Source organism: Corapipo altera, unplaced genomic scaffold, assembly GCF_003945725.1.
Source record: "Corapipo altera isolate COAL_440 unplaced genomic scaffold, ASM394572v1 23, whole genome shotgun sequence".
Lineage (NCBI taxonomy): Eukaryota > Metazoa > Chordata > Aves > Passeriformes > Pipridae > Corapipo > Corapipo altera.
In genome coordinates, this window is record NW_020884878.1 from 18724997 (window position 1) to 18861982 (window position 136986).

Sequence of the window (136986 nt, forward strand, 5' to 3'; positions counted from 1 at the left end):
CTGTAGTATTTGGCTTGATAGGTTGCTATAAGGCCTCAGAGGGAAGGACTGTTGCTCAGGTTTCTCTCCTAGAATTGCAGCCTTTTTGAGCCTTTTACTTGTGACATTCATCTGCTGTTGGGTACCAGTGACCCGTCTTACCGCCCAGTTCTTCTTGCTGAATTGCTGCAAGGAGACTTGATTAAGGGAGTTGAACAAGGGTCACTAATACTGTCCTGCTTGTGCATGGATATATGCTGTGAGAGGAGGGGTGGTGTTCAAGTCTGACTTCATAAGCTTTCATAGATCCAGATGTTCTTAGAGCAAAGCAGCTGGAATAGTGAGCTGGGTTAGAAAATCTAACTGCAGTGTCATGCCTTAGTTCTCCGGGTTAGGGAGGAATAACTTTATCCATTCAATAAGTAGAAATTAAGGTAAGGAAAAGTGAAAAGACTTGTGAGGGCACTAAGAATGCTTGGCGATCTAGGTTCTTTTCCACATCAGCTACTCCTTGTCAATTCTTGACTACAGTGTATCTTCTTTTATGCTAGGAAGGGCGTTAGACTTCCACAGATCTTTGAATGACCCCTAGGAAGTTGTGGGAGTTGTCTCAGCTCTGATGTAGAATGTTCCTTCTGGGATGATATTGTTCCACCATCACAGGTGCTTGGTGGGCTTTTTACAAAATCCCTTGGAGCAGCTTGGCATATTGACTTCATTAGGGATGGAGGAGGCTCCAGGACTGCCCAGGGAGGTGGTGGTCACTGTCCCTGGAGGTGTTTAAGGAAAGACTGGAAATGGCACTTAGAGCCATGGTCTAGTTGACAGGGCAGTGTTAGGTCATAGGTTGGACTTCATGATCTCAGAGGTCTTCTTCAGTGTAATTGATTCTGGGATTCTGTGATTCAGGATATATGTCTGGGAGCACATGCAGGACTAAAAGTAGGTATTGAATGTTTGTAGCTACACCTACTAAGAGCAACTGAAGGGATGCAGGATGGTTTTTCCCAGTGGAACCCTTGTAGGGTTCTGTAGGCTTCTGTGAATGAGGAAGTGAGCCCTCAAGGAGGATAATGGAGCTGGTCAGTGCAAGGCTAGCTTGTCAGTAGAGCTCCCCAAGTCCTTCTGTGTGATACAGACCTGCTGCTCTAGCTGTGTTAGCAGAGTCTGGGCCAGGTTTTCAGCAAAGCTCTGCTAGCAGGTATGTGTCCAGGTCACAGGTTTTGTCATTACAGCCTATTGACTAGAAGGCAGGAGGGGGTCAACCTACTGCTTCCTACCACTCCTGACAAACGCACTTCGAATTGCTGTGCTGGCAGAGCTATAATATACGGTTCACCTCAGCATAAAAATCCCCAGGTGATTGTTTGATGGCTTGCTGCTTGCAAGCATATGTGTCACATGGAGATCCTTCAGTGGAATGGCTGATTAGCTAGCACTGGCCTGATCACAAGCATCTCTGCATCTCTTCAGCTGGGCTCTGATGTGCAGGCAGCTGCCTCTGGAAGTGGTGTTTTGGGGATGCTTGCATGCTAGGTGCCCAGTTGCCTGCCTGTCGGCAGGGACCACTGAGGGATGGCGTCCTGCAGCTTATGTCTGAGAAATCCTGCGTGGCTGTGAGGCTGGTGGTGAGCTGCAGGTGCTCTGTGTGTTCTGTGCAGTTTTCTGTAGCACATCTTTCCTCTGCTGCATTACTTGGGGACACAGCATCTGGCCTTATTGCAGCAGCCCGTCATGTCTTGGTAAAAGTGACAAATTCTGTGCAAGATGGAGAGTTACCCAAATCCTACACTGTAGCAGTGGCAGGAATTGGAATTAGCTTCCTGTGAGTGTCCTTGTGTCACAAGGTTTTACATAACTGCTGTGTCAGTTACAGTCAGGACTGGGGCAGGGACACGTTTACATATTCGACTTAAATAGTTGCTGCTGTTGGCTGTGCTTTCTAACTGAAGTTTTCTGTGGATTTTTCTTTTCGGACACCAAGCGTGTGACTTGTTGGGCGGTGGGCCAGGTGTTGCCCAGAAGCTGGGTCCTTGCCCGCCGCGGCGTTCGTGAGGGAAGCGGCCGTTCCCGAGGGGAGCGGGCCCGGCCGCGGCCCGGCAGCGCCACCTGGTGGCGCGAGGCGGACGCAGCGCTTGTTGCCCGCGGTGTCCCTGCCGAGGGCATGTGCTGCCCTGGAGGGGTCAGCCCAGGGGTGAAACCCCCGAGCTCTTGTGCGGTACTCAAAACGTTGCTGCTGGGAATCGGGCTGCCCGGGCATTCTGGGATGTGCGGCAACAGTTAGCAAAGCTAATCTCGGTGCTAATACCCCGTGTGCCTATGGAACAGCATTGTATGCGTATGTAAGTTAGTCACCTGTATCTCAGTCCATGACTTATATTCACTGGAGGTTTAGTCATGTGGCAAGTTCTTCTACCCACTCCTCAGAAGCCAACTGTGAATAAGCTAACATTAAGCCGAATAAGGAAGAAATGTGCTTGTGTGCATGCTGTGCTCCTCTGTTGTGTAGGAGGGGTAGTAGGAAAGTGTGTTTCAGAGAACAGGTGGGAGAAGTGATAGTGTTTTATGCAATGGTAGTTTCTGGCTTGTAGAGGTATTTCCCGATGGGAAGGATGCCCCAGATCTGTAGTATGTGGGGAGGAGTGGTTCAAACTGGCAGTAAAAACCCATGTGGGAGCTTTTCTGTTTTGGCTCACTGATTTGACTCTTCTGTTTTCTAGATTGCTAAAGTGGAGAAGTTGAAGCCTCTGGAAGTAGAATTGAGGCGCTTGGAAGATCTTTCAGAGTCCATTGTTAACGACTTTGCCTATATGAAGAAGCGAGAAGAGGAAATGAGGGACACGAATGGTGAGAGACTGTGTGCCTCTTCAGAGGGCTGGAGCTCTAAGACCCCTTATTTCTGCTAAATGTGTTATTAGGACAGTACTTGGAGATCAAGTAATTACAGTGGTCTCTGCCTGTTCCTAGTAAGGGAAACCCAAAGCAGTCACTGAGTCTTGTGTGTTCTGTCTCCAGAAATCATTTCTTTCTGTCTCAATTCCTAATGTGAATTACTCTGTACCATTTAATGTTGCCCATTAGCCACATCTTCACCTTGTTCTCTCTCGTTATCCCTCTCCTTGTTCCCTCTGCTTTATTCTCAAATACTGCTGGTTCTCGGGTACTCTTGCCTTCATGCTGTATACTATCTTGCCTTTGAAGTTTTGCATGGGGAACTTTGCCATCTTGGGGCACATCCTGTGATGTCAGACTCCCGTGCAATGGTTTGTTATCCGTTTCAGAGTCGACAAACACCCGGGTTCTGTACTTCAGCATTTTCTCCATGTGCTGTCTCATCGGACTGGCCACCTGGCAGGTTTTTTACCTGCGTCGCTTCTTCAAGGCCAAGAAGCTGATTGAGTAAAGGAGCAAATCCTCCTCCCCCTCCTCTCAGACCCAGCTGAACACCGCTGGGACCTAGCCATGGCCCCCTGGAGCCATCTCACAGATGATACCCACTGACTGGAGCTTTTCTGGAGGAACTTGGACCCTAAAGGAGGAGGGGAGCCTAAACATTGGAGACAATTGGGGACTTGTGAAATCCTGTTGAATGTTGAGGGTGGGGGAGGTCGCGATGGGTTTGGGTATTCCTGGGACAGCGATTAAATAAAAAAAAGATGTTTCCATGACAGCTGCAGCAAGTTTTTGCGCTGTCTGTTCTCCTTTTATAATCATGGCTTGATGATGTCTCCCATCTGTCTGTGACTGCAGTGTTACTCAGAGCCACTTGACCCTGCTGCGCTCTTTAGGTGCCACACAGCTTGCACTGGAGCAGAGCAGGGGATTCCCTGTTCTGATCATCTGGGATCTAAGCCTCCTGCAAATGGAGATGAGTGCAAAGCAATAGGATTCATCATTCCACCAGGACCTGAGGATAGAGAGTCATCCAAGGTTTGGTCCCTGCTGTGGACTTCTGTGTTTCTCCCCGTGGGAGCTGATGTCTTTGTACTGACAGGTCAGGGCACTTGAGCATATGGTGATTGAGCCTGGAGGAAGGGGAGCCTTGGAAGGAGGGCTTGGGAATGTGTTTGAGCTTGGAAAGAAGCCTGCTTTGCTCAAATAAGCTGTCCAGCCTTGGTCCCACCCTTGCCCCATGTTTGTCTTAGATGTGCTTCTCTTGCTTTGAAATGATGCAGCATCTTTCTTGAAAGCCTTGGTCAGGAACAGCCTTTTGTATAGACAGGAGGCCTCAGATACAGTCACAGAGCAAATGGGAGCAGGTTGTGCTAGGAAACTTGGTCTTACATTGAGCAGGAGACTTCTCTTCTGTCCAGGCAGCTGAGTCCAGGCTGATTGTCATTTTCTGAGACCTCAAAGCAAGGTGAGCTGATGTTCACATGAAGCATGAGGGCCTGTGCCCTGCATTGAGGTCTGAGGGTACAACAGTGCTGTGCAGGTTAGCAGAGAAGTTGAAAGAATGTGGATGAACTAAAAAAAACAGTACAGGGTAAGAATAGGCTAATTCTGCTTCTGGGGGGAGTCTGAACTGTGCCCTCAACAGAACTGTTATTCTCCTATGTGGTACTAGACAGCAAGAACCAGCAGCTTCTCATCATTTCTCAGCCATCCAGATGGCATGATGTTAAATAAACCAGGCTGGATAAAACCAGGCAGGTTAACTTCCTGGACTTAACCTGCTACAGTTTTTAGGCAATGATAAAAATTCTTGCACCTTCTCTGCAAGAGAAGCATTCCTCCAAAGCAAGTGGTTCAGCAGCACAGCATTCTGGTGTCCTGTGTCTAGATATTTCTGGCTAGGGAAGGGGTTGTCATGGCCCTGGACCCAGCCTAGCATTTTCAAAAAAACACAGTTTTATAATTTCTGACCTGAGTCTGATCTATTGCTAAGAAGGAAACAGTTGTCCAGGGTGAGGCAATGGGAAAGAGGAGGTAAAGCTGACCTCCCGTCATCTAAATACGTCAGTACTTTGCCTCCTCTTTGCCATTGCCAAGTTACTGGAGTTGTTAGTTCCACTGGCAAGTGCTTAGATTGCTTTTAATTTGTTTGGTTTTTGATAAAGCCATATTAGGAACCTAAGTCTACTCCTCTGCCCATGGATCCATTTTATCCTTGTACATTTTTGAAAGCTGTTACGGTGCAGAACAGCTGTGATGCCACAGGACTGAATTACAGAAGTCATTTGAAGGTGGTTTTAGGTCCTACCGTTTGAAGCCTGTAGATCTGTTAAATTTTTGCTTTTGTTTTTATATAACTTGAAAAGACATTACGAGAAAGGGGCTTTTTTCCAGTCTGTTTTGATATCCTCTCCCCATCCTTACGTGAGTGCAAAGGTATCTTAAAAATGGTGGCAAGGCCTTAAGTTCCCCAGGTGTCTGTTACACTTTCATCATTCTGGTGTTATGTTTGGCTCTTTACTGTACTGGCATGGTTACTGGGGAGCAGATGCGGGCAACTGGCGTGGATTTACCTGTGATGACTGGTTGGGGGATTTTTGTCAACTTTCTCAAATAAAATTGCTTTGGGGAAAAACAACCCACCTCACCTTGTCGCTGTGAATCTTGTCCTCTTTGTGCATCTTCCTACAAACTGTTATTTCCTGCAAGTTGACCAATTGCAGGAAGCAGCAAGTACATAAACTCCCCACAAGCCTTTGGGTTTCTGTAGCAGTGGTTAGTTTCTAAAGAATTTGAAAATTCTAGACTTGAGAAGCATGCTCAGGCTTCTCTGTGGAGTGGGACCAGCACAGTAAGTGAGATCTACTACAGGTTACCATTTTTTGCCTTTCTCCCTCCCCCCTTCCTAATTGTATCTCTCTGCATGGAGGAATTTTGAGGCTGATAGTGAAACAGGGCTGGTGCTCTAGAGTACAAGATCCAGTTTTTCACCATCAGCTCCCACATAAATTTTAGTTTATTAAGACAAATGTAAGTACATTACAATTTTGTACTTTAGAGGAAATTTTAAATTGTTGCAAAGATGAGTTGGTCCTATGTGAGTGGCAGATACTGAAGAGAGTGGTTAGGTATTTACTGAACTGCTGTCAGATCTCTGCTGACCCTGCAAGGCTTTAGTCATGCAGTAGCCAAGCGAGATATGCCACATAACAGGACTGGGAGCACATAAATACTACACAACTAGTTAGTATTATCAGGGAGAATTTCAAGAAGGGAAATTCCCAGATCTCTGGATAAGGTTTAGCCTCTGCAAGTTCTTTCCTGGATGAATATTTGAGTATATGAAATCGTACAGCTGTTCTCATGCGGTAGGTTGGCAGTGGGTCTGGGCTGTTTTACAGCACTGTAATGCTGTAAAACAGAGCTGGTGTCTTCATTGCATTTCACTTCTGGGAAATGGGCTAAAGTTGAGCTGTTGCAGATCCTTGGGTCTGAGCCCATCTTTGTGTGTGACAGATGCATCACTGGTAGATCTATAGTTGCCTGTAGCAAACTGCATCAGATGTTCCAGCCTCTTCCACCCACTTGTCAATGTGACTAACGATTTAAATATCACAGTACTCACGTGAGCATTCCTAAGTAAGGTATATCTTTGTGTATTCCCCCTCCTGCTCTGCCAGCGTAGGCTGCACCCTGCGCAGAGTGCCCACCGCAGCTGCTGTTTGTGTGGATGTGTGAGGGAATGAGCATTTTACACACTGTTGCTCATTTTTTACAAGCTGCTCAGGTATGTGAGAAGTAACCCAAGTGAACAACATCTGTGTAGCACATCAGAGACATTTGACTCAACCTAGTTTGGCAACTGGTTGTTAAGATCATGAGGGGATTCCTGCCTGTAATTTCACAGGATCCTGTGGCAGAGGTTTGGGAAAGTGTGCCCTCTTTACCCCCTCCAGTTCATGTGATACATTTCTCTCATATCTTTAGTTGTGTCCCTCTTGCTGTACTTGTCTTTCAGATGCGTGAGATGGCCATGCCTCTAGTGAACAAAGTCTTTGGGAAATGAACTTCCCTTATGTTGAAGGTGGCTTGTTGGGAAAGAGACACCACAAACCTGAAATGGAGAAATCTTTCAGAGGGAAAAAAAAGTTGGGTCTGGTGAAGACTGCAGGAGTTCAGCATTGATAGTTTTTTTTCTGCTGCCCCTTCTTCAAGTGAAAAATTTGTCAGGCTTGTGCTTTTTCTGTTGTTCCTCTCCCAAATCATCAGTGGTGGTGGTATGGTGGGTCTGGCAGGCCACCTTTCTCTGAGGAGGGTGGAAGGAGAAAAGCATTTAGAAAAACTGCCTGTTAGCTTTTCTTGGACCTTTCTGTACACCTGAAACAGGTGAGGCCAAGCTTTTGCTGCAGCACTAAAACACTTGTATTTGCCCAGCAGTGTTTGTAGGAAGCCTGTTTTGCTTTGCACTGGAAGTCTATTGCACTGGCAGGAGCTAGGAGTTGCTCTGTTTCACCTGCAGCTGAAGTGACTTAAACTTTCTGCAAAATGGTAGTAACAGATTCCTGATGCTCCTTCTGTTGCCAGAGGTCTATGTGGTTTATCACCTTGAACTCAGTGCATTAGCTTTGGCACTTACAGCTCACTGACACACCCTTAATTTCCTTCCATAGCTGGTACTCTCAAGGTACCTTTCTCCTGAGTTTTTAAATCAGTTGCATTATGTGATCTTTGTATAAACTGCACCAAAATGTTCTGTTGAAATTGTAATGATATTAACTTGTTTTTTCTTGGTTATTTGGTGGATGCTGTTCCTGCAGCTGCCATGTAGATGAGGCAAGCTGAGGGGAGGGTGTGCTTGTGTTTTCCAGCTATATCCCATGGCAGCTCTGGTCTCATCTGCTGCAGGGTTTTACCCTCTAGCATTTTCTCACCCATACCAGCTGCTTGGGCTTTTATTTCCATCAAATATACTTTCTTTGGAGATCTTTGGAGTAAGGCAGATGCTTGCTATGATTTGGTTTAAATGACAGTTTTCCTACCCTTACCTAAATTCATCCTTCAGTACTGATTTTGCAGGAGGCAGAATGGCACATTGCCTCTCATCAGTCTGATTTCTTTAAATGCTTGAGTAAAAAACACAGTGTAAAGTCGGGTATATATTCTTCAGTCATATTCCAGCAAAACTGAATGGGCAGTGGCTGCTACTTCCCTTATGGGCATCTTGCTGTGAGAATTACTGCCTGTAATTCTTTTTAAAGCATAGTAAAGGCAATGCTGTGGGGCAGCTAAACCTGATTGTAGCTACTACTGTGAGCATTTTATAGAAGAATTTGTATGGTACTGTAGTTAATAATGGACAAGATAGCTCTATTGTTCAAATAGGAAAAATAAAGATTGGCTTTTTCAATTAGTATTGTATTCTGATTTTCTACAACTGTTCCAGATTCCTTAATCCCATTTTCATGAGATTTTGTCACCTGTTTTGTTTTTTTTTTTAAATTACTACTCTTTACCAGATGACGTTTTGCCACGTACTCTCCTTGAAATGGAGGGAGCGAATGTTCCTTAGCAGAACACATCTGACCTTTTTTCATCCATTCCTGCAAGCTCCTTTATTATAAAACTGACATGCTGTCTTTGCTGCTTGTAAGGACATCATCTTTGTATGGAAATAGTTATAATGCACAGTAAATAAATGTTGATGTATAAGTTACTTGCTTACAAATAGGTGCGTATAATGCTGAGCAGCTCCTCACCACATTGCAAGGAGCCCTGCTTGTTTTGTTTCATGCTCTGAGCATCTTCCTGCGGTAGTGAGATAAGAGCTAACAGGGCCTTGTCGTGCCTGGTTTTAGGGATTTGTGCTTCAGCTCCTGATGTCTCCTGTAAGTGTTGATCATCTGTCTTGAAGTGAATGTTCATCATTCAACTTCGCTTTCCTGCCTATGGTTGTGACTGCTGAACTTTGAAAACAGAACACTGAAATGATGGTGTGCATAATCTATGAAGAAAATAAATCACTTTTCTAAGATTAAGGTTGCTAATACTTCTTTATGACAGAGAAGTTATTGCAGCTCCAAAGCTAAAATATTTATGAAGCTCTCTGTTTATTTGTTGGTCAGAGAGAGAATCCATGAACTGTGAGTGGCATGGAGAAGAACACCACTGCATTTTATTAATGGTGTGAAATGTGTACCCACTGCAGGTGCCCTCACCTCTCCAGTAGAGCTTTGTCCACGGGATACAGTCGTGGTGTTTATCCGTGTGTGTGTGCTCCCTTGTGCCAACTATTTTTCAGTAATGTATATTATGTGTAGCACAGTTAAGCAAACACAAAAAATATCATCTGTACAATAAGAAACAGTAATTACTTTTTTGATATAAATCAGTTACTTCAGACAGCTTTTTATTACTAAAAGCTTTGTAAGAAAATAACTATGAACACCTGACTCCTTGGGCACTGAAGCCGCCTCCAGCCGCGCTTCCGTGCGCTCCGGGTCCCCTGCGGGCGGGGCGGGGGCCCGGCCCGGCGGGGCGGGAGCGCGGAGGTCGCGGCGGCCGCGGGAAGCGGTTCCGGGTCGTCGTCGTGAGCCGACATGGAACCCGTGGGGCCGCAGGGGCCGCGCTGAGGGAGCGCCGGGCCGAGCGGGGCCGCCGTCGCCATGTCGTTGGGCGAGTACGAGCGGCACTGCGACTCCATCAGCTCCGACTTCGGCAGCGAGTCCTCGGGCAGGGGCGGCTCCCGCGGCGGCGGCGGCGGCTTGCCCGGCGAGCAGGAGGAGCTCCACTACATCCCCATCCGCACCCTGGGCCGCGGCGCCTTCGGCGAGGCCACCCTGTACCGCCGCACCGAGGTAGGTGGGCTGCCCCGGCGGCGGGAGAGGGGCCTCGCTCCGCCGCCCCTGCGAAGGGGCCCGGGGCCGCTGTCAGGGCGAGCGGGGCGGTCGCCAGAGTCCGGTGCTTGGAGGCCGCGGTGCCCGAGGAACCGCAGCGAGGCTCGGCCCCTGGGGTGACCGACAGGCCCCTGGGTGACACCGACAGCCGCCTGGGTGACCGGCAGCCCTCACGGTCACAGCTCCCGGCGCCTCTCTGGGAACACCCCGGGTTCGAAGTGACAGCTTCAACCCTTGGTGTCCAGGGGCACAGGGTCTGGGGTTTGGCACGTTTGAGCACTGTCAGTCTCTCGGTCCCTTGAAGTTTCACAGGGAGATGTGGAGACTCTTCTGATGCTAATATACTCCTAATTTTTCTGTTCCTAATTTTTGTTCCAGTCACAGAAAACGTGGGGGCATCTCATACAGGTAACTCTCCCACGTGGTCAGTGTTTCAGCATAATCAGGGGAGACAGGCTGAAAAGCCAGTCCTCCTGTTGCTCCCAAGTGGTTTAATCCCATCCAGTTTCAATTGTAGTTGTGGTTTTTAGCGGCTGTCAAAGAAAAGTACTTGACTTAGTTGCCAAGGGAAGTTCTTTTTTTTTTTTCTGGCCACCCTGAGGTGTCATGGCTTGGGCAGTTCTAAGTGAAAGCTGTTCACTTAACAGATCACTCATAGCATGGCTGACAATGTGGGTGGGTCTAACAAGGGCAAACTAAATTTATTCTTGTTTCCTTGTTGGATTTTTTTCTTTAGGCTTTTTTTCTTTGTAGTATTTGTGACAGCTTATGGTCTTGTACAATATCCTGCAGTTATAAGGTTGGAAATACACTGTTCTCCCTTTATTGAACTGGAGTATGTTTAGTTTTTATTGAAATAAAACAAACTGTGTCTTTCCCTTGGTTTGGTGGTTTGTTTTTGTTTCCCCGCCCCCCTCCGAAGTGAGTGTTGGCCATCTAGAAAGATGGCTTCAGGCCATTGCTATTTCTAATGACAAACAGCAAACCTCAAAACTTATGTTGTGAAGAATATTTGTGTGAAATCTGTAAGAGACAAGAAAGTCTTTTACCTTCCCTGAAATTTTAATTTCCTGCTATAAAGGCACATACTGTTGTGTTCAGAGCAGTGTGTTTTTAATTAAAAGATGTTTTTGTGTTTCAGGATGACTCACTTGTAGTGTGGAAAGAAGTGGACCTGACCCGGCTGTCAGAAAAGGAGCGTCGTGATGCTTTGAACGAAATCGTTATCCTTGCCCTCTTGCAGCATGAGAACATCATCGCATACTACAATCACTTCATGGATAACACCACGCTGCTGATTGAGCTGGAGTACTGTAATGGTGAGATCCCTGCTCCCATTTACAAAGAGGCACCTGCCACATTTCTGGGTCGCCTTCCTGTAGAACTTGCAGGGAGTATCCCTGGGGGTATCCTCTGGGAAGCAGAGGAGTAGAGGTGAATTCTGCTGTGAACCTCCTTAAAAAGAGATTGAGAACCCTGTTGATTTGTGTCTCAGGTGCCAAAAAAAGAAATCCAGTAGTTAGTGCAGCCAGTTCAGGCAGCAGGTGATTTCCTGAGTCTTCTGAATGGCTGATGTAGTGGAAGAAGTGGGATATTGGTAATGTACACTTGTGGTGCACCATGCTATGCTGTTTTGGGTGGGCAGTGGGAAAAGACCATGAGAATAATTGAGCCTCTCAGCCAGTACAGAGCAGGGCTGTTTTTTGCAGTAGCGTCACTTAAATAGGTTTATAATTTGACAATTATAAATCAAAGCTTAAAAATCTCCTGTCGCACTGCAGTCAGGACTTTTTCCTGTCTTCTGCTTTCAGCTTCTATGTTTACTATTAAAACAAAACAAGACAAAAAACCAGCAATAAACTGGGTCCTTCTGGTGGTGGAGAAAATTTTAAAATTCCATCCAAAACCAGTTCAAATGGTGGTGTTTGGAGTTTGCAGGGAAAACGGTCCCAGCTGGGAGGGAGTGATAGAAGGGTTTGGTATGAGGTTCTGACTAGCAGCCACTGTTAGACAGCAGGAAGAGGAGGTCATGTATAGGTAATACTGCTGGAACACAATACCTGTCTAGAACTGCAGTGTGGTTCCTATTTGGATGAGTAAGACAGCTCCCCTAGTGAAGTGTCCAGTGTATGTATAGGGCTTGCGTTGTTTTGGCTCATCAGCAGAACCTGTTTTTGCTGGAAAAGTCTATCATCTTGTTATTGCCTTAGACAGGTTGTCTTCACTGGAACAGGTTGGGGAGCACAAGAGTTGTGCAAAGTCTTTTTGAAGGGTGTTAAACACCCTGGTTGGCTAAAGCTGGTTTTGCTTCTCTGCTTTTTGTTCTTATGCAGGGTGGAGTCCAGTGCAAGAGTAGGGGAATCTTGGCTCTTTGAGGCACCTCTTATTTTAGGGGTACTCTCTCTATGTGAGTTACTTATCTGCCCTAAAAAGACTGCAATGCTTGGGGCCATTATAAATTTGTTGGAGGGCACAGAGAGAAGCTGGTTAGGACTGATGTCTGTGAACATTTTTGTTAACGCTCTAAACTGTTTTACTTCAGAATAATAACCAAGAGATGAGTATACAGCCTGTGTTGCCTTAAGGTACCAAACAAGGGACATGAGAAAGAGGGAATCTTAGTTGGACTTATGCATAATGGTTCTGCCAGTACATTAATAGTTGTCTCTGTGACCTCTTTTACAGTGTACAAGCCCAAGATAATTTGTGAGTAATTTTTAAAGTAAGGCTAGACTAGTCACTGTCAGACACTTCCCAGAATCCAAAGGTTTTACTGTTTAGCTGGCACATCTCTTCTGAAGATCTAGAAAATAGTTTCAAATTTGAGTAAATGTTGCCCCCATTTTACAGAGCAGGAAGCCAAGTTATTGATTTATTTGCCTTTAGTTCCGTGTGTATCATGGTACCATAAGACTTGGATTTACCATGGGACAACATCAGTGAATACATCTGAAATAGATTTGGGAAGAAATATCCTATAAAATACATTCGTTGAAGAGAGAATAACATATGTCAGAATGTTAGATGTGATTAGATAAATAGTAAATGAATTTGATTTTTGTATATGTGTATTGGTTATATGAGTCAGGAGCTAACTTGACTCCTTGTGTAGGATTTTGGCAATGTCATACCTATCGTGCTGCTCTTTGGTTCAGAAAAGCTGCAAAAAAAGATGGGAAAAAATGAGAGATGAGGAACAGAATTGACTAAAAGCCTGCATAGTCTGAATCACTAGGAAAGAGGTTCATAAGAAGAGGCAGATGTGAATATTTTGGTTAAATTATGAATGTGAAGAGTGATTTGTAGATAGTTTGCAAATGTGAACATAGGGCAGAAAAAAGAAATGTTGGGAAGTTATAGCAAAGCTGAATGAGAAGAAATTAAGTGAAGAGAATCTTAATTAGGAACATTTTCCTAACAGGAAAGTCTGAAATAAGTTCCTCAAGGAGGCAAAGGAACCATTGTGATCTGCTTTGGCCAGGAAGCACTTGACAGGCCCATGGAAATCATACACCCAAAAGCTGTCTTCCACCATACCTGTGGGAATGGGAAAGGTCCTGGTGATCTGTTATTGTTAGGACATAATATATGATAATTGGGAATTGGAATAGCAACAGGATGTGATCAGAGATTTGGGATTTACTGGTTGGATGCTGATCTGACAGTCTCACTACCTGCAGCCCTCAGCATTGTTTCTTTTATCTGTCCTTGATTTTCAGTCTGCAGTCTTGAAATTATGAGGTACCCTCAAGATTCTTTGGTGGTGCTGCTGTTGTCAGTGCTTTGTGAATTCTGCATCCATGTATTTGGCAGGGCAGATGAAAGAGAGGCAGGTCAGAGCTGGACAGTAAGTCGGGAAAGGCAGTAAATGGTGCTTTCAGGGACTACTCTGACCTTAGAATTGCTTTATTTCTCTTTTTTTATTTATTTATATATAATGCTGAGGAGGACCATCTCACATGATTTGGTGTACAGGTTGTACATTTTACATACCCCAAGAAGCACTTACAGGTAAAAAAGTAGGGACTACTAGCCTAGCTTACTGATTTTCTTTTCAGAGTATAAATGGTGGTGTTAAAGAATCATCTCTGCTTAAGCTTAAATATGCCAGTGAAGTTCTTAGATGGAAGAACTTAATTTTGTGAGTACCGGTCCAGTTTAAGTGAAGAGTGCTGAGAGGGAGCTGTAGTGGTTGATCAAATCTCTTAGGGGATTTGAGTATTCCCAGCAGCACTTGAGCAAAGTAACTGCTGCCATTAACCTCTCTATCTTTTTCATTAACTTGTAATTACAGGGGGGAACCTCTACGATAAGATTCTGCGACAGAAAGACAAGTTATTTGAAGAAGAGGTAATTTGGACTGATTTGAGGGAGCAGAGGGGCTGACCTAATGTTCTAGGCATGTGTCTGGTTATTTGAGTATTTCTACAGAATTTTTTCCAGAATGCTGGTAGGGAATTTCTGTGTTTATCTGGGGGCTGGCACCCTTCCTCTCATGTTCAATATTGTGAGCATTTACGGACTGTCCAAAACTTCTTATACTTCTTACAGACAGTCAAAAAGGAAAATATATTTCCAAAGGAGGAATAATGAAAGAGAGCAGGCTTTCATCACCTTAACATCTTGGCAAACGTTTAACTTTAAAACCTCTTTCTGTGGTTCTTCCTAGTTGGTACTTGATTTCTCTCCCTTCTTAACTGTTTTGTAGGTTTTTTTCAGAGTAATTTCCTTGAATCTTTCTTGCTCTTTTCTTTTTCTTTATTTTATTTAAACTTGTTTTTTTGCTGTCTGCTTTCATCACATGCTGAGGTGAATAATGATTACACTTACTTGTTTTATATAGTGACTTTTAAGGCTTTCTGGCTCATGGACAATATTAAATGGTCAGAATCCATATTTTGGAGAGCACGACTGTAGGTGTTTCCCATGTGGTCATTAGTTGTCATTTCCAAGTCTTTTCACTTATTGAATTCTGTGACACTTGTCAAGACAGATACTATGAATGGCAGTAGCACAACTGACCTTTTGGAATACCTTTTCAGAGATTTCCAAAACAGGAAATTCTAAATTTTCATGCTCTTGAAAGAGCATCTAAATGGTATGGCCAGACCCTCTTGCTGTGCCTCAGTGTGACAGGTGTGACAGGGACATGTGGGGTTTTGTGGTGGGTTTTTTGGGGTGGTTTTTTTGAGCCTCACATAATACTTATATTCGTATCTGTGCAGATGGTGGTTTGGTATCTCTTTCAAATTGCATCAGCTGTGAGCTGCATTCATCGAGCAGGAATTCTTCACAGGTAAGTGAAGCAAATGCAGCAGAGGTAACCAGTGCAATTCATGGGTGTGAGTGAAGAACTCCTTTGCTTCTATGTTTAAAACAAGCACTGAGCTTCTCTCCAAAGTGTAGTTGGACTGCCTAGATGTTAAGTATCACTTCTGTAAAGGCATTTTGTTGGGCTAGAAACTCTCTTGTGATAAAGGTACAGGAAATCTTGTATTTAAAAATGGAGTTGCAGCTTTGTGAATAGAGTTTATCCATATAGGAAGGAAGTAAATTTGCCCTTTATTGCTATAGCACACAAATGATGTTTGCTAAAGTGTGTAGGAGGGGCAGTTACCACAGGCCAAAGGTACTTCCTACCTGCTTCACAATTAATGGCTTCAAGGCAATATGTACATCCCTCTATAATTCCTGGAGGATAACAGTGATGAAAACTTCGCGTTACTGCATTGCTGTAATATAACCCATACAAAGATTTGTCCTGCATTTGGCTGAATCTTATTTCTTTGGCATGTTATTTAAGGAAGTAGTCCAGTCTGTTAGCTGGTAGTGGTAATTTTTTTGACAGTGACTCTTGAGATTTTAATGTGTAGCTTTTTTGTTGCCCTTTTGTGTTTGGTAGCAGTAAACTTCATGGCTTATGTGTGCTTCAAGGAGGCTATGATGTTCTGGGCAGTGTCACACATGTAGACAGCCACTTCCAGCACAGTTGGATTGTGTGCTGCACTAAGTTACAGGCATAGCTGTGTGAGGATGTTTTGTGTAGGATAGTATCTTGGTTGCTACCATTCTGAATCTTTGGTAATTGGCAAGCCTTACTAATGAAGGGTTGGTATCCTATACTCAGCGAAGTAGCACTTGAGTTTTTGACCTGAAGCAGATGTCATGTCTGTTCTGCTTTGCAGTGATTTCCTGCTTACCACGTCTGGACATGCGTGGCCCTAAATCCTTCCATAATAAGGAATTGAGCAGTTACTCAAACGTTTGCAGTGATTTCCTTCTGCTGCAGACGTCAGAGTAACCCAGTACTTTGTGATGCCCCAGGTGGATGAATGCGAAGTGCTGCATTACTTGGTGTTATCCTGATTTACACTTGGAAGTTGCTGATGGTACTTTAGGAAGAAGAGTGTTATGAAGTGTTGGCCATGGGAAGCATGTCATACAGTGAGGGCTTCCTCTCCATTGACAGCCTCTTATAGTGATCTGTGAAACTACATATAGATTATTCTGTCGGGAAGAAAGTGTTTTCAATGAATTTTGGAGTTCAGCATTTTTGTGGACAGCAGCCTTTTGGTCTTCTGGGCATAGTATGTCATAGAATCTTGAAATCATTAAGGTTGGAAAAGACCTCAAAGATCATTGAGTCCAACCTTTGACTGAACAGCACCATATCAACTAAACCACATCACTAAATGCCATGGCCAGTTGTTTCTTGAACACTTCCAGAGATGGTGATTCCACTACTTCCCTGGACAGGGCATTCCAATGCTTAACAACCCTTTCAGTGAAGAAATTCTTCCTGATGTCCAACCTTAACCTCCTCTGGTATAGCTTGAGGCCATTTTCTCTTGTCCTGTCATTAGTTTCCTCCGAGAAGAGGCTGACCCCACCTGGCTACAACTTCCTTTCAGGTAGTTGTAGAGAGCAATAAGGTTTCCCCGGAGCCTTCTCCAGGGTAAACAACCCCAGCTCCCTCAGCTGCTTCTCATCAGACTTACTCTCTAGACCCTTCACCAGCTTTGTTGCCCTTCTCTGGACATGCTCCAGCATTGAGGTCAATGTCTTTCTTATAGTGAGGGGCCCAAAACTGGGCCCAGAACTCGAGGTGTGGTCTCACCAGTGCCAAGTACAGGAGGACAATCATTTCTGTGGTCCTGCTGGCCACGCTATTTTTGATACAGGCCAGGATGCCACTGGCCTTCTTGGCTACCTTAGCACATTGTTGGCTCATGTCCGTAGCTGCCATCCAGGTCCTTTTCTGCTGGACAGTTTTCCAACCACTCTTCCTCCAGCCTGGAGCACTGCATGGGGCTGTTGTGACTGAAGTGCATGACCTGGCACTTCGCCTTATTGAACCTCATACCATTGGCCTCAGCCCATGGATCCAGCCTATCCAGATCCTCCTTGCAGGGTCTCTCCTACCCTCCAGGAGATCAACACTCCCACCCAACTTGGAGTTGTCTGCAAACTGACTGAGGGTACATTCAATCCCCTCATCCAGATCACTGATAAAGATATTAAACAGGACTGGCTGAAATACTGAGCCCTGGGGAACCCCACTAGTGACTGGATGTGGCACCATTCACCACTGCTATCTGGGCCCAGCCATCCAGCCAGTTTTTAACCCAGCAAAGAGTGCATCTGTCCAAGCCATGGGCTGCCAGCTTCTCCAGCAGCCTGTTCCTGCACCTCTTAAGATTTCCTTCTTAAAGTATGTCCAGCCTTCCTGGACCCCTTTGTTTTTAAGAGCAGTTTCCCAGGGACTGTCTGGACCAATGTCCTGAAAAGGCCAAAGTCTACCCTCCAGAAGTCCAAGGTAGAGGTTTTGTTTACTCCCTTCCTTACTTCACCAAGAATTGAAAACTCAATCATTTCATGGTTGCTACCCAAGACGTCCTCCAGCCGCTACATCTCCCACTAGCCCTTCTCTGTTTGGAAACAGCAGGCACTGCCCCTGGTAGGCTTGCTTACCAGCTGTGTCAGGAAGTTGTCTTCCACATGTTCCAGGAACCTCCTGGACTGCCTCCTCTCTGCTGTGTCAGGTTTCCAGCAGACATCCAGCAGGTTAAAGTCTCCCACAAAAATTAGCGATTTTGACTTCAGTCAGCTGCTTGTAGAACATCTCACCTGCCTCTTCATCCTGGTTGGATGGTCTGTAACAGACTCCCACCAGAATGTCTGCCTTGTTGACCTTCTGATTCTCACCAATAGGCGGTCAACCTTATCACTGTCCTTCAGCTCTACAAAGTCAAAACACTCCCTAATGTACAGAGCCACCTCAACACCACACCTCTCTTTCCTCTCGCTTATGAAGAGCTTGTAACCATCCACTGCAACACTTCAGTCCTGCAACCACATTTCCACGATGGCAACTGTGTCATAGCTTTCCCGCTGTGCAATGGCTTCCAGCTCCTCCGGTTTGTTATCCAAGCTGTGTGCATTGGTGTAAATGCACTTCAGCTGGGCTATCCATTTCATCCCCAACACTGGCATGCTGCCCCCAGGCTCATCTCTAGCAAGCCTGGTCTTATCCCCTGCTCCCTTCAAACCTAGTTTAAAGCCTTCTTAATCAGCCCTGCCAACTCATGGGCTAGAATCCTATGTCATATTATAAAGAGCTGTTCTTGAGGGGTAAGGACGTTATGCTTAAGTTCTAGAGTGGCATCTGTTTCACACCCTCCATGTGTGTGTTTATATTTGCATACATACATGTTCATATTTGCATTTATGTTTTTAGTGAGCTCAGCGACTTCTGGCTTGGGTCTATTTATAAAACCAGGAAAAATAAGACCTGCTTCATGACCTTCATACAAGAAGAAACGGAGAGGAGGGAAAGAACTATCTTTGATCTGTGGCCTTTACATAGGTTCTGAAGACTGAGCTTTTTAAACTGTGTTGTATTTGTGTGGGAAATGTGATAAAACATGTATAACTGCAGTTACTGCCCTGGTATTTGGGGTAAAATTGCCTTTGGAGAACTCTGTGTGTGTGTATGTGTGTGTGTGAAGGCAAGTGCTGGCAGAGTAGCAAGTACTTCATTTTGGGGGAAAGGTATAGTAATGTGTGGAAGACTGAACTCTGGAAATATATTTGAGTGTTTGCATTTCTTTTTCTACTTTCAGAGATATAAAGACATTAAATATCTTTCTAACCAAAGCAAACCTGATTAAATTGGGAGACTATGGGTTGGCAAAGAAGCTGAACTCTGAGTACTCTATGGCTGAGACTGTGAGTATCTGCCTTCTTCACAACACAAACTGAGTTTTGTTTTTCTTTCATCTCTGCATGCCTTGCAGAAGACCAGGGATGCTGTACATTCTTGCTGCTTGCTTTCTCTTATTTTCCTTTCCCTCTCCCTTCAATTTCCCTCAATGTTATAGAATCATAGAATTGTTTAGGTTGGAAGAGACATCTAAGGTCATTGAGTCCAACTGTTAACCCAGCACTGCCATGTTCACCACTAAAACACATCCCCAAGTTCCACATCCACACTTTTTTTTTTTAACACTTCCAGGGACAGTGACTCAGCTGCTTTCTTGTCTTGTTCCTGTACTTGACCACCCTTTCAGTGAAGAAATTTTTCCTTGTATCTTGTCTAAACCTCCCCTGGCACAACCTGAGGCCATTTCTTCTTGTCGTGTCACTTATTACCTGGGAAAAGAGACTGACCCCCACCTTGCTACAACTTCACTTCCTAACTTTATCTCATTAACATTGGCATATTTGCTGATGTGTTACAACCTGCAGTTATCCTTGCTCCCAGATTACCTTTTGGAGGTCTGTCTCTCTGCAAAGCAGCAGTAGACTAAAGATAGGTGCCTCTGTGGGCACAGAATGGTGCCAGTGTAGCTGTGCTAGAGAGCACTGCCCTGCTTTCCCCTAGGTATGGTACTTCCAAAGGTGAACCTGTTTAATATGAAGGCAGTGCTGGCTGAACATACAGAGACAACAGTGTAGTCATATCAGAACAGTGCACTCCTTCTGGTCTAGTTAAAGCCAGTTTAACAAATAAAATTAGTTTTGTCATGCTGCTGGGCTAACAGGTAAATTTTGCCTCAGGTGGATCTGAAATAGCTTGGATGTGCATGCCTGACATTACCCTGTTTCATAGGCACATCTCCTATCTCCTTAATATTCAGTCTCTGAACTGAATTGCAAAGAAGCAAGAAAGGCACTTACAGTGCTTGGTATGGTTACCAGGTGTATGGTTTATTGGTAATGCTGCTGGAGAGGGGCAAAGCTTTGTAGGAGAGATTAATTCTACCAGAAGGCTGTCAAGCTTTTCTTTGTTCCAGACCCTGCCAGAAAGCATTTTCACAGCCAGAGCTATGAGCCACAGCTATGCCTGTATTGCAGGCACCTGAAAGGCTCAGCTTGGATTTCCCAGCTCCATTAATTTCTGTAGTGAGCGTTAGGCTTGGAAAGGGAGACATTGTCTGGAGCTCCTATCTCCTAAAGGCCTTTATTATAGTTTGGGACACAAACCAACTCACACTTCCCCTTACCAAGCTGTATTATTAGATTTAACGCCAGGTGTTGGTGTTCTGCTAGGATGTGTAGTTAAATATTTGCCAATCCTCCTTCAGAACATGAGCACTATTTTGCAGTTGCACAGTAAGTGGTAATTCAAGGCTACTGCATAAAGCTGTCGCTGAGCTGCACTGCAGCAAAACCACTTCTGTTTCATCACACTTTTCATGGCCTTCTGGCTTTCAGAAAAAATGTGGTCTGTGCTGTGAATTTCAAGGTTTGTTTTTGCCTGTGTTGGCTGTGGTCATCTATACCTACACCCACGAGCATTTTTTTTCCTTTTTCACATATGAAAAATTTTGAACTATGCACTTTCAGCTGGATTTCATTCTGTATATGCTGGCCATGTTCTGGGCTCATTGTTCAATTTGTGATCTAATGACCAGTGGCAGGCTGGAAGTAATTTTTTGGGAAATAAGTGCAAAACATGTTGTCAGTATTTGTAATTGTAACCGTAAAATTGTGATTTTGTAGAATGTTTACATCTTGCTTACTAAACACTGATTTCTTAACTTATCATTCTTTCTCCCATTTACCAAGAAAGATAGAGAAAATATGTCTGTGTCTGATAGAAAGGTTACATTATCCTTGGCTTAAAAAGGGTTTGGGTGCAGTATCCTAGTTCTCTATGTGATACTCCAGCTGTCTGGGCTTCTAAACCTTCCTGTGGCTGGGACTCACAGAGCTCTGTAGCTATCACACCCTGTAACAGGAAATGGAAGGGAGATGGCAGATTCTGAAAGTGCCCATTAGGTAAACAGTGAACTGCAAAGGCTTTGTAGCCCTTGGAGGTTTGCTGAGAGAGTTGAAAAGAGGGCATCTATAAATATTTCCCCTTTTTCTAAATTGTGTCTTCCTCATTTTTCTGTCTAGTTCCTTGCTAAGGAATGAGCTTCATTCATCTGGAAGCTTCATTCTTACATCCTTTACCATGTTTGTTCTGTGTCTTCTTGTGACTTTGAGCTATGCCACTATTTCTGCAGTACCTGGAGGCTTTCTGTATTTGGGTGCTGGGTTTTGGATTTTGTGTTTTGGGGGTGTTTGTTTTACACCAATTGTTCAGGAATGACCACTTCTGAAGTCAAAACCTTTCAGGTGAGACTCCACCCAGCTTTCTACATACTGACCCAAAAGTAACTCCTCTGAGACAGAGCAACCTTTGTCTTGGCAGTGTCTTGTGATCAGAGAGGCTTCATAGCCATAGGCTGACATCTGTATTTGAAAGCTTTGCTGGCTACCTTTTCCTTCAACCTCTTGTTAGAGTTTCTATATGCCTGGTCAGTATGTAAGGCCCTGATTACTTCTAAATGTAGTATGTTTAAGAGAGGGGCAAGTCCTTGCTGTATTCTCATGACTGCTCTGTTGAGAAATATGTACCACATTAGGATCTGAGCAAAGAGCTGTTTAGGATCTTTTAAGAAATTCAGGAACAGGCTTGTGGATAAGAAGGGAAGAATTGTGCTTGTTCCCACCCCTCCAGAACATTGGTGGAGTGTGTCACTTCAGTGCTGTGTCAGAGCAGTGTCTAGCTCAGATGCTTATAGTCCTGTGTGAATGTGATGGATACAGAGCTCCTGAATTGAAGGCTGCTGGGTCACTTCTGATTTTTAAATGTTATTTTTCCTAGCTGGTGGGAACTCCATATTACATGTCCCCGGAACTCTGCCAGGGTGTGAAATACAACTTCAAATCAGATATTTGGGCTGTGGGCTGTGTCATCTTTGAGCTGCTTACTCTGAAGAGGACCTTTGATGCTACTGTAAGTCTACCAACCAGGATGGATTAAGTAACCTTATTTTTTTTCATCCTAAGATTCACACTTGGCTCATAGCTTTCTTAAGTCATGTTTTTCTTTCATTGTTGTTTAAATCTGCTGATTAAGGGAACAGTGGCCGAGAGTGACAGCTATAGCCAGAGAAAATGCCTGCATGATTTTCCTTTGTGCAGATCACCTTTCTGCCTTCATGCAGAAGCCTCTCTGGCTTCTGCCAAACCCATCCTTGTCTGCAGCCCAGGTTTACCAGATGCAGAATACAAAATGTGCTAATTTGTATCATGGTTGCACATGAAATATCTTTCTCACTACAAGGCAAAAGTTTGTGATTGTAGTCTTCTTGCTTTTTCTGCATTACTAGGTGTGAATTTTCTGTGTAGCATTCTGTAGCAAAAAGTTCCAGCCTTCCGATTTTATAGGATCTAATCCTGTTACTCTTTCTCAAAGCTTGGTTGCAAGAAATGTCTGGTCAAGCTGGCCTGGGGAGGGTGAAAGGGAGCATTGCTGGCTGACATATGTGATTTACCAGCTTGTGCCATTAGATGGGAAAAGCTGCTAGTTGCCATAATGCAAGATTTTGTAACCCTGAAAGACACGATGTGAAAATACCATCCTTCCCTGACTTTCTCTCAATATGCTGCATAGGAGATTCCATGCAGAGAGAAGCCTATCCTCCCTGCAGTGTTGGAGAATTTGGTGGGAAGCTGAGTCTTGTCACCCAGTCCTGGTTATCAGAGGTACCATTTCTGCAGGAGTTATAATTAGGTTTCTAGGGAACCCGCTAGGCAAGGAAGAAGAGAGATGTGTCCTGATCAGAGATGGAGGAAGAAAATAGTGGTGGTCTATAGCATCTCTCCCCATTGGACACATTGTCCAGTTCAATTCCCTTACAGCTGCTTTCTGGCTTCTGCCTAGAATCCCCTGAACCTTTGTGTGAAGATTGTACAGGGAAATCGCGCCATGGAAGTCGATTCCACTGTCTACTCCTGGGAGCTGATCCAGATGGTGAATTCCTGCCTTGATCAGGTTGGTGAAATACTTTTTAATTTTCAGACACCCCTTCTCAGCTGCCTCAGCCATGGAACTCAGGGCTGAAGGGGAATGACATGCCTGTTTCAGCATGTGGGTTGTCGATGCAGGGTAATTTTTGTGAGGCCTGAGGCATCACTAGTGCTGGGCTTTCTCCAGTCCTCTGAAAGCATTGTCTCAAGATGCCATTCAGTCCTACAGGCTCTGGAGGGCTGCTGGCTTTACTCTGAGGGCAGTTATTGAATGGGCTGGCAAAAGCACTTATTTTTGAATGCAGTGCTGTCAAGGTGGGAGTATCATCTCAGTAGTCTCTTAGGGTTCTGCCTTTCCATGGGGAATTAATTTTGTGAAAGCAAACATAGTACCTTCAGAGCATGGACGTCCCTCCTGCACATCCATGGCATTTATCCCTATTAATTCTAAATATTTTAATTAATTCCTTTCCCTTCTGAAGGTAGTCAGGGAGGAAGGTCCATGCAGACTTGAATGAGGTCTTCTGGACCAAGATTTTATTATAGATTACGAGTATTTCCCAGAGAATTACTGGTTGCTTCCTTCTTTCAGGACCCAGAGAAGAGACCCACTGCAGATGAATTGCTTGAACATCCCCTTCTCAGCAAACGCAGGAGGTAATCAGATGGTCTTGCCTGAAACCTGGGTGGGTGTCAGGGAAAACAGGAGGATTTGTGCGAACTAGTGAGGCAGTTATTGAAGTACTTCATCCTCTTTAGGAGAGGAGTGCATTCTTACAGTCTTGTCTTCTGACCTGATGTTCTGTTGGTGCATGGGTAAGGTGGGAAAGGTCTCTACATCCTTTGTCGTGGAAGCTGTTGTACTGAGAACCTTGAGGCATTCTTTTCTGAGACCCTTTTGAGGAATACTGGTTCCCTCTCTTCAAATCTCTGAAGGAAGGGTCTCAGAGATCCTCCTATGGTCATTGGAAAAAACCATTTTGAATATATGTATTCAAAATATCATGCAGTATAGCGGCCCTCACTTTCTCCTTTTGTTGCCTCCCCCTTTGGGAGAGATTTGCATTGAAAGCCCATTTTAGCTTAGTTTGACCATCAGCCTGCACACACTGTCTTTTTATGAAAGGTGGACCATAATTCTGGGCTGTTTCAATCCCACATTGGTTGCTTTGGGAACAGCAGACTTTGTCCTTTATACCAATATTCTTTTACTTGGTGATCAGCAAAGTTTGAGTTTGGTCTTGCTGTTTGCACTGTTAGAAGCCCAAATCCTGATAATATTTAGCCATTTATGGTTATTCCTGTGCAATATGGGTATTAGTTGGCCATATTCTGTTACATATGTAGTTTGTTGCCCTCAACTCTTCTCGAAGTTTGTTAGCTGTGTGGTACATTACTTCTGCCCTAGTTACTGTGTATTGCTGCAAGCTGGCAGCTGCCACATTTCCTCCAAGAGGGAGCAGCACTTTATTGGAAAGGAAAGCAGTCCGTGTGTGCTGCCTGTCAGTAAATTGCATTGGGTAGTGTTGCTGTTTCCTAAAATGCTTTTTCTCCTTTGGCAGGGAAATGGAAGAGAAAGTCACGCTGCTTAATGGGCCAAATAAGCGACCAAGGTAATTATTTAGACATGTGTTTGAAAGGAAGTATGGAGAGAACAGCTCCCTAGAGAGGAACTTTGCTCCAAGTATTAGCCTGAGACAACTGTAATGGAATAGTAGTTTAGAAGATCACTGAATGCCAGGAATTTGACACAGTTGTTACATGGTTATTGTCCCATGTTTTACTCTGCCTTTTATATCCTGCTAATCCATAAGGTTAGAGCCTTACCTCAGCAGGTCCCATCCAGCTCAAACCTGTACTACTGAGGAGGTAATCTTTACAGCCTACATATCTAAGATGCAATGTAGATCACTCCTTTCACACAGATTCCCTTCAGCAGGAGGAATATCACTGTCCAAATGTTGACTATTAAAGTATCTTCCATAAAACTTGATAGAGCGGAGGTTTTCCACAGTTCCCAGCAAGGAACTGTAAGCAGAGTTGCTCTGTGAAGCAGGTAGCTTCTGTGACATGTATAGCTGGTTTTCTGTTATTTGTCAGATAGAATTTGACCAATTTTTCCTCATAAATTTGGAAGTACTATCACTATCTGAGCACTTTATGTGAAGTTGTCCCAGTTTATGGGTTGTTCAGTTTGTTGGGAGAACAGTTTGTGGAAATAAAAACCATGAATGGTTGTGAAGAGGAAACTGCTAGACAACAGTAGGAAAATGAGTGATGACAATGAATGCAAACTCATTATTAAAAGCACGTGTGTTTTATCGGGGGGGTCTTGTGCAGGTCAAGTACCATGAACGAGGCTCCCATTGCAGTGGTGACTTCGCGCACTAGTGAGGTGTATGTCTGGGGGGGTGGTAAGTCCACCCCCCAGAAGCTGGATGCCATCAAAAGTGGCTGCAGTGCGCGCCAGGTGTGTGCTGGTAACACTCACTTCGCTGTGGTGACAGTGGAGAAGGAGCTCTACACCTGGGTGGTAAGTGAGAGAAACTGCAGGAAGGGGGTAAGGGTGGGAAAGGAGAGTCCAGGTCCACTGCTGATCATTGACAAGCCTCTGAGAATCAGATGGGCAGGAAACTTGGAAAGTGAGAAATCTGGTTGTAGGGGACACTGTGAGGCCATCTGAGTTGGGACTTACCCAAGTCTCCCCAGGCAAGTGGGTTATGGAGAGAAGTTTTCCACTGTGACAGGAAGGGTATTGGAGACTGTGCACTTGAGGATTGTAGGTAGTAGTCTTGTAGGCCCAAACACTAATTCAAACATCACTTCATTCCTTTCCTGACTACTAGAAATGCACTGGAGGCTTTGTGATGCTCTGTTGGCTTTGCGTGTTTTTGAGGAGGGTTTTCCAAGATCAGAATAGGTGGAGTGACCTTTTTGTAATATGGATGTCATCTGTGAGGCAACTTGTGGATGAAAGCAAAGATGTCTTATACTAAACAACTCTGCTTTTTATGATGAATGGAAGTTCTGTAATAATTTAGAGTGAATTAAAAGTGTTGGCATATAATGCATTTTGAACAACACTTGAAACATCTCAGGCTTAGATGGTCAGTGACGTGGAGGTATTCTGTATTTCCAGGCTTCCATGAGCTTTTGTATTGATTATACAGAATCTGTTAAGACAGATTAGAAAATACTGGTAGGTTAGTGAGAAAAGAAAGAGATCCAAATGGGAGGAGAGGAACTTGAAGTAATTTGCTGGATCTCCTTGCAGGAATGGCCACTGAAAAGTTTCATCTGGCTATTACTATTTTAGTTTTAGTTTCAACACTATTTGGTTTGTTTTTCCTGCATAATTGCTAGATCAGGCCATTTCACATTATGCATTTCTTTGCAGCCATTAGGATTTAGAAAAGTAGGTCAAAAAGCTGAAGGATGAATTTCAGTCCTGCAGCAGAGAGGGTTCTGTAGCCTTGCAGGTGAGCAAGGATTCCTCACCAGCTGGTGACCTGAGACTGGATCACTCCTTGTTAGAGCATAACTGCCTGGAAGCCTGTGCTACCATTGAGAACATTGCCTGCTGTTGTGCCACATAGTCTCTTCCCTAGAGTAGCTACCACACTTTCTCATGTTCCTTGCTGTCTTCTGTTGTTTGTTTGAGGTGCTGTAACTACTGGCACCATCTCTGGGGTTGTGGATATGTAACCTCACTAGATATTTCTGTCTTGCAGAATATGCAGGGAGGCACCAAGTTGCATGGGCAGCTGGGACATGGAGACAGAGCTTCTTACCGGCAGCCAAAGCATGTTGAGAAGCTTCAGGGAAAAGCCATTCGCCAGGTGTCCTGTGGAGATGATTTCACAGTGTGCATCACAGGTGAGAGCTGGAAGTCCTTCAGCTCAGACTGTTATGGATGCATTGGCATTGACAAGTCCCCTCACTTTGCAGTGCTGTGGAGGTGTTTGCCTTCACCATAAGAGTAGCAGAGCAGCTTTGTGCACAATGGAGAAAGCCCCATATGTTACTCATCACTCAGTTTTGAGGATGGTGTTAACATTATTACATTTGAGATAGATCAACATTATTACATAGAGGAAGATATTGACTCCCAGGAAGGATGGATGTTTTCCTAAGGATGTGCTTGCTCCTTTTTAGTGATGAAGCTGGGTGTTTAGTACAGTTCCTTGTGGCTGTGCAGAGTCCCTGCTTTTACCAGTGAACGTGTTGCCTCCATATATGCTCATACGAAAGACAAAATAGCCTGCCATCAAGAATGTAGATGTGTTTCAAACTCTTTTTGGACTGTGTAGGGAAAGAATCATCCAGTGATAAAAGAGGATGTGTGTCTGGGATTTGCTGTTCAGTTCAGAGTACTTGAGTCCTGCAAGCTGCCTCTAGTTCTAACCCTGCTCATACTTTTAGAGATGTGTTAGCTGTGGTGTCTCTTATGGAGGAAGTTGAATCTGGCTTTACTCATGCAAATGATTCTCAACAAGGTAGTTTCAAGTTTATTTTGCCAGTGCTGGAAAAGCAGAGATTTTACAGAGAGAAGCTTAGAATGCTTTGTGTGGTGGTGAAGTGACATAGGGAGCCACAGGATGAATTTGTGGGTTTCTGTTAAAGAACTTGGCAGGTCCAACCAAAGATTTTTTGACACTGAAATAGCTGCAGGTTGTCATGTAAGATCATTCATCTTAACATGACCAAGAAAGGACTCCTTAGTATCCTGATAACATTCTTGTGCACTAAAGAGGATGATTGCAGAAAAGAGGTTGCTCTGGCCATGTCTTAAGAGGTTAATATGCAGCCCAACACAAGCTCTGTGTGCTGACTAAGCTTTCCTTTGTGTCCTTCAGATGAGGGCCAAGTGTATGCCTTTGGCTCGGACTATTATGGATGCATCGGTGTTGACAAGGCTTATGGCTCTGAAGTGCTTGAGCCCCTGCAGCTGGATTTCTTTCTTACTAACCCTGTGGAGCAAGTCTCATGTGGAGATAACCACGTGGCAGTGCTGACCAGGAACAGAGAAGTGTACACGTGGGGCTGTGGAGAGTACGGTAGGTAGAGTCTCCTCGAAGCCTGAAGGCACTGGGCCTGCCTGCCCAGAAAGTGGCTTGGTGCAGGTGTGTCATGCAGCACCTGGGTGAGGGTTGCCTGTATCCCCTGGGGGAAGAGAACATTGTTTATTTGGGGTTTTCTTTCCGTGTAAAACCAGGGATTGGGAGACTGAGCCTTTAGGACTTTGCTCTGGGAGGCTCTAGGGTGCCTCTTGGCTTCCCTGTGTGTAGGACAGTGGTTCTATGAGTGGGGTTGGACTCCCTTGAGGATTGGTGGGTGATGCTTTATTGGTGGTTTATAGTTCTGTAGGGAGATTCTTTTGGGACTGTGCGGAGACAATACCAGTTCTTAGGGATGGGGTGGGCACTTTGTGAGGCCATTTCTAACTGCAGTGTTTCCACTCACGCAGGGCGCTTGGGCTTGGATTCAGAAGAAGACCACTACACCCCTCAGAAGGTAGAGCTATGACTACTTCTTCTCAAAATATGCCTGAATATAAATCCAAATTAGTTGCTGTTTGGAAATATTAACTCTGAGGCTCAGGTGTTTTTTCTGAGGTACCATAGAGTTTGTGAGGCTTTTAACTATGCTTCCTCACTTCATTTTGCTTCATTTCCCCATAGAGATCATGGCAGAGGGGCATACCACTCCCAAATCAGACAGCATCATGACTTAAAGCTTCATTGCTATGGATCTCCATGATTGAACTAGAAAAACTAGCTTGATGTTGTGGAAATCATAGTGGGAAATACCAAATGGCATACCTGGGGTCTGTAGAGGAAACTCACAGCAGACTACTGGGAGTCTCTGAATTTGACCTAATGAGTTAAAGATTAGTTGAAAGTAAAACCCTGATGAAATACAATGCTGGGGGTAATTGAAGTATTCTAACCTATTGGGGCTTAGAAACCTATAAAGATGTGCCCAGAAGCACAGTATCACACCCACACAGCACAGACACAGCCCTACTTGCCTAACTAGGTCTGGTGCTTGTAGACCCCAGCTGACCAGGATGCCTGTGTACCATGTTTCTGGCTCCTGTGCTGGTCACTGATGTCTGCCTTGAATTTCCACGTTGTGACCAGAGTTTCAGTATGTTCCAGACTTTATGATCTTCTTACGCTTTCATTCAAAATAACTTCATTTGTTATTGTCAGTGTCCAGACTAGCTGTACCACTGCTTTAACCCTGTATGTTTTCCATGTGCCAGCTTCCTGTGTAGTAGGTGTTGGGATTTTTATTTTCTTGGGATATGTTTCTTTCACATAGGTGGATGTTCCAAAGACCTTAAACATTGTGTCCGTTCACTGTGGCTGTGACGGAACTTTCTTGCTCACCCAGACAGGCAAAGTCTTGGCATGTGGACTCAACGAATTCAACAAGCTGGGCCTGAATCAGTGCACATCAGGGATAATCAACCATGATGTAAGTGCATTTGGATCCCTGGCTCCAGCTCCCAGCAGTCAGTATTGTATGGGGAAATGGAGGTCCTGTGACAAAGCGTTCATTAGCTTCGTGCCAATTTCTTAATTGCAGTCCAAGACAATGGATACTGGGGTTGTAGGAGGGGCAATTTGTTCCTCAGTTTCCTGTCTACCCTGTGGGCTTATGTCAGATCTGAGGTAATGAAACAGAGTGCGCTGCTCTATGGTGATTTAGCCAGCGATATGGATCCTGGCAGTTCTTTACCATACCTGTGTTGGGACTGTCTAGGTTTAATGTTGTCGTCTGCCAGGACCTACTTGAGGAGGTCTTAGCAGATAAATGTGTTATCTTTCACTCTGTGCTTACCCATGTGTGTTTTCTCAGACATACTGTGAGGTGCCATATGCCACTTCCCTCACTTTGGCCAAGCAGCTGTCTTTCTACAAGATCCGTACCATTTCTCCAGGGAAGACACACACAGCTTCCATTGATGGTGAGCTCTCTGCGTTATGAAGTGAATGCTGGTTGCTGAGTTATGTTACATCAACTTTGCCCTTGACAGAAGCCAAGAGGTTCACACTGGGGGTTGTGTTCTTGGTAGCAAGGCTCATGCCTGCTCCCGGAACACAAGATTCCTGATTCTCAGCAGTGTTGTTTCCTGGCCAGCTGAAGCAGCAATGTCAGCCTTCCGTTTTTTAAAGGGGAAAAAAAAAGTTTTGGGAAGACTCATGCTCTGGGCTAGTGGAGGAAACATTTATGACCAAGTCAGGCTTCGCCCAAGTGACATCAGTCAGAGGGCTGTGAGGAGTCTCAACGCCTAGCATCAGAAAAAGGAAACAGTGGGAGAAGGAACTGGGGAGATATTTCCAGGCTGAACCCATTCCTCTTGGCTGGCACTGTCCCCTTCCAGCCTGGCTGGCTGCTCAGCAGAGTCCTTCCTGGTCATGGGCTGTTGCTCATTCTCTGTATGCATGTCTGCTTCTGACATCGGGCCCTCGCTGTGACTGTCTCCTCATTCCTCCTCTCAGAGCGAGGCCGCCTCCTGACCTTCGGTTCCAACAAGTGCGGACAGCTTGGTGTTGGGGACTATAAGAAGCACCTGGGAATTAACCTGCTGGGAGGCCCCTTGGGGGGTAAGCAGGTGATCAGGGTTTCGTGTGGAGATGAATTCACCATAGCTGCTACTGACGGTGAGTGGGTCTTTGCCGAATTGTGGTGGGTTACTTTAAGCTTGATCTGCAGGGTGGTTAACTGGCTCCCACTGAGCATTTCCTAGACCACCCCCACGGCACTGTGTTGAAATAAATAAGTACTCCTAGAATGGAACTGTCTTTCCCCGTTAGTTGTCTCAGTGCAGCACCAAGTATTTGCTCTCCCTGGGGCCGCAGAGTGCTGACTTAGTGGCTGCCTGTTAGGTTTGTTGTTGGTTTGTTCTCCCACTGGCAAAATGGAGCTGATGGATTAGATACTTTGGGATAGCATTAACAGCAGAGAGACTGATCCTTACAGCAATTACATGCCAAGAAGGAGGGAGGGAATTGAGCCCCTGAATTTCTTTTTCCTCAGACAACCATATCTTTGCTTGGGGTAACGGTGGGAATGGGCGTCTGGCAATGACATCGACTGAGAGAGCTCATGGCTCAGATATTTGTACCTCGTGGCCTCGACCAATATTTGGATCATTGCATCATGTTCCAGACCTGTCCTGCCGTGGCTGGCACACCATCATCATTGTTGGTAAGTATAAGTTTAGGATGAAGGTTTGGGATCTTGTTTATGATGATGTATCCCTTGCGAGGACCTAGAGTATAAATCCTGCTCGGGAACAGGCCAAATTGCTGAGGGGAATGTGGGAAGCTGCTCTGAGCTATAGGCCAGCAACACTGGATTTGTAGGAGTTGTCTTTCTTTCTATGTGGCACTCTAACTGAAACCATGCTTCTCTCCTTGCAGAAAAGGTGTTGAACTCTAAAACAATCCGATCCAATAGCAGTGGCCTGTCCATTGGTACTGGTGAGTAACCTGCCCTGGGGAGCTGTAGTTTAAGTCCTTTCAGTGATTAGTTTGAGTGGATGCAGTCTGGGACTGCAGCATAGTTTCTCTGTGTTTGAAAGGCCTCACAGAAGAGCTCAAAGGGAGGAAATCAAGTCGGTGCTGTACATGGGAAGGGAGGGCCCAAAGCCTAGAAAGCAGCAATTGAAACAGAGGAGAAAGAACATGGTGCAGAGATGCCTTTGTAGTTGTGGAACTTCAATTTTACAAGGAAAAGCTGAGAGGAGATCATTGAAGGGAGCTGATAAGGGAAGCTGATAAGGTAGCTGCTGGAGAGTTGGAATCCAGTTTCTGGGACTTGTGGGGTGGCCGTGGCCAAGAAGCCGCAAAAGACTGCTTCACACAAACCCGTGTGGGGAGGCCTGCTGGGAGTGTTGAGGGAGACACCATTATCATGTGCCCTCACCATGACCCTACAGCACAAATTTATGCATCTTCTCTGCTCCAGCTGGGGTTTGGCAGCAGGAATAGCAGAGGTGGGAAAAGTATAAAGTTTTCTCTCTTGTTTGCTAGTGGCTCAGAGCTGCACAACAGGAGGAGGAGAGGAAGAGGATAATGAACAGGAAGCAGAAACCCCGAACCCCAGTGGAGGCTTTCGGGGAACCATGGAAGCTGATCGTGAGCTGGGGGGCTGGATCAGCACCTCAGAAGCTAAGGGAGGCAGCAGTGCTGACAGCAGCTCCTGCCCTGGTTGGCTGCGGAAGGTAACGTGGTGTCTCAGAAATGCCTTTAAATGGGGAGCCCTTAAGGCCTTGCTGCCTTTTTAACCACAAGAGGGTGTTGGTGCATTTGTTGAGAAGATGAAACGAGCTGCAGGAAGTTGGCAAGGCCTAACAGTGCTGCTTTTGTGTATCCAGGAGCTGGAGAATGCTGAATTCATCCCCATGCCTGACAGCCCCTTTCCTCTGAGCATGGCATCTTTAGAGCCTGAGAAGGAGACTCTTCCTTACCAGAAACTTCAGGGACTCAAAGTAGCCTCTGAGGAACCTGTTGGATTAAACAAGCCCAAAACGGAGCCCTGGGTAATGTTATCCAAGTGAATGCTTGGCTAAAAGCTCTTGGGGACCATAAATGGCAATGTTTGAATTATGGGGAGAGCTGGAAAGAGGCTGTTGGATTGGCCTAATTCATCTGGATGAGGAAAAGAGGGCTGATGATAATCAGAGATGATGCTGCAAAGAGAACAGTTCACAAATATCTAGAACACAATGCTGGGGCTTGGTCAGATTTAAAGTAATGAGGCCAGTTCTGTGGAAAAATGTCGTTAATGCAACTGGAAAAAAAAAGAGAAGCCAAGGGCCCAGAAGCCTACCAGAAGATAGAAATTTAGAAAGCTGAATTTGCTGTGAGATAGGAAGAAGAACTGATATAGAAAATCACTGAGAAATTACAACCTGTGAGACTACCGTATTCCAGGAGTTTTCTGTGCCAAGAGGAGGCACAGATCCCATGTGTAGGGAAAGGGGGTTAAACCAGATGGATTTTGGTGATAGGAGAACAGGAACAACTTTCTCAGTAAAAGGAGGAAGCTAGTGATTTTGTACTAAAGATAGAATGACTAGTAGCTTGCTAACCTTGTCTACTAGAAGTTTGGGAAGTCAGGAAACAAGCTGGGATGACATTCTGGGCACGTTTTTTTTCCTGTGGCATATACAACTCTTGGCCTTGCACTCAAATCTGGCTTGACTTCCCTCCATGTCTCTGCAGCCTACTTGCCTGAGTCCAACCTTGCCATGTGGTGAAGGGAAGGATGCATCTCCTGTGGCAGGCTGCATGTGCAGTGCTCTGCAAGTGGAGGTGACGCACCTCCGAGGCCTGGTTTTACAGTGTCTGGAAGATCAGAAGAAGCTGCAGCAGGAAACCATTCGTCTGAATGCCCAACTCCAGCGGTTCTGTAGGGGGACAGAGGGAATGCAGCAGGTGAGCGTCCGTCACTTGGGTGCACATCCATGCTCAAGGTTCATCATGCTCCTGTGTAGATTGTGGAGGCTGTGCAGAGGGAAGCAGCTCTTAACAGCCGCCTCTCCTAGGGCAGAATGGGAGACGGGGACTGAGCAGCTTGTATGAGCTGCTGATGCTGCCTCTGGTAGTAGCAAAACAGGAATGAAGCCAAGAAGGAGTTTTCTGTGAGGACAGCCCATTCTTTGAGGGACTTGGGATTCCTCTTTATATCTCCTCATGAGAAGGGATGGGTAGTCAGAGAGTCCCAAATGGCTGTGGAGAATACAAACTGTGCCTTGTATAACTTCTAGCTTTTTAGCTGCTAGTCCTAGAACTGTTTGGGCAACTGCTGCGTGTTTTGGCAGGTGGAGGTTCATTCCAAAGGAACACAGACAGCCAAAGAGGAGGTGGAAGTGGATCCGAAACCTGACTTGGATTCAGATTCCTGGTGTCTCCTGGGAACGGACTCGTGCCGCTCCAGCCTCTAGTCTCCTGAGCCCACTGGGATCCATCTAACTTCACAGCACACTAACCGAATGCAGAGAGCGGCTTTCCTGGCTTCAGGTCACTCGCAGACAAGGAGCGAGGCCGGAGGCTCCAGAGCAGCACCCATGTACGTTTGATATGAACTAGGAGTGAGTTTGAGAGGGGAAGGGCCCCTGAGCTCTAGGCCAGCTCAGTGATTGAAGCAGCAGCAGCTCCTCTTTGTATACCTAATCTGTCAATTCTACACATGAGGCAGAACGGCCCCATTATGGCAATGGCTCCAGTAGCAGCTTGTGGCCCTTTCATTGTTTCACTGTTTTCTGGGAGCTGCCTTTGGGACCCCAGTATTCATCACTGCACCTCTAGATGAGAGGAGGAAACATGTTTTGTACTGAAGCTGGCTGAACCCTAACACTCGCCACCTTCACTTCAGAGGGGTGAAGGGCTAGGATCCTCTCCCTACCACATGGTAAGGCCCTGCCGGTGAGGCTGCTTCCTTCTGCTCAGGGGCAGAGGGACCAGCGAACGTCTCATTCTGGAGGCAGTGGAGATGTTCCTCTTAGGGAGGTAATGGTAGACAGTATGTCCCCTGGCCTCGAGACACAGCTTCTGGTCATATGGCTGTGTCCACTGGTCTGTGTAGACAGAGTTTAAAAGGCTTTGTTCTGGGCGCTGAGGGCTTTCCAACTTGCAGGCAATGCACCAAGATGAGTGAATCAGGTGCCGTTTCCCACAGCAGTAGCAGGGACTGTCTGAGGTGGGATCTCTAGTTCTTGGTTTCAGACCACCTGCTTTCCAACCAGATGCCAAGTGTCTGGCTCTCAGACTAAGTTACCCATTTTTTGCTCCAGCTGTTCAACTTGGTTTGGGTGCCAGAGTTTCTGGTTTCTTGGCACAAGCCTGTAGCTGCTCCCTGCTTGGCTTCTTTTCTGTTCAGCCCCTATGCCTACACTCTCTGTGAGTGTGGGAAGAATCTGTGTTTTTCCACTGAAGTGTTTTGATGAAGCTGGAATGCCGTTTCCTACCCAGAATAGGTCATTAATGCAGTGGTCACAGTATGCAGCCTTCCCCGATGACCATGAATGATCAAATCTCTGTCTGGAATTCACCTTCCTTCAAAAAGTGAGAGGCTTTCCCAAGAAAATTGGAGATGGGAAGAGGTATGGTCTGATGCTCAAGATTTCCTTATTTTCTGTTAGAGAATGAGGTTAACTTTATTCCCCTTAAATTTGTTAGCAAACTGACTTTCTAGTAAGCTTATGGGATTGGTAGGATCCCTGGGAGCAGCTAGCTTCCCCTGCCTTACCTGAAGCCTCTAAGGAGTCCTGAGTTCCTCTCACCTTTGCTGTGAGAGTGGGGTTGTGATTTCATCAGGCTTAAAACATCCTCATCAATGGCATGCTACTAGAATTGCCTTAGGTCTACTGGAGGTGGTTATCCTGTCACCTCTGCTAGACTTCTTTTGAGAGACTGTTCTGGGGAATTCAGCACTCCCCATTTGTCTCTAGAGGTGGATACCAAACCATTTGCTTGTAACTTAACTCCTTAAATACTTCTTTGATGCCTATTGCTAGTGTCTTGGAGCTGAATCAAGTGCATTCTCTCCAGTGCAGTGTCCAGGGCGAGGATCATACCAGTGTGCCTGTCTGTTGCTACCAAAGGCAGAACAGGAGGAAAGCCCTCCTGGGAGGTGTGAGTGTCAGGCACCCTGGTTCGGCCACGGCGCTTGGCTGCCCTTGTGACTCTGCTCTCCTTTCCCCCCACGTGCCTTGGAGCCAGTTCTCAGGTCAGGGTCCCAGCTTGAGGGTTGTTGGTCACATTGCAGCAGTGCCTTTGAGGAGTGAAAAGTTGAGCCTGAGCCATGTCCAATAAGCAAGCACCAAGCTGATGGGAGTCGCTCTCCTGCAGTGCACTGCTATCCTCATTTCTCAATGCTCTGCAGTTGGGAAGCTAGGTGCACAGACTGGATTCCCCTTGGATCTAGTGGAGGATTAGGGTTCCTGACAGAGGATGCCCTGTGCTCCGCAATCTCATATGTGCCTTAGAGGATTCACGCTATCCAGGTTGTGCCTGTTACAGACCACAGATTTCACACCAGCCAGCTACGCAACAAAAAAAGCAGTTTAAAGCCAGCACTTTCGTCTCGGGCTGAATACGGAAAGGCAAGTGGGCAGAAGTGCCTTTGAGCAGTTTCAAACCCTTTTTGCTTCTCCCCTTCATGCAGTGCTAGCTCCATATGTGTTGGTCTCCTGCTAGTGTTGCTCCTGAGTTGTTATAGTGGAACACAACTTATGTGTGCTCTGACACTGGCTGAAAACTAGTTTGTCGTTGTCTTTTTTTGAAAGGTTAAAGGGTGGAGTGGTTTGGAGTTTCTGTTTAAATAAATGTTTAAACTCATACCCCTGTGTTTGGAGTCTTTTTCTTGGGGTTTTTTGTTTTTTAGTTTTTTTTCCCAAAAGAGTAAAGGGAAATATGCATATAGTCAGCTGGCTTCATGGCATTCTGGTTTTTATTATTTTCTTTTGCTTATATAGAAAGAGGGCCAAGAGGCTTACAGGTTCTTTGCTATGGGAAAAAAAAAGTCTGTTTCTGTGTCCCTTCATTAAAAAAACCCAACGAACCAACTCTTTTCTCATACTGCTACATCTCCGCCTAATGACGTCAGGAGCTTGTGTGTGTGTGTGTGTGTGCACATGTGTGTATGTGTTTATTTTCACAGTTTGAGTGCCAAGTAGGGAAATGAGTAACAGGAAGAGAGGCTCAAAAAGAAGAAGTACCTGTTTCTCTCAGAACAGCTTCTACTGAGCAGTAAGGCCTACAGAAGAGAGAACCTGCCTGACACCTGCTCAGCCAACAGTTCCTGCACATTGTGCTTAATGCCTGTCACTTTTAACTTTCATCAGAGTTTTTATTAATTGCGAAATATCTCGAGAGGCAGAGCAGTGTTAAAGACTTAAAGTTCATCAGAGATTTGGATGCTGAAAATGCATCATGTCTTTGAGAGGGAGATTGTACTGCAGGAGCACAAGAGGAAGCTAAACTGGCGTGAATAATGTACCTTGAGTAGTGTCAGGGTAACTAACCCTGATAGCAAAGCAGCACAGCAAATCTCTGTGCCCAGCATGATACTTTGGCTAAACTGTTACTAAGTTTTAAGCCAGTTATCAGAGACTTTCTGGATGCTGAAACAATAGCTCAGCAAATAGGAGTGAACTGCCCATGGTTAGCTCTGAAATGAAGCCTGGTGATTTAACTTCACTAACTTTTGTTTAATCTACAGTTTCAATCTCAGCATTAGCTCTTTGCCTGTCACTTATGAGAAGTCCCCAACAGATGGGTTTATTTTATGACATCAAATACTTTGTGCGTATCCATGTCACCATTTGCACTCTGCTGACCTTTAGAGTCCACTGAATACAGTCAATAAAACATAGTGTGAGGTAAAGAGTTAACATTACAAGACAGGAAGTGGTGCTGAATTTTTTAGCTACTGTGTTCAATTATACCTCTCATGAATTCATGGAGGCTCGCATAAAGGTTCCAGTTTACCCCTTTCCTACCTCTTGTCACCCCCTGCTGTCCTGTTTTTTGAATATCTGAAGTTATTGGCCTTGCTTTTCCGATCAGTGTTTGGATACAACAAATTATTTTCCCTTGTTTAGAGTCTGTTTTTCCTCTCAGGTTTGTACACACATCACTGGCTGGCACAGTGCAGCACTGACCCTTTCTAGGACCTTCATGTTTCCTCAGGTGTGCCAAGGGATTGAGATTTCTGCCCACATATATATAAGGCAGAAGCCCTCCAACTTCTTTCAGGAGTCAGGTTCACCCATTGAAGACTGGAGTATTTCTGCATATTCAGCTTCTGACTATTTGACCTTAATCTAATTGCTTTTGATCTTTTCATAGGTTCCCATGAGCTGCTGCTATGTTACCGGAGGACTTGAAAAAGGAGCTGCTGGAATTTTTTTGTTTGTTTGCTTCTTGTTGCAACTTTCTCATACAAAGTAGTCATTCTTACTTTGAGAACACAGACCGCTATGTGACCATTTAAAACCACATTTACACAATGGAACCAGTTTAATATATTTAATAATCTGAATGTAGAAAAATAACATCTCAAGAAGAAAACAAAAGCAAGGTTATGTTTTTGTCATAATTCCCTACCATTGCAGCAACCGAGGTGAAAATAAGCAGATGATTCAAGAAAGGGTGCCAGCTTTGTTTTTACAGTTCCCTAGAAATTTGGCCTATTTTTTTTATATTAAATCTAACTCTTGATTGTGATGGTTGTTCTGTTGCCTCAAGGGCCTGGCTGGTTCAGAGTATCTCTGTTGTTCTATGCACATGAATTGACATACGGATTCAAACAGTAAGTGCCTGCTACTGCTAGCTTTTCTGAACCCCTGAATGTCTGATCCTAACCTTCTTGTGCTGAGGAAAGGGGCATCCCACGTGGGGCAACCCAAGGGCAAAGGTCAAAGTACACAAGTTCTAGTATTCTGCTTATACATCCTGAGCTGTTCACTAACTATACACACAATCTTGAGACTAGGGAAAGCACAAGTGTCTATAGCTGGAAACCTGGCAAAAAAGAGGCAGGGAATCCCAGCAGCAGGTACAGCTGGGCACTGCCTCAGCAGCGCCTTCTCTGGGGTGGGGGTGGGGGCCTATTCTTTATGGTTTTGCATTTGGGAATATGTCTCTCAGCTGCTTGGGGAGCAAACTGGCGTCCACAGTAGGTGCAGGCAACATAGTCTGGGTTTTCCATGGGAGGCAATGGAGGCAGGTCAGACACCTTCCCTCCCTTAGTGAGGACTTGCTGCAGCTGGCGGGCCTGGCACACGGTCTGGATGAAAGCCTCATGCTTCTGTTTCCAGTTGTTCCTTCTGGGTGGTGTCTCACTCTGCAGAAGGGAAAAGCAGTCAGAGCAACTGGGACCACTATCAGCTTCCATTCTCAATCTCGCATTTAGAGCCCATCTCAGGTCACCTGTCCCTGGGCATTCCTTGCTGATGTAAAACCCTCCCTGAGAAGCTGAGTCTCACAAAGGGAATCAACAAGACCAGCACCAAGGAGGATGTGAAGGAAATTCTGATGGAAACAACAGGACTTCTAAAGAGCTTGAAAGTAACCAGAAAAACAAGCAGTGGGGCCAAGGAACTGGAGAGGGTTGCTATAGCTGCTTTGCAGGAACAGAGCTGCATGTTTTCTCTGTCTTCCTTTTAAGAGACTGTGTTATTACCTGGATTTTCATTCAGCTCCCTGCAGCTCCTGATGTCACAGAGCTTTACTGCAGCAGAGCCAGTCTGCATCTTAACTACAGCAAGGAGTGAGCTTTCCCCAGGAGTACATCCTTAACACATTATAAAGACAAGACAGGACTGCCGGCTCCATCTATTAGATTTTAAATGGATCTATTTTTCCATTTGTCATAAACCTTTCAGAGGCAATAGCTGGACTGTATCCCTTAGCCCTGCATACATGTGAAGGTGCTCATGTCTCACTCAGAACTAGAAGCTGAGATGGACTGAATGCGAGCAGTAGATGTGGACCAAGGGAGGCAAATAGACTGCACATTACCTGAGGACTCCTTGCGCTCTTCCACTGCTGATACTGTTCCAGTTCTGTTCCTCTAGCTCTGGCCTTGCTGGAGTCAAACACTTTCCTCTTGGAGACTTGGTTCTTGCCACAGATACTCATGTGTTTCTCAAGCCTAGAGCAGAGAAACTTACGATTGCAGAAGCTGCACTGTCCAAGCCCCTCCTGCTCCACAGCATTGGCAGCCTGCACATACAGCATCTCTGCAGACAAGTGGTCACCAGAATCTTGGTCTGAGAGGGTGGAGCGAGAAGGGCTATGTTTTGGGGCCAGCTTTGAACAAGAAGCTAAATGCTCCATGGGTATGCTGTCTTGCATTTTGCTGTTATTGGTCACCAGTTGCTCCTTCCTGAGTTTCCCCACAGCCAGCTCTTGGGGGTGGTGAGTGGTGCCAGGCTTGGGGATAATGGCCTCTGCAGACTGTGCCCCACCAAAGACCCCACCACCTGGCCTCACTACAGCTCTGAAAGCTTTGTCTTCAGGGTGCCTTGCAGCCTTTTGCTCATGGGTCCTCTCAGCTCCACTGTCTCTTCTCTGCTCTGCCTTGATAAGCTCCTTCTCTCTTTGAACCCTCCTAAGTGTCTCCTTTGTTCTCCTCAGTTTCTCTTCAAGAAGGGCCTCTTTCTTTTGAATTGCCTCTTCTAGGTTCCTTCCATCTGCCTCCAACTTTAGGATGTAGGCCAGCTCTCTCCTGTATAGATGGGGGATTGATGGTTCAGGCTCTACTGCCCAAGGACAGAGTGCTGCAGATCTCCCTACTGGAGCCTTCCCTTTGCTCATTGAGCTTGATTTACTATTTGGAGTTTCCTGCATGTATGGGGAACTTCTGAGCTGTGCTGTGTTGACCACTGGAACACTCACACTGTTGTGGTGAGAGATTGGTTTCAGGGGATATGCACGGTCCACTCCTTCTTTCTGTCTGTCTAGTGATGTAGCTGACAGAGCACAGGCCTGCCTGGTGAGGTGCTTACTCTGTAGTCCAGCTGAACAGAAGCCTCCATGTCCGTATTGAGTGTTTTCTGCTGAAATAGCATAAGAACATCTTTGGCTCTTTTGGGCACAGGGATCCTTCAAACTTTCCTCTTTGTCAGTTATGAGTTCATGTTGAAAGTTGTTTTTCTGGTGTTTTAGCTGGGAACCAGGAACAATCTTAGTAGCTGCCACCACAGGAGCCACCGGTGGAAAAAAAGCCATTCAGTGCCTGAGAAAGAGCCTGAGGTTAGAAGCAAAGCCATTACAGCCTATCTTATCCAAAACTGGACAAATTTTCTCCTAATAGTCTATGGAGGCTATAGTGAGAGGTTATAATAAGTATTAGCAAAGGTTTTGTAACTTTTCTGTGTTCTAAAAGTCTTTACATTCCTTCCATCTAGGGAGCTCCCATGCTGCCTTTCCCAGTCCAAATCATTCATGCAGCCAGAAATAAGAAACACTTTTATTTCCCTTTCTGTCTGAGCCTTGCCTTATCGCGGTAGCAACAGAAATATGCCGCACTGACAGAGGAATTGTTACAGTCCCCAGGATAACGTGTCCCTTCAGTTTTGGCACTGTGATCCACCTGTGTGCCACACGGGTCTGACACGCAGGCGTCCGGCCAAGCTCGGCACAGTCTTCCCGTGGCTCGTCCTACATCCCCCGAGGTGTGCCGGGCGCACACGCCGAGGGGCGAGCGGGGTTACCTGCGGGGCCGCGCCCGGCGCTCCGCCCGGCCTCCCTCCTCGGCGAACTGCGTCGGCCCGAGAGCCCCGGCCCCTCCTGCCGCCGCCGCTGCTGCCCGCGGCCCCCGGGGCCCCGGTATGGAGCCGTGCCCGGAGCGGAGCCGTGCCTGGCGTGCTGTTGCCTGGAGACTGGCGCGAGACTCAGGATCGCTCCCTCGCCGCGCGAACGCTCCACCGCGGAAGGGGGCGGTGCCTGCGGGTGCCCCAAATGCATTATTCATGAGGGGGTGCTTATGCATTATTCATAAGGCGGCGAATGAGAGATCGGTCCGACTCCGAGCCCGCTCTTCATTGGCCGCAGGGCCCAGTGAGGCCTCGCCCCCAGCGGCGCGGCGCAGGCGCAGCGGGACGCGGCGGAGGCAGGAGGAGGGGGTGGAGGACGTGCCGCCATGGCGGAGGGCGAGGCATTGGTGTCTGTGGACTACGAGGTGTTCGGCAAGGTGCAGGGCGTGTTCTTTCGCAAGTACACACAGGTGCGTGCCGCGGGCCCGGGGGGCGGTCGGCCCTACCTGCCAGCCTGCGCCGTGCCCACTGCCAGCCCGTCCTGCGGGCACCTCCGAGGGGCTGAGCCGCGGGCGGGCGGGTGGGTCGTGGCCGCGGCCCCGGGCCGGGCTCCAGCCTCTGCTGCAGCGGGGCCGGCATCGCGGTGCTGCTGGCAGCCCGGCCGGGTTATGTAAGCATGGCTGAAGAGTGCATCTCAGCCCCAGTTTTTCGCGTGAAAGAATATAATGAGTAGTTGGGCGAATCCTGTGCTCCTTTCCTGCTGCCTGACCCAGAAACTTGCTTGGAGGCCTGTGCGTCACCAACAAAATTGGCTCCTGTATGTGAATGTTGGTTTGTTGCTCTGTTACAGTTTGGATAACCTCATTTTGCTCTGCATTGTCTTCTCAGGGGGAGGCTAAGAGACTAGGACTCGTTGGCTGGGTCCAAAATACCAGCCATGGCACTGTGCAAGGGCAAATCCAGGGCCCAACTGCCAGGGTGCGGGAGCTGCAGGAATGGCTCAAGAAGATAGGAAGTCCCCAGTCCCGCATCAGCCGAGCGGAGTTCAGCAATGAGAAGAAGATTGAGGCTCTAGAGCACAAGGATTTCCAGATTTTGAAGTGACTTTGTCCAGAAAGAAGCAAAATCTGGAGCGGGAGCTACCCTCACGGAACATTTCCTCTCTTCCCCGCTCGTTCAGTCAGCCAGTATTCAGCTCTAGAGAGTTTTATTTTACTACATTTCTAATTTATTGTTTTGCTGCACTGTAAGTCTGACGCTCAGCCTGTCACAGAATTCTAGCGGGTAGAGGAAGAGCTGTGCTGTCTTTGTTAAAGGGGCTGTTCAGGGGCAGAGCCTCTGTTTCTAAGTGCACACAGTGTGTGGGGTCATTCGTGAGTGGAATCTGTATGTGTAGAGTGTGGCGCTGACGTGAAGAAAGTCACAGGATCAATGTTGACACAGAAAATTGCTAAAAACATCATGTCTGTGCACTAAATGCCTGAGAAACAACTTACTTTGTTCACGTTTTCTGTAGAATAAAGTTGCTTGCAGCTCACCTCCTGTGTGGAATGGGTGTGTTGCTTGGGGGGCTGAGTGGATGGCAGCCCTCGGAGCGGGATCTCGTTGCAGATACCCGCCCTGGTGGGAGAGCGGGGTTGTCCCGAGGAGCCTTCCGGTGCCACTCTGCGGGAATGGCCCGTGGGAAGGCGTGTTTCCCACAGCCTTGCAGAGCTTCCGGCCGGGGCGGGAACTACAACTCCCGGCGTGCCCTTCTAGATTCCCCCTTCTCCCCCTCTTTCGCGCGCAGGTGCGCACGCGCCGTCGGCCTGTGGGAGGAGCTGCACGCGGGCCCGGCGGCCCGGCACGGTTGGTCTCGCGCCGCGGCGGTTGCGGGAGCGCCCCGGTCCGGCGGGTGCTGAGGGAGCGGGGCCGGGACGGGGAGCGGGAGCAGAGGGGGCTCTGGACGTGAGGGGAGGGCGCCCTCCTCAGCCCCCGGGGCCAGGGAGCCTCTGGAGTCCTGTCACAGCGGCGGCACTGGATCCCCAGAAAGGGCGAAGGCCACTAGTAAAGCAGTAGGCGTCAAGGACTGGGAAATAGTGGGTTCCTTTTCCATGAACAGCTTGCTCACTGCCTGACACCCGTTCCCGAGCCTGCTTTACTCCCTTCCTCGACAAGTAGCAGCAGATGCTATTTGATCAGGATGAGGCACTGTGAATTTATGTGGGGACATTGAGGTAAAAACTAAAGGAAAGCAGCTCTCTGCCCAGTTCTTGGTGATATTTATGCGATAGTTCCTTCTTCAGAATTACAGTAGAAGACTCTTGCTTGCAGGTCCTTTGAGTTTTTCCTCGTACGGTAGGAGTTTGGTTTGGGTACATTAAGTTTGAGAACCAAGTATCTTATTAGTGATGAGCTTAGATTCTGGCTCTGGCCATTTGCCCTGAGGGCACTGACAGAGCCTGAGCAGGAAAGTAATCACAGAGGAAGCCTCTGAATGTCAGGAAAACTAAGCAAAGTGTATTTATGAGAGTGAATGCAAAAAATGAAAGCTTTTTCAGGCCTTCAATTTGTATTTCTTTAATTTTATTTTTCCCCCTTTTCTCTCCACCCAAGGTGTTCTTTTAAGGAACATGGAGCAGTGAGCTCCCCACAGTTTCTTGTGTTTCTCATCTATCAGATTTTGACATGATCAAACCTTTGGTGGAAGATGTGCGAGCCAGGCTGCGTTCTGGAGTGACCGTCAGCTCCCTTGGCCAGTGTGTTGAGGAGCTTGTCCTCAATAGCATTGATGCCAAAGCAACATGTGTAGCTATCAGGGTGGATTTGGAAGCTTTTAAGATCCAGGTGGTGGACAATGGCTCCGGGATGGGGAAAGAGGACTTAAAGGCTATTGGAAAGAGGTACTTCACCAGCAAGTGCAGCTCAGTGGGAGACTTGGAGAAACTGACATTCTATGGCTTCAGAGGGGAGGCTGTGGCAAGTATAGCCAACATGGCCAGTGTAGTGGAAATTTCATCTAAGACCAGCAGGACAGCCAAAACCTTTGTGAAGCTATTTCACAACGGGCAAGCACTGGAAGTATGTGAAGCTGAATTGAACAGACCAAGTGGCGGAACTACAGTCACTGTGTGTAATCTGTTCCATCAGTTACCGGTGAGGAGAAAGTGTATGGATCCTGTGTTAGAATTTGAAAGAGTGAGACAGAAGATAGAGGCTGTTTCGCTAATGCATCCTTCTGTTTCCCTTTCTTTAAGGAACGATGTTTCTTGTTCTATGGTGCTTCAGCTCCCTAAGACAAGAGATGTATGCTCTCGGTTTTGTCAAATTTATGGACTGGGCAGATCCCAAAAGTTGCGACAAATAAATCACAAGTCTGGGGGATTCGAGATAAGTGGTTTTATCAGTACTGAGGGACATTACAATAAGAATATGCAGTTCTTGTACGTGAATAGAAGGCTTGTTTTAAAGACAAGAATACATAAACTAATTGATTTTTTATTAAGAAAAGAAAGTGTAATTTGCAAAGCAAAAGGCGTCCCTGCAAGCCGACAGGCTGGTTCAAGTCCTGGCCACCATCGCTGTGGGCCAGAGTTGTATGGGATCTTTATTCTCAATGTGACCTGTGCATACAGTGACTACGATGTGTGCCTGGAACCTGCAAAGACTCTAATTGAGTTCCAGAACTGGGATGTTCTTCTAACTTGCGTAGAGGAAGGAGTGAAAATATTTTTAAAACAAGAACATTTATTTATTGAACCGTGTAGTGAGGACATCAGAGAATTTAATGAAGGTAATGACTTTTGTTTGCACAACGCTCCAGTTCTGAAGGCCTCAATCCTTGACAAGAAGAGCATCCAAGAAAGTTTCAAGAAAGCATGTGATGAAATTGTGGATTCCTATGAAATGTGTACCTTGCAATCGAAAGATGTCAAAAGGAAGGCCATTACTGGAAAAAAAAATTCCAGTCTTACAGAGGCAGGTAAAAATGTACAGGAAAATGAAATCACCCCAAATCAGAAGACTGCTGAGTTATCTGACCCATTTAGAAACAATAAAGCAGACATTCCATTGCCCGATGAAGATGACACAGCTTCTGATTTAATTAAATCAAATACCTCAGAACAGGAGCCAAAATACTCTAACAGTTCCCAAAAAGCATCTGATACTCATCTGAAACCTTCAGAAAGTCTTCATTCCTCTTTCAGTGGAGGGGCCAGATCAGAAATAAGAGAAATAGACAATTGTGGTGACCTGCAGGATTGTGCTCAGAATAACATAAAAGATGTGGACAGCCACCAAGGCAAAGTAAGACAGAAAAGCAATAAGGTCTGTGTTTTAAATAAGAATGTTATTCAGTCACTGCCCGAGAGAGAAGACCCTACTGAAACAGCAGTGGGACCTGAAACTGTCTCTGGAAATTCAATGATGAGACACTGTAATGTAAGAAGAGGCAGGGAAACAGCTGAAGTGATAGGTGATGCCAGAAGAGAGGCTGTTAGTTCAATACCATCAAAGCTGTCCTCTACAGGCCTCATAAGATGTGTTATGCAAAGTGAGCCCCCACATGATTCTGAACAAACAGAAGCAAGTCTTGCATTAAACACACAGTGTAGGCCTGGCTCTGTCGGTGACAAGGATATTTTTGGCCACAAATTGAATGTTGCTATTCAGTCTTTAAATGATAGGGGTATTTCCAGTAATACAAATAAAGAATATACAGCTTCTTATACCAGAGGAGCATGCATGACTGATGGTAATAGGAACAAAACTTTGTCTCATCAGGTAAGGGGGGAAATAGCCATGCCTACTGCCACAAGTAAAAGAGGTTATGAAACATTGAATGATACAGAATTGCCACTGCCAACTTCTTCAGGTATTCCTCACAAGAAAATTGTTATAAAAAGCACTAGAAGGCAAATAACCGTGCCAAGGCCTCAGTCCTCTAAGAAACTGAGCATGACCACGCAGCTGGGTTCGTTAGAAAAGTTCAGGAGGTATTATGGGAGAGTCGAGTCTGTGCTACCAACACCCATGTCACAGCGAAGTGAATTAGATCTCACGGTTCTTAATTCACAAACTAATTGTGACTTTTCAAAGAATGGCAGCGTCAATCGTGGTAATTTGAGCACTTGTGAAATTCCACCTGTGGAAGGTACAGATTCTAATAACACTAGCCAAGCTTTTGGTTCTTTGGAAAAGACTTTACTTTGCAGTGGAGAAACATCACAGGACAAACGAACCCTTTGTCAGAGTCCTTTGACATTGTCTGATTATTCCCTGGTTAGTAAAAAAAACCCAAGTTGTAAAAGACCTTCAGGATCTTTATCATCCAAACTGTCTAGACTGAAAACTGACCACAAAGAAGTAGAACAACTTGGTGAACAATTCCAACAAGACTCAAATAGAAAAGATGACCGCTCTTTTGGTCTTGAATCCTCAAATAATGATTTTTTGTATAACACTTGTCAAACTTATAAATCCTCAGTGGAAAAAGTGGGAGAACGTAATGACAGTGTTTCTAAGGGGATTACGTGCTCGCAATCAGATGATGCGGTAGCAGAGTCTGTGGAGAGTTCTGTCAGCTTGTCACCACTCAGCAGTGTAGAAGGGGAATACACAGTCTCTTCAGGCAGTATTTTATCATTGCCTGCTAAAAATGATTGTACTAGCACAATCTGTAAAGATAAAAGTACATTAGATGAATCCTCAGAACAAGATAATAAAGATACTGAGGTTCCCCAAGTGACCTTACAAAGTAACTTGGAATTCTCTGCAGACAACGCAAGCACAGGCAATTCCAGGAGTGATTTGTGTTGTTCTGTCTGGCTGCAAGATTTTGATGCTTCTTCGGGTAAGACAATATACATCAATAAAGCAACTGGACTGAGCACCTACGGCACTCCTCCTAGTGAAAGATTTCAAGCTGCCTGTATTCAAGATATCACAACAATGGCTGTGAATGTTGTTTCAGAGAATGGTAAGAGGGGTGGGGGTGGTTGTAAAAATGGGATGAGGAAAAGTGTGTAAAATAATCTTGCTGACAGCGTCTAGGACTTTGTACTGAAATAGGCACTGCCTTACATGTAGTAGCTGCATGGAAAACAGGAAAGTGTTGGGAACTATGGAGACAGTAAAATATTAATGTTAAATATATAAAAGATAATTTTTAATAAGTGATTAAAAAAATGTTGGTATCACGTCAATTAACAAACAGCTGCCTAGTTATCACTGGGCATCATAACATTCACTGTGATCACAGTTATGTGTACTTGTTGTCATATATAATGTGAGAAACATATTTCAAAGTAAATATACCAGAAAAATACTGTGGTTTTTACTGTTTTGTCCTAAACAGTTATGTTTCTGAGGATATGTTCTTGCAGAGACTTGTATTAAAATGATCTTTTTTCAGTTTGCAGATAAAATTTAAAGCAACCCTTGAGAGGTGAACAAAAATCTAACTTCACTATGAATGTGTAGTTTCCTTTCCATGGAATTTGGAAGGCAGGCTGTTCCTTCACAGTTTGTAGCAGATGTTGTACAGCATTGTTGGTGGCTTTTCCATTAGCAAAAGGACACTGCTTTGTACTGGTTTTCCAGGGGTATGGTGTTCATGAGTCTTCGTTGATCTATGTGGCAGGTTTTGACTTTCCACGTCCTTCTGATCTGGCTCAGCAGAATACTGTCCTTGATAATTTTCCTTTCCAGGGATATATCTCTGTTTTCAAGTTGTTCTTTGTTCTGTGTATAGGCAATTTTTATGAGCAAAGATGCAGCCATTCCTCATGTAGACTCTATTTCTACTGCATAATTTGTTTTGAAAAAGTAGTTTGGACTTCTTTCTAGACAGTTCTGTAAAATATTTGTCTAATCAATCCTCATAGCTTCTGGTTTGTTCCATTTTTGTCTGTTATTTCCTTCTTTGTCACTAGTCACAGAAACAGTGGTTGCAATTGATAAGTTATTCCCTTTAAGTGTAATAATTGATGCCAACAATTTTTAATATATATTGTGTTCCATTGAAGAAAATTTCATGCAAGTTTTTATTAGGTAAAGCTACTTGCAAGCACAAAGATACACTCCTTGACTAACACTTTTAATTTCTGTGGTTTGCCAATTTTATTGCTCACAGTGGTGTTTAGTAGCTGGCCAAAGCCCTGAGTTGTAGAAGTTGACTTTCTATCCAGAATGTTTGGGTAGTGCATTCATGTTTATAAAGGGAATACCTCACGTACCCTTATGCTTTCAGATGATGTATAGTCTGTAGGCTTTCAAGATGTATATTGTGTTGTATCTTTTTACCTCCCATGGTACCTCCATTGTTCTTTTTTAGCCTCATCATTGGTGTTACTCTCTGTTGTATCAGTGGTGCCAGTCTTTCTTAACCCTGTCACTTTTTTGGTGAGGTGTCTGCTTTTTTGCTTTTCTTAGATTGAGGGTCAGACCTCCCAAACCTTCACGAGGTATTTGAACTGTGGCTAGACCCTATAGATCTTAGGTTTTCAAAGTTCAACAGATATGTTCTTTCACATGTTTTTCAAGCAAAGGATAGTCCTTCCTTTCAGCCATAGGAATAAACATAACTGTGTCTTAACACAACATTCGCATCTCCTGATGTTGAGCACTGTTTGGACTGCTGGTAAGACCCAGGAGCAGAATGATTTCTTCACTTGCTATATATGCTTTCAGTTTGCTCTTTGAAGTAGTGTCAGTAAGCCCATGGTGTTGACTTAGAATTTCATAGCTCCATGATTTATTAAGAACAGCATCTCATATACAATTTTAGGGAAATTAGTTACTGACAGGTAGAAGGAGGTAAGAATAATGCATGTCCTCTTTTCCATGACAGCAGTAGCCATCTGCCATCTTTTCCAGTCACAAGCCACGTGCTCAACAAAGATGCTGGATTTTGTAGGTTAGAGTCTGACATCTTTGTACCGATTAAACTGATCGCTACAGGAAATTTTATCAGGCTTCATTTCACCATCAGATGCCTTTTTGAATAATGCATTTGCAGTAGGATAACATCCCAGTTCAACTTCGTCTTCGTTGCTACACCAGCTATGTTTGCAGTTTTTGTTACTTATATTATTCTCTGTTGTTGCATTGGTATATCCTAATGATCTAATTGAGGCAAGTGAAAATGAATGCTCAAGTATGGTAATTGTACAGGGTTTGCCTGTACAAAGTAGATACATTGTTATCCTCAACACCTTTTTTGATGTTACTTGTCAGAAGAATCATATTAATTATATCTCTGCCAGCTCTGAAATCTCACTGGCCTTTGAGCAAGAAAATCAGTCCTAACTTTATGAACAATATATATCCTGAACAAGGATTTTCCCTGCAAGAAGAAACAGGGAGATGACTCTTTGTCTATTACGTGTATAAAATACTGGACTTGTGCTGATATAAATGATAGATTCTTGAGAGTTAATATCTTTCCATGACAGTAACCATAAAAGTTCTGTCAAAGTCTGAATTAGGCAGCATTCTTCAATTTGCCACAGTTTACCAGGAACCATGTCAGGCCATCTTGTCCTCGGTTCTGGGTTTTGTGGCAGTGGGATACTGAGTTACTCTCCGGTGCTGGGCTGCTGGTTTGGATTCTCAGAGGACTCTCAGTCCCCAGGGTAGGACCGTCACTGATCCTCACTGGAATGGAGCCAACAGTCAGGAGTCTGTGGCCTGGTCTAAGATCTCATAGAGCCTTTTCACACTGAGCTTATCAGCACACAGCTGCTTTTCTTTGGCGTTATCACTCTGCCACTTTTCCTGAATGCACACCCTTAATTTCTCAGTAGAAGGGAACTTTATTAATTCATTATTATTTCACAAAGAATAGAAGTCTGAATTGTACTAAAGGAAGGGTGAAATGTTTACCACTGTGCTGGAAATGTGAGCCACTTTTCTTAATACTCTTGATAACAATACAGGTTTGTAATATTAAATCATTTCTGGGTGAGTAGGAACATGTTGTTAGGCTAATTGTGATATCTCATGGGGGCTCACTGACTTGTAGTTTTCAGTTTTACAAATTCCTGATAACTGTATTAAATACTGATAGGAATGGTGATATATTGACAGTTTTGCTACTCCTCAATAGAGGGAATTCAATGGTGTTTTGATCTCTGGTAGACTGCTATATGTCTCCTCTTTTTCTTTGGGGATGACACTTCTGATTGCACTAATTCTGGAAATAATTGCTACCAGTTTAAAGCAGCAGCCAATTTTTAAGTACAGTCCTGCAGAAGCCATGGTAATATTTCTAAATATGTTTTCTGATGCAGGTGTGTCTGATAATTCTCAGCTTTTTACATATATGTCAATACTGCACAACCTGTGGGATGCTCTAATTTGTGTAGGGCTAAGCACATGCTGCTTTATAAGAATATAATAATTGTATAGCTTTTAGTAATTTTGCATGCTTTTGATTCTGCAGCAGTACATTTATTTTGTGTTTAGGGTTTCAGTTCAGATGCCATCCTTTTAGAAGTGAGATTGTGTTACCCTTCCTTCCTAGACCTCAAAATGAGAAGACTCAGGCAAGCCAGGATCTGAGAGGTAGGGCCAGCTTTCCAGGACATAGTGTTCTGTGGTAAAAACAAATCAAAGAATTCTCCCAGATGTCCCAACAGGAACCCAGAATTACTCAAGGTCTGTTAACAATGGGACTGTGTGAGTCATCTCAAATCTAGAACTGGGAAAAAAAACTTTTAGGGTTGAAGGCAGGTTAGGGGATACTTATTTACAGGATGAAATACCCAGTTCTTTGTTGAATTCTGTCAGTAGTTTAAAGAATAATTACCTAATCCCTTCTTTGTACTCATTCCAACTTTGGAATGTGACAAATAGCTTCAATCCTCACCTTTTTTTTTTTTTTTCAGTGGAAAGGATGAAATAATCTTTTTGGTATGTAACTTTGTCCAGAGGGAGTGGGTAGCTAAACAGGTCTTTCTTTCCCTACACACTGCCCCCACCCCCCCAGCCATTTCCAGGCCTCTTGAATTGTGCTGCAGCATTTTTAGGAGTCAGAAAGCTGCACAGTACCCTTCCTAGTTAAAGCAGACAGTACAGAAGCCTAGTCTCATATTCCCTTATTTATTTGTACACTCTCCCCCTTTTTATGGAAGTAAAAAATTAAATAGTACTTGTGTGAGATAGAGGTACCCAACAAACCTTCTACTGACAGATGGTGATAGTCCCTCTATTATCTGTGTGTTCTTTCCTAGATGTTAAAGGGGAGTCTCTCCAGTCATTGCTTTTGGAATGGGATAATCCTGTTTTTGTTCCCTGCCCAGAGGTAAGTATTACCTTGCATCTCATGCTAAAATAGGAATCATTTTAACCTGTTATTTTCTGACATTGGGACCAAAATTGCAATTATTGTAATTGTTGCATATAAGTTATTCAGAGATATATTAGACAATAGACCTGGCAGTTTTGTGTTTTTAGAGACTGTTTAGATGCAAGTCATTGTTGTGGATTTATTCAAAGTCAGAGATGCAGGTATCAGGCTAATCTTTTACCTTATGTCGTTTCAAAAGCAAAACATTATAAGCTGTCTTCCCTCTACAGAGATAGTTGTCTTAAAATCAAAAGCTATCGAATGGCAACATAGTGTGGACAGAGCTAAATAACCCAGGTTTCTTTCTCTGGGATGCAATGGGTCTTAAAAGTGTATTTTTCTATAGCTGTTTTTATAGCCTGGCAGGATTACAGCCTATGAGAGAAAAACAATGTTGGAGCTTTCTGAGAAACTTCCTTTGCTGTCATGAGGTAGCATTATCTTTAATCCTCATGTTGTGTGCTTATAAACATATGTATGTAACCATTTCCACCTGCAAACAATAGGGATGGAGCAGCAAACCACCTGCTGGTGAGTTTCTGGAAGGGAACAGTTCTGTTCAGTCCTTTGGGTGACGTGGTCTCTGACTCATTTCAGGGCAATACATCTTTTGTAATGAGATCCACTGAGAGCTCACGTAGGCTGATATTTAACTTCAGCTTTGCTATAGGTACTTGAAATCAGCTGAATGCATTGAAGTTATCAGGTAATATCCAGATGGGAAAAATATTTGGGGATAGAAGCAGAGGGATTGCAGGATGGCTTTTTAGCTAGTGTTATTCTTGTGTAGAAAGCTCGGTTTGCAAGATACAGTTATTTCCAGTTTTTATTAAAACTGGGTTTTTTTGAATAATCAATATGTGTTTGGGATTTTTTGACATATCCCTTACAGCCTGTTTGATCTGTAATTCTCTTTTTACAGATTGCAGTTGATGTGACCAGTGGTCAGGCCGACAATCTGGCTGTGAAAATTCACAATATCTTGTATCCTTATCGTTTCACCAAAGACATGGTTCATTCAATGCAGGTACAATATAATCTATCCTTTTATTACTGGTTTTATTGTATTACTAGCTTTCACCCACAAATTCCCACTCAGCATATAGGATTTGCTGATGTTTGTACCTGGTAGGAAAGACATATTCAGGAAAACAGATCATATTGCTAATTTTCACAAGCAGTAACAGAAATCTTGGTTGCTGTGTGATGACAGCAGATACATATGTCATGCCAGATATTAGTATCATCTCATGGTTAATCAGCTATCTGCAAGTGACTCTAAAATTACTTGACTAGTATGGTTAAGTCAAAATCAAGAGAGAGCCCTGCTACTGCTGCTTGGAAACACTACTAACTAAATGATAGCAATGGACAGTTTTTTATATTTGTTGTAGGCATTTGTTTAGTTCTCTGTTTCTCTATCTGAAATCTCTGTCCTGTATCTTCCATTTTTGTTGACCTTAGAAATTTAATTCCCCAGCAGAGTGATTTCAAAAGCAAATTCCAGATTTAAAACTTGAAATTACACCTTAAGATTTATATCTGCCCTTAAAAGTGAATTTTAAATATGGCAAAATGGCATCATAACATCAAGCTTAACTGTTTTAGTGCTTTTTTTATCAGATGTTTTGAATATTGACTTAAAAGCAAATGTAAATGTATGGCTTCAACTTACATTCTTTGATAGTTTGCCTGGGTAGAAATACCAGAGTGGATTCTCTCCCTTTCTTGCATCCCAGTGACAAAAGGCTTACAGGCTCAGTTAGCATTATTCTTATGGAGTCAGGTTGCTGACTTCAAGATTGCAGGTTCTGACTGTGTGGGGCATTGTAATGTTGATCTCCAGGGTGGACAAGGATCCACATGATTCCCTTAATTATGTTGTGAGTGCAGGAATAACAGGAGTAAATAAAGTTACTGTAGCGAACAGTTTATGTTTCAGAAAGACAGGAGAGGAAAGAGGGAAAATGGAAGGTACCATTACCACTTCCCATCTCTGAAAAATCTGAATACTGCCTTCAGTACCCTATAGCAGTTTTGAGAATATCAGTAGAAGAGACCAAAAGCACAAAACATTGTGTCATGTGACAGGAAAAGAATAAAAAAAATCATTAATGTCTTGCATCCCTGCAAAGAAATGAATCATCTATTAATTTTTACCTAGCAGATGAACAATGCACATGTTGTGAGACAGAGAATTCAGAGTGAGCTCTGTCTATATGAGCTGGGGAGAAATTCCTCTGTAACATCTCATCTGAATATTTGAAATCTAACAATAAGATACTGAAAGCATTGTGCACCTCTTCTCAGTTGCTCTGGTTGATTTCTGATGCTTGAGGGGAAGGTGAAATCAAGACACGGAGGCAAATTCTACATCAAAAAATGAGGAGGAAAAAAGTTTCCTGTCTTCTGCAGATGATCAGCAGGTTAAGAAGGGTTGTTTTCATTCTCTTTTGGTGGTATCAACAATTAAAATACTCTGAGTCACTGTGCACAGCTTTCATTCCCAACTCAAGGAGGTTTCTACAACCTTCAAGAACAACTAGCATGCTTGCCCTTATGACTATCTTTGAAAAAATTGATCCAGAGTTATTTTTTTTTATATTTTGAAACTTTCTCTTAACTCCAGATGAAACTGTTTCATGACCATTTAATGGTAATTTGATCTTCTGCTGGTATTATGTTTTAGCTTAAATAATTTCTGCCTTTTCCATGTTTAGTCCCCCACTGTATTTATAAAAAAATAACTATATACCTTCTCAGTCTAGTTTTGCTAGGCCAAATCCTTTAAGCCTTTTGGGTTGGGAAAGATGTGGCTTCCACTCCCCTAGTCGTCCTGCTAGGTATTTGTTGCTCTTGATCCATTTTGATTGTTGTTTCTTTTGTTTGCCTTCATTTTAAAAATAATTTTACTGCTCTGTAATGATTTTTATGAGTACCTTACAGGTTCTTCAGCAAGTGGACAATAAATTTATCGCTTGTTTAATTAACACTAGGAATGAAATGGATAAAAAGGCAGGTAAGAGTGGTTGGTAGCATGAAGCTATGTTGACTGTCAAGTGTGGTTAGATTGCAGAGGGAACACTGTTCTCTTTGTAATCTCTTCTTGCTTTGGGATGATATTCTGAGTAGAGGAAAATGTTAGGCTTCGCTTGAAATTTCTTGGATCTTCTTTATCTTTATTTTGGACGTTGATGAGTGTTCCTACTGCCTTCAGATTAATGTTATAAAAATAGATTGTACTCAAATTGCTAACATCCTTCAGACTCAGTTCACAGTGTCTGGACATACTCATTGTTGAAGCTCTCTGAAGCTGTACAAAAAAGGCATTCAAAATCAGTAGGTTTTGTAACATTTTAAAAGACTGTATTAAACAGAACAGTTTGTGGATGATTCAGCTTTCTTTATGAAGTTAGATGAAGATGTCAATAGACAAGAGTTTCTGACTCAATTTAATTACCTTAATTTAACCACCAATTTGGATCACTAAATTTCTGTTCTATAGTGACTTTATGTTCTGCCAACACAGCCTCCTCCTCACTTTGTTTCTGTGAAACAGGCTGATAGTTATCTTCTAAATGTGGCCTCTGGGAAGTGGTTATTCTTCCTGATCCGTGCAGTTGTCTGGTACAAATTTGCCTATTTCTCATCTGTTGTGATACGTTTTTAGATGGAAACCTCTTAATTTTGGTGGACCAACATGCAGCTCATGAACGGATCCGCTTGGAGCAGCTTATTGCAGGTGAGAATTCAGGTGGTCTTAGAAAAAAAGATAATCAGAGCACAGAAAAGTACAGATGAGCTGTCTAGGGTGTATGGAACCAATAAGATATTAATTTGCCACCTTTATCCTGATCCCTAGGAGAGTGCAGACATTCAGTATCTGTAACAGTCATAATATTGGCAGCTGAAAATTGTTACAGCATTTCCAAAAATAGAAGATATATTCCCTACCCACAGAACTATTGAACTAAAATAGTCCTGACATAATGAAAGAGCAGGAAGACTGATAGGAAAAACAATGAAGAGGAAATAGAACAACATCAATAAGTTTATGTGGTTATGCTGGGAAGAATAAGACGTGGTATGCAGAGTAAAGAGCATAGTTAATTTGGTTCCTTTTTAGTTGAATACTGTGCTTAAAGCTTAAAATTTCCGCAGTCTGAAACTGTTTGCAAAGGGATAATAGTCTTCTGTGTAAGCTCATTAGCCATTGGTTTCAGTGTTAAAAAGCACAATAGCCATCCATCAAGTACTTTAAAATCGTTGACCTTCTCTTTCATCAACAAATACTGCGTAGTTCCTGCAAAGAGTGTTCCAGGAACTCTGCTCTTTTTGGTCAGGTACTGAAAAAATTAAAGACTGAAGGGAGAAATGCTTAATGAATAGTATTTTAACTCCATTTATATTGGACTTTTCTGTGAAAAAATTGCTCCGAGTTGAACCAAATATATCAGTGGGGTTTTTTTTGCTATTTAGGGTGACTCTTTTTTGAAACTGGTGGGAAAAAAACAAAGTGGCATTAACCAGCCCTTCCCCAGAGACTGGATGTCTGGTTTGTGACATTCCCAGTCCTCCACAAGTTTCAGGAGAAGGCATTCTGTGGTCACTTTTTAATCCAAGCAGGGGATTACAAGCCAAACCAGAGGGTCATTAAGGGTAATGCCTGCGTAAATATTTTAAGAGGGGATGCTTCTAACTGTTTCATTCACAGATTCCTATGAGAAGGAAACTTCAGCATGTGGCAAGAAGAAAATACTGTCATCCTCCATCTCTCCCCCTTTGGAGATTGAAGTTACAGAAGAGCAAAGAAGATTTCTACGGTTAGTAATGGCAAATAGCTCTAAATTTTTGGGGATGTCTCTGTTGACCAGGAGGATCTCTGTGTATTGCTGGGTTGCCATGAAGCTCAGGGGAGAAGTTGTTGATTCTTTCCTGAGCCAAGCCCAATTGGCTCTGTCTGTGCTGAGGAAAATAGATATGCTTCTTCGGCACGTTGTTACAACATCTCGAGTCAAAACCCTGTGGTGTGCCATTTCTGTGCCTTTGTAATGTGCCCTGATTTCCCTGGGAAAATAAACCTTCATGTGTGGGCCAAAGCAGCCTCCAACAGTTCCTGCTGTCTGGGGCTCAGGACTTGGGAGTGCACAATGGAGTGTGGTGCCCATAGTGTCAGCTTAGGTACTGATTTTACAGATAATGTTTGAGAAGAGAAGGATGGGGTATGGAAAGTTTGTATTGGGAATCCTTCAAAAACACATTCCTTATTCCTAGGCGCCTGACAAGAGTAGTTGAGGAACACTGTTTCCCAAATGTTTCAGAATGGTGGCCTCACTACTATTAGGATATTTAACTTTTGTACTGCAACAGTTTAGATACAGATTTGATGTTGGGCTGTTGAAGATCTCTTGGACAGTAATCAAACTTTTTCCCCCCCAGATCCCTGTCTGTCACCTGCCACATGCACTTGTGGGGGTTTTTCTCACTGCACTGTTCGTTGTTTGCAGGTGAAGTTCTGTCAGGACTACCTCATTACTGTTCTTTTTTTCTTTTTTGGGATGCCTTTAGTAAATTCAACAGCTTCTAAATCAGACCTTATTAAGATTGTTGCCTGTTAAAGTGTACACTTGCTCCATGTTGTTCACAGTTCAGTAATATTTAAATGCTTTCATTGTTCCCACCTCTTAATGATGATCTTGCTAACATTACAATATTTTGTAATGCCTTTTGTTCAACTTTGATTTATTTTTGCGCTCATCTGTGAGTGTCTTCCATTGGAGTGTCTTCCATTTCTGGTATATCTACTTTTGAGAATGGATGGCCAAAATTGAAGACAATATACCAAATGAGGGTATCCCATTGCTTCATACAGTAGCTTTTTAGCTGTGCCCATATTTTTTGTTTATTATATCCACACCTGATATTTTGTCTGCTTTTTTGGCTACTGCTGCTTGCATGAACTGTGTATCTATTGATCATCATGACAGAGAAACACAGAGTCGTGGGGGTTATTTTTTTATTTTTTGCTATTTATGTAGAAGCCAACCAAAAGTAGAAATAGATTAAATTATTCTGATAATTTTTATTTATTTTTCTTTAAGAGCAGTTTTTCTGTCATTTTTCATTATTCCTTTTTTGTTCATCCTACAGATTTCATTCATCATTTTTCTACTTGTTTTAAATTCTGATTGAGTTCAACTTTGTCTCTGTTCTCAGTTAACCTAAATAATTTCATGTTTTCTACAAATTTGCTTGCTTGACCATGTCCCTTTTCCATATCGTTAATAAAGTCATGAAGACACACATCAAGATTCATGTTGAACATTGACCATCTGTTGCCAGCATACCTTCTTTCCTAGTTGCTAAATCATGACGAATGTTACTTCTCTGTGCGTGACGACTTTTTCCTTTGCTTTTTTTAGCTGCTTTTAAGAGGAGGCATCAAAGTGTTTTTGAAAGAGCTAATAAATTCTGAGAGCTACTTTTCTTCATCAGCTAAATCACAAATATTCTACAAAAATCAGTAAGAAAGTACATCAGAAAGGCATGTTTTTCTTTTAAGGGCACTGGCTGAATATTCAGCACAGAGGATACCGGTTGTGATTTTCAGTTAATGCTTAAGATAATTGATTGATAATTGATAAGCAAGAAGATTACTAGTGGTGGGCTAGACTGGTGCTGGCTTACAAGTACTTCTATTGTGTGACTTTATAATTTTTTAGTATGTGTTAGCAGTTTATCCCTTTGCAATCACTCTGTGAGACTATCATTACTAAAAGGTAATGAATTAAAAGTATAATGTAAAAATCTAAAGTCTGTTGTTATTGTTACTGGCAGACTATGAATGTATTCTGTGGTAAATTTTGATGTAATGAAATAAATTAACATGTCTAAAAGACCTTTCTCTTCAGCTATGGTTGCAATATAATAGTTCAGCTGGATCTCTGGTTCACCTGCAGCTTTGGTTCTGTTTGTTGACTGAGCATTGTAGTAATGCGTTGTTCTGTTGACTCTCTTGAACTTCCTTCTTTATTTTTTCCCTTAATTAAAAAAAACCACAAACCTGATTGACTTCAATAGCTGCTTGGATTTTGTCATTTTCCTACAATGGGCTTTCTCTGTCTTTCTGTGCACTCTTCTTTTTTTGGGTAGAATTACACAAGCCATCTCCATATGGAGGCTAATAATTGTATTATTCTTGTGACTGATTTTAGTAAGTTTAGATTAACTTCTTCCTTTGTTCAAAGAATTTCTTTTCTAAAACTGACCTTTACCACCTTTCATAGAATATTCCCTGAATTAAAAAGATAAAGTTGTTTTCATTTTGAAGATAAGTTCTCATCTGACTGTGAAGTCTCATTTTTGTGTGTATTTTTCCATCCACAGGTTGACATATGTCATCATTAGCTGGAGGTTGTTCTTCCCTGTGTTCTCTTTGCTTACGGAATATAAAGTTCATTAAACCATTATAAATATCTTACAGTATTTTTTCCATTTTAAGTACTTGCTAATACATGTCATTTGAAACCACAGTTGTTTTAGGTTAAAGCAGTCTTAATGCTGTGTAATTTTAATATTTGGAATGTTTGTGTGTTGAACCAGGCACCTTGTGCATCTTCAAAAAAGGGTAGATTTATAAATTTAGACATAAAGCTTCTCTCCAAATAATACAGGAACTCTTAAATCTTGTGCTTTTGGAGCATGAAAAATACATGTTTGATTGGAGTGGAAAAACATGGCTGAATGTAGGCTGAAAGGGCAAAAGTACTTGGAATCTCATGATGTATGGATTTTGAGATGGGAAACTGTTACAGGAAGAAATATATGTGGAGTACAGAAATATTTACCTACGCTGTGAAGACATAGCTACTGTGATTGATGTCTTATTTCTGGGGTTTTTTTCCCTCAGATGCTGCAACAAAAATTTGGTGGACTTGGGTCTTGAATTATTGTTTCCTGAGGCAAACAGCTCCTTGATTCTTGTGAGGAAAGTGCCAATGTGTTTTATGGAAAGAGAAGCCAATGAATTACGACGGAAAAGACAACCTATTACTAAAAGTATTGTGGAGGTCAGCTATGGATGTGGGTGAAGTTACAGTACTAGGTCTTGTTCTGGCCCCGGGTATTACAGTATCTCTGTTAGGAGGGAGATGGTGTCCCTTGGCAAATTCGAGTGCCATTCCTTTCACTAGCTCATTAGTCCTACAATGGAAATCACTGAACTATAACTGAAATGACAGGAGACTGTTTCAGACTTGGATAATGGAAAAGCTAAGAAAAATTATACATAGGACAGATGTTTCAACAGTTTACTGCTTGTGAATGCTGAATGAACAGTAAATGCTTGAAGGAACAGTAAAATTATTAAATTCTAACAAACGGTATTTATGTATCAGCAGTATTAAAGTTCTTTTCTTGAAATCTCTCCATGGGCAGTGCAGCTTCCTAAAAAACACTGTTCCAGATGTTTTGCAGTGTGAGGGAGAAATTTCTGAACTGATTACTTGCGTTTTCCATTGTAAACCGTCCTCCACAATCACAGCTGCTCTTAAACTTCTTAAAAATTGTTTCTGGAGTACCACAGACATTGGGCTGAGTTGAGAATCTGTCCAATCTTGCCATACATCTCTTTTGATATAAAAACAAGAAACAGAGAAGTTGATTAATTTGATTAAATTTTCTTTTCCAACCTTGCTGTAATCGCTAAGAACTCAAAATGCACTCTCCTGATGTGATTTGGGAGTCAAGAGTATCAGAAGTGGCAGAGGAGGGGATCAAATGTGTGCATTACGAGCACTCATTCTTAGCTGATGCCTCAAGATCTCATGAGCATTTTGGCAGATCTATTCTGCAGTCCTTTTTATTTTAATTAGATCTTGATGCAGCTGTTCAGGATTAATTATGAATTCATTGCATTTTAGATATCAGAAATGAAATCCACAGGGACTAATTATTATCCAAAGAAGAAAGGGCAGCTATTCAAAGATAACATGCATTTTGTGGCACTCTGAGAGATGAGTTCCATTATGCCCATTCTGCAGATAGGAAAGTGATGCAGAGAGAAACCAAGTGATTGGTCTGAAGTCTGATAGGATACTTGTGAGAGGTCAGGACTTCCACCTAGATCTTTCACACTGTGGTCAGTGTACTATCAAAAGCATAATTTTTCCTGGTTCTGGCAGTTACACAGTAAATGATGCACAGATGGGGACAAAGTAGGGTAGAGGGATGAAAGGGAGAAATAACAACTGATATTACCTTTTTTCTTTTCAGGAGCTTATTCAAGAGCAAATTGAGGTGAGTTGCTCTCTGCTTCTTAAGTTGACTGTAACAATCCAAAGCTTACTGCATGAACCAAAGGGAGTGTGTTCAGCCTCAGGTGACAGAGGTGGGCTAGATAATCCACTAGCTTGTCCTCATTTTTAGTTGCCTTTGTGTTACAGTTCTTTGTTCTCATATTAAATGGAAAGTAAGATAATGTTCCCTTTCTGCTTTTAGCTAGTGCAGACCACAGGAGGAGGAGCACGAGGGGCACTGCCTCTGACGTTTCTGAAGGTGTTAGCTTCCCAGGCCTGTCATGGTAGGGAAACTACTTTTCTTTCATTCTTCTCTTTCTTTTTTTGAACCTTTCTGTTTCTACACTACATCCTCCCTGGGGCAGTGTTTTCAGGATGTGCTTGCAGATATAGCAGGAATACAGACTGTGTATTTCTTAGGGATGAAGAGGTAATAGTCTTATCATGGACAGCACTGAGGGACAAGCAATACTGCTCTGATTTATTCGTGTATGGGCCTAACATACTTTCCAACCTTCACATGAAACATAGGTAGAATACAGTTCTGAGACACAGTCATCTCTGTGAACTCTGAACCATTCAAATAACAGCTCTATGAAGTGCCAAGGGGGGAATGTGCTGAAATCTGCTTGAAAGCAAGTGGGAAAGAAAACTTAGCTGCTCTTTCCAAACTTTTTATTTCCTTTAAGTATCAAAAGTGCTAGTTTAACTCTGCCTGTGACCTCTCAGGTACATTTGGAAGGAGTGCAGTAAAATTTACATGTTCTCAGGGACTGTTGCTGTCCAGTACCTGGCAAAGAGCAGACCTTAAAAGGTGTAGACTGCAGTAGCTCCAGGCTCTTGCAGCAGTTCCGATGCTATATAGAATATCAACATCATGCTGTAGGGGTAAACATGAACCACAAGCATCTGTTTTCTCAAGTGTCACTGCATTCTACAATTGGCAGTCAATACATTTTCTTTTTTTAATATCTAAAAAAGTCCCATGGCTGGAAGGCAGATTGCAAATGGTCTTGTTCCTCTGTGAAGGCTAAAATTTGCAAACACCTCTAAAATGACTCCCTACTGTTCTGCTTGGATTTCCTCTGCATGCCATTTAGTGCTCACCTATGAAAAAGGACTTACTGGCAGGGCTAGCATTTGGTCTCAGAAGTGATGCCTGTCAGTGGCAGCCACACAGAACCAATAAAGCCTGTGGAACTGATATTAGCTGCTGTCTTGGTTTAATACTTTTTGATATGTGAACTGGTCTTCAGCCATAACACACACATAAAAGCAAAAAAGCCCACTTGCTTCCTATGACATCACCTGAAAAACCAAAACCTAATAATTTTACCATCCATTGAACGTGGGTTAGGTGAAAGTTTAGGCCGTGGAAAGCTGATCCTTATGCATCAGGCTGTTTAATTGACCCAAGCCCCAAGTCTGCCATACTGCAGCCTTTGGGTTACCTTTGCAGCCTACCAGCTAATCTTTGGGAAATGCCTTGTTTTAGTGAAAACCACAGTTGTAGAGGGAAGTGGAATTCTCTTTAGCAGCATGTGCAAGAATTTGTATATTTTTTTCAGGAGCTATTAAGTTTAATGAGCATTTGACTTTGGAGGAGAGCTGTGGGCTTATTGAAGCTTTGTCATCTTGCAAGCTGCCCTTCCAGTGTGCTCATGGAAGACCTTCCATGCTACCTCTTGCAGACATAGACCATCTACAGCAGGAAGAACAGGTACTGTGTTAGAAACACCTCTGGTAATCTGCACTCTGGATTATCAGAGGCACATCACGTAGTGTGTTAGAACTAGAATAGGCCGGTTTGAAAACCCCTCCACTGGCTTTATATTACTTGACTTTTTACATATTGTTACCAGTCAGAACATTTTAGAACTCTGATATTCTACTAGTGGCAAAGATGCTAATTTAAAAAAAAAAAGCCTACTTCCTCAAAGTGTAAGATGCTATAAAATGGGGGAAAAACAAAGGAATAGCAACACTTACTATAAAATCATAGAGTGGTTTGGGTTGGAAGAGATTTTAAAGATCATCTAGTTCCAACCCCACCTGCCATGGGCAGGAATGCCTTCCACTAGATCAAGTTACATTTAAATTTAAAACAAAGTCATTACTCCTCCCTTTTGCTATTACTGTGCTTATTGTTATTAATTGGATTCTGTTGAAAGTCAGATGGGATTTTGAATTAGATATTAGAAAAACTTTGGAATGACAGTATTAGGGCAAAGAGTATAGAAACCTTGAAGTTCATTTACTCACTGATGATTTAGTGCTTCTCAATTTTTCTCCCTCCAGCCTAAACCTAATTTGACTAGACTGCGGAAGATGGTGCGAGCATGGCAGCTATTTGGAAAAAAAGGACCCTATTCAAAAAAAGTTAAGACTGTAAGCTGCAACCACTAGAAATGTTGGTATGATCCATGAGCCTTGTTGTTAAACAATATCCTGTGTGGAGCCAAGTTCTGAGCCAGTGCATTCACCAAAGTTCTGCTCCAGGTACTGACCTAAGAAGCAGAGACCAGCCAGGAGAACATGGCAGGAGAAGCCCACCCCTTGTAGCCTGGAGAAGCATCTTCAACATTAAGGAATTGTGCTCTATGTCTGGGCCCTATGTCAGTGCTTGATTCGTGGATGCAAGGAGTTGCAGAAACTCGCAGTTACTAAAGTAAAGCACTTTTTTCCTGCAAGCACAGCATGATTCTGCATAATAGAGGAATTGAATTTGTGTATTTAATGAAATAGTGTATTTAATGAAAGTGCTTTGAAAATTGGGAGGTATTTCTTAATAAAATTAATACTAAACTCACTCTTTGGGCTCATGGCAGTGTTTGGAATGAGGACCAACCAGCTTCATAGCATATATAGACCAACTTAGAATCAAAAGAACATTTAACTGGGCAATGAATGACACACCCAGATGCTTTCTCCAGCTCCTCGGAGTTTGCACTCTTGAGTGAGAGATTTATAAATCCCAGTATAATCCCACAGAAGTAACTAAGTAGTTAAATATCCATTTTGAAGACAACTGCTGATGGATTCCCATTCCTATCACATTTGCATGTGGAAGCACACCATAAAGCATGCTGCTGCATCATAGGTGCAGGCAACTTATTACACTGGTAAAACTCCTTCTAGTTAAACAAACAAAACAACTGCTTGTGGAAAATGTGCTTAACAGTGAGATCACTGTAAACAGCCTTTATTGCAGTGCCCTTTGAAGTAACAGCTTAGCTGCCCCAGATTTACACATATGCCTTGCTTCAAAATCAAAGTGGCTTAGCAGCTCCACACAGTTTCTAACACAGCACAGAAGTCAAAATCTGTACACAAGCTCTGCCTTCTGCTGCTTTTGGGTAGGAAAGACATTGCTGAGCAAATTCCCCACTGCTTTCCCACAGCAACCTGTCTTTGTAACGTACACTTGAATTAGCTGTTGTATCTTTCTAAAGATAAAGGGAAGGGTCTGGAGAGTAACGTGCTTCACAGTATTAGAGTTCGTAGTCATCTGGATGGTAGAGCTCGCTCATGAGGCGGTAGATGTAAGAAGGTGCATTACCCCCAATGTTAGAAATGAAGAGAGTAATGAGCTCTGGAGGGACATAGTCAAAAACTGGGCAGTGAACGTTGATCTTTGCCAGGATCTCCCCTGTAAAGTGAATAGCAGCAATATTAGACTTGAAATACATTTAGCCTTCTGCACATCTTCCTGAGCCCTAAACAAACTAACTATGCACTTGCCACCCTGAAGTTATTATTTAAAGAAATGCTCACAAGGCCAAAACTAAAAACCGGTGCCGAGCCTGGTGTCTTCATTTCAAAAGTCGTCATAACATAGAAATGGGGCTTTTGGAAGAGACTTTGCTATCTGAAAATGGGCTTGGGTGCTGATGCCTTTCTACAGATGGTGCTTGTGTGGGAAGCTCACTGCAGAGATACTGGGTTTCAAAAAGTTAACACAAGTTATAGGAGAGAACAGAAGCTGCCCTCAGTGTTGGCCATCTGCCCTCTCCCACAGGAAACTGCCACCTGCCTGGCATCATTATCACCATCCTGTAATAAAACACTGACTATTTCAGTCTTTGCAAAACTGCAAAGACAGTGTTCAAAAGAAATCCTTTTTCTGCACTTTCTGTAATAGAAAGTTACAAAATTAGATGGTTCCCAGCACTTTTCTCTGCTGAGGACAGTAGGAAAGGATTTTCTGTCCTGGGTTATAGGACAGTCTTACACTTAATTTTTATGTCAGTTACTAAAAAAAAATTAAAAACTATAGCCTGAAGCAGCTTGACCAGACATATGAAGAAGAACCAGTACCTTCTGTGAATGGCAGCACTTCCTGTGGTGACACAAACTTGTGGAATGAGTCTTCTTCATTAGGGAACTAAAGAAGGAATACAGGAAGGTCAGGAAAAAAACAACCTACCTGATTATCCTAGTGAAAACAGGTCCTGCCACTGGAGAGAACTACTGGGAGAGGAAAATGACTTGCCAGGTGATATTACATCTGTTTACAGTAATTACATAGTGTCTATGTCTAGAACCTCTCTAATGTCTAAAGTGAAAGGTTTTTCCTCAGAGCTTTTAGAGCCTTCTGCAAAGCCTACAGAACTGGAACAGTGACTTCCTCAGTCTGCAACTTCATCTGACAATATTGAAAAAGTACTGAGAGTAAGAAACAGTTTTGAGCATCTCATTCTACCTCCTCTGCCTTTCAACACTAATGGTATAAACTGAAATCTGTTGTGGTTGAGGAAAAATAAGTACGGTGATGTCAGTCTCTAGTAGGCAGTGGTCTACATCCTTATACCCAATGCTCTGCTTTGCATATGGGGCAGAAGAGGGAGCTTCAAGGAGATCCTGAGGTATGCCAGATTTGGGTGAGGATCCTTTGTCTGAAGGAACAATGCCAGATGGGGGAGATGGCTCATTTATCAACCTTGACAGATAGTGCTCTCCAACCTAAGCTCCCACAAGTAAAAGCCCCTGTAGGTACGGTCCTGAAGGGCTGCTGTACTTACCTGCGGTGAAAGCTTGAACATGGGAGCACACACGATGAGCGGAGTGGAGTGGTGTTTAGCTGCCAGTGCCAGAGTGTGAGTCCCACTCACAGCAATCAGGGCACCATTGGCCAGGATTGTCTTTGTACCAATGATGACCTTAAAAGGGCAAATCAGCATTAGAAGATAGCATGTTCCACAGCAAACCGGGGAAGGAACACTTCCTGGCTCGGACCCTGACAGATGAGCTGGAGGAGGAGTGTGTCAGAACAGCCAGCCAGCCAAAGGCTGAAGTTATAGGGCAGCTGGATGGCTGATCTGTTTCATCTGGCACTGGCTCTGCACTGAGATGTTCCTCTCTAACAAGAACATGACTGCAGCATAGCAAAGCCAGCACAGAGAACTTAGAGGGCAAATGTATGTTCTATTGCAGGGAACACCAAGCCAAAACTGGGCTGTGGTCTCTGTTGTTCTACAAGCCTACAAAGTAAACTTTGTACAAGTAATTTGACTGCTTGCAGTAAAATGGGAATAATGTAAAGCAGCTTAAAATATATATAAATGAATTAATGTGGCTAGATTTTAACGTTACAAGTACTTTTTTTTTTCTTTTTTTTACTTTGAGGTGCCACATCTTCATCTCTATAGAAGTACAGAACAGGTCTGTTCGAAAAGACACACCCTTCACCAGGGTGATTCCCTTCATCAGCCATCTTGTGTTCCAGGCAAGGGGGGTTTCTTCCCTTTGGAAATGCTGCTTTTTGTTCCATCTTCTTTAAAAATTGAGGTTAATCCTTTGAGGTTCTCTTGTAACTGTTCTGCCTGTAAGCCACTAAACCGGAAGAACCTATCACCATGCAGTCCGTCATCATACTGACTTAGGGTTCCAGACAATCTCCACCCCAGCTGTAAACAGGGACTATTACAATTTTGAGTCTTCAGAAATATATCCATCATTGCTGAGACCTGCATTTAGGAGGCATAAGCACTCAACCTGCCATTAATCCCTCCTCTAATGAAGCCCTCCTTACCTTGTTGACTCGAGACATGACAGCAAAAATAGCTGCATCACTCATGACAGTAGTTTCAATATTCTCTTTAGATAGTCGGACAGCCATTTCATGACCCTAAAAAGAGGGAGAATCCTATTGGTCCCCTGGGACAGAGCTCCTGCAGCTCAGTTGTCGAGATAGCAGCACTCAATTCTCGTCTGAATTGCAAAAATACCAAGCAATGGAACACAAATACAGCCCTCTGACTGTAGGATGCCAGGGTAGGATAACAAGCTGTCTCCAGTCTCTCAACTGCAAAGGAACTTCCATAATGTTCAACTTGCCTCTAGGGACAAGCTTTTAGTAAGAATGCACAGGACAACACGGTGCCTGGAGAAGACAGCCAGCCCAGGCCTTACCTGGCAGAACGGCGCACACTCTGCCACGATGACCTGGAACTTCCGCTTGCGGGCAGCTTCCTTCAGGAAGGCCTCAACAGTGCGCGAGTAGCCGATGGTCATGATCACCTCATTGGAGTGGATGTGCTCCAGTGCCTGCATCGCAATGTTATCAGTGGTGCCCTCTGCGACAAAAGGAAGATGTAGGTGGAAAAGCAACACTTGTGCTGCTAGCACTGTCCTCCAACAAGATAATTTTTCACTAGAACCATGTTATGAACACTAGTAGAGCAGGAGCAGCTTTACCTCCCATTCTTTTTGCCAGGGGACAGGGACCAAGAAGCTGGCCTTTGAATGCCCCATGTGTCCTAGCTACGCATAGAAATAGCTCTATTGAAAATTCTGTCATGAGGGGAGTGGATTGTGTCAGTGCTACTCTAGATAACCACCATGCACATAGCCCTTCAACAGTTTTGCAGTTCAAAAGCAAGGCAACCTGGGCCTCAGAAGGTGAGTCAGGTCCCTGATCTGTCACAAGTATCACAGATAAAGAAAAATGTATCACGGTGCTTTGTGACAAGGGTCAGGTTATATGTGCAAAGGGATTAAGTCCAACCTTGGCATATTTTTTAGACTCTTTTTCAGAGGACTCAAGACTTCCCAGAGGACCAAGAGCACAGGCCAACACCCCCCATGCTGTTCCCTCCACAATGTTCCACCCATCTCCCTGTAAAGCAGAGGACTTAGTTTAAGTCATGGTAGCAGCAGGGCTTCAGTCCCTTAGTTCCTTCAGATTAAGCCTCCCATATCCTTGCTGTTTTCTTTCCACCTAGAGAAGGGGGAAGCATCAGTCCCATCCCATAAGAAGCTCCTCTCAGGAGCAGTTCAGACCCATCCGTACCTAGCTCTATCAGCATCTCATTAATAGCTTCAATAACGTTAGCTCTGAGGGAGGGATAAGGGGTTCTGAAATCCTCGCTCAGTCCTCCAGAAGTCAGGAGTTTGTGCAGGGATTCTTGCTGATCACTTTCCTCGCTGCGCCCATGAAGCCTGTGGAGAGAAGCAGCTCTTCAGCTTCTCAGGAAAGAGCGCACGGCCACAGCCAGGCTGAGCAATGTCCCCACAGCACAGCACACTTGGATGTGAGGAGACAGGAAGGAAAGCCACACAGAGGAGGCACACCACACCAATAAGCTTCCCTAGCTGTCTAGGCAGAGAGACACTCAAATCTCTGCCAGAAGTGCTGCCTTAATTCATGTGCAAACACTGCTGTCCACAGATGAGAAGCAGGCTTGAGGCTACTGCTCCAGCAGGATGGACCCTCCTGGGAATAGAAGGAGAGAACAGCCCAAGGTCAGGGCACAGACTGTTTTCATGCACCCACAACACATACACCAAGTGGTTTCTACAGAGGAAATGTCATCAGCCACACTGGAAACAACAGGCTTGCCTTTGATGTTAAACTTGCTCAATCCTTCTCTAAGAAAGAGGGGAGAAAGGAGTGATGGAAACTAATGCGGTTTCACAGAAGCAACTGAACATGTTGCATGGGAGGGCTGTTCTAGGCTTCTAGAGAGATACTGGCAGCAAGAGGGAAACTTCACCTGCCATACTCCTCACGAATGACCTTCAATACTCGGCGCACCATGTTGCCCACAGTTGTCTCTGACGGCTGCGCTGCCGTCATCCTCTGGCCCTCTGTCCGGATCAGATCCATGAGCTCCCCTGGAAGAGAGGAGGGCCTTGGTTATCGCTGCCCAGAGCAAACCCACGTGAGCATCAAACCAGTGCACCCCGTCAACATCCCAGGGCCAGCGGCTTCTCCGGCACGGGCACCTCAGCACCGAGAACAGCAAGGAGCCCCTCACAGAGCTGCTCGTCCCACGGCGGGTTCTGCAGTGGGAATCGCTTGGACACAATGTGGACTTAGGGAAGGCCATAAGTGGTGCATTTAGTGAAAGAGGAAACCACGTGCTGCTGGAAAGGTCCGTGCTCGGACTGACGCCGCTGGAAAAGCCAGGCGAGGCAGCTCCTCAGGCAATGCTGCTCGGGAGCACAGCGGGCTGCGAAAGGCTGCGCGGCGGCAGGACAAGCACTGGGAACCCACTGGCCGCTGCCAGCGAGGCTCCAGTTCCTGGGGGCTCCATCACTGCCCCTGCCCCGGCCTCGCTGCTCCCTCCGCACCGACAGCCGCGACCGGGGCGCCGGGCCTCGCAGAAGCTCCCCCGCCACTGCCCTCCTGCCGCCGGGCCCTGCGGCCACCCGGCTCTCACCGGCCCGGCTCCATCGCCCGTGCCCGACGATCTTCCGCAGCAGCGACAGCGTCTGCCGCGCCGTGTCCTCGGAGCGCGGCCGCTCTCCACCGCGCCGCAGCCGCGCCGCGAAGGCCTCGATCTGCTCCGAGAGCTCCGAGCCGCGCTCGGCGGCGCCCGGCATGGCGGCGGCTCTTCCGCTTCCGCCACGCCGCCGCTCCATTGGCAGGGCTGCCGAGGTAAGCCCGCCCCCCGGCGGCGGCCAGCCAATGAGCGGTGGCGCTGCCGTTTCCCGGAAGACGGGCGGGGCCCGGGGCCACGGGCAGGCCCGCCCGGAGGGGTTTACTTTGGACCAGGCGGCGGGCTGGGGTTGAAGAGCCAAAGCAAATGGGCTGGGAAAGGCGCAGTTCCTGGCAGTCCAATTGTTCTTGCTGGCAGAGACAGAACCGGCCCTGGATAAGGCAGGAATGTAGCTCCTTTGTGTCTGGTTCCTGGAGCAATGTGTTCAAGGAACAGGCAGGAGCCACGGAATGATTCTCATTGCCGTGTGCTTTACTCTGTGGCTCTGATCTGTGTCCTGTTGTTTTAGATTAGGAAATCAAAGCAAACTGGCTTATGCTGGAAGTTTTCAGCAGTTGCTTCACGCAGAGGGGGCCTTGGATGTTCCTCACATCTTTTTTTGTGCTTGTCTGGTTCCTTTAGGACTTGCCCTACAGCCAGCTGCCATCCAGCAACTGTTGGGTCTCTGGCAAGATACCAACAGCTGGTGTGCTGGCTCTTCAGGACTTAATGCAGGTGATTTGTCATCCAAAACCTGAGGTGGACTGAGAGTCCTTCCAGACCTCTCTCCTCCTCCTTCCTCAAGTGCCCATGTATGCCTGGAAGCCAGAGCACCTGGCAGCCTGGAAAAGGAAGCTTGCCACATCCCTCCAACACCTGGCAAAAGGCTACGCTTCTGGGTTTGGCTGGATGTGCTTGCGGGGGACTATGGCCTTGACTGGAATTCAGAGTTTCCCTCCATGAAGAGCTTGTCTTGTCCTTTGCCCCTGGAGAGAGTCAGTGGAGGGTGACAGGGTTTGCCCAGCTATTGGCTCTGCTGTGCTGACTGGCCACCTCCTGTTTCCCTGATGCCTTCTCTCCCCCTTCTCTTCCTGTGAGTGTCTGTTTTCTTCCATCATGTGTAAATCAGAGGCTCCCTGGAGCAGGGCCTGCCCAGCTCTGCATCTGTGTGGGGAAACCCCATCCCCATCCCCTTTTGCCCCTCTGCACAGCCTTGTTGCAGGTAGGGCAGGGCAGGGCTGCCCGTGCCCATCAGCTGCCTGCTGCTGCCCATGGCTGTGCCCATGCAGCGCTGTGTGCCAGCTGCCTTGGTGAGCAGAAACAGCTCCCACACATGCACCCGGGGACTGGGACGTGCAATGAATTAGCAAAAAAAAAAATCATTGCTTTGGAGCTTTCCTTTGTTTACTTATCTTGCTAGTAAACAGAGCAGCTCTTGGAGATTAGGCAGGACAGAGAAGAGGAAGGGAAACTGGGCCCTGAGGTTATGACCTCTTTGTGGGTGCTGGGCTGTTTACATTCCCTGCTCCAGTCTCAGTAACTATTATGGGACAGTTTCTTCCCAGTGCCTTACCAGGCTGCAGAGCTTTTCCCCTTTTTGCGCTGTTCTTGCCCTGTTCCCTACAGCACTTTCTGCCAGGCACTGCTGCCACAGCTGGCATAAGACAGCTGGCAGTCTGGTGTCCCCTGAGGGGCAGAGTCCTGCACTTGGTCTGTTGCCTTGTGTTTCATGAATGAAAGCCTCCGAATGGGGATTTCAGGAGCTGTTAGCCTTGCATAGCTGAGCTGAGCCAGAACCTGTGCCTCTCTGGAGAGCTGAAAGGCAAAATTCAGGCTGCTCAGGAGGACCGTGGCTACAAGACATCTGGTTGTCATTAGCCAGCAGCTACTATCAGGACCCAGTGAGTTAGACAAGGAGTGCCCAGGAGGACTGAAAATGAGAGTGAGGAGGAGTGGCAGCAAAGGCAGTGCAGGGACTGTGGGGCAAATGGAGAAGGCAGCTGGAAAGATGCATGTTGGTGTCCTGGTGTGCTCTGCTAAAATCTTGCTGCCTTGTAGGCTGTTCTGGCCACTGTGGCAGAAGCAGTAAGATGGGGGGTGTATGTGTGCATCCATAGGCAGCTGGAAGGAGTCTCACCTGGTGGTCCACAGCTGCTGAGTGTTTCAGAGCAGGACGCCCCCTCTGCTGCTACAAACACAGTCTCCTCCACAGCACACCCTCCTTCCCTTCCTGGGTGTACCCAGGACTCTGGGGCAGAGTCGATGGCTTCAGCTTCCCAGCTGGTGCACAAGCAAGCAAGGAAGCTGACACAACTGCAGATGGTGCTGGTGCTGGAGACAAAAGAGCTGAGGAGAGGATGAGCTGGCTGGATAAGCATGGCAGCATGTTTTATGGGCCTGCAGTGGGGCTGAAAACTGTCTCACCTCTTTGGAGAGCTGCCAGCCTACCCAGGACAGCATCCTGCTCTGTACCATCAGGGAAGGCTGCTGGAGAGAATGCTTTCCTCCTCCCAGTGAATTCTGCATCCCTGGAGGCTGAATGTCATCCCCCAAGTGCTCATGTGAGGGAGGACAAGGCAGGATAGAGGCTGGGTAGAGCCTAGGAGCACTGGAACATCATGTACTGGGAGGCTGTTTGGATTAGAAACTCTCAGCGGGTAAGTGGGCTGGACGAAATGCCAGGGAGGGGAATCAGTTTCCTGAACTCTAGTAATTGGACTCGTCTGCAACACCAGGGTAAGCAAAGTGATCTGCTCACGCTCAGCACAGGCGAAAGGAAGGAGCCAGGAGAGGAGAGCCAGCCGAGCCACAGCCCAGCAGGAGCAACAGTGCAGGCTGTCAGCACAGCATGGACTGTGAAGACTGGATGGGCAACATGGGAAGAAGCAGCGTTACTGCTAGGTGCCTAAGCCACTTGCTGAACACGAGTGACTGAGTTAAGAATGTCACACTGCATGGGAGTGGGGGGAACATGAAGCACAGTCTAAGAGAAAGGATGCACCAAAGATATCTTTGGTGTGACATGATTGCTCTTTGGAAAGTCCATGCTCAAATGCCTGAGACAAAAACAAGTCAAGCCCAAAGCTCTTGCAGCCACCAATGTAGAGGCAGGAGTGAATGTGCTGGAGGGCTGAGGGAGCCCAAACCAGTGTTTTCGGCATGCTACAGGGGAGAAAGTAGATCACTTAGTAAGTCAACGGGATGAAAATAATGAGCTGAACTGAGTGTGGAATGCATGTTTAAAACTCAAGCTTCTAGGAGAAGAAGACAAACCCCCAAACAAAGAGTTGGTGATCAAATGCAGGTACATGAATAGCTGGAAAGCTGACCTCTGCAGCTCTGCAGGCGCACGCACACATTGTCTGAGTCATCAACAGTTTTGGCATGCTTGAAATTCGCATCTGACGCTGCAGGTACCAGGGCACGTGTTCTGCTGGTCTTCGCTGATGACCCTGGTAACAACTGTCTCCTAAACTGGTCATCCTCTGGAAAGCCTGGCTGCCATAACTGCCTGGGTGGCCCAAGAGAAACAGGCATGGCTTGCTTTGGGGAATAGCAGGATGGATTTAGTGCCTCAGGTTAGTGAAGGATTTGATGCAGCTTCTTGCTCAGCTGGCCGTGTGTACGTGCGCTTGTCTCTGCCTGGAAAATGGCTGCTGTCTCATCCTTACGTCAGCACAGCACCCACAGGCAGGCTGATCCCATAGCCAGACCCTTGCAATACCGATGGAGTCCACAATCCCCATGGAAAATGAGTAGGCGGTTCTGAATTTGGCTCAGGAACCATCTCTCCTGCCAACAAGTTTGCAATTTGCACCCCACTCCTTTTAGGAGCCTTAAAAATAGAGACCAAGGCTGGGAAGCAGGAAGGTTTTTCTAGGGCTTGTTGTGGAAGCAGCCCAGGGTGGGCTGTGTCTCGCCCTTCCCGGCCCCTGGGAGAGGCATGGGAAGCTGGCGTCCGAATGCCTGCCCTGGATGTGGAGCCTCACTTGTCGGCTCATTCATCTGTGGCAGTTGCCCAGGTCTCCTCTTGGGATGCAGGCAGCTGGAGGCAGCCAGTTCAAAGGCCAGGCTGGTCAGGAAGAGATGAGGGAAGTGTGGGAAGTCACTGCGTGTCATGTAGGAAAATAAACCGCAACAAGGGATGACGGAGCAATGTACAGAGCTGGGCAGGAGGTGCTGTCCTCAGCATCACTAGCAGTGTGCTGGGCCTTCATACCCCGAAAAGGCGTTGGCTTTGCCTAGTGCCACCAAAGGCACAACACTCAGAAAGCTCAGTGGCATTGTGCAGGTGTTGGCTATGGCTCTGTCACTGCTCAGAGGATACATGGCAGGCTGGCTGGGCCACAGAGGAGATGATCCTGGAGGCCCATCCCTCCAGGCTGGCTTCAGAGAAGCTCTGGAGCAAACCTGGTGCAGCTGCAGGAAGCCAAGCCCTTGGGGTGAGACAAAGTGTGGCCTGGATGCTTTGTGGTCACCAAGGGGGTCCGTGACACCAGCAGTCTGGGCTGCTTCCTGGTCACCAGCCAGCTCCCCACAGTTCCTCTGCTCACGCGCTCCCGGCAGTGCAGCTGGCCCCGGGATTGCTTTGCTCATTGTCTGCTGCGGGTGATGGCAGCTATTCAGTGGCTGCCAGGTTTCAGGGAAAGGGAGAGATGAGCCACTCCTCCACCCACGTTCTGGGAAAGCCTCTGGGATGAAGCCCTGCCGATGCACACGTTCGTTCCTCAGCAAGGAGAATGTGCTGTGGAGCCTGCATCCCCCTCTGTCCACATCCCACAGTCCCCTTATCAGCAGGCATGATGCTGGGGAGCAGAGCTTGGAAGCAGCCCTGGCTGCTGCCCCATCGCACATAATAGTGGCGTCTGCTGCTCCCGTCTCCTTGCGTGTTTGCCTTCCAGAGCCAGGCAGAGTCTTGCCATCACTATTATTTTGCTTTGTGTCAATATTATGACAGCTAAAAGCAGGAGAACTGCATCCACATGATAAGCAGCCAGAAGCTCTGGGCTGGGTGTGGATCGGGTTCCAGTTTGGCAGGGGAGAAAAGTGCCTGGCAGCCCCTGCCCACTGGCTGGCTGGGCCTGGAAAGCTGGGAGGTGAGGGCCAGCAGCAGAGCAGCAGGCAGTTCATGCCTGGGTGCCTCTCCTCTCCATTCAGTGCTCACTGCCCTTTCCCCAGGGTAGATGAAACATGATAAATGTGCAGAATATGCTTGCTTCTCTGGTGGAAAAGTAACCTCTATCTGTTTCCTGGGGAGAGGGCTACTCTGCTCCCACTGGGAGAGTCTCACCCCTCCCGCGGTTACCATACCCTGTGCCTCCCGCCCCGTGCAGGCCCAGGGTGTTCCATCTCTGCCGGTGGCGGAAGGTCACACACACTGCTACACCAGTCTGTCCTGGCCACAGTCCTTGTTTTTCCCAAACAGCATTCTGCAGCTGCTGGAGAGAAATTTGTGCAGGCTTTCTGGGGTTTGGAGGCTCAGCTCCCACCTGGGGCTTCAGGAGAGGAACTTGGACAGAAGAGGGTGAGGTGTGCCGTGAGTGCTGTGTCACTGTGGACTCTCAGCAGCTCATGTGCAAGGGGCTGTTGTTTTTCCACAGTGACTGCACTCACTGTTGGGGCTGCTGACAGAACACTTACCTGTAGGCACCCATGTATGCTCAGGGCTGCAGTTTGGCTCCTCACCCTGCTCCTGGGTTGTGCATTCCTGCAAACACCCATGGTCTGGCCAGTCCCTGCCGCATGTGGCTGCTCATCCCCTGGACACTGAGCATGGGTGCCCAGCAGGGTGTGCTCCCTAGTCCCCTCTCCACCAGGCACAGCTGACTGATGGCTGGGCTGGGAGATGGCTTGTGGTCATTAACCCTCCCATCCACTGCTGGCATTGCTTTGCCATCTGCCCACAGCTTTGCCCTGGTGGAAAGGCAACTCTGTCCCCTGCCCCAGGCTCAGTCTCAGCCCTGAACTAAGCCTGTGCTGAAAGTGGAAGTGCTAAGCTGAGCAGTACTGGGTCGACCTGTTCCTGGAGCACTGGCTGGATGAGGGCCATGGCTTCCCAGGGCTTGGATCTGACAATCTCAAAGACCTCCTCCTTCGTGACATTGTCCGTGTCCCCATGGGGGATTTAAGTCATGCCTGGAAGCAGCATCCAGGCTTGCCACAAGTTCCCATTGCCCAGGTCCTCTGCCTTGAGTGCTCTCAGATAGCCCTTGTGCCCATCCCATGCCCCTCCGAATCTCTTGTATGACCTAGGCCAGCCCCCAGTGCCTGTGACCCATGGGGACCAGACCCTGCTGTCCCAAGGCATGGAGCTGGACTGTCAGGTGCCTGTGGTTTTGGTTGTGGGTCCCCAGGGAGGCTGAACTCCCCTCCCCAGGAACCAAAACAAACACCAGAGTTCCTGCCACGTGCGGCCGGGGCTGACTAAGGCCGGACGCTTCTGTCTGCCGCAGGCAGCAGTGGCCGGGGCTGTAAGCCACCACCATTGGGGTGCACGGCACAGCCCATTTCCCCCTATTGTCATTCTCCCCCTCAGCAAACACATCCCCCTGTGCACCTGGGCTGGGAGAGGCACTGACGCCACCGTGGCCAGCTGCCAGGGATGAGAGATGTGCTGCCAAGGGCATCTTTCGGAGTCAGATCTGCTGCAGCAGAGCTCTGAGGAGTCCTTAAGGGCCCAGGTGCCCAGGCAGGTTGTTTGCAAGTTGTTTCCTTGAGGAGCAACACTGACCATCCAGGGGTCACTGGTGCAGCCCTGCTTGCCTGCGAGGGCACTGGAGAGCCCCACATTTCCCAGAAATCAGCAGCAGTCTCCTGGCAGAGAGGCCTAGGTCCCTGCTGTCCAGAGGCTAGGGCTGGGGAGGCCCCTGCCAGACCATTCCTGTCCTCATTCTTACTCTCAAATGCAGGTACAAGTAGCTCCAACAGCCAGTCTCAAGCTCCTCTGTCTTTCACCTTGCATCTCCACTGCAGAGACAAAAGCTGCAGATGATTGATCTGGTTTATCTCAGCATTAGCCATTGGACCAAGCCACTGATAGTAGAGCTTAGGAGAGTCTCTTAGGAGAGATCAGGGCCAGGGAAAGCAATCAAATGAAACAGCAAGGGTGAGACATGGGTGCTGTGGGATAAAGGGTAGGTGTGAGGAGCCCAGTGCCTTACATCCTCGTGCTGCTTTGACCTCGGGACTGCATTCACAGTGCAGGACATAGGTAGCTGCTGGAGGGGCTATTGCCCACTGGGGTCAGCCACGTAGAGGGTGACTGTGCCAGGCGCTGGAGCACAGAAGGTTTGGCACTTCCCTTGGCGGAAGCCTAAAGCTTTGATGAGACTGACTCTGGTGTCCTAAATAGCAGCAGAACAAAAATAATGCCCTGAGGATTTCAGAGGTGTTCTCTGAGGGCTTCAGGGGTGATGCGGGAGATCCTTAAGCCTACAGTCAGCTTAAGAGTGACTCAGAGACAAGTTTTTGTTGGGCTCTTTCCACGTGAGATGCCAAAGGTGGGATTTTGCAGGGGATAAGTTGCCCACAGAGGGATTTTGATGCTGAAATGGGGCTGTTTTACAGAAAAGGTGACTTAGAGGGACCTCACCTACGATGCACAGGGTGAGGTTTTGCAGGGGAGAGCAGCTGCCTGCTCTGGGCTCCTTCAGTGCTCATGGGCAGCCAAGGGTCTTGCTCTTGCCCCTTACCCAGAAGATGTAGGCAGCATGGAGGTGACGCTGTTCCCTCGCAGGGATGTGCCATGGCATGCTTGCAGCTGGGTGCCAGGGCTGGCCTTCCCCACTGGACAGCCAGGGTTCACCGGCACCAAGGAGCCACAGCAAACTTTGTGAGCAGGGCAGGGAGGTGGCACAGACAGGCAGTGGCATATTCAAGGCAATGCTCTCATCCAGCAGCCACTGCATGGGGCTCACCGAAGGGGAGGCATCTGCTCTTTAAGGAAACGTCTCTATTTGCCTTATGTCCCTGGCTGTCCCTTGAGCCTCCTCTGTCCCTTGTTCCCAAAGTGCGTAAGGCTGCTCCCCAGAGCCGGGTGGGAGGCGGTGCGAGGGACATGCTGGTACATTTATAGAATCGACCTCCAGCCCTATCCTGCAGCTGGGGAGGGGCAGGTTTGGCCCCAGGGACGAAGCATGGTGGAGGGGAAAACAAGCAATTGTGGCCCTAGCCAGCTGGATGTTTCTCCCATAGGCAGGAGGATGTTGCTAGTCACAGGTTACCAGTGTCCAAAGATTATTTCTCTTCTCCTGTCTCTGTTCCATGCTGCCTAGAAAGTGGATGCTCATCCCAGGAATGTAAACTCTGCCCAAGGCCTCTGAGGAAACAGCTTCAGACCAGGAACAGGATTGCACTCGGCAATTAAGGGCTGGTCTCCCCAGCCACAGGGCTCCTGGGGGAGAGCCCTTTGCTCCAGCGCCAGAGGCTGGCCTTGTGTCTGAGAGGTGGCCCCAAGGGACCTTCCTGCAAGGACAGGCGTGAGGCCCCGTGTGGTCACGGTCTTTGCAATAACAGGATTCTCTCTGTCCAACGAGTTGGCAGCAGCTGCTGCTCAGGGCAGCCTCTGCTCTTAGGTGGGAGGAAATGCTCCCTTCACCCCCATCTCACAACTATCCCTGTGGAAGGTGTGTGGGGGGGTCCCCTTGGCCCAGGAGAGTCCATAGAGTGATAGAGGGAGAGCATGGGCATGCTCCAGTCACGATGTTAAGGATGTTACCTGCTCCTTGCTGCTGAGCCAGTGGCGACAGTATGAACAGGCACCAAAGCCCCCAGCAGCTGCTGAGCTGGTGCTGTGCCGCTGAGTGATGAACTGCAGTGCACCCGGACCCGCAGTGGGGCTGGGATTTCTGTGTGCTTATCTCTCCGCCATCTCCATGCTAATTTGCCAGGCTTTGCTCCAGCAGCTTTCTCACACACTCAGTAGTACCAATGCCTAGAAGCTCTGGACAGAGCTCAGCTCCCGCTGACGCCTGAGCCGCTGCCACCTGCATGGCCCAACAGGGCTCGAGGACAGGCAGCTGGCGTGTCCTGCGTACCCACAGGTATGCTGTGGGACAGGCCACTGATGTCCTCATGCTGCAAAGACAGACCTCACACAGTGGTGGGTAGGGAAGCCCTGGAGCAGCCTCCCCACTCTCCCAGGAGGACAGAAACATGAATCCTGGCATGGATACAGAACCCATTATTTCCCTGGGACCTGCAGCCCACAGAAGATCGTGTTGCGTGCTGGCATCTCTTCACACCTCCCTTAGTTCCAGAGTCCCTGGCCGCTGGGGCTTAAAAATAGAACAGAAAAGGCCACAGAGCTCCTCTGGGCTGGCAGCAGGATTAGTGCCCAGACCCGCTGTGCACCCTTCCCTTCCAAGCTTGAGGGACCCGCCATGGTAGACAGAATCAGGATGCTGTACTTGGGGCTAATGGGGGCTGGAAACCGTCTGAAAGGGCTCCGGTGGGGTAGGCACGGGGCAGTTTGCCCCACAGAATAGGGTGGGTGGACGGTCACGGGATGTCTGAGTGGGGACAGGACAACAGCAAGGGAATAGGAAGGATGGGTGGGGAAGGGGCTGTCGTGTGGGCACAGGGCAGCCAAGTAGGCCCAGGGTGAGTGACGAGCATGGGACAGTGAATTCAGCGAGCCGAGGAGCCCAGCACAGCCCCGGGGCTTCCCGCCCGCCGGGGATGCACCGGGCACGGGCCGGTCCCTTGAAGCGCCAGGGTAGCCCGATGGAGAAACGGCCGGAGGCAGCGCGGGGGGCTGGAGAAGGGGGCTCCGCCACGCCCGGGGGTACCGACCGGCCCCGCGGCCGCCGGGGCCGGGCACCTGCTCCCGCCCCGCGGCGGGGCCAGGGCGGGGCCGCGGCGGGGCGGCGGCGGTGAAATACGGCGACAGAGCGGGGCGCGCTCCCATGGCCCGGCGGCGGCAGAGGCGGCGCGGCGGGGCCGGTGGCCCGGCGGCAGGGCGGCTATGCCGGGGGCGGCGGGGCGGGGGCGGCGGCGCTGAGTCGGTGCCGGGGCGGCGGGAGCGGCGATGCGGCTGCTCGGCGCCTTCCTGCGGCTACTGGTGGCCGGGACGCTGGGGGCGCCGCCCGCCCCGGTGAGAGCCGAGGGGTGGGAGGGGGATCGGAGCGGGGGCAGCTCCGTCCCCACGGTGCCGCTGCTCGGGGTGGCCGTGACGGCCGGGGCAGCTCCTCTCGGCGCTGGGCGGGGGAGCGACGGCGGGTCGCCCCGTGCCCCCCCGCTAGCGCCCGCCCTTCCCTCCCCGCAGGCCCCGGAGGAGCGGGGGACCGTCAGCGCGGAGTCACCCGGTGAGTTGGCTGTGGGCGGCCGCCGGTGCCCCGGCTGGGAGGGGGCGGCAGTTCTGGGAGGGCTGCGCGCCGGGCCGGGGGGCACTCCGTGTTCTCTGGGGTATTTTGCCTCCAGAGCCCCGCGGCGACGCCCGGGGAGGCAGCGGGGAGCTGTGCCGGGGTTCGGTCCCGCAGCTGTTTCCCGCAGCCCGTCCCGGGCGCTTGAGGTACCGGGCACCGCCACGGGCGGGAGCGGAGCGCAGCCCTGTCTCTGGCTTGCCGTCACTCCGGTGCCGGCGTGCGGAGTCCCGAGTGGGAGCGCTCCGCTCCGGCTACCTTCTGCTCTCCCCGCTGGGAAGCCCAAGGGGGCGGCTGTCTGCCCGAGGGAGGGCTGGGGAGCGGGGGAGCCCCGCCACTGCGGGGGCCGCGAGTGAGCAGAGTGCTTGGGGAGGAGACGGAGCTGGCGGGCAGAGGGAGAAAGAGCCCATCGGGGTGGCTGTGCGAGCTCCCCGCACCAGTAAGTGATAGACTTACTGGGCAAAGGGGGTCCTCTGCATCCCTGTGCCCTATGATGGCTGTAGGACCCCACCGCGGCTGCTGCACCTGCCCTGGCGGCCTCTCTGGACGCCTCCTTATAGACCCTGTTCCCGTCTCTTGCAGTCCTGACTTTTCGGGAGATCTGGAATCGTAGTTTCTGCCGGCCGCTGGAGCAGCTGGTAGACGTCACTAACGAATTCCCCAACGAGGTGGAGTACATTTTCAGACCCTCCTGCGTCTCCCTGCAGCGCTGTGGAGGCTGTTGTGGGGACGAGGGTCTCCGCTGTGTCCCTGTGGAGACCAGCACGGTCACCATGCAGGTACGCGCTGCCCCTGCGGGGGCCGTGGCTGCTCCGCGGAGGTAGTGGGCTGTTCACGAAGCACCGGGAGGGTGAACTTGCAGACATCGTAGCAGCATGGCTAACAAGGGAGGGGGCTTACAGCTGCTCAAATGCATGCCAAGCCAGGAGGGTCCCTCTGCCGGCTCTTTGGGCTTACCCCTGAGGCCAAGTGTCATCTCTGGTGGTACTGGACTCACTCCCTGCTTCCCTGCCCTTTCCTTTTTGTGTGGGCCATCTTGCTCATTGCTGTCATCTTTCTAGACCTTCCCTGTCTTGTGATGGTGTTGGGTGTCTTCCACTTGCCCATGACTGCCTGCTGGGACAAAGCGGGCGCTGCCCCTGAATCACAGGGAGAAGTGAGGCTCTCCTGCATCAGGCGATGCCTGTGGTGGTGCTGACAGTGAATGCCTCCACGCTGGGGGCGTGGTGAACATGAAGGGCTGAGCCAGCCACGTTTTCAGTCCCCACTGTGGGAGCTGTGAGATGTGGGATGGAACATCCTGAGCTGGTCGACTCTTCCCCAGGCATTGGGCAGCAGCTGTCCTCACACTGCAGCCCTTCCACTGTGCTGCCAGAGATCAACCTGCTGATGCTGCAGGGAGCAGGGAAAAGCTCTGCTTTGCCATGGATGACAGATTAGAGTGTGTCTGCAATAAATCGTCAGTGATTTTGGTCCCTCAGGGTTTGAAAGTGTGGTGGGAGTTTCCAAAAACTGGTGGGCAGGGTGGGAGTTTCCAAAAACTCTTGGCTGAGGTGGAGCAAGGGCCTGACATGAACAAGAGGTAGCTCCCCAAGCATAGGTCTCCCTCCATGGGAAGGATCCTGCTGCTGTGCATAGGATGGCAATGCCAGACACTTCTGCAGAGGCTAGTGTGAATCACATCAATAGTGAACATACTCTGTGAAGTCCCTGGATGTCTATCCTGAACTTCAGGCTGGGCTGTGGAGTGACACGTGATAGGGCAAATCCTATACTCCTGCATGGGAGAGTCACTGTGATACTGACTCCAGTCAGTTCACACTCAGTGCTGTGGGAAAGGGGATGGGAGGAGGCAGCAGCAATGGGAATGGTCTGGAAAACCTGCCGATGGAGGATATTTCCTTCAGAGAAGGGAGATGTGCAGAGTGGTCAAATATGGGAAAGCTTTCCACAATGGCAGACACTGAAAAATCTCTTCTAAGGCTGGGAAATCCCAAGACCATGGGACTTAAATTAAAGCCTTGAAGACATGGAATGGCACTAGCAGAGCCTCCCAAGCTGCTGGGGCAGCTGGACCTGGCCGGTGCTGCCTACGTGTAGAGATGGAGTCTCTGTCGTTGGAGGTCCTGAGGAACAGGTTAGACATGCGTCTTCCTGGGAGGCTGGGGTGGCAAGGCACTGGCTCAGGAGCCCTTTCAGCCCCCTCCTGCTGCTGGCTGGGAAGTAACCTTTGCTCCTCTTTCAGCTCCTGAAGATAAAGCCAAACGGGGAGGCACCCTACGTGGAGATGGCGTTCACTGAGCACAAGCAGTGCGAGTGCAGGTAGGGACCCCTGGGCTTGTTTTACACCTCCAGCAAGAGTGACCCTGCCAGCTCACCCTGCATGTGGGACAGGAATGCACCCTGGGGGCACCCTGTCTGTGCTGAGACCCATTCACACTAGGGTTTGATGGTCCTTATGGCCTTTGTTCAGCTGCAGGCTGCACCACACCTCTGCACCTGCTCCCCACAGCCAAGAGTGTGTGACATTGTGCCCCAAGGTCAGGCACCACACACTGACTGCAGGGCTGAGGCAACCATGGCTCTGTGAGGAGGCATGCCTGTGCCCCCCAGCCCTGCGGCTGCCTTGGCATGCCTGTGCTCCTCTGGCCAGAGGATCTGCCTGTGGCTAAAGGAGCAAGGCCAATGGCTCTGAGGCAGGTGTTTGGTGTGTCCAGGCTGGTGGCTCAGAGGGAAGTCCATGGCTTGGCATGCTTGAGTGTGACTATGGCCCAAAGAGAAAGCTCAACAGCTGGGCCTTGGGCCTCCGTTTAATGGAGGCTGCTCCAGACAGAGCTGGGAAGCAGAGGTCTACATCCAAGCCAACAAATGAAAGCTTGAAACATGCAGCACCAACATGGTGTGGATATCCAGCACAGGAATGGATGTGGCACCAACCTGCCACATACTCCTGACACCTGGTCAACCCCTTAAAGTGCTCACTGTGTCCCAGAATTGGTGAAAGCTTGGGCAGGATGGGGCCTCTGCCTGGGGACTGCAGTGCAGTGGGAACAGTGAGCAGCTCTGGTGCTGCCCACATCTGGTCCCTGCCACAGAGCCTCTCCAGCATTGTCTGCGTGGGGAGTCCTGGCAATCACTCTCCATGATCCAAAGGTGATTTAGTATTGCAAAAACTGGGGGATGAATGTCCTGCTGGGCAGCCATTAGACACAATCCTTGCCTGGAAGAAGAGCCTGAGGATCCCCGAGTTGGTATTCCCCTGCAATTTTATGAGCAGATGTACTGGAGCAGACCCAGCTCCATGCTCTCTCTAGAGTGTCTGTCACTGAATGCAGAAGGGAGAGTGGGAAGAAGCACATGTGTTACTTCCCCCCCTTCACTTCCAGCTATTTTCCATGCAGGGAATTTCCTAAGCTTTTTGTGGTTTTTCTACCTAGGGTAACTCCCAGGGGATCTCCTACGAGCACTTGTGTAGGCTGCCTTAGAATCTGTGAAAACTTCTTGCTGCAGCTGCTTTTGGCTTCTCCTTAAGCTTCTTCCACACCTGCACATCGCTCCTTTCTGTAGTGCAGGCATGGTAGATGTCCTTGCCTTGACCCCTAAAGGGAATGCTTAAGCCGAGTGTGTTGTGGCTGAGAATCACTACCGAAACTTTGCAGCAAATCCCACATGTCTGTTACTCAGGATGTTGCATCTTGTTTAACTATGAGCTATGAAAGCTGTTGCTGAGAGCAGCTGAGACTTAACTTACCTCATTGGCAAAATGTCACACCCCCAGGGGAGTCACCAAAGCTGGCCAGCCCCTTTGTGGTCTCTGCCTTCTCTCTGCCTACTGTAATTAGCTCCTGGCTGAGGAATTGATAAAATGGAGAGAAGTGATATTGGGTCTGTTTTAAGCACAAATGGTAACAGGTAGATTGTGCTGTGCACTGGGGCATGTCAATAAGCCACCTCCTGCAGCTCAACATGCAGCACTCCCCAATAACCACTCCACTCTGTCTTTTTCCCACTCTGCAGGCCCCGGCAGGACCTGATGAGGTTGGGAAGGTAAGTAACATCGGGGGCAACATTACTGGCTGAAATTGTGGATCTCGTCTCCCACACATCAGCCCCTCTTGTGGTACTTTCCTTTTGAAGGAGGAGGTCCAAGAGCCGAGGTAAGAGAAGACAAGACAAGAAGGGACGGAAAGACTGTGAACTGTAAGTGAGCAGGGGCAGGTATGGGTGCTGTCTTGTGGGTTAATTTCTTTGGGATGAGCATCTTCTTTAAACATTTAGATCTTTACTGACACTGTGAGAAGTGAGGGATTTGTGCAGAGCAGACACGGAAGAAAGCAGGAGGGGACAGTGGGCAGCTGTGGGGAGATAGGTTTTTTACTGAGGACTCAATCGGTGCTTCATAGTCTCCAGGCTCAGCTGCTCAAAGCTGGATGGACTATTTGACTTGATGGTGCTTAGCTCTATCACCATCATAGACCACACTAGGTTTTCTGAATCCATGAATTTTCAGTTTCAGCCTCATGTTGCTGCCAACTGTGTCTTTCCTGCTGTCCTTGACTGGTCATTGTTTGGGTTATTCTACCCTTTCCATCCCTTAGCTCACTTTCTCAATCCCCTTCTATGACAGCACAGACTGGACTCATTGTGGGCACTTCTGAGGTACGTCACCTGTGGCTGGCACTTTCCTCTAGCATTTCCCCATTTTGTCTGAAGCCTGCTGTTAGGGGCTCAACCAGCCCCAGACCCATCGCTCTCACTCCTCCCCATGAAGAGGCTGCCTGCAGTCCCTACCCCTGCAGCTCGGTGTCAGAGGGGCCAGGCACAGAGAAGGGGGATCCAGAGCAGGGCCTGGGGGTCCAAGTGTCCCTCCATTTCTGGCAGTGTTCACCCCATGCCATGCTCTCTTTGCAGATGTGGCACACCACGCAGGTAGCCTCTGCTCTGCCCCCAGCCTCGATCTGGCTGCCTGGATTTGAGCCAGTTGCATTTCCCTCTGGCATGGGAGACTTGTGGAATCATGTCCCTCCAAGCTGCACTGGGCAGCATGACTCTGTCAGGGAAGAGCTGACTGGACTCTTGCCTGACCTTGGCAGGAATACAGCCTGGAACCAAGGACTCCCTTGCCCCATCTGCCCTGTTCGCAGCAGGACAAAAGGACCCATGAGCAGGTCTGGGGCTGAAGATGAGGAGCTCAAGCCACGTGTTGGTGTTCAAGGGCATCCTGGGGACAGCGAGGAGCAGAGCTGGTGGATGTGCTGCTGGAACTGGCTGGGGAGGACAGCATGATGTGGGAGCAAGCAGAGATGGCTCACAGGGCTGCAAAACTTCTCTGTCCTGTCAGTGCTCTGCAGCTGGGGAGGAAGGAAACCTGGGGCAGGCAAGGCTGCAGGGCTGCATCTGTCCCAGCCTTGGCACAGGACAGCCCAGGAGGGTGCCAGGGAGCTTGCTTGGGAAGCTGTTCTGGTGGGGAATGGGAGGGAACTGGGCTCCTTGCTTGCAGCCACATCCCAGCCTTGCCCTGCTCAATAAAAGCTGGTGGTGAGAAGTGAGAGCTGGCAGTGTGAGCGCTCCTATCTGCTTTCCAGTAGCTGCAGGCAGGACGCTTCCCCGTGGGCACCCACTCAGGCTGGAGGAGGGCAGTCCTGCAGTGATCCAGGGCTTGTCCCCAGCACCAATCCTTCAGCACCCAAGAGATTGCCCTTGGTTTAATGCTGGAGATGGGCAACCAGCAGGTCAGGACCAAGTTGCTGCCCATGTTGGGATGCTACTCATGTGCTGGAATTCAGCTGGGTACTGGGAGACCCTTGGGGGAACTGCCGTTCTCCTCTATACTACGATGTGAGACTGGTACCTCTTCCTATTTACCATCCTGTTTCCCCCACCCTGTCCAAATGTCTGGCTTGCTGTTCTGTCCTCCCTGGCAGGGCTGATACAATATTAAGGGCAGTGTGGGGTAGGCTGCCCACGGGCTTTCCCACTCAGGAAACACTCCACCAAGGCTCGTTTACCTGACATGGGGGCAGGCTGGGCTGGGGCCCCCATATCTTACTGGGAATACCCTGAGTGTACAGGGAGCTGGTGGCCCTCACTGAGGTGGCTGCTGGTGCTGCTATTTTCTACTTTCCCCACTCAGCCAGCCCTGTGCCCAGGTCTGGTGGGGAAGTCACAGCCCCTGGCTTTCCATGCTTTGAGCAGTATTCCTGGGGCTCTTCCTGTCTTCCCTCCTGCCCCTGCTGCAGGGGCTGCCTGCCAAATGCATCCCATACTGACCTGTGCAAGCCATATCCTGAAGCAGTGCATATAGCTGGAAACCCTAAGGGTGACTTGGGTACCAGCATGTTTGTGGGGCACCCCTAGCACTGGGTTAAAACAAATCAAGGGTCATTCTTGAAAGCTTCAAGCAAAAGACTAGAGGGCGAGATCTGCAAATGCTTCAAGATTACCCTCAAATGATGGGACCTGCAGTTTATCCTGCTCTGAGGAGCAAGAGCGGAGCCGAGTGGAGCCAAAGTTGGGGTCCAAGGCAGCTCCTTCCCACATCTGACATGGCTGCATGTAGCAGGGGCAGGCTTGCTCTGAGCTGTAATGCTTGTGCTGCCTGGGGCTGGCACAAGGACATGGGGACAGGGCAAATCCCAGTCAGGGAAAGCTGATGGTGGGTGTTGAGGAGATGCAAACCTCCATGCTGCCACCATGTAGCAGGGCATGGACTGGGTGAGTTGCACCCATGCAGCTGGGCATATCCTTCAGGAGCTTGCTGGATCCCCTTTGGATCCCATTTCCAATTCTGGTATCCACAGTGTCCTGGAGCACAGCCTACGTAGGCTCTGCCTCAAAAATGATCCATGAAGTTCCTCCTTCACTACCTCATGGATGAGGGGGACTTGTTGCTTCCCTTCCCACATCACTCAGGGTCTGTGTGGGCCACATGGCACCCTAGCTCCGGAGGCCTGTCCTGATCCATGCAGGCTCTCCCCATCCCTGTGTGCCATTTCAGCCTGGCTGGTTGCTCTCTAAGGCCAAGGAGAACCACATGCAGCACTTGAGGATGTACATGATGGTTTCTATATTGTTTTTAACATTAAAGTTTCACCTCAGTACTATTAAACTTTTAAAAAGGAAGTTACATAAATCCAAGTATGTTAATTAATAAAAATAAATTTATCAAAAGTGATTATTAAAAAACCCATACAAATTCAAACACACTCATGGCCAGCAGCTTTTCCAAACAGTTCCTGGTGTCTGGTGTCACCTCTTTGACTGCTGCCCTGCACTGAGATATTCCAGGCAGCTCTGCCCATCAGAGTTGGTAGGGCCAGGAGCCTGCCTTGCATGGCTACCCCGTGTTGCTTCTCCCCCTCCATCACCTGAACCACCTGGGTGCTCTGTGTGACCTTGTCCCTTGTTCCTCCGGTGTCATGGGGTCTTGGACAACAAGGACACAGGGGCCTGGGATAGACGTGGCTGTCCCACTGAAACAGCAACAAGGGCAGGGAGCAGGGGAAGGCATCACTTACACAGGAGGTTTGGGAGCTGCATCTCCAGCTGTCCAGCCTCCCTCTAACTCTGGGGAGGTAATGGGAACCAAATGAGTCCTAGCACCTCCCTGGAGTTCCTGTGGCTGCTGCAGGCATCACATACTCAGGGAAACACCAGCTCCCTTCCCTGTCCCTGCCAGAGGGGAGTCCTGCCACTCCCCTCATCTCGAGGGGGCAGGGACTTCCAGCAGGACATCACACCCAGTGGTGGTATGAGGATCAAGGTGGGGGCTGCTGCCCCAAGGGGAAGAGCAGGGCTCCTGGCCTCAGGGCTTGTGTCCACCACTCATGTTTCCTGTCAAGGAGACCAACCACTGTCTGCCAGTCCCCGCTCTGTTTGCTCCCAGTTGTGCCTTTTTTAGAGGCTTCCACCACTAGCTCCTGGCAGCCCTCCTTGGCCACAGCAGATGTGTTACCTGAGCACCCTGACAAGGTCAGCTACATCTACAGAACCTCATGTCCCCCAGGTGCTGTAGAGCCGGGCTGTAGGAGCAGACTGGTGCCATTGTAAAGGGACCATGACAGACCCCAGCCCCAAAGCCAGCAGGGTCCCCCATGGCCAGGTGTAAAACATAACCCAGCCCTGGTTCTCCCAAATTCTCCATCCTTCCCCTGCCTGTGTAAGCCTTGCAGACAGGCAGCTGTCTCACAGGAGCAGCACACACTGTGTTATCAGCATCCCTGGGCTCCCTGTGTCTCTCAGCCTTTCAGAGCAAAGGTTTGTTTAATAAGGCTTTAGGAATCAGAAGTGCAGTAAAATGGTTTAGAAGAGTTATGGGGGAGACAAAACATAAACCAGGCTTATGCATCAGGAACAAAATATTACATATTTTTGGGGAAGTACCTGTAAAGGTGATGTGGAGATCGGTCCAGAGACAGTGTCATAGCTGATGAAGCCCTGACATTAAAGCTTATCTGGTTACCTCCAGCCTCCCCAGTCTTAGGAGGCCACTGGAGCACTGCCCCCCTGCAGCTTCTCCCGGCACATGCCAGTGCAGATGCCTCATGTCTCCATGCAAATAAAGATTCACTGAGGTCTTAACCTCTCACTTTTGACTTACAAGACTTTTGCATCTGAACAAAGTTGGGTATAATCCTTCTGCTTCTGCAGTCAGTGATGTTTGCAGTCTCAGCATGTTTTAAGCTTTTGCCAGCTCTCATGTGTCTATTTTAGGCTGTAAGAAAAAAGGCAGCTCTCACTTCGCTCCCTTTATTTGTCTGTGCTAGTTTTGTTTTGGGAGTTCCCACTTCCCGACAAGGGCCACAAACTCTTCAACAGGTTAATCTAAAAGTAACCCCCCAAATTTAACATCTTCCGTCCAGCACTGACACGGGAACCTGGAAGCCCACAGGTAAGGGCAGCTGTGCCTCAGGACTGGTATGTGTCTTCTCCTCTTGCAAGGCTCTTCCTTGCAGGCCAGTCCTTGGGGCACTTCTTTCTGATGCCTTTGGCTCACGCTCTTCTGGCTGCTTCAGAGGTGTTTGACGATGAACTCAACAGTTTTGTCCCCTCCTAGCAATTCCTCTTCACATATCTCTGTACCACCATCACCTCAATATCCACACCCCTCTACAGATATATTGCACTGGATTTTGTAATTTACCTGTGCTCTCTGTCCTCTCCAGGCCCACATAGATCTGCTGAAGTCAGGCAGGTGAGCTGTGCCAGCAGCACCCCTGCTCTCATTCAGAGCCCCACCTCACTTGTTTCCTGCTCAGACTTTCTCTTGAGTTTGAAGGAGAAGCCCCCGGGCTCTAGTGGGAATTAAAAGGCCCCAGAGACTGGGAGATATAAGCAGACTGGGCAAAAAAAAATTGATTTCTGTGATGTAGGGTTTGGTGGGAAAAAGGAACCTGGAAATGTTTTGAGGAGAAATCAAAGAACCAAGCAAGCTGATGATGTCTGGGCAGCCAGTTGCCTCACAAAGCAGACCCCTTTTTGTCCTCCCAGACCTGCCCTCTGAGATGCAGTTAATACTTTCATACTCCCAAAGAAATGGTCTTCGTTAGAGAAAGTTTGGTTGCTTTCCTGGTCTGTTGTTAACTGACTGGGCTGTGTGAAAGAGTTGCCTGTGGGTGCTGAGCCAGGGAGATCCCCTGCCATCAGTATGCACAGGGTATGAAGTAACCACAGGGCAGCCCCACAGCAAGTACTGGCTCCAGCAGCAGCTGAACACAGGGACCGACCAGGCTGGTGTGGCTGTGATGGCACAGCACAAGGCCAGCTCCTGTCAAAATGAAACTCTCTTTTTAGAATCACTTCCTGTTGGAATGGGACATGCTGATAGGTTAGCAAGGGATGGACAAAGATGCAGGTACCTCTCTTTTCCCAACATACCTTAGTATAGTTTTTCTTAGGATATCCCTGGGATTTAATTCCAACCCTCCTCCCTTTGCAGGTCCACTGTCACCCCTCTGGAAAGGTGGTTAGTCAAACTGGGACCAATAATCCAACAGACACAGTAAACTAGTTGGCCTGAGCAGTAACTAATTGAGCACTCCTGGTTCAGCGAATCTCCTTCGCTAATAACTGTATTGATCTATTGGGCCCTGCAAGGCCTTTCTGGCCTTCCAAAAAGAAGCGAAGCCAGGAGGGCAGGAATACATGTTTCTAGGCTAAGACAGAGACTGCTATTTTCTACATACTAAGTGGTACTAACCACCAGCTGGAATCTTGACTACGATGTCACTTTTCTGTACCTTAATGCATTTGTGCTGATGTTCCCTGTTTGAAATAAGTTTGTAAAACTCAATGAGTCTACAAGAACTGGTAGAAGGGCCAGCTGAGAGCCCAGCGTCAGGGGCAAGAGCACCCACTTGAAAGATGAAATCAGGAAGAGCCAAGAGTGCCCTGGGCTGACCGTGATGAAGCGGCAAGACACCCAGAACCTTAACTGGGGCAGCGGGGGGGGGGGGGGGGGGGGGGCTGCTGGAGAGAGTGCACCCTTCGGGAGCCGGCAGAGGCAAAGGCTAATTAAAACACGGCTAATTAAGCGTTATGGGAGGAAGGAAAGGCAGCGGCAAAGGCAGCACTTAACGAACAGGAGCTTGGTTAATTAAGGGCAATTAATGGTGAATAACGATGACAATAAAGCAAGCAGAACGACGGTGCTCACCGCGCGTTAACGGAGCGATGGAGCGCCTGCCTCGGGCAGGGGCGGGACCCCGGCGGGGAGACCCGGGCACAGACCCCGCCGGAGGGGCGATGATGATGATGATGATGATGATGATGATGATGATGATGATGATGATGATGATGATGATGATGATGATCTCATCCGCAGCCAATCAGCGCCGGCCCTCCCCGCCGCGCCCCTCCCGCCCCTCCCGCGGTGCCGGGATGCTTGGCGGCCACACTGCCCAGGTGGGGGACCGCGGGGGGCGGCGGGGAGCAGGCCGGGGGGGCCGTGCTGGTGAGCGGCGCCGGGCGGTGCCGGACGAAGGGGCCATCGCTCCTCGGCTGAGCCCGCGCCCCCCTCCCGCTCTCCCGCGGCTCAGGGCGGCGGCGCGGGGCCATGAGCCGGGCGGAGGCCGAGCCCTGCTCCCGGGCGCTGGCGCAGGCCCGCGTGTACCTGGGGCAGCTGCGGAGCCGCGTCAGCCCGGCGGGCCCCGAGGGCGGAGGGCGGCGGGACTACCTGGTGGAGGCGGCGCGGCAGCTGCGGCTGGCGCTGGAGCGGGACGTCAGCGAGGACTACGAGGAGGCCTTCAACCACTACCAGAACGGCGTGGACGTGCTGCTCCGCGGCGTGCAGGGTGTGTGCGGCCTCCCGGGAACGGGGCACCGGGGCAGCCCTCCGGGGACACCAGCCAGGGGACCAGGGCACCATCTGGGGGGTGCAGTGAGGGGGTCAGGGTATCCCTCCCGGGAGGATGACAAGGGGGACCGGGACGTCCCTCTAGGGACTGTGATGAGGGCACTGGGGCATCTGTCCGGGAGTGCAGCCAGGGAAGTGCATCCCTTCTGGAGGAAGGGTGAGGGGACTGGGGCATCTCCCTGGGGACTGTGGCCATGGCAGCAGGGGAGCGTGGCAGGCCCCTCACAGACACTCTTTGCACCAACCACAGTTGACCCCAATAAGGAGCGTCGGGAGGCCGTGAAGCGGAAGATCACACAGTACCTGAGGCGCGCCGAGGAAATCTTCAATTGCCACCTCCAGCGGGCTGCAGGGGGTGGCAACACCACTGCCACGGTGAGGGGCTTGTGTGGGGCAGCATGGGTGGGATGGCAGCGAAGCTGCATCACTGGGAAACCATGGGGGACACAGATAGAGCAGCCCCAGTGAGCCTCTGCCACATGCCACAGTATGATGGTGTAGAGAAAATGGCATACACATCAAGCTTCAAAGTGTCCTGGCATGCCAGTGGCTGTGTGGGAGCTGGCAGCTCTTTGCCCTGCCTGGATCAAGAAGCTGACATGGACCCAGCTTTCCTGGGATGTTTCCAGAACCCCCTCCCCCAAAATGCTTAGCTTGCTGTCACCATAGTGAATATGGCCATTTTTGGGGAGACTGAAGCCACTGCAGGTAACCACCTTGTCAAGTGTTAAAAATGTCATCTTCCCTGTCATTGTTCCCATCTTTATGGAAACCAAAGACAATGGCTGCTTGCTGAATTGTGAGGAGGAGGTGGTTAAAGAAGGGAGAAGGCAGTGAGGCAGGGCAAGGTTGGGGCTTGGTAAGAAGGATGAGGGGAGAAATACAACTACCTTCCATATAGATCCCTTTAGTGTTGAAGCAGTTCAGGTCTAGCTATAAATTTTGAAGTGATTTTACCTCTGCTGCAGGTACAAGCTTTCCCTGAAAAGTTCAGAAATCCAGGGACTGGCCAAGAAAATGGTTCAGCTGATGTTAGGAATGAATCACAGCCATAATTCATTCATTTGGAGTGTTGTCTCTGAATGTTGACAAGGTAGGCAGTATTGCTGCCTCCTCTGGAAAATGCTGGGACTTCTCCCACCCCATGTCATGGACAGTAGCATCTCTAAGTCCTTCATCCTCTTCTCTCACTGCCTTGCAGGGCTATAGCAGCCTGCGCTTCCGGCCCATCAGGACTCTGAGCTCAGCAGTGGAGAACCTGAGACGGTGTAAGGTTGTGGGAGTGATTGATAAGGTAATGACTTGGTGTGGAACTGGGAGGGTAAGGCTGCGGCTGGACCAAAGGGAGTGTAAACTGGAGGGTCCTAGCAGCTGGGATGGGGGTGCTAGCCCCTAGCACGCCCACCAGGGAATGTGGGGTTATCCATCCACACCATTCCCACCAAGAATAATTCACAGGACTGGACTGAAGACCCATTAGGAGTTAATTGTGAAATCTGTTCATGTCGCCATTATTTTTGCTTACCAGAGCTCCCAGGTTATTTACAAGGAGGTTGATACGTCCAGTTCTTTCCCACACATGGAATCATGGTTGATGATAGGTGTTGCAATGGTAGATTCCTGTGGGTAACTGGACTTCAGCAGAAGATGAGCTATCTGGATGAATAAACTAGTTACTAGTTTGTGATCTTGGAATGAAGATGCCAGGCTTACTGACCCCATACACACACTACACATTGCTCTCCACTGCCGTTCCCACATCTCGGTTTGTCTGGACTGATGTGGTCTTCCTGTCATGCTGAGGCCCAGGTTTGAGCCCAGTGCACTCCACAGAGCTCCTGGACGGAGCACTGCGAAACCCTTTGGTGTGAAGGAAGGAAAAGTAGCATGGGAGTCACCTCTTGTGTTTAATTAACTCTCCGCTTCTTGGCTGCATGGCTATCTCCTTGCTAATAACCTTCATTTTGTCTTTCAAGAGTAGAGGTTTGAGCCCCACCAAACTCCTCTAGTTGGGTGGTAGTTTTTTAAGTTCCAGAGTTGAGTCTCTTGGGTCATTCCTGTAGGCTGTGTGTTGGGGTGGAAGCAGTGATTGCTTCTGACAGGTACTGTGAATACTGCTTCCAGGTGCAGATCGTCCAGGATCCAGCCACTGGTGGGACCTTTATACTTAAGGTGAGTGTTTTCAGTTTCATCTGCCTGTTTCTCCCAGTCATGCCAGGGCCTCCTTGTTCAAGCAGGTTGCTGGGGCAGGTGAAAGGACCAAAAAATAGCAGCTCTCAGAGGTGTTGGAGGAAGTTCATGGTTCACAAAGCTTCTTCTGGCTGCCTCAGCCATCCTTTGTGATCAAAAGGGAAGTGGTTCTCCTTGATCATCTGTTTCTCTGCTTTGTAATGCTTCAAGCCAAGACTTATGCCCCTGTTAATCTGGTCAACCCCTGAAACAAGTTATGGGTGAGATGTGCTCAATACAAGTTCTAGAACATTTTCCAATCCCCTTGGAACTAACAATAAAGGATTTCAATAATTGGACCAGGAGGATCTGGCATGACAGGGAGAACCATCAGTTCCAGGAGAAGAGGAGAAAGGGCTGTCATAGCAGGTTCCTGCCTGAAGGGAGCAGGGGTGGTTGTGAGGTGGTCACTGCTCTGGACCGGCAGTGCCCTCTGGATCCCACAGTACAGGTGGGGAGTGCCATGCCTTGGCAGAGCTTTGCAGAGGGCTGCCTTATCACAGCTGGGTGCTGGGGATGGACAGACCTCTCCGCAAGAGCTGCGCGTTTCCACACATGGGGAGTTCCATTGCACGTGTCACAGTCGAGCAGTCATGGGGCTTGGAAGACGGCACACTACCTTCTGGCTGGCCTCCAGTCCTGCCACGTGCTAGGCAGCAGGGAGTTCAAGTCCCTGTGCTGTTAACACACATTTGCCTGTACCTCCTCAGAGCCTCCCCAAATCCCATGTTGAGACCCGTGAACGACAGACCATCATCCCTCATGGGGTCCCCTTCATGGTCAAGCTGTTGTGCTACTATGTGAGTGAGGACTCCATCTTCCTCCACCTGGAGCATGTGCAGGGTGAGTGGAGACAGCCTTGCCTCCTCTGTGAAGCATCTTGGTTTATCCCTAACCTCCCTTTCTTTAAAATCCCAAATACATTTCTCCTACTGTTTTGGGACTAATTTTTATAGTGACAGTGCAAGTCTCCTTCATAGGAGGGTGGTGGGTACCAGGGCTTGAAGACTCAGTGGATGGAGCTGCTCACATGTAGTAGGAATTCTGGAGATTTGATAAGAACTGACTGGGCATGTAACCTAGAAATGGGCTTGTGGAGACCTACAAGGAGAAAGAGGTTGTGTTTGTGGGGATGTTATATGGAAACTAGCCTTAGGGAAACTAGCCACCTTGTCTCATGGGAAGGAGTGCCTTTAGGTAAAGAAGTTGATGTCATCCAGCATCTTTAAAAGAAAAAACTCTTCATTTACTGGCATTGTCTGAGCATGACAGGAAAGTGATGGAGAACAAAGTGAGGTAGTTCACCTGGATGTTTTAGAACAAAACAATCTTTTGACAAGACCTTTATAAAACATTTTTTGGTTACAAAAGACGAGATCACACTGGATTGTGAGATCTGACCAAAGAGAGGAGATAGAAAATTGGACATAAAGATCAGGGAGCACATTAGGGTTTGGGTACAACAAGCAGGCATATTTGAGATTTGTCTCAGATCCTGGTGGAGGCTTGTCCCAAGGAACTTCTTTACTCTCTACAGGTTGAATGGATGTGTAGGGGAGAGCAGCTGGAGTCCAGCAATGGCAAGTGGAGACTGATGTGTGTTGGAGCCTCAACAACTTGTGCTTTGCTGTAGGATGAATTTGCAGAAAGCAGCCAGCACTGAATGTAGTGAGGCTGGAAAGCCCTGGCAGGATGCTGTGGGCTCCAGGGCTCACTGCTCTGGCTCATTGCTGACCCACGGGGTCTGGGACATGCTGCAGGAACTCTGGCATCTCTGTCACACAGGAAGGAAAGGATTTCAGGGGAAAGTGGGGATGGCAGTGGGATCAGGGGCATCCGGGAAGATGTGGCTGGTCTGTGACATGGAAGTGTCAGAGCTGAGATCAAAGAGGCTGTGCAGAATGGGGAGCAGGGCTGCTAAAGGAGGAGACTTTGGTGTCCTAGGTCCTTGGGGGAGGTGTGGTGTTGAGCATGGTGTGCTTGTAGGGCTGGGGCATATTCTGCATGGACTTGAGCTTTACTGCAGGGGAGATTAATGATGCTCAGTCACATCCTCAGTATGTGGGCCTTGGCCTGTGCTTGAATGGGCTGTGTCCACAGTGGGAGAACCAGGGATACTTTGTTCCTCATCATTTGTTCTTCTTTCTAATTTCCAGGGGGGACACTGTGGTCTCACCTCCGCTCCAAGTACTGCGTCCAGGAGGATTCTGATTCAAACACCATTCAAGCCCTGAGGGACCGTGGCAGAGAGGATGGAGTGGGAAGCTCCCAGGGTAGCAGCCAAGCTTGGTTAGGCAGTGGCCTCCCAGGCTCTGTGACCCACCAAAACACTGATGCCTCACTCCCTCGGGAGCAGTCCTTTGGGCCCACAGACCCCAGCTCAGGAAACCACCGCCAGCTTCTCCTGGCTCCTGCCAGCAGCATGAGGGCAGCACCTGGAGGACAGGATACAAGCATGACTGTGTCTGGTGTTGTGGACTATTTTCCAGCAGCATTAGCCAAATGCCCTGGCCACCTCGCTGGCCAGGGCCTGGTTTTCTACCTCTGGGATGATCTAACCAGCAGCACAGGCTGCATATCGGAGAGAACAGCCTCCCAACAAGACTCCAGGCTTCCCCAGGCCCTTGCCCCTGGATCAAAAAGAGGGGGCCAGCCAGGGGCAGGGGAACTACTGTCTCAGAAAGTGTCTGAGGTCTCCTGGGCTCAGCCTCTCCTGATCTTGGGTCAGAGGCAGCTTCCTGCACAAGTTGCCCTGTCCAGCTCTGGCAAGCCCTGTGGGCCTGACCCAGCAGCGTGGGAGCCCTCACGAGAAGCAAGCCTGACCTGTGGCCAGCTCAGCAAGCAACAACCATCAGGACCATGCAGGGCTTTGGCTTCCCACAGGCAGAACCAGAGAGCATGGGCTGTGAAGGAGGAGCAGGTGCAGCTGTGGGCAGCAGAAATCCTCCTGGCCTTAGAGGGACTTCACCAACAGGGTGTATTGTGCCGGGACCTCAACCCCAGGAACCTGCTGCTTGATGCAGCTGGTAGGTAGTGCCCCATGCTGCTGCTCCGAGGAGGACAAGGTTGGTCTCTCAGCTGGGAGACTACTGCTTGCCTCATTTCCAGGAAACATGGACTTTTCTTGAGTTTCCTTTGGAGGAGGATGGGAGTTTGGAGAGGTTTGAATGTTCCTGAAGTTGGAAGTGTGATCTCAGGTTTTCCAAGTGGTTAGTACAAGATTTGGCTCTGCAGGAGGAGAATCAGGGGCTATAGCCACAGGACTGCATTGCCCCTGCTCCCACATGGGGTCTGGCTGCTTGGGAAATCCCAGCATGGGAAGGCTGAGACCAGCTGAGGTTAATGGGACTGCAGTTTTCTCCTCCTAGTTACTGCCTGCTGGGGTGTTCTGGAGCCTTCCCACCCTTTTAAGCTATGGGTACCGCTCTGAGTGCAAGTCATTGCTCAGCTGGCAACATCTGGGGCAAACATCTGGAGAGCTACTAATTGCTTAAGAAAAATGCAGAGAGTTTTGCAAGAGGAAAGCTAACCTTCCCCCTCATCTCCCAAAAAACCCCTTCTTTCCTCACCACAGCCTGCACTGAGGTCTGTTAGCTTGGAGCCCACCTAGCCAGTCTCTCCAGCTCCAAGTGCTGCATATCCCAGGCAAGCTCTGGAAGGCTGGGGGGGTGTGTGATGCCAGGGGATGCACAGCGCCTCTGTGTTCAGAGCATGATGGGGCCCAGAACCCTGGCTGTTCCCAGTTGTGGGGATATGGCTTGGCTTAGTGCTCCAGACAAAGTCCCTAGTCTTGTCCTAATCTCCCTGCTTTTGGCTCCGGTGCTGCTCTGCAGGTCATGTCCGTCTCACCTTCTTTGGCCAGTGGACAGAGGTGGAGCCCCAATACTGCAGCCAGGCACGGGAAGAGCTGTACAGTGCTCCAGGTAAGGGATGTGAGCCTTGTCCTGCCCTCTGCCCAGTGCTACCAACTGGGGTGAGGGAGCTTCTGCAGGCAGTGAGATGTGCCCAGCATGGTGTGGCCATTTGTGCTCCCTGCCTCCCCCATTAACCTCTTTCTGGCTTTTTCTGCAGAAATTGGAGGGATCATGGAGCCCACTGAAGCAGCTGACTATTGGAGCTTTGGCTCGCTTTTGTATGAGTTGCTGACAGGAGTGGTAAGAGGCTGAGCTGTGCAAGGAGGGTAGGGGAGGTGACACTATAGCACAAGGGCTTCCTGCTGTGCAGGGGCTGGAAGGCTGCCTTGTCCTGCTGGCACCTCAGTGATTTGCCAGGTCGCTTTGGACAAGTGATTCCTAGTGCCTGTGCATGGTCTCTGGGTGTTAAAGGCCCTGGGTTTTAAATCCTGCTGTGTAGGGCTGGGTTGTGTAGCAATGAAGGCTCAGCGGGGTGCTCCTGCCCTTCTCTGTGCCTCTGCTTACCATCACCCTCTGCCTCCTGCAGCCACTCTCCCAAAACCATCCGGCGGGAATTCAGCCTCACACCCAGCTGCATCTGCCACAGGGGCTCAGCCTGGCTGCTACATCGCTGCTCACCGAGGTGAGGGACTTTGGTGGATGGGAGGGAGGACAGGGCTAGAGGCTGGGGAAAGGCAGACTGGGTTGCTTTTCCAGTGTTCCCATCTACCCCTCCTGCTGTTCCATCCCCTTTCTCTGCAGCTCCTGCAGTACAATCCAAAGCAGCGCTTGGGCTCCGGAGGAGGTGGCATGGCCAAGCTGAAGTCCCACTCCTTCTTCAGCACTGTCCCCTGGAACAAGCTGGTGGGCTAGGCAGGCTGTGCTTCCCTTAGGGAGTTGGGCACCGAGCCTCTGTCCCTGGCACTTGTGACCCCAGGTGGCACTGGCAGCTCTGCCTTCTGGGGAAAGTTTGCCTCAAGAGCTGCCCTGGGCTGGGGTACACATGACGTTTTGCAGCCTTACATGGCCTGTCTCTGCTTGTTTGTTGGCATCTCCAAAGAGGAGGCTTCAGGCTGGGCCAGGCTGTCTTCTCATCCAGGTCCTCCCTAGCGGGAAAGGGAGCCCAGGTGCTCACCCCCAGGGAGAGGCCATGTGCCCCTTCTGGGGTATCCCTTGCTCAGCTTAGCACCGCACCCTGGAACTCCCCATTTTTTTATCTCTGCTGCTACCACAGTGACCTTCCTGCTCTGTTATTTTTTGTGGCTTTCAAATGCAGCCCCCTTGGGTACTGCTGGCTGGAGCCCAAGCTCTCTGCCCATCCCTTACTGCATGTGTGTGTGTGTGGGTAATGCCTGCTGCAGGAGTGAGATGGGAGGGAACCCTCTGCTCTTCTCCCCCTCACCCTCTGAAAAAATAAACCACTCATTATTGCTTGAAGAAATGTTCTTTTGTTTCCGAGCTGCATGAGCCAGGCCTAGGCCAAGCACGCTGAGCAACGGAGAGCCCCAAATCTGTTTCTCAAACCTGCCTGTGAGCACCGGGCTGGTGTCACCCCCTGGCCATCAGCACCATGCAGCCAAAATCCAGAAGCTGGCACCGAGTGCCTGGCCATCTCCCCTTGTGTCCCGCTTGCCTCACAGCCTCTCAGGTTTGCACAGCCAGGGGGCTGCAGCTCAGATTTGGGAGAAATGCAGAGTGCCTGTGTTTTCTTCCAGCCTTGATTTTTGTCATCATTACCTGTTGTGGCTCCAGCCTCCCGTGCCTGGTGCTTCTTCCAGCTGGCAGGACAGCAGCCCAGCCCTCCTCATTGCTCTGCTTTGAGCAGTCATCCCTGGTAGAACAGATAGTGAGGGCTTAAAGAGGTGAGCTCTGAAAGCCAGCACAGATGGAAGGAGGCCAAGTGTACATACATTCAAGATGGAACAAAAAGTAGTGTGAACACCGGTGTCTGCTAACAGCCCAAAGCAGAGACTGCTGTGCTCAGTTGTGCAACTCAAAGCCACTCAAAGGCTCAAGGACAAGCTTGCAATGGCAGCAGTGTAGTTCTGGCCCTCCTCTCCCAGCACTCCCTCACACTGTACACTTATCCCAGATAGTAAGGAATTACTGGCACCAGTGAAACTTCTCTGTGGCTAGCTGGTTCCAGCTCCTGCTTGCCATCAGCAGTAACACCTTGCTGGCTGAGCCTGGCTCTTGGGAAGCAGCAGGAATGCTTGTCCACCAGAGGGAAGCAGAGTCTGGGAGAAACTCATCTGCACCAGCAAAGGTAGGAACACCTTAAAGGCTGTGACAAAATGGGAGGACTAAGCAGGGAATGACCACTGATGCCACAAGCAGGCCAGAGAGCAGGAGCAGCTGAGCCTTGGCAGCCTGCACTGTCCAAACCGTCCAGCTACAGGCTTGTACCCTCGTCTACCAGCCTCCTAGTCCTGTGATTCAGGGGAGGTTCAGGATGAAGGACCCTGTGGCCAAAGTCACAGCATGGCTTCCTGCAACTCAGTGCCATGGGTGTCACCCAGGAGGGTCAAAAGAAAGGAAGCTTCAAGCATGACCCTCTACAGTGAGCCCTGACTGGGCTGGTTAAATAAAGCAGTTTGCTAGGCTGCCTCATTTTAAAAGCTTGACTGTACATTCACTCCTTAGTTAGTTCAAAGGCCTCATTTATTGCAGCTCCAGGCAGAATACAGGCATTGCCCTTCCCCAGGCTCACAGGCCCTCCATATCCTAAACCAGCAAGGAGGGCTTGGAGCTAGCAGCATTTTTAAGTCAGAACCTTCTCTTTCACTCATGTGCAAGAACAACTAGACCCTTTGCCCTTCCAGAACAGGGAAGGGGTTTTTCCTCTCCTTCTAACCTTCTACCTCAGCCAGGGTCAGGGAGAGGAAAGCTGACTCCACACACTGGTTTATCCCTAGCTGCCAAGAAAACGCAGGCACAAACTGCTCTCCCTTTAGTCAGCCTACCAGCTGTGAGTGCTATTGTTTTCTGTTAGAAGGGGCTGCCCTCTTCACCCATAGCTGGGAAGGGCAAACCATTCTCTGAAGTTGATGTCAGAGCTGGGAAAACCCTGCCATGATCCAGGAATGATTTTTTATTGTTCCAACAAGGACAGTTCCTTGGGGAAACACTCAGCACCACAGCCAGCTTCTGCTTTACAGTTCTTTGAGCTCCTTTGAGGCTTTGAGCCTCCTTTCTCCTTCTGCAACTCCCAACAGCCTTTTCCCCACTTGCATGATTTACAACTCTCCCCTGCTGTAGGCAGTGAAAACCCAACCTGGCTCCACACCTGTACTTTATGAGCCTGTCCCAGGTCTCCCTCTTGGTCATCATGCCCTTTAGCAAACAGTGGGAATTCCACACCATATGTAACAATTCTGTTGTTAGACCAAGAAAAGGATGATTTCCAGCCCTGAAAACCTCATCTTTGCCGGGAAGAGCCAATTCTTTGGCAGGGAGTTAAAGGACAGTAGAGTTCACAGGCAGAGAAGCCTCAATTTAGTACCACCACTGGTGGGCCCAGCTCCCATTGCCTGTTTTCTTTCACCACCAGGTAACAGGCTTCTTACACTACACAAGGGATGCTGCTGATTACTGAGTCCTTGCCCAGGAGCCGCTCCCTCAAACACACCCCACCTTGCAGTCATTGCCCACTTTTATTTCATTTAAAATCCGCTGTGTTAAATATTTTAGTTACAAGTTCTGTGTAGGGGGTAAGAGTAATAGACTCTGCAGGCACTAGCAACCCCCTCACCCCTCAATACATGTGTGCGCTATCAGATTAAGGACTGACCCCTCCCCCCAAAACCAGCACCCATGGGCTGGGATATACATTACAGTGAAAGGCCTGGCCCCCCCCAGCTGTGTCTGCTGGAAGCAGGCCAAGCCCCTGCACGCAGGAAGCCAGCAGTCAGATCCACCACCAGTGAGCTGTGATTCAAGGAGAGTTGCTGGGGGCTCGTTTTCACCCCCATGTCAGGCCTGTAATGGTGAAAGGGTTGTCCCCAGGAACAGTGCTACCTCCACAGAGGTCACGGGCGCTGCCACAGTGACCAGGCTGGTGAGAGACAAACAATCTCCAAGGGAAAGTAGGGGAGCTGCCACCACCACGTTACTGTCTGTGGAGGGAGTGTAACTAGGGCGCTGCCAGAAGCATGACACCTACCTCAAGCCTTGCTCTGGTCAAAACCTCTGCTGCAAGGAGCCTGGGGGTCCCCCAGACTGCCCTTGCAAGGCAGGTGAGTGTGAAATATTTTCAAGCAAAAGATGGACAGGACAGTAGCCTTTCCTTTCCTCTCCCTCCCAGGAACCTTAGTGCTAGGCAATAAAGCTGAACCTGTCATGGAGGGGCGGGGAAAGTACCCTAGCACAGTAGCAGCAAGCAGTTTCCAGTGGTATTGGACAAGCTAGAGGTGAGATTTTGGTGCTGTGAGGGGAGAGGATGCTGTACAGATATCTCTGGAAAGGCAGTGCCATTCAGTGGTTGGCCCACTGCATGGCAGTTCTTGAGAGATACTAAACCTTCATTAAACAGAATAGGAAAGGAGGTAGGAGCTATCCCTGTAATTCCCTCTGGGACAGCTCTAATCACAGCGGAGGGAGAGAGACTGGAATGACCCTTGCCAGTTCCTGAATGCCCTGCATTGTCCCTGCTGGTGCTGTGGCCTGTCCTGGGTGGGTTGTGTGGGGGTGTGACTGCTCTACAGGTCGAGCAGCAGCACGCGGGGATCCTCCACCGCTGCCTTGATCTTGCGCAGGAAGGTCACTGCCTCTCTGCCGTCGATCAGCCGGTGATCGTACGTCAGCGCCACATACATCATAGGCCGCACCTCGATCTGAGAGGCAGGAATAAGACAAGGATTAGTGAGCTCAGCCCTACTGCCTGCATGATCCCCTCCTGTGAATTCAGGGAAGACCCTGAATCCAGGGCTCAAGCCCTCCTGGATTTATACTGCCTGGCAGGATTACCTAGTCACTCACTCACCCAGGCTTGGTCCATGTCACACACAGGACTAGGTCCCTTTGTGGAGCTGTTCCCTATCACAAAGGCTACAACCTCCTCCTCTCTGCACCTAACCAGATTATGTCCAGTTCTACCCCTCATAGATAGGACAAGGCCCCCTGCACACCTAAGGCAAGTACAAGGGACAGCAGAGCTGCCCTACACCCATTAGTCTCTGCTTCTCCTTCACAGTAAAGCCTTTTAGAAGTTGACAACAATCCCTTAGAAAATATGGACTATGGTCCTCAACTCACTGACCCCTTCCCTCTGTTCACTAAAACCTGCAGTGCAGGTCCACCTACCTTGCCTCCCACAGCCACAGGCCTGTCAACGATGGCATGCATGCCTAAGATGGCAGACTGGGGTGGGTTAATGATAGGTGTCCCAAAGAGTGACCCAAAAACCCCTCCATTGCTGATTGTGAAAGTGCCACCATCCATGTCTTCAATGGCCAGTTCGTTCTTCCGTGCCTAGAAGAAAAAGTGAGGTCTCAGAAAGCCACACAGATCACAGAGAGCAAAGGAAAGTGTTTGGACGTTCACTCTCTCCATAAATACTGATTGCAAGAGCTTCGCTTATTGATCTATTTAGCTGAAACACAGCACAAATTAGTTGAACATCTGTCTTTAGAGCTGAACATTTAGTGGCTTTAGGGAAGGATTCTCTCGCCTTTGCTTTCAAGTCCTGTTTTTGCAGGAAACAAGACACAGGGACTTCTATCCCAGGGCAGTTAAGCCTTGGCCTCTAAAGACAAAGGTGAAGACACACCATGCCACTAATGCATAATTTGTGGTCTTCTGAAAGGACAACAAGTAGATAGGGCTGTCCTGGAAGGCACAGGCACAGCTACAGATGTAACTGGATCACTCCCCACATGCAACTCAGTATCTTAGAGGTCCGAGATGACAACACAGAGAGACCAAATCAATTCATGCTTATCCAGCACTCCCAATTCCTCCCATGCCTCCCAACCCTCTTCAGGAAAACCTCCAACTTTCCTTACCTTCTCCCCCAGCTCGTAGATAGCGCGTTCTATGTCAGCAAAGTTCATGTTTTCTACATTCCTAACCACAGGGACCACCAGACCCTGTGGAGAACCAAACTGCATGAACAGCAAATTCACGGCAGCGACACACAGATAGCTATTATGGGGCAGGAGCCTGGCTGCAGACCCATAGAGATCCTGCCTTTCCCTCAGTGCACAGCAGGTGGTGGGAAGAGCTGCCTTGCACCCTGGCAGCCTGACGGGAAACCTGGCATGACACACACCAAGGGCTGACCCCATAAAGGATATCTTTGTCTTCATTAGCCTGTCTCATAAAATCAACCAGGTCTGTCTGGATCCAGCTCCACATTCATAAAAGCAGGTGAGGCACTGGACAGATTTCAGCTGCCACCTCTTATCTCTGTGAGAAGAGTGGAGTCCCTTTATGCTGGGCCTCCCCTAGGCTTTGGGAGCAGTGACAGAACTTCAGTCCTGGTCCAAACTCTGCCTCACAACAGAATCTTCTAATCAAGAAGGTCATTCACTAATTAACATCTGTATCTCCATTCCATACTCTCCCTGGAGAGGAACATTTCTGTGCAACAGCACAGCAGTGTTAGCCAAAGGACATGACATGCAAAGCTTTTACTATCTATGCTATACCCTCATGGATCCATGACAAAAAAGGGTTTCCCTAACTTAGCCCTACTCATTAACAACTGAGATCTGTATTGACCCTGTTACCACATCTCCTAGTAAGGAGGTAGAACACTCTTGGTCCACCATCTTCTCTCAAAAGCTATCTCAGCAGTCCACAATGTATTAGATGTCTCATTTACGCAACCAGTGTCATCACTTAATTTCTGCTGCAGCACAGTGCAAAGCTGAGTTTGCTCAAAGTATATGACAATCCCAGACCAAAGGCTGCAGGAAGCAGAGACAAAGGAACCAAGGTACCTACCCGAGGAGTTGCTACAGCAACACTGATGTCCACATAGTCCCTGTACACAATCTCTTTGGTCGTGTCATCAATCACTAGAAAGAGAAAAAAGTTGGGCTACACATTCAGTATCCAAGATCAAGGGTTCAACAGGCCAGAAGCAGCCACAAAATCATAACAACTTGCTCATGCCTAGCTTAGATGTAATTCCAGAGAAGAATAAGCCCTTGCTGCACCTGTGGGAGAAGCACCAGGATAGACAGAGGAAACCCAGTCCACATAGGTCAGCCCTCAGTTATTTTCCCTTGGCTATTCCGCTCCTCTAGATTTCAGCAAGCGCCTCTGACACTCCCCAGGAACTGCACTGTGCCTACAGCAGCTACATGTACACCAACCAGCAGGCTCTGCTCTCTGCGGACTGTGTACACATGGCCCCAGCCCCACTCCTGGCCACCCCTTCCTAACAGAGCCCCCCTTGGCAAGCTGTCCTCTATCTACTTGAAATCAGCTGCAGCATGCAGGACTGTCCCCCTTTTTCCTGTGTGTTTGACTTGCTTGTCCAAGCTATTAGTCCTGCCATGGACTTGGCCATCTGCCTTCCCCAACTCCGTCACATTCACTGGTGAGACATGCAACTCACCAGCAAGGGTCACCACTCACCTGCATTCACAACAGGCTGGTCCTGCAGAGCAAAAGCTGCAGCTTTCACAAAAGCTGACATGAAACCTAGCTTCAGGTTGTGCTTTTTCAGGAAGGTATCCTTGTGTACAGCTCTCATCTCTCGGATGTTGCTGCAAAATGCATGATAATGCTGGTAAGCAGGGAGTCCAAGAAAACACTGTTCCCTCACTCTGTAATAGATTTCAGTGCCAGCCCCAGGGACTGCAAACCTGCACCACCAAGTGGGAAACCACCACTCTGCTGGAAAACCCTTTGAATGTCATAGGTACTGAACATGGGTCTAAAGCTCCTGCCAAAGGATCAACATGACAAGGTTAATCTGCATGGCTCACACTGCCAGGCACAGAAACATGATGGGGCATGGCACATTTCCTGCTTAGGCTTGATGTTGCCACTGATTCTCCAGGTACCAGTGCTCATACCCATGTGGCATCACAGACAGCAACTGTGGCAGGTGTGGCTGGGCTGACACAGAAGGGTGAAAAAACAGGAAATGCCAAAAGCAAAAAAGATGCACAAAGGAAAAGACCTCAATCATTCTGAAAGTCCAGTACCATCCAGCACAACACCACTTCTGTATCTAACTCTCTGAGTTGACTCTGGGAGTTCAGTGAATATGAAAGAAATCTTCCCTGGTGCTATGGTAGTAGGTGCCAGCCCAATCACAGCTCTCAATCAGACTAATCACGTTTTCCCACTGTGTCTATTTATCAAAATTGAGGCCATTTACAAAAAGTCAACCAAGCTGTGGCTACAAGCTCTGCCTATTCCAGGCTAACACCAGACGCTGTGGAATTGCATGGTCCATCTCTCCCCTCTTCAGACACCTTGAGTCTTTGAAAAGACAGTTTCAGCAAGGAACATGGTTCTCCATGGTTTAGAGTGTTTGTTTTCCTGCGCCTAACCTTGTTTAGAGCTAGGATTACTGCCCAAAGACATTAGTGCCTCCCAAGACACAACTGCATGACTGCAGCAATGAGGAGGTGATTTGCTATGAAACTGTCTTATTATGGCCTCCTCCTTTCAGACACTGACCCCCATGGGAAGCAGGAGGCCCCAGCACAGGTCCTCACAAGTCAACCTCTCAGCAATCTATCCAAACTAGATTACGAGATGCAATGAGAGCCCTATGCTGGCGTAAAGTGACACCTCAATGAGCCTCTGAGAGGAGATAAAGCTGCAGCACTTCCCTCTAATCAAGACTATTTTGCCAGCCTTATTGTTCTGAGACCCAAATATTTACATGTTTTGTCTTAAGGAGCAGAATAGGATTACACAAGGCAATTTGATTTGGGCACAATTTCCCCTTAATGCACTGTAACACAAGCTGCCCACCCTTCAGAGCCATTAGTGCGTTCGGTCCACGCAAGCACTTGAGTCAGGAGACCCCCACCTGCTTGGAGGGGATGGGGAAGGATGCTAGTTTGTCTTTGGAAAGCTGTACCATCTGAGCAGAGACCTCGGACCGATGCAATGCTCACCTGAAAGGCTGATGAACCCTGGAGAACCACCTCACTGGGAATTAAATACCTCCAAAAGCAATAACCTGGCGGGGTGGCAGAAAGCAGATGCTACATCTTGCTGTCTTTTAACAGCCATTACACAAATAATACTAGTCCTTCCTGGTCTTCTGCTTAATATTTACCAGTGCCCCACCAACAAGCACACAGAAGAGGAAGCAGATTACCCCTTTTACAAGCAGCAGATGACTCCTGAGGAATGATAGGAAGATAAGTACCCCTCATACTGCAACACTAACATGGCCCCAAAGAAGCTGTGCAGACTGTGGTACACACCCAGGAGAGAGGTTCCAAAAGACATGTTGTCACTCTCTGAAGAGAATCAGCAAGGTTTTGACTGCCTTCATCTGTTTCTACTCATAAAGGGAAAAAAAGGTCTGCTCCTCACCTCATATCGATCTCATTGAAAGTGGTCAGCATGGCACAAGTATTCTGAGCCTCTTTCAGCCGCTGAGCAATACGCTGGCGCATCCTATTCATTTTCACCTGAAAATTAAAAAGGTATAAGCAGAAGCTGCCTCAAGTTCATCCAAGGGGTAAAATACACAAGAAACTCAAAAGGTCCTTCCCTTGCCATCTGGCTGACTATTAATAGATGCCTAGGACCAAGGTTTTCACTCCAGGTCTCCCTGAGGAGCATGATGGGCTGAGGAGTTGATTTCTCCGCTCAGCTCAACACACAGTTCACTTGAAAAGCAGCGCTGAAATGCATCACTGTATTCTGCATTCCTTGGGACCTCCAAGCATGCCTAGCTTTCCAGCATGTGGCTAATGTGAGAAGAGCAAGACTGCTAAAAAGCAGGTTGCTCAGCCATGTTCTCTTAAGAATGCACAAGGCAGCTGCAGCAGCCTCAGCCCTTTGCTGAGGGCTTGTGGACAGACCAAGCAGATCACATCAAGTCCTTCTGTCCTCAGTCAGCAGAGCTCAAGACAACACTTTTGCCTAGAAAAGACCTGTGTTGGATTGGTCCTGGCTCTTCCTCCACCCCACCTGTAAGTGGTTCCTCATGCAGAGAATTTCCCCATCTGTCACACTCCCGCTGAGCTGGGTGTGTACAGGTAGATATGAACACATCCGGAAAGCTCAAGGCTTATGCCAGAACAGATTATCACCCAGCAACAGAAGCACTGGCAAGATCCCATTCCCACAGCTTACCCTATGCTCTGATCTGACACCTTTGGTGGGTGCTGCCTCCCCAAGAGGGGCTGCCGCTGGGGCTGCAGCCGGCTTCACCGCAGACACTGAGGGGAAAAGAAAACATCAGTCATAAAGGGAAGCCACGTCGAAAAGCTGTGAGGTAGAAAGCACGTTCGAGCTCCTTGCTCAAGCAACGCAGCGCAGGAGCAGCCTTGCACTGGGCTTGGACAGTTCCATGAGCATAGTTGAGCTCTCCATACTGGAGCATGTAGGGGAATAATGCGGGAGGCCTTCGCCATAAATGCCAGACTGTTTGCAGTCTTTAATCTTACATGCTCTCCACAAAGAAGAGAGGCTTGAGAACAGGAACGATCAGCTGTTGCCTCACCTGGTTTGCTGTCAATGGGCTGAGTCGACACAGGCGGCACTGGTGGCATTGTTGTGGGAATTGGTGCTGCAGGAGGGGGAGGGGGAGGAGCAGCCGCAGCTACAGGTTCAGGGGCTGAAGGAGGAGGAGGGGCTGCTGCTGGTTTAGCCTTGGCAGGAGCAGCTGAAAAACAAGGAAGAACCACGGTAAATGCAACAGCTTCCAGTGCCAGGGATCTGAGAGTCCAACCAACCTGACAAAAGTTAACCCTCCAGCAGAGCCAACCTGACAAAAGTTAACCCTCCAGCAGAGCCAATCTGATAAAAGTTAACCCTCCAGCAGAGTGCCTTTATGTTCTCAGCACTACTGAACTGACAGGAGTCACCACAAGAGAAAATCATGGTGAAAGAGTTTTACGCATCAACACTCTTGATCTCCTCACTGTCCAGGAGACTGGATGCTACAGAGAAGAGGGCAGAGAAGGGAGTTTTATTAGGGGAATTCTCAACTAGTTTTAGCTTAGAGCTCAGTCTCCTCCTGAGGGAACAGAAGTTCCCCCCTCAGAAGAATAGAATTATGCTTTTCTAATGGACAACAGAATAGGAGAATTTTCTTCCAGCTACAGAGGCAGACAGAGGAATTATTTAACCTCTCTCGGGATCCCTCTAAATGCTTTCCTTTCATCTTCAGAAAAAGACTGGTGGAAACAGGAAGGCCTGTGCAAGTTACACACGCCTGACTTACCTCCAGTTTTCCTGAGTTTGAACAGAGGTGTCCCTCCTTCCACTTTGCCACCATCGGGTACCAGAAGGGCTTCAATCACACCAGCTGCTGGGGCTGGAACTTGCACTGATGTCTGAAAAAAGAAAAATCAGTGAAATTCCCCCAAACATTGGATGGACAACAAGTGCCCAAGAGAAGATGCCAATATCTGCAGATATGCATTGTAACTTGGCACAGAGAGCAGCTATGTCTCACACCATTTGCACCAGTTTTCACACCCTCCACCAAGATTTTGTGCCAATGAAATTTTAGGAGATGCTGGCAGTGCAACATATAGCCTGATCTCCAGGGTACAGTCAAGAACCGACCTGCTGCCAGAATCTTCCTGACAGCAACACTGAAAGCAGAACTTGGCAGAGAATTTAGCAAGAACTTCAAAGCTTAACAGTCCTTTAAGGGGTGGGTAAATTTAAAGCCTAAATTTAAAACAATTTGAAGACAACCTATGGCTTGCAGATTTCTTCTTTGTTTAAACACAAACAGGTTTCAAAGCTTAGAGCACTCTTGGAATTGGAAGGAGAAGTGGAAATGCACCTCCAACAAACATCAGCACCACTGATAATTAATCAAATGTATGAGTAAGGAAGAATTATTAAAGAATTCTCACTCAAGGAACAGCCAGCTTTCATAGTTGATGAGAAAAGCTTTTCTCCATAAAGGGAGCAGGAGACACAGTCAAGGCCTGCAGGCTGTAGGAGCTCTTAGCAGGAGAGGAACCATACAGGGTATCTGCTACAGAACTAGAAAAAGTTTTGGTCCAGAAAACTCCTACCTTGTCTGTTTCAATCTCACACACCACTTCATCTTCCGCCACTGTGTCTCCAACAGCTGAATGATAGATATGAAGACCACTGTGAGGAGGGAGGTGTGCTCTGGCCTCCCCTCTTTACCCACAGCAGTCTCCCACACTAACCCAGAATTTTTTCACCTCAGCTCTCCACAACTTCTAAAGAAAAGACTAGCTCAAACAATCAATCCACTGCACAGTTAAGAGTCTGATTCCAGTTTAGACATCTCCCTTCACCCAACATCACCCATGACTAGGGGTGACAAGGCAGTAACTGCAATCCTTATCCCTTAGGAGAACTGCAATTAACTGCCTCATTTGTCACAGACTGAAAGGCACGCAGCAGGCTGTCAGCCAGTGAACTACAATGCATCCCTGAGCTGTCCAACGCAGCAGCAATGGTGCTGAGAATTTCAGGGAAGAGGCAAGTGCTTACCTTTCTCCCACCTAACATCTCCTTCTGTGACTGACTCTGCAAAGGCTGGTGTGTTCACTGTAACCACGTCATCCCCTGTGAGAGAGACAGATAGATCTGAATGCATTCAGAGCTCAAAACTTATGGCATTGCTTCGTTCTTGTCATCACAATTCTGCTAAAGGGGGTAGGTCATCAGACATCAATTGCTGGCCTTCTCTTTGCTTCAACACTGATTAACATTTAAACAGCAGAGAAATTTCCATTTGACTGAAAGTCACACTGTGACAGGAATGTCAGATAAAATCCTTAGGGCCCCAGGGATATAAACCCTCAGCTGTCCATGCAGGCAGAACAGCAGTGAGCCATGACCAAGGATGGAAGGTAGCTTCAGCTGTTGTCAAGACAGCAAGAGGTACCAAAAGAAGCATACTGCTAACTCCTGACTTTTTACTTACTACGTACTGCAGTGGTTCTGAAGTACCGGACAGTGAAGACACTGGAGCTATTTACTCTGCAGAAAGAGAGAAAGGTATGAAAACAGAAGTATGTTCCTATGCAGGATGCTAGCACCAAGCTTAAGTAAAGAATTTACATTTGCTTAACTGATGTGAAAGGCTGCTTGTCTGTTTCGATATATCTTTTCTAAGGGACTCCTACTTACTGCTCAAGCTGCAACAATCCAGTAAGAAAGGAAACATCACATCCTACCATCACTAGTGCTCTCAGAAACTCAGTAAGAACTGACACGCATGGAATTTTAATTTAGGCAGACAACTCAACAGAACTCCTGTGATTTAAACACTGATTAAAGGGTGACCAGACAGCCCACCCTATGTCCAAGACTAGTGCAGTTACCATTTTTTTACCTCCAGATTAGGACTGTCATCTCTACAGAAGCTGTTAGATTGCTCAAAAAAAAAAAAAAAAAGTACCATAAATTGCCTATGGCAACACATCCGAGAGACAGATATTTCTCTCCACCATGTTTCTTCACAGGGAGCTGGAAATTCCAAGCATTCCAAAGCATGATTTTTATATCTACTGACATCACAGTTGGAAAGCTGAAACAAACATGCTTTAGCATTTCCTCTAGCACAGGCTACTTCATACAAACAGACCAGTACTTCAGGCTTTTATGCATGTGCTCTTATGATTATTTACCCAAATACATTTTTACAAGACCACCTTAGCAATGCAAACCCTGTCATAGGAACAACAGCTTTGTAAATGACCCCATTTCTCCTGACAGAAAACCTATTAGAAGACCATCACAGAACAAACAACACCTCTAGTCACCAGTTTCCTGATTCCTGTCCCTTCCCTGCCCTTGGTATCTGGTTTCAAAGCTTCTTTTCAGTTCCTGACCTGCAAAACCTAGATTTTGTTAGGGCTATCTCCACGCTCCTAAGATGTGCAAAAGGATTTCATGACAGCCAACGACATTCTGTTTCTCAGCCCCCAAATCTTTCCATGGCTAGAGCAACCGAGGTCTCTCCACATTACAGCTTTCCTGGGGATACTTACAGAAGCTTCCTGCTGTTCGTGTAAGCCAATCCCTGGCTCCCAGCCACACCTGTGAATGAGAAAGGAGTTACCCCACAGGAAAGTTATCCAGCCTTTAAATGCCCCTGTCAGGTAAAAGAATGCAGAGGACACCAGTGTCCACCCTGAAAGAAGCCTGGGACTAATAGCCATGCATAGACACCTCAGTGCCATCAAACCTGCCCAGAGCTTGCCAGGAACAGTGGTCTTGTCTTCATCTAGATTTACAGGGATGGGAAAAACAGTTATATCTTGATCTCAAAGCTAATAAGGATAACTTTGAAAAGGGCAAACTAAGCAGCAGCCACCTCACTCAGAAGGAAACCAGGAAACAGTCATGAGGAACACCTCCAGGACTGCTGAGTACAAAGGGCAGGAGCGAAGCAGCCCCCTAAGAGGCACCTCCCAGGAAGCCTCACAGTCGCATGGACAGGCAAGGAGGAAGAAAGAATGAAAAGAGGGTGTAGGGCAGAGTAGCCAGCTACCATCATTCCTCTTCTCTGTCCACCCCCTTTCCAGAGAATTTATTTTCCAAAACTCAAAATAGTATTTGCATAGCTTCTCAGTTTCACATACCCCACTGTTCCCTTCCCACACTGCTCACGTGCCCTGACACTGCAATTTTTATTAGGAACTGAACTCCTGTCCTTTGTCTCTTCTAGGGCACTGGGCAATTTTCCAGACTGATCTTAAAGAGAGTCAGAGTAGTAACTGGAGAATATAATTACCTCAATTACGCAATGCCAGAAGGAAGAACCATTTCCCCATTTGTTTTTTTTTAAGAAAGCAATATAACTTTTACACCATCTCCTACTAAAGAGCTGAACTGGAACTCTAGAAACCAAAAAAGGTAAGCAGATTTAACTGGTTTCTCAAAGTGGAATCAGAAGTGAGTGATGCTATATAAACACAGTACAGCTAGAAGAAACAGAGCTCTAAGGAAAAACAGTTTAGGTACCAAAGTAGAGTTCACAGGTGAACCAGATTTGATATGTCACAATATTCACCTATCATTTCCAAGGGAGTTTATTAGAGGCCTAGGGCTCTGCAACAGCACATGCTTCAAGCACTGCAATGCTTGAAATACTCTGTGCTGTGCTGTTGGAATCTTCACCAGAGCCAAAGGGATCGGGCAGCATGTACATTATGCAAGGGAGGCACTCAGAAACTTAGCTCATTTCACTGTTTCTTCATTACATGACTGATTGAAATAAATCCCAATAAAACCTATTACTAACCTCCATCATCAGCTCTGTTCTTTCTAGGTAGTTTGTAAATAAAAGCATTAGACTCACCAGAGAGAGAGCATCTTGCCAGAGTACAGTTCCCCTGCAAGAGAGAAAAGGATCTATCAGTATTACAAGAAGACAGACCCATCCTAGGAGGACTTCGGTTTTTCCATGAGATCTGAATCAGACACAGGACCCACCATTCCCATGCTCCAGTCTGCAGGCATGCTACTTTCCCACAGTGTGCTAGAGAAGGAGATGGTGAGAGCACCTATACCCTTCTCTTTGCTTTGACTCCTTTGAGGGTGCTTTCTGGTGACAGTGATGTTGAATTTGATGCTTTTGGTTTTCAGCTGTGGCTTCAGCTGTTTTGACCTTCTCATGCACACTTTCCTCTTCAAGAAGGAACAGATTTCTAATAAAATTTGCTATGAATGAGAAGGTCAAGGGTAGCTACTGGATATGACGAAAAAACATCCCATGATGTTTACTACTACAGTCAAAAATGCAGCATCTAGGGTTTTTAAAAATTTGTTCTAAAGCTATGGAGCCTCTGAACTCCAGAAGGCCAGAATTGCCCTCAGTGGTAAAATTTCTACCACTATCAGTAAGACAAGAATTCCACCTTCTTTTGATGTTTCACTGCATACCCACGTAATCATTGACTGCACTCCTAGCTCACCATAACAGTCCTCAAAAGACATTTCAAAGATATTCCAGTTACTTTCCCTATTGTTATTATACATTTCTCTAGCATCAAACCTCAATGTCTGGAGAACCTAAGAATTCATTAAAAGCAACAGGAAAATATCACAGTGACTAAAATAGAGTTGACTGGTTTAGAACAAGTCAGATACTCAAGAGTTCAAAGCACTCTTATCCTTCATCTAAGGTAAAAGTCAGATTTCCTTCACACCTTCAATATCTGAAGTCTGCATATAAGCCCTGATTTCAGCTTCAGCAGAGCAAGCAGGACAGGATATAACTGATCTTAAATATCAGAATAATTTGGGGAGCTGTGTGGTAAGACAACATAGAGACTTAAGCTTGGCACACCATCTACAGGACTGAGTGCTGTAGCATAAAAAAATATATTCAGCGTATAGTTCATATCAAAACTACTAACAGGCCTGGAATTGACCCATTGGCAGTTTAATTATCCAAGCTTATCAATGGATTTGGTTTCTTGGATATTCACACAGAGTCAACTCAATGATAGATGGGCATTTCAAAAGGGTTATGATTAGCTGTGCCGAGGATGCAGGCAGCCAGGCTGACTTGTTCCTAAGGTCCAGCACAGCACCATGCAGCTACCCTGCTTTCTGGTCCACTGCAGAGATCAATGATCCTGGAACAGCAGTCCTGCAAAATCAGCTTCTGTCAGGGCTCACTGGAGCCCCTGCCCCAAGTCTACCTGGGGAGGGAAAGCAGGAAGCACTGTGCAGACTTTGCAGAGTCATCTTGAATGCTACGATGCTTAATCTTGGTGCAGCGCTGGCCCCTGCTAACTCAGATCGGGTTTGTGTAGAGCCAGGCCTAAGCCAAGATCAGTAAGACAAACTTCAACTGAACTCCACTGGGTCAGCTATCTAAAGCGCCACAATCCTCAGCACATATGGTAGTTCCTGTGTTGATCAAATTCTTCCCACTTTCCGGAGTGTCCCAAATAGAATACCATGTGACCTAAGTTCCCCTCTGCCCACTAATGTTTTCTGGGTGCTTTATTAAAAAAGTGGTTAAGGGCATTCCTAGCATGCTAAAAAAATAAATTGTTAAGAAAGGAACAGCCTCAGAATAAAGCAAAACCAGACAATTTTATTTGCTCAGGACCAGTTTACTGTGAAGTTAAAACAAAAAAAAAAGTTCAGAAGGACTGTCCTAAAAACAAATCGCTGTGAGAAAACACATCTGCAGCTCTCTTCCCAAGGCGCCAAGTCTGTGTTTCACAACTGCCGCAAAATGAAGGAAAAAAATCAGTACCACTCTATCCTTCTGTTTTCTAGGTTAAGGAATGAGGGAAAGAGCTTAATGTGAGGAGGAAACCATTAATAAAAAATCCTGAGATTTCTCTGGCTTGTATTCTGCAGAACTGCCGTGTGCCTGCCTTTTAACTACGGTACCTCAGAGATGACATGCAGCTCCAGGAGATGCCTGATAGAGCTGTTCCCTTCCCTTTTTCCATGAAGGAATCACTGTGATTGCATCTGTTCTGGTATCACCTGGCTAAATCTGCCTGCTATTGGAGCTTTTCAGTGCAAATAGAAACATTTTGGTTTTTCTACCTGGCATTAGCACTTTGGGTCATTTTAAAAAGACAGCCTTCGCTTGAAGAAAGAAATCTTAGTCTAATTAGCTAGTGACTCATGTATCAAGTGATTAATTTTTCCCCCTCGTTTCACAAGACTTCTCAGAATTGTTTTTACAACTGCTATTATGCCAAAGTGACCTTGGTACACATCGTTCCAGGTCACACCTTTCAAGGAGCCATCACCTTCCAGTAGGTCACTACACACTGAAATAAATTATGGAATACATCAGCTAAAGCAACAGCCTGTATACCAACAGTGAGATCAAGGACCAGTTCAGGTAAGAACTTTGATGAACAGGACAGTGCAGCTCATTTCAACAGAGGCAAAACAGAAGCCCAGTGCTGGGCAGCTCTGACAACAGGCAGAGCATCAATCACTTCTCCAGCCATGGCTTTTTCAGAGCAAAGCAAATGCAGGTTCGACAAGGATGAGCACAAACCACTGCTGCACACGAAAACCCCACTGCAAAGCCTTCATGCATATCAACACTATTATTATATAGCATGGGGGGCAGATGTCAAGGTGGGATGGAGATAACAATGCTAAGTGGTGAAGGACACTGTTACTAAGACAACAGGCTGAGAACTCCTCCAGCAGAGAGGAGGATCAAACAGGGAAGAAAAAGTTCTTTACAAACACCTTTCCAGATAAACAGGACTTGATTATCAAAGCACCAAATGCAGCTCCTGATCAAACCATTCTTTTTCAGACTAGCTCTTTCCTGGACTTTTTCAGGTCATCCTTCAACGGCTGCCTGCCCCTGCCCTGACTCTTACATGCTACAGGCTATTGATGCACATTCATGATTTCTACTTGATATATGAATTCAGGACCTTTTTCTCTTTTACTAACTGTCAACCCTTCCTCACCCTCACTGACTCTACTCTTCTCCCATTCAACCCTCCATTCCTGAATTTTCTACATGTCTACTGTTCTCACTTTTGCCATCAGAAGTTTGCCAAGTTCTGGCATTTCTTTCTGTTTCTCCAAAGAGCTTGTATTATCCCTGTCTCAAAACTTACTTCCCGTATCACTGCTCAAATGGAAACCAAACTACTACCACTCAACTTTTCCAGTACAACTAACAGGTTAACTAAAAGTATCTCACTTTCCTAGCACTCAGCTAAAACCTCCCGATTTGCCACTTAGTTCTGTTCTGAATACTCCATCTGACTTCTCCCCTTCTCTGTATAATTGCACAGCACCACTGAGAGCCGACAAAGTGTAAATATTGCTAAAATGCCGCTTAAGTTAGCTTGTTTTAAACTGCACTATAATCAATTTGTATCTACATATATGTATAACAAACTATACTATACAGTTAGCTATAAGTTGTTTATAGTGCAGTTTTACATGTTTATAAACACAAACCTATTTGTCAAGCCCAAAGACAAGCATTTACCACAGAGCAACCCTATGGGGAACCATAACATAGTTAATCAGCTGTCAACACTTGCTCGCCTACATTTTATACAATGGCTAAAATCAAGTCCCATGCTCTAAGGCTCCAGCTGGTCACCTGGAAGAGAAGTGGTATTTTTCCTCCTGTAGGTGTGCACGTACGTGTGTGCACAGAAGGCTGTGCATGTTTGCTATTTAAACGGAAGATGTGCCCAGGAGTCATCGAACAGCAGGACCCAGCTGGCCAAGGGCAGCCCCAGGGTTGAGCTGCCATCGGGCTCTGCCACCCGCGGTGCCGCCAGCGCAGGTCACCGCCGTTTGCCACGGTTCAGTGGCTGCTCTGAAGGCCGAGCACAGAAATCAAAAACCAAACCAGACACGGGTTCGTTGCCGTTCCTGCCCCGGGCGGACCCCGCCGGGGGGTCTGTGCCAGCGCAGGCCAGGGGCTGCCAACAGCGGGGCTCCAGACGCTGCAGCCGCCGGTGGGCGAGGGCGGCGGCGATCGGAGGCCCTGCCCGGTGCCGCCGCCCTTCCCGCCAGGCCGGGCCTGGCCGGGCCGGGCGGGGTGGTGTCGGGGCAGAGGCACCCGCTGGGAAGGGACAGCGTGGCGCCCACCGCGGCCGTTGCAGGGGCAGCCCTGCCGCCCCTCCCCGTGCCCCGCCGGGCCGTGCCCCGGAGCGGTGGCGCCGGGCAGCAGGGGACGCGTCCCGGTGTCCTTGGCGCCGCCGACCTCGCCCGCCCAGCCGCCGCCCTCCCTCGCTGCTCCGCTCCCCGAGGCGCTGCCCGCGGGCCGTACCTGTCGCAGGGCGCGCAGCGAGCGGCCCAGCGCGCGGCCGAGGCAGCGGGACCGCCAGAGCGGCACCATCGCGGCGGCGGCGGCGGCGGCGGCGGCGGCGGGAGGGGCCGCAGGGCGGACACCGGAACCAGGCCCCGCGCGGCACGGAAGCGCGCGGGGCCGCACCAACCGCCGCAGGACGGGGGGAGCGCGGTCGGAGGGGCGGAACCATCGCGGGAGGGGCGGGGGCAGAGGGAGAAGAGGACTCAGGGACAGGGACAGGGTGGGGGTGTAATAGTAATATTCCTACGTATCACCAGATATGTAATAATAATATACATATATAATAGGTATGTATTGCATATATACCTATAAACACATACATTTGTGCATATACTATTATTACATGTCATAATATATGTACTTGTAATAATAAATATGATAAATACGTAATGATAAATAATCCTCTGTATTACCAAAGAGTGCCGTTTCATGACACACTTCATTGAACCAGCTTCGGATTGCTGGAGGGCAGCTGTACCAGTGTTTTTCCTGCTCACCGTGGCAATCCATGGGGCTCATGTCGAATGACATTGCCGCAAGCGTCAACCACTGGGATGTTGCATGGTTAGAAATGGGCAATGAAGTCATCTCCCTGTGGCAAGCTGGCAAATGAGTCGACTAGTAAGCCCTGTTCCTCAGATGTGGTCTGTATGCCGAAAATATTTGAGAATCCCCCAGCTAGTTTCTGTTTTCTGCCTGCTTCCAGGCGGGGAACCACTGGTGGGAGAAAACCCAATGAACCTATTTGCAGAACCTGAGAATTAGCCTGGGATAGCTATAAACAGCTGTCTTGCAGTCAGGCATCTCTCAAGGAGCCAAGTCTGGGTTATGCACATGTCCTTAATTTATCCATTGCTTAATAATATATGAATGGTGAACTGCAACCTTCAAAATATGGGATCATTTCCAAAGGAAAGAATTTGAATAAAAATCAACAGGGGATAGTCCCTGAGGCTTTGAGGATGTGCTGACTGCTTTAATAAAAGGCAACTGAACCAGAAGGGCTCTCTGCCAGGGATTTCTCTGTGATCTGTTTTTTGACCACCTGATGTCAACTGCTTTTAACCACAGCCTCCTGTCTATCCAGTGAATACCCTAAACATTGCCATGCTCAGTAAGCATGTGAAGGCAAAGCAGATGAAGTCCCAGGAGTGGCACCTGTGGCTCGGCTTTTGTCCGCCCACCTGCAGCTCCTGCACGAAGTTAAGCGTCTGACAACCACACGTGCCCCTGGGGCAGGTAGTTTGTCCTGGGGCTGGTGTTAGGGCGTGCTCAGCTGGGAGGGATGCCAGCTCTGCGGGCTGTGGCACTGTCTCTAAAGCACCCTGTGACAATGGACCCCGTATCGCTGCTCTTCCTGTGTTGTCCCATTTCCTGGCCATGTCCTTCACTGCAGACCTCCAGTTCAGCCAAAATGCATCTGTGTCCCCATGGTGGGGGAAATGCCTGGGCGCTTTCCATGGGAGATGGGTAGCACCTGGGCTCTGGGCCGGCTCCTTCCTTACCTGTGGCATTGCTTGTCAGTCTGGTGTATTTGCACTGTCTCACCAGCGGTTCACCATCCTGGGTCTGGGATGGGGTTTCCAGGCCAAATTGTAGGGAGGAATTGGTCTTCTGGCTCTCTGCCCACTTGGGCAGCCAGTGGTTCAGCAGCAGCCCTTGCCTGTCTGACTCCAGGGGCTATGAGTGTGGGAAATGGCCGTGGCAGGGAAGGTGGCTGGAGCCTGATGCTGGACCTGACCTCCTGGATGTCCATCTGCATATTCAGAAGTCGTTCCCAGCTGGTTGGCTGCCTCCAGCCTCCCCACTCCCTCTTTAAAGGACCTGAGCGCAGCAGGAGGACGCGCTGGCTCTGCAGCATCCCACGGCCCCTGCCTGCGGGACACTGCAGGACACTGTGGGACACTGCTCCCCGTGCCCCTGGAGCCGAGGTGAGTGGGGCAGAGAGGTGTGAGCTGCAAGGGTTGGGGACTGCCGGCTGAAGACAGGGGGATGTGGCAGCTGGGGAAGGCTCTGGGGGGATTTGCAGTGCTGGAGGGGTGGCACAGCTGTCTTACTGAGGAGCACCTGGGGAGCCCATGTGGGTTGGCTCCAGTCTTGGAGAGGGCACACTTGCCTTCTCTTCTAAGCATCTTCACTTCGTTCCTCAGTCTTTTTCTTCAGGTAAGAGGAGCCTCGGGCGCTTTTTAGTGTTCCAGAAGGTGGCACTGGTGAAGGCTGGTAGTAAGAGTAGGAACAGAAGCACGCATCTGCTAAGTTGGCCAGGAAAGGGCTGCATCAGCATGAGCAGTTTGCTTGGGGCAGCACCTACTGGTCCCTGCAGTGCTGGTGAGGCTGTGAGGGGGAAATGAGGCCACCCACAGCAAGCTGTCACAAGCTGGGACCGCAGGCTCTGCTCCCTCCCTCCCTCCCTCCAGATCTCCAGCAGAAAGATGGTGGTGGTGGAAACCTTAAGCAAGTGGAGGACTCCTTGCTAGCTCTGAGTTGATCTGCTTACAAGGGGTGTATTGCCCCGGGTTCCTGGGGCTGGGAAGCCTCAGCACAGGGGACAAGTAAGCTCCCTGACCTTGCTGTTGAACACACTAGAGGTGAGGAATTGTGAGCAAGTGCCAAAAGGTTTTTCTGTCACAAAACAAGTGAGGTAGCAGGACTGGCTGTCTTGTGCCCATGCCTTTGCAGAAAGGCTTAAGGAGGGATGGAGTCTATGGCTGCAATGTGTGACTTTCCTGGATGCAGCTGGCATGCTAAGTGGCAACTGCAGGCAATGGTGAAGCTTGTTACACCAGGGCCAGGTGTGATCCTGAGAGCTGCCAGCAGCCTGGCCTTGCACTGGCCATTGATAAACTGAGCAGTTTGAAAGCCCTCACAACAGACTGTTAGGAAAATGAAATCCTACTGGTTAAGAGGGGTGGGTAGACAACACAGGAGAGTAACAAGTGGTGTCAGATAACCCAGAAAAGACTTGGTTTGTAAAGACTAGAACTCCAAAAAACGTAGAGCTCTCCTAGACACCTGCCTGGAATACAGGGCTGTTTGAAGAAAGGCAACCTGCTAAAAAACAGTGAGAAGAAATCCATTTTCTACACTGCCTAGAGACTCGCTGTGGAGCAGACAGTCATGGGGACAGGAGACTGATGGTGTTGAAAATGATCAGACATTTCTGGGTATAGCAAAAGAATCTCAGACTTTAAAGATGTCTGGAAAACACACAAGCTGTCCTAATTTAGTGGTGCAAAGCTACTGCTAATTAATGTGGATGAGAAAGAAGTATCCCAGAGGAACAGTTACTGTGTAATTGCCCAGGATACGAGCTTTTACGCCTTCTTTTGAAAAACTGCCTGAGCGAGGAAATGAGGGGGGGGTGTGGATCCCTGAGTGGAGTCAGCATGACAATATTAAGCCTGGGGCTGCTGGCTCAGTAGTTTTTCTCTTCCCTGATAATCCCTATCCCCATTCCTTTTATTCATTGTTTTACCAAGCACTTAGGAACCCTGTGCTGTGTTAGCCTGAACATCTCAGTGAGTCCTGCTCGCAGCAGGTCACATCACACTTTTACCCTCGCTGTGCCCCTTTCCACCAGCCTGGCCCAGCCCCCCAGTGCTGCCACCCATCCCCATGCCCTGGTGGCTCTGCTGGTGGGTGCTAGGGGCTGGCAGAAGCCAGCAGCAACCATGCCCTGGCGTGAATGCCTTCAGCAGGGATGCAGCTGCTGTTCTGTGCTCTGTCAGCACCCAGGAGCACCCAAAACAACCTTTGCCCAGGCATATGTGGCAGAGGGCTCCACCTGGTGCTCACCTCCCTTGTACCTGAGTCCACAAGCCCAGAAGGGAGTTTCCTCAAATGCCTCTGGTGTGGATGCAGCTGGCGGTGTGTTGCCAGGCACATCTGGGGCCCAAACCAGGTAAAATGTACTCTGGGCACAATGAATGCCTGGCTGGTAGGTGGGAGCTGTGGCAGTGCCCAGGGCATTGCTGCTGTGATATGACATCCAACAGCCTGCTCATAGGTTTTGCAGTGCCTGCAGGTTTCTGCCTGGGTCATTCCCTGGTGAAATAGTTTTTGCAAGGGAGCAGTGATGCCACAGAAATCTGTGAGGAAAAATATCTGGCCATGTGCATGGAGAACTGCTGTATGAGGTCCTATTTCTTGCTCTTTCTCCAGTTCCACACTGCTAGCAGGCTGAAACATCTAACACCTGGGAAGCCTGCTAGTCTGACACTGGAAATGATCCCCAACCAACTGAAGGTCAGCTCTCCAGTTTCCAGGCAGGAAGAAGACAAAATGGATGGCAGGACTGGCTTTGAGCAGGACAGAGGCCATGCCACTTCAGGGCATGGCCAGAGTCTGAATTCGGAGCCCTATTTCCAGACTGACTCTCTCTTGCCTTCCTCCAATGCATCCCTCATATCACAGTTCCTCAGCCACCCCATGTTTGGCAGGAGCCTGGATTCCACCATCCTTTTCCCTTCCTCTCAGGCAGTTGCCCTGCCTCAGGACAAGTGTGGTGCATCTCCTGGAGAAGGAGCACAAGCCCTGGCTTTTCCCAGGACCCGTGCCTCGGCTTCCATGCCTTGTGCTGGTGATGGGGACCAGCTCTCCAACCAGCACCTACAAGCCAAGAGGGCCAGGGTGGAGAGCATCATCCAAGGTATAAGCCTCCCACCAACCCCTCAGGCATTTGACACCAGCCTGGAGGCAGCTTTTAGGCATGAGAGGGAGAGAGGCAGTGAGATAACCCCGGAGAACAAAAGGAAGCCGAGGGTGCCCCAGCAGGGCCTGGGGGGGGCTGGACGAGTGGCCCCCATGGGTGGCAGCTCTCATGCCAAGGGCTGCCAGCAGCTGAAGGAGCAGCTCTGCTTTTTAGAGCAGCAGGTGAGGCGGCTTCAGGAAAAGTTCTACCAGGTCTATGACTCTGCAGATGCTGCTCAAACCCAGGAAGATTCCGAGAAAGTGCAGCCACTTCCTGAAAGGCCTAGAGACAGACTGGATAAGGACAGTGCCACTGTCACCAGCAACCCCTGCAAAGCACCTCTCTGGAGGAGCATCCTGGAGGTGTGTGGGCTGGAGGAGGACGAGGACAAATGTGATGCTGGTAGCCTGCCCATGGCAGTGAGGGTCCTCTCGCAGGCACTGAAGCATGAGCTGGCCGGGGTAACGTCCCAGGTGGTAGACTCTGTTCTGAAGACTGTCTGGCCGAAGGCAGCAAGCCACCTCCAGCAGCAGCACAACAGCTGCCTGGTGCTGAGGCCAGATGCCAGGAGAGAGTATTTTACTGGTGGGAAATGCAGAAAGCCACTTGCTAAGCCATCTCCCATGAATGCACCAGGCTCACTGGGCTCAACTCAGGCTAAAATCCTGTCAGGAACTTTGGAAAAGAGCCTGGGCTCTCATGCTGGCTCCTCCAGTTCAAAGGCCATCAGAAAATCCTCTCAGATACCCAGCATGGGTTATTCACTGGGCCCGGTCACCCCTGTCCAGGACAGCCAGCTGTTGAGCCAGTTGTTGGACTATGGCCAGCACAGCCTCTGGGGCACTGACTCTCATGGGAGCCCATCTGCTCTGGAGAGGTGTCCTCCAGAGCCCCTCAGCTTACACTGGGGAACCGTGAAACTGAGGTCATCGGTAGTGAGACAGCAGCAGCACCATCCCCTGCCCCTGAGCCCTGCCAACATGGAGAGTCTGGCACTGCTGCCGGCTGGCAGGGATTGCCACAGCGACCTGCCAGCTGCGATGGATGGAGCACCCTTTGCCTTGACTCAGATATCCTTTAGGGGCAGCTAGAGAGGTCCCTGGAGAATGTGGTCCCCTTGTCCTTTGGAGCCACAGCTTCTCACAGCCCCTGCTGGTCTCTGCAAGGCCAGGGTCCCTGCTGCTCCACAGGGGGCTAAAAGGGTGTGAGCAAGAAAGAGGTCCTAAGCCATGCAGGGGCACTGCTGGTCCTCAGGGTTGGTTAGATGCTGTAGCGTAGCTGTGGGTCAGGAGCTCCCAAGCCTGTTCTTAGGCCATACTAGTGGTCCTGTAATCCTATGCTATGAACAGGTGTCTCATGAAAATCCCCGTTCCCATTAGCCTGTACAGTGCCAGGGGACCATTAGCTTCTTCAGGGATGCTGAAGGCGAAATCCAGTGGCTGCCAGGCCAGAAATGAACCCCCTGTGCCCTGCTGCCAGGTTGTGGGGAGGAGTTGTCATGGGCACTGGGTATGTGTGTGTCAGGGCTGGTGCTCAGGGACACGCTGAGCTGGGGGGCTGCTCCGTGCAGGTTTTCCTTGACCCCAAGGCAGATGCAGGAGGCGCTGACCCCTGGCCACCTGAAGAAGGCCAAGCTGATGTTTTTCTTCACTCGCTACCCCAGCTCCACTCTGCTGAAGACCTACTTCCTTGATGTGCAGGTAAAATGGCAGTACCCTGGGCTGATGCCCCCATGCAGTGTGGCACTTAGCCTGCCTCACTGGGCAACCATGAGGAAGGGGCTACTCTTGTGTTTCCCTGCCTTGCTGGCAGGAGCCACCCATTTCAGCATGGGCTGCCCTGGAGCAGTTGCTCAGGGCTGTGGCAGAACTGGGTTGCCAAGTCTTCACTCTGTGCAATTGAGGTGTTGGGATTAAAGCATATCATGAATGTGTCTTCCCACTTCAGGGCAGCTGAGATCCAAATCTCGGTGGGGAGAGCACTGTGGACACCCCTGTGTCATTGTCCCAGCTGGTGTTCTGGCAGGCCTGAGGCAGGGCTGGGTTTGGGCCAGGCCAGAATTGTGTAGCTGGGTTCGTGGGGGCTCATGTGTAGGGAGGCTCCAAGCTGACATAACTCATCCTCCTTCTCTCCCTGGCAGTTCAGCCGCTGCATCACCTCCCAGCTCATCAAGTGGTTCAGCAACTTCCGTGAGTTTTACTACATCCAGGTGGAGAAGTTTGCCCGACAGGCCCTGCTAGAGGGTGTTGCGGATGCTTGCACCCTCCAGGTCTCCCGTGACTCAGAGCTTTTCCGTGCCCTTAACATGCACTATAACAAGGGGAACGACTTCGAGGTGAGGAGGGGGAGCTGGGGGATAGGGATGGTGGGGTTTGCAGGGGTAAGGAGGAGCCAGGAACATGGTGGTGCCATGGGCTGATGCCCATCTTGCTGCAGGTGCCAGGGCGGTTCCTGGAGGTGGCCAGTCTGACGCTGCAGGAGTTCTTCAGTGCTGTCAGGGCGGGCAAGGACGCCGACCCCTCCTGGAAGAAACCTATTTACAAAATCATTTCTAAACTGGACAGCGACATCCCAGAAGGGTTCAAAGCTGCTGGCTGCTCCCAGGAACTGCTCCGCAGCTGAGTCTCTGTGAAAGCAGCCCCAGGTCCTGTGTGCAGCCATCATTTGTTTAGTACCTCATGGGCACTGTGCACAGCATACGTTATTCAGAGTACTCTCTCTCTGACCTGTAAGACAGCTCCTTGCTTGAGGCCTGTCACTTGCCTCAGGAGCTGGGATTTTTATGCTGTGTTTTCTATTCCCCTGCTCAAAGCCAGTGGGGACCTGCAGAAGGAAGAGACAGAGATGAAGCCATCAGGTTGGAGCCTGGGAAGCTGCCCTCCCTCGACTCTCCCCATGACCTTGGCTGAGCACCTTTCTTCTCTCTTCCAAAGGGCCACAGACCAGAGCAAACAGACCTACTGTTTATAAAGCAGACAGATGTCCTAGTAGTGGGCAGAGTTTTCTTGGCACAGCAGACTGGCGGATGAGCCTGGTCCAACAGCACAACTCGGTTTCTGTCCAGATACAACACGCCAGTGTCCAAAGAAAACAGCTGGTGAATTCCAGCATTTCAAGCACCCCAAGGGGATAGCTGACTCTGTCTGGGAGATGTAAAACCAGTGTTTATTGTAGCTAGCACAAATAACATTCTCCCCTGCCTCTCCTGTGCTGTTTGACAGGACAGGAGTTTGACACCCCTCAAACAGCTATGTATTGTGGCCAAGCAGTTGAGTGTATGCTGGTTGCAGGACTGACTGCTTCCCAGTAGTTATCAGTGATGCTGGAAGAGAGCAGGGTGCATGGCTGGCACTGCTCAGCACTGCACACAGCCCCTATCAGCCTGGGAGGACATGGGAGAACAGCCCCACATTAAAAACTCACCCATGTCCCCTCACATCATGTTTCTGCAGGCAAAACTGCCCCAAGTATCTCTGCTTTGCAACATGTCCGTGATGAAAGAGAAGCATGCTATTTGGGACCCATCAGTCCCTATGGGTTTAATACAAGCTGGGGAGCTGGGCCCTGAGATCTGCAGCCCCATTGATGTAGTGGGTGTAAACCCAAGGAGGTTTCTTTACCCTGTGACCAGGACTCAGTGGCCACTTTTCCATGTGATAGAGCATGGCAAAGCATTTTCTGTTAAGGGCTCTTTAATCCTGATAGAGGTGGCAGTGGGGAGGGAAAGGCTGTGAAGAGGAGGGAGGTCCTGGGAGAGGCGCAGCAGGGAGAGCAGTGATGTGTAACTGTGGATGAGGAACAACATACACATGCAAAACTCCCAGGGAGAAGAAGACTGGGAGGAGGCAGATGATTTTGGGCGTGCTGCAGTGTCAGCTGTGTACTAGTGCGCAGCAAGTGACTCGGGAGAGAAAAATCACAGCTCCGGTATCAGAAGAGTGCATGGGGTGATCCGTAGGCAGGGCATCTGCAGGAGTAAGGAAGTGTGTGGTATCATCAGGGCATGATGAGAAGGCTCTGGAATAGGGGCAGTTTTACAGTTGTTCCCCCCATGGTGAGTGTGGCCACCCAGATTTCCTGCCTCTGTTTCTATGTTTATTTCTTCAAGTCTGTATATTTTACAACATCAAATTTACTTGACTCATTTTTAAATAAACACATGGTGTAAATTATCCTTTTACATCCCTAGAGACCTTTCTGATGACTTCTATTCTAAAGCATTACCCTGAGAATTTCTTGCTTCTTGTTGGGAAAAGACTAAGACTGCAGCAAAAGGGCTTAGTCCACCTGCTGGCATCTCTGTGGGGCCAAGCAGCCCCCACTAACCAACATTACCTCCTTTAAACCCCAGTGCCTCATGGTCATTCTGCTCTGAAGTGCAACTTGTTGGGAAGATCAGGAATGGGGGGCTGGAGGCAGATGGAGCCATATCCCAAAGCTTAGGGGTGCCAGACTCAAATGTTCAACATCCACTAAGTGCTGCTGGTGCTGTTTGTGCAGGCAATAACTACCTCAGAGCTTAAGTAATGCATTGGGTAGGCAAAAACAACACTGCTGGAAAAGGAAATGATGGCCTGGTTCAGGGAAGGGTCAGTAAATTCATCTGGCCATATAATTAGGTAACGTAAGATACAGGTGTACTGGAGGCATCACGCTGACACAAAGCCACACTTTTTACAGAGTCCTTGGGGGGAGCAGTTTCATGCTTCCTCTGGTAACATGCAAGTTCATGAGTGTCAGTAAATCAGCAGGTGAGGGGCTAAGGCAGTGCCCTAAACCACAGTCATGCAGTGGCTGAGGTTGTAGAGGACCTCTGGAGATCATTTTGTCCAACCTCCTGCTCAAGCAGGGCCACTGAGAGCTGGTTGTCCATGACCATATCCAGACAGCTTTTGAGTAACTCCAAGGAGTGAGACTCTACAACCTGATCATTAATGAAGATGTTCAGAGGATCGGACAAAGTATTTGCAGCAGTATTTTTGCTCCAGCGTTTGCCATATAACTGCGAAGAAGTGGGAACTAGGGAGCTGTATATTATTCTAGCTTCTGCCTGTTTGGGGAGCCTGGGGTGCAGCTGCCTCCTCTGGGGCCAATTGTTTGCTTGGAGTCAGGGGGGTTGCACTCAGGCAGGCACAACTCTGCTGTACAATGCTAAAGTGGGGAAGCTGAATCACAGCCCCGTGAGAGCCTTGGAAAGCAGCAGCCAGCTGGCAAAGAAGTTAAGAGGGGACTCAAACTGCCTTCCCTCAATCTAGGTCATAGAAGTCATAGAAGCACTGATACAGAGAAGGCAGCACATCTGCTAGGAGGTGAGGGGAGCTGGGGTTATTCTGAGGGCGATGGAGCCTGAAGCAGGAGGGAAATAGGGTGTGAATTCCACAATGCCCAGTCACTAGTGGGGTTCTCCGGGGCTCCATCTTAGGCCCAGTTCTCTTCAACATCTTCATTAACAACTTGGATGTACGATTCTATGGCATACTAAGTTTGCATATGATGCTAAATTGGGAGAAGCTGTTGACTCCCTTGAGGGCAGAGAGGCCCTGTAGAGAAGCCTCGACAAATTAGAGAGATATGCAATCACCAACCACAGGAAGTTTAACAAAGGCAAGTGCTGGATTGTGCACCTGGGACAGGGCAACCCTGGCTGTGTGTATAGACCAGGGAATGAGAGGCTGGAGAGCAGTGCTGCAGAAAGGGACCTGGGTGTCCTGTTCAGTGGCAAGTTAATTATGAGTCAGCAGTGCCCTGGCAGCCGGGAGGGCCAACTGTGTCCTGGGGGCATCAGGCAAAGCATTGCCAGCCAGTCGAGGGAGGGGATTGTCCCGCTCTGCTCTGCACTGGTGCGGCCTCACCTTGAATATTGTGTGCAGTTTTGGGCACTGCAATATAAGAAAGACATTAAGCTGTTAGAGTGTCCAAAGGAGGGCAACAAGGACGATGAAGAGTTTGGAGGTGAAGCCGTGTGAGGAGTGGCTGAGGTCACTTGGTCTGTTCAGCCTGAAAAAGAGGAGACTGAGGGGAGACCTCATTGCAGTCTGCAACTTCCTCACGAGGGGAAGTGGAGGAGCAGATACTGATCTCTTCACTCTTGTGACCAGTGACAGGACTCAAGGAAATGGCATGAAGCTGAGTCAGGGGAGATTGAAGGTAGGTATTAGGAAAAGGTTTTTTACCCTTTGTAAAAGGGGTATGGCACTGGAACAGGCTCCCCGGGGAAGTGTCACAGCACCAAGCCTGTGTGAATTCAAGAAGCATTTGGACACTGTGACTACAGTTTTGACTCTCAGGCTTGGGTGGGCTCTTGCTTCACTATTTCCCACTAATTACCTGAGGAAGCAATTTGGGTAGTGCACTCACCTACTGCTGAGTTTCATCTTTAAATAAAAAATCCTTTCCTTCCCTCTATCCAAATTTCTGTGGTATATGCAAAAAGCGCACAGCCACCTTTAACTGTCTCCTCTGAGAACAATTCCTTGAGGCTATCCCTTTACATTTCCAATAGCATTCATAACCCAAGCACAGCAATGCACTCAGCCCATACAGCTGAACAGCACCAAAGGCTACTAAACATTAAGAACTGCCGATTCCTGCTCCAGGCTGTGGCAGCCAAAAGAGAGAGATGTGACCACACTGACTAAGCTGACAAGGGCCGAGAGCCCTTACGTACTCATCTATGTTAATATTTACCATGAGAGCCCTTATTACTCATGTGCAGCTAATTAAAGCATTAAGAAGTTCCTTGTGAATGTTCGCCCTGTGTGTCAAAATAGCTTTGGGGAAACTGACAAGCAATAAAATATACCTGGTTTTTGTTTTCTTCCTTTAATGACTTGGGCCAGTCTACAGTGACTGAACCAGTCCTAGAAGCTCCCAGCTTAAGCGAATGTTTTTGAAAGGGTCCTTCTCTCAAATACACATCTCAGATCCTTATTTGGCGTGAGGGAAGCTCATGCTCCAGATAAGCATCCCTTGGTGAGCCTGCTCATGAAACATTGCTCAGCAAAATTTGCTGTCCTATTATATGCATCAGAGGGTCAGATGTAATCCAGGTTACAGTACAATTACCACATTTGAGAGAAAAGACATCACTTTTCATCTCGAGAAGACAGCCCTTCCTCTGCCTCTTGTGCACAGAGCTGCCCTGTGCCGCAGCACCACTCCTGGGGAAGGTGATGCACAGAGAGACTGTGGAGATCGGTATCAAAGATAAAACAGGGTCCACCAGGGCAGACTGGTATCTCTAGCTGATAGTAAAAGCTTTTTCCCTTTGCACACCATGAAATACAGTACTAGCGTGAACCATGGACCATGGAATGGGAACTGGGTCTGTGCCCAGTGCCAGCTTCACAGCAGCAGCTACATGAACTGTTCTCCTTTGACTTAATAAAAAGCCCTGGTTTAGTGAGACAGTGGCAATGGAGCCATGCAGCCAGGCCTGCATCCTCTTTTTCGGGGTGCCCCAGCTCACCAGCCTGCTGTAGCAGCTCAGGTGGAAACACAACAGCTCAGGTGGAGAGATGAGCTCAGTGAAAATGGGAGCTGTTTAACTGAGAGCTTCACCCAGACAGGGCAGTTCAGGCGGGCACTGAGACAAGGAGGCCAATGTGTGGCCCAGGGACTTTTGAAGGAGATACTTACTCTGAGCAAGAGCGCAAAAAGGAGTGAGAGCATAGTCAGCCTCTGATGGAAGCTGCACGCAGACTTTCCTCCACCACCCAAACCCCACAGGTTGGTGCTCATCTTGGCCGGGGGGGCAGCTGGGGTAGGAGAGGATAAGAGGTAGGCTGCCAGAGAATAAACACACGTCTTTGCATATATAAATCCCAAACCAGTAAACCCGTTTTTAAAAGCAGGTTTGAGAATGGCTATTCAAGTAAAACCAGGGAGAGCTGTGCATGGATCTCAAGGAAAAGCAGATTTAGGTCAGCACTCAACATCTGTGAGGATACAGTCCATATATATATAATAATTCACAAGGAGGTGAAGTCCCATGTCATAAAGTCCCATGATCAACTTTTTTCTTTTTTTATGGTAACATACAAGCATTACAAATACCTAAAATTTGAGAAAGTTTCTATTTTCTTCTTTTGAGATGACTTTCAGCATTTTTACAGCAAGCAATCACACCAACCATCAACTTCTACAGTATTTCTACAGCCTTCCCAAATTTAGTCATGTTTTTTAACACTAGGTTTTTGATTAAAAGTTCATAGGGTAATTTTAATTTTGTGTATAAGAGTCAAACAATGTTCTTGTTTTTGCCAATCCAATAAAATGGGCATTGTAGATTACCTACTAAGCAACTCTTAATGATACAGCATAAAGTCCAATTAGAATGAGCCAAATGTGGCGGTTTCCTTCCTGGTGTTTATTGCTTTCTCACTATTTGTTCTACTAGACTTAAAAGGATTGTTTTTAAAAGTGCCACTCTGTACCCAACAGCGTCAATCTTTTTGTCTTACCACAATCATGGAAAATAAGGAGCTAAAATCAAGTGGTGAAGTGAAAAGCTGGGAATATGAAAACTACAAGACAGAGGAAAAAACCTGACTTCAAGGAAAATATTTTACTGGATATCCCGCAGCATATAAGTGTCATCCATAGCTTTACATGAAGAACAAAAATTATAAAAAATACTTTATATTATTTAAAAATAAATACCTAAGAACATGCATGTGTATATACATATCTGTACATCTATATATAAAACCTGTTGTCATTTGGTTCTCAGAGACCAAGCACAGAATATTCAACAGCATAATTGTTTTCCATTTCTAACTTCCAGGTCTGTAAGTAAGAAACAGTAGACATAAGAAGAACATTTAAAAACACCAAGAATTCATTCTCAAGGAAAAAGTAAGGCCAGCCCTGCACATCTCTGTGTCTGTAGAGTCCCTATGATTGAGAGTGCAACCTGTATTCAAATAAAAACAATTACAAAGGCTGGTTTTAGATAAAACACTTTCAGAATAGTACCCACAGTTACAAAAAGATCATGCTGTAGAAACGGTATTTTAAAAGCCAGAGTGCTCTCCCCTCTTGAGCAATCACTATAAAGCAGAATTATCATCTATTCATATTTCACAATGTCCCGGGCTGCAGCTGTGAGCCCAGAGATTTTTCAGTTTGTTCTTTTGTGGAAGGTCGTTAGAAGGGCATTTCTAACTGAGCACAGAACACCAGGTGCTTTTTAGTTAGCAGTCGACTCATTTCAAATAACTTGCAGAGCACAAGCCCCTATGCAGCATCCGGAGTCACTGCTGTTGTCAGAGCTTCACTGCATTTCTCTCTGTGACTTCAAACAAACCATTTATTCTGCAGCAATGTTATCCAAAATACCAGCACAACCTTGCAGAACTGGCAGCATCTGGAAGTTGAAAACACCATCTCAGTAACAGTCCAGTCAGTGAAGGTCTCTGCATTCATGGCACAGGTTCTTGGCTGTAACAAGATTGTAACAAGCAAGGCCAAGGCTGGAGTGTTTAATCTGGTGATGAATGTTCTGTTTCAAGAACTTCGTGGAGCTTTGATTATTTATGGAAATGTAAAGGATAACAACACTATACTCACCCATATGTTAGCAATTAACTGGAGATGTCCACTAGCACTGTATGATTTGCTTGTGTAAGCATCTTCCATACCTGCAATGTAACCAGGATGCTGGTGGCAACATATTCTGCATTTGAACAGTCATATCAACCACGGAAACAAAATCCTTGTAGATCCTGGGTTTACTCATAAAGATGTTTGCATGTCATTTTTTAGAAGGGGTCACCTTATCCTAGAAGGAATTATCTTTGGACCAGTTTTTCTTGAGCAGCTACTGTGGGGAAGACTGCAATGGCACAGAGCATCTGTTTGGCGCAGAACAAATTGTTGCCGTGTGAACTCTTGAACAACTGAGACAAAACTACAGAATTGTCTTTCTCCTGAGCTGCTGTAAGGTTGTTTCCATAAAACTGCTTTCTGTATTTCAAGTAAAAAGATAGCAATTTCTTTCCTTTGCACATCTGGGAACACCAATGTGCATCCTGTTCCCTTATAACAGCCCACAGTCTGTCTATATCAGTACACTTGTAGTGAAGCCCACCATCTCCTCGTGGTATTGATCTACCCTGATCACACCACCATCTATGACTATTTGCCCCCAAATTAACTGATTGTGGAAAAGCTCTAACTTCAATTCTCCAGATCTGTCTCTTGACAAATAATGGGTATTAAGGCTTCAGTCAGTCAGTAGACTCACAGTTACCGTCAGATGATCTTACCTCTCTCAATACTACTGTATGGCCCATTATGTTAGCCAACCATCAGCCTCAGGGCCATCCAGCTGTATTTTCTGCATATGTTGTTCTCTGGCAACTAGCAGCAATCCTTTGAAGATCAGCTCCTCTTTGCAAATGATGCTGGAACCAGCATCACCTGAAAGCAGCATGTAGAGTCCCAAAGGTCTTTTCAGAAAAATTTACTTGCCCTTGCATCATTCCTGCAACATACTCCAGTGATCCAGGGATCTTGCTACTTCAGCAGTTTGCAAAATTCAGTTCACCACCTCACAAAGTCTTCTGGTGCCACTTCAGTTGTCTTTATTCAGTATATTATTGAATGGCCATGTGTTTGCAAGCATTCAGTGGCTTTTTCCACTGGAAATAAACCATAGAGTTAAGAGCCCACAACCAAAACAAAACAATGCATTCTGGAAGCTAAAGTTGAGAAAGGATTCTCAGACATACAAAGAGTTAAGAAAGCAGAGGGAGAAGGCAGCAGAGAGGACAGAGAAATGCAAGTGTTGTATATGTAACTCTGATATCATGCAGAAAAGTAATGGAGTAATGACAAGGTAAATATGGTGTTACAAAAAAAGTCAGGCCCTACAAGGGAAAGACCTACATAATAGCCCTAAATCTGGGTACAAATAAAGAAGCACTGAGAATTAATAGAGAGGAAGGTTCTATGCAGACACCTCTCCAACGTCTGTTTTTCCCATAAGAAATTTAAACAGAACTGTAGCATTGGGAAAATCCCCTACCAATGCAGTTCTGCACTGTTAAGATTTAACATACAGTTATGTTATCAATTCATAAGACTGTAGTATAGCTTTAGACATTCAGTGTGCCTCAGCACATGAATCCGCACCACAGAATTCAAAATTACATCAAAATTACATCCACCAAACCCACATTAAGATGTAGCAGCCGTCCAAATGCAAAATGGAAGAGGACTGACTCACTAGGGCAAACCTCTAGATAAAAATCAACTTAATTATTCTATGAGGATTTAAAAGGCGATTTCTGAGAAGCATCCTTGAAGACATGCATCCTTGTGCCATTCCCGCTCAGGTAACAGGGCTTATCTGCTCCACATTAACTGTTCAGAGCTTGGCTCAGACGCATCTCAGGCGCAGGACGGAATCCCTGTGTGCATAGGGTTCAAGGGCAACATGTCAGTGACATTGCCAGAGGTAGGCTGCTGTTTCCAGAAGCAAAACTGCTCTAAACTAAACCAAATTCTGTGACAATGACACCAGCAAAAAAACACAACCAAAGAAAAAATATTCCAGTTGGTAACAGTGTAAGTCAAAAAATGTCTAATTGCAAAAGCAGTATTTTACATGTTATCTATTTTCAAAACCTGTCTTTTATCACAGTTAGTAAAAAAAAAAAAGAGCAATCTGACACTGAATACTGAATTCCAATTCTTACATTGTGAAAAAGTATTTCTACCCTTTTATACTTTTCAAAACTCCCTAGAATACTGTCCAGTCTTGATTTTTCTCCTAATTTCTACCCTTTTTTCCAGGGAAGGTGCCAACCTGCTGTGTATTTGTAAAAATATTTTAATAACATTAATGACTTTAAACTCATGATTTCCACTATTGCTGGTGTATTGAAGGTGGGGAACAGTAAAATCAGAAATGATAAAAAAAGCAACCTACATCTTGCAGATAGTTAATAATGTTCCTACAATATAAGGGTTCCATCTGTACATTCAGCTATACTGTACTCTATTTGTCAGGCCTATGCAACTTGACATGAACACAGAGAAAAAATAAATTACAGTAATGACTGAAACTTGAAAAATAGCAATGCAGAAGGCTCTGGAGGCCATGTACAGGTCTTAAATCCCTGCTAGATTGGACTAATCCAGCTGGAAAACTGAATGTAAAGGAAATTGACTTCAACATCACACATTTAAGTTTTATATAACATATATATGAGGCACATTACACATTTGTTCATGACCTGTGCTAGAAAATGCAGAAAAAAATGATGCCCAATTAGGTTAATTATCACAAGGACTAGAAGTTAATTATTTGTCTCTTCTGTGCGTTGAGGCTAACTCAATGTTAGCTACTGAAAACAGATGTCTCTCATCTTGATGCACATAGCCAAGGACAAGTTAAGATAGAAGGAAATGCCACAATAGTCCAGAAAAGGAAAATCAATGTGTACTATAAGAGATAAGCTATTCATCTTTATCTTAGAAAGGTAAGTCTCCTAAACTGGAGGAACTAATATACCAAAGTCTCAACCTAAAACATTCACTCATCAAGGAAATGCTGGATAAAGAGTATTTGCCAAGGCAATGACATTTGAATAAAACAACTGATATGAAGAGCATATATAAATTACACTCCTGCAAAAATGTAGTCACCTCAGTACTAACCCTGGACTTCACATCAGTTGTGCAGACTAGTAAGTATGTGTATTTCTGAAGTTCTGTTTCACTAGGAATGACAAACAATCATCCATGCACAAGAACACAGCATCCATATTTTCTGTTTATAGAACTTAACACTAAAAAGTTCATATGCTGAGAAGAGAAGAAAGAAATGTTGCAATACTCCTCAAGAAAGACAATCTGTGCGAGATTGCTCAGCTGTAACAGACACTGCTGACGTTCTCATCTCCAAAACTGCCCGCACTGGAATGCTGCTGCATCAGAGTGTGCAGTGATGAAACAGCCTTTGAGAGAGAAATTCTCTGGACAATTGTAGCCTTTCAAATGAAATTCAAGCCTTAGATGCAGAATCCAAAAAACTGTCAAAGCATAGTGCAAAATGACATGATATTGTCAGTGCTTTTGCATAAACAAAGCATAAATTGTGCCCATCAACTTCTAGATAGTCCTTTCCTTCAACGTAGCACATTTTAAGTCTACTGAGGAACAGGAGAAGGATGGAAATCCGCAGACTGAGACAATCTTCTACAAGCCAGTACTGGACACAACTGACAAAGGAGGTGATGGAGAAATATTTATCACCGAAGGTCACATGTTTCAACAGCTCCTCAAACTGAACCAAAGACAAAACAGGTAAATCTAGCTTTTTAGTTAAGACTTTTATTTTGCTCCAACTTCAAGTAGGAAGTAACAGACAAGCACTGTTACCGTACTCCTAGCAATGCAGCATACTCACCATTTTAGTGTCTCTTCCCAACAGATTTGTAGAATCGTTTAAAGGGTACCTGAATATTCTTCTCAAGCTATATCTGAACCATATATACTGCAATGAGGCTACAACAGAGAGACTTAAGTAAAAATGAGGAAGTTTACACCTAAGTTTACTTCAGGGCCATCCCTTCGGCCTTACAGTAGATTCTCTCTGCCTAGTGGGAGAAGGGAAATATAAATCATTATATTCCTAATAAAGGAACATGTAGATTTTAAACTCCTTAGAAAAGGGTATTCATGTTTCTCCTTAAAGTACCTGGTGCAAAATGAGAAAAAATCACATCATACATTTTGGAAACCTATTTGGACCGAATCACATTAGAGCTTCTGGTACATTTCATTGTGACAGATCTTTGTAGTGCCTCTGATCAAGTTGAAGTTCCAAGATTTCTTAGCCAGGGTAAAGTTAGCAGGTTCTTCTGTGAGAAGTATCTTTAGTGCCCTGATTTGGATATTTATCCTTATTTTTCTTCATACCAAGAAATAAAATAAACCCCACAAGCAATGCAATAAGGAACCTTGTAAAGCTTCAGAAATATTATTTCTTGCTACAATATACTTAAAGACTTTACACTCCAAAAGCAGCTATTAGCAAGTTAAATCCCGTTTTCCATTAGATGTCAGCAGTTGTCAAGCTTTTAATCAGGATATAAAAAGAACATTTAATTTTGATGCCTCTCCTTAAAGCAGAAGAAAGATCTTGTTCCATGTTTATACAGACTGTAGGTTCAATAGAGCGCAAAATCTTGGCTGTGGACTGCAAGTGATACTCCACACAATGTTAATCCACTAACATTTTTTCCACAGAAAGGTGGTCAGTTTCTTTCATGAAGTAGAAGTGATTGGTTTAAAACTGTATTAGGCAATATGAAACCACAAAAATTAAATTATTGTGGAATCAATATCAAGCTTTTCTTTCTCCAATTTAATCCTAATATGAACTCAACACTTTAGTGCCATCTGGTTGCCATTATCTGAAAAATCTTGATTTCTGTGTGACTCTGAAGAGTACAATGAGATCTCCTACCATACAAGTTAATCTGTCCATGCCTTTTTCAAGGAAAAGAATTTGGCAACTGCAGTTCAATGGAAATGGAAAAACGAACACCTCAAAGCACAGTAGTAAAGACTCATAACTTACACAAGTTTTGAGCACCAACAGATGAGTAAGTTGAAATAGTGTAGGTGTTTGTCAGTAAAGGTGTGTTTTCTGTCCTTCAGACAGTAGTACAGTCTCCTAAAAAACCCAGAAGCTACACGTATGAAAAGGCTAGTACCTGGATCAGTTACAGCAGTCAAACAAAATTCTTATTACTATCTGCATCAGACTTACCAAAATAGAATTAAAAAAAATAATTTTTAAATGCTGCTTAAGAAAGCTTGTCATCC

At 47.5% G+C, this 136986-nt stretch overlaps 10 protein-coding genes across 17 annotated transcripts in view; 7 read left to right on the plus strand and 3 right to left on the minus strand.

Annotated features, from left to right (window-relative positions):
- TMED10 (transmembrane p24 trafficking protein 10) overlaps nt 1-5521 on the plus strand; it is a 16084-nt gene extending 10563 nt beyond the window's left edge. Inside the window, exons 4-5 of the mRNA XM_027637789.1 lie at nt 2700-2826; nt 3261-5521. Of these exons, the coding sequence (XP_027493590.1) occupies nt 2700-2826; nt 3261-3382 (249 nt within the window). The 3' untranslated portion in view covers nt 3383-5521. The remainder of the gene's footprint in view (nt 1-2699; nt 2827-3260) is intronic.
- Nucleotides 5522-9457: 3936 nt separating this feature from the next.
- NEK9 (NIMA related kinase 9) lies at nt 9458-36432 on the plus strand. The gene is made up of 22 exons (XM_027637785.1): nt 9458-9728; nt 10909-11086; nt 14062-14117; nt 14993-15063; nt 18890-18995; nt 21925-22056; nt 22987-23097; nt 23665-23729; nt 24635-24685; nt 25413-25605; nt 26804-26948; nt 27929-28129; nt 28540-28586; nt 29400-29555; nt 29940-30048; nt 30584-30745; nt 31122-31292; nt 31508-31567; nt 32120-32310; nt 32464-32628; nt 33314-33526; nt 33913-36432. The coding sequence occupies exons 1-22, from the start codon at nt 9537-9539 to the stop codon at nt 34033-34035; spliced, it is 2898 nt and encodes a 965-aa protein (XP_027493586.1). The 5' UTR covers nt 9458-9536; the 3' UTR covers nt 34036-36432.
- Nucleotides 36433-38107: 1675 nt separating this feature from the next.
- ZC2HC1C (zinc finger C2HC-type containing 1C) lies at nt 38108-41459 on the minus strand. The gene is made up of 3 exons (XM_027637786.1): nt 41314-41459; nt 39617-40835; nt 38108-38939 (listed from the first exon to the last, which is right to left on the minus strand). The coding sequence occupies exons 2-3, from the start codon at nt 40826-40828 to the stop codon at nt 38670-38672; spliced, it is 1482 nt and encodes a 493-aa protein (XP_027493587.1). The 5' UTR covers nt 40829-40835; nt 41314-41459; the 3' UTR covers nt 38108-38669.
- A 210-nt stretch (nt 41460-41669) lies between these two features.
- On the plus strand, nt 41670-42892 carry ACYP1 (acylphosphatase 1). Its single transcript, XM_027637790.1, has 2 exons — nt 41670-41825; nt 42244-42892. The coding sequence occupies exons 1-2, from the start codon at nt 41742-41744 to the stop codon at nt 42457-42459; spliced, it is 300 nt and encodes a 99-aa protein (XP_027493591.1). The 5' UTR covers nt 41670-41741; the 3' UTR covers nt 42460-42892.
- Nucleotides 42893-43120: 228 nt separating this feature from the next.
- On the plus strand, nt 43121-63791 carry MLH3 (mutL homolog 3). 5 transcript variants are annotated; one of them, XM_027637783.1, is made up of 13 exons: nt 43121-43203; nt 43951-47314; nt 50803-50901; nt 51570-51640; nt 52608-52712; nt 54632-54704; nt 55356-55427; nt 56400-56508; nt 59595-59754; nt 60959-60982; nt 61184-61265; nt 62550-62701; nt 63280-63791. In XM_027637783.1, the coding sequence occupies exons 2-13, from the start codon at nt 44023-44025 to the stop codon at nt 63385-63387; spliced, it is 4347 nt and encodes a 1448-aa protein (XP_027493584.1). In that variant the 5' UTR covers nt 43121-43203; nt 43951-44022; the 3' UTR covers nt 63388-63791. The 5 variants fall into 5 exon arrangements, with proteins under 5 accessions (XP_027493584.1, XP_027493580.1, XP_027493582.1 ...); XM_027637779.1 differs by lacking the exon at nt 43121-43203 and adding an exon at nt 43241-43571; XM_027637781.1 differs by lacking the exon at nt 43121-43203 and adding an exon at nt 43241-43433.
- A 354-nt stretch (nt 63792-64145) lies between these two features.
- On the minus strand, nt 64146-69822 carry EIF2B2 (eukaryotic translation initiation factor 2B subunit beta). 2 transcript variants are annotated; one of them, XM_027637787.1, is made up of 8 exons: nt 69645-69822; nt 68976-69096; nt 68273-68421; nt 67393-67556; nt 67013-67108; nt 66003-66140; nt 65299-65365; nt 64146-64630 (listed from the first exon to the last, which is right to left on the minus strand). In XM_027637787.1, exons 1-8 carry the CDS (start codon nt 69805-69807, stop codon nt 64473-64475), a joined length of 1056 nt encoding a protein of 351 aa, XP_027493588.1. In that variant the 5' UTR covers nt 69808-69822; the 3' UTR covers nt 64146-64472. The 2 variants fall into 2 exon arrangements, with proteins under 2 accessions (XP_027493588.1, XP_027493589.1); XM_027637788.1 differs by lacking the exon at nt 66003-66140 and having other exon boundaries at nt 69645-69810.
- Nucleotides 69823-79710: 9888 nt separating this feature from the next.
- PGF (placental growth factor) lies at nt 79711-85812 on the plus strand. The gene is made up of 7 exons (XM_027637762.1): nt 79711-79776; nt 79948-79987; nt 80627-80823; nt 82290-82366; nt 84062-84091; nt 84182-84244; nt 84956-85812. The coding sequence occupies exons 1-7, from the start codon at nt 79711-79713 to the stop codon at nt 84975-84977; spliced, it is 495 nt and encodes a 164-aa protein (XP_027493563.1). The 3' UTR covers nt 84978-85812.
- Nucleotides 85813-90916: 5104 nt separating this feature from the next.
- RPS6KL1 (ribosomal protein S6 kinase like 1) lies at nt 90917-98956 on the plus strand. Its single transcript, XM_027637758.1, has 10 exons — nt 90917-91335; nt 91648-91772; nt 92599-92691; nt 93522-93569; nt 94337-94469; nt 95783-96652; nt 97460-97549; nt 97698-97780; nt 98067-98162; nt 98282-98956. Exons 1-10 carry the CDS (start codon nt 91098-91100, stop codon nt 98390-98392), a joined length of 1887 nt encoding a protein of 628 aa, XP_027493559.1. The 5' UTR covers nt 90917-91097; the 3' UTR covers nt 98393-98956.
- Nucleotides 98957-100162: 1206 nt separating this feature from the next.
- On the minus strand, nt 100163-117505 carry DLST (dihydrolipoamide S-succinyltransferase). Of its 3 annotated transcripts, none has more exons than XM_027637760.1 (15): nt 117414-117505; nt 112974-113007; nt 111661-111709; nt 110592-110647; nt 110156-110230; nt 109705-109760; nt 108894-109005; nt 108171-108332; nt 107801-107886; nt 107033-107130; nt 105104-105234; nt 104465-104538; nt 103522-103605; nt 102821-102988; nt 100163-102351 (listed from the first exon to the last, which is right to left on the minus strand). In XM_027637760.1, the coding sequence occupies exons 1-15, from the start codon at nt 117480-117482 to the stop codon at nt 102217-102219; spliced, it is 1389 nt and encodes a 462-aa protein (XP_027493561.1). In that variant the 5' UTR covers nt 117483-117505; the 3' UTR covers nt 100163-102216. The 3 variants fall into 3 exon arrangements, with proteins under 3 accessions (XP_027493561.1, XP_027493560.1, XP_027493562.1); XM_027637759.1 differs by lacking the exon at nt 117414-117505 and adding an exon at nt 116736-116944; XM_027637761.1 differs by lacking the exon at nt 117414-117505 and adding an exon at nt 116780-116942.
- Nucleotides 117506-121679: 4174 nt separating this feature from the next.
- PROX2 (prospero homeobox 2) lies at nt 121680-124947 on the plus strand. The gene is made up of 4 exons (XM_027637956.1): nt 121680-123077; nt 123738-123845; nt 124286-124480; nt 124582-124947. The coding sequence occupies exons 1-4, from the start codon at nt 121680-121682 to the stop codon at nt 124765-124767; spliced, it is 1887 nt and encodes a 628-aa protein (XP_027493757.1). The 3' UTR covers nt 124768-124947.
- Nucleotides 124948-136986: the final 12039 nt, after the last annotated feature.

Excerpts from the sequence above, each read along its gene's own strand:
- NEK9 (XM_027637785.1), top strand. The coding sequence starts at position 9,537 with ATGTCGTTGGGCGAGTACGAGCGGCACTGCGACTCCATCAGCTCCGAC. Across the intron at positions 15,064-18,889 it reads CGAGCAGGAATTCTTCACAG|AGATATAAAGACATTAAATA; the intron begins GTAAGTGAAGCA and ends TTCTACTTTCAG. Across the intron at positions 24,686-25,412 it reads GGGCCAAATAAGCGACCAAG|GTCAAGTACCATGAACGAGG; the intron begins GTAATTATTTAG and ends GGTCTTGTGCAG.
- ZC2HC1C (XM_027637786.1), bottom strand. The coding sequence starts at position 40,828 with ATGGCTTTTTTTCCACCGGTGGCTCCTGTGGTGGCAGCTACTAAGATT. Across the intron at positions 38,940-39,616 it reads AGAGCGCAAGGAGTCCTCAG|AGTGAGACACCACCCAGAAG; the intron begins GTAATGTGCAGT and ends TCCCTTCTGCAG.
- ACYP1 (XM_027637790.1), top strand. The coding sequence starts at position 41,742 with ATGGCGGAGGGCGAGGCATTGGTGTCTGTGGACTACGAGGTGTTCGGC. Across the intron at positions 41,826-42,243 it reads TCTTTCGCAAGTACACACAG|GGGGAGGCTAAGAGACTAGG; the intron begins GTGCGTGCCGCG and ends TTGTCTTCTCAG.
- MLH3 (XM_027637783.1), top strand. The coding sequence starts at position 44,023 with ATGATCAAACCTTTGGTGGAAGATGTGCGAGCCAGGCTGCGTTCTGGA. Across the intron at positions 47,315-50,802 it reads GAATGTTGTTTCAGAGAATG|GGTTTCAGTTCAGATGCCAT; the intron begins GTAAGAGGGGTG and ends TTTTGTGTTTAG. Across the intron at positions 60,983-61,183 it reads TTATTCAAGAGCAAATTGAG|CTAGTGCAGACCACAGGAGG; the intron begins GTGAGTTGCTCT and ends TTCTGCTTTTAG.
- EIF2B2 (XM_027637787.1), bottom strand. The coding sequence starts at position 69,807 with ATGCCGGGCGCCGCCGAGCGCGGCTCGGAGCTCTCGGAGCAGATCGAG. Across the intron at positions 67,109-67,392 it reads AGTGTGCGCCGTTCTGCCAG|GGTCATGAAATGGCTGTCCG; the intron begins GTAAGGCCTGGG and ends CCCTCTTTTTAG. Across the intron at positions 64,631-65,298 it reads AGTGCTGCCATTCACAGAAG|GGGAGATCCTGGCAAAGATC; the intron begins GTACTGGTTCTT and ends TTCACTTTACAG.
- PGF (XM_027637762.1), top strand. The coding sequence starts at position 79,711 with ATGCGGCTGCTCGGCGCCTTCCTGCGGCTACTGGTGGCCGGGACGCTG. Across the intron at positions 82,367-84,061 it reads CACAAGCAGTGCGAGTGCAG|GCCCCGGCAGGACCTGATGA; the intron begins GTAGGGACCCCT and ends CCCACTCTGCAG. Across the intron at positions 84,245-84,955 it reads GGACGGAAAGACTGTGAACT|ATGTGGCACACCACGCAGGT; the intron begins GTAAGTGAGCAG and ends CTCTCTTTGCAG.
- RPS6KL1 (XM_027637758.1), top strand. The coding sequence starts at position 91,098 with ATGAGCCGGGCGGAGGCCGAGCCCTGCTCCCGGGCGCTGGCGCAGGCC. Across the intron at positions 91,773-92,598 it reads GTGGCAACACCACTGCCACG|GGCTATAGCAGCCTGCGCTT; the intron begins GTGAGGGGCTTG and ends ACTGCCTTGCAG. Across the intron at positions 96,653-97,459 it reads CCTGCTGCTTGATGCAGCTG|GTCATGTCCGTCTCACCTTC; the intron begins GTAGGTAGTGCC and ends GCTGCTCTGCAG.
- DLST (XM_027637759.1), bottom strand. The coding sequence starts at position 116,891 with ATGGCAGCTCAACCCTGGGGCTGCCCTTGGCCAGCTGGGTCCTGCTGT. Across the intron at positions 108,333-108,893 it reads CAAACTCAGGAAAACTGGAG|CTGCTCCTGCCAAGGCTAAA; the intron begins GTAAGTCAGGCG and ends CTTGTTTTTCAG. Across the intron at positions 107,887-108,170 it reads GCCCATTGACAGCAAACCAG|TGTCTGCGGTGAAGCCGGCT; the intron begins GTGAGGCAACAG and ends TTTTCCCCTCAG.
- PROX2 (XM_027637956.1), top strand. The coding sequence starts at position 121,680 with ATGATCCCCAACCAACTGAAGGTCAGCTCTCCAGTTTCCAGGCAGGAA. Across the intron at positions 123,078-123,737 it reads CCGTGAAACTGAGGTCATCG|ATGCAGGAGGCGCTGACCCC; the intron begins GTAGTGAGACAG and ends ACCCCAAGGCAG. Across the intron at positions 123,846-124,285 it reads CCTACTTCCTTGATGTGCAG|TTCAGCCGCTGCATCACCTC; the intron begins GTAAAATGGCAG and ends TCTCCCTGGCAG.